Genomic DNA, 140,453 nt, shown 5'->3' on the forward strand with positions numbered 1-140,453 from the left:
TCCTGCCCCTTCCCATTTGAGTGGGTTTTGGCCTCAGAGTTCCCATCAGCTTCAGTGATTTAAAAACTCAGCCTCAAATCCCACCCCTTTTCTTGTTGAAGAAGGAGGGTGCTGAGGCCGGTGGGCAGTGGTCCTGCCCTGGCATGGTGTGGTCACAGCCCTGCTTGGAGTGGGTGAGAGACTGAGAGGGAGGGCCTGGGAGCCACAAGTCCAGCCGGGAGGTGGCACACACTGGTACAGGGTGGTGCCATGGTTTGCATCTTTCCTTGAGGGACCACAGAGTCAGGGTGGAAGGGATGGGGCTGGAGCAGGGGGACCTGGCCCAGGGAGAGGGAGGAGGCCGGCAAACGGGGAGGCTGGAGAATCCATTCCTTGTGGTCCTCAGCAGGCCTGTGAGGTTGTAAATACATCACATCATCCCCACTTGCTTTCCATCCCCTTGTCTTCTAGAAAGAGTTTGAGCAGCTGATGTTCAAGGACAAATGATAATGAGGAGGAGGAAGCAGGCCCCCTCCTCTGCGGACAGAGTCACATCCTATGCTAAGCCACCCTAGTACCCCGAGCTTCCTGGCAGCTCAATCAACAAGTGCAAGTGCCCACCCCACATTTCTCTGAGTCAGGAAAGTGGACACAGGCACGAGGAGATTCATCACCTGGGTGGCCTCATGAGCTAGGAGATCAAGGACCAGTTTGTAACCAACTTAGGAAGGGTTTCCAGGCCTCCGAACTGGCTGGTTGGGTGACTAGGGGGCTCTGAGAACAACCCTGCTGCCTCCCTACTCCCAGATTTAAACTTGAAAGGGCCACGACTGGGGCAATTCCCGGAAGCTGAGAAAGGGCAGCCCGGTAAGAGTCCTCCCCACTGCTGCCCGCAGCCTCCAAACTGGGAGAGGAGGGGGTCAACTCCAGGCAACCAATGAGAACACGTGCCCTGGTGCTGTGTCTGTGTGTAAGTGGTGTACATATTAATGTGTGTAGTATGTGGTTTTGTGGATGTGTGAATGTGTGTGTTCATGTGCCGTGTGTCAGTCTCTGAGCATGTGGGTAGTGTCTGAATGTATGTGGTTGTGAGTGTGTGATCTGTTTCTGTGTGTATTGAGTGTACTAGTTTGAAGTGAGGGATACAGAGAACCCTATGCCCCCACCCCCCACCTGTGATCCCGCTGATCGTTGTGCCCTCCCTGAGAGTGCCAGTACAAACCTGGGAGGTGAAGGTCACTCGGGAGGAGGCAGGTGAGACATGGGAAGGCAAGAATGTGTCCCGGGGATGAGGCTGTGACTACATTAGGGAGTGTGAGCCTATTGTGACAGGTGGGGTCCGGATCAAGTCCAAAGACCCCTGGTTCCTCCTTGGACCCTGTACAATGCTGGGGAGTCAGGCTGGGGGTGGGGCCTTCCATTTTCTCTGCCCCCCACCCCGGGTAAGCACCTGGGGAGGGCAGCAGGGAGAGGATTCTGTGTCACCCCTGCACTGACCTCCCCTGGCCCCTCCCTGCACCCTGTGGCAGCACAGTCATCCCAACAGGTGGGGTCAGGGTAGAGGGCAAAGGCCGGTCTCAGCTCCCTTTATAAAGAGGGTCCAGGCTGGTTGAGCCCTCAGGGTTGGTGAGAGTGCCCTGCCTGTCCTGGTCCTAGGTCCTGGTGTGGTGAGGGGTGCCTGTGTGTCCAGAGGAGCCCAGTGCCCACTGAGGCAGCCAGGCATGCTGGGCCCAGGGCATGGAGGAAGGAGCCTGTACCAGTGCTGGGGCAGGAGGAGGGTGGATGTAGCAGAGGACCTGGCCTGTAGGGAAAGTGGGGGAGGCTGTGTGAGCAATGACAGGGGGTGGGGCCAGGACCTGTCCACTGTTGGAATAGTCACCAAATGGGGTGGGTGGGGGATGGGGATGACAAAGCATGGGTGTGCGGGCTTGGCAGGGTGTCACCTTGACCCTAAGAGGTGGGATTGTCTGAGCCTGTGTCAAAGTGGGCGGGACTGTGAAAACAGGGCAGGGGCTGGGGCCGGGACCCACATTCACTCATCATTAGCACCCAGAGTCCATAGTTTACCTTACGATCACTCTTGGTCTTGCACATTCTATGGGTTTGGACAAATATACACTGACATATATCCACCATGATAGGATCATACAGAGAAGTTTCACTGCCCTAAAAATCGTGTGTCCGCCTGTTCCCTCCCCCAACCTTGGCAAACACTGATCTTTTTTCTGTCTCTATAGTTTTGCCTTTTCCAGAACGTCATATAGTTGGAATCTTACAGCATGTAGCCTTTTCAGATTGCCTTCTTTCTTCTTGGTAATAGGGACTTAAGGTTCATCCATGGCTTTTTTCATAGCTTGATAGCTCATTTTATTTTGAGTGCTGAAGAATATTCCAGCATCGGGATGTACCACAGTTTATCCATTCACCTGCTGAAAGACATCTTGGTTGCTTCTGAGGTTTGGCAATTATGAACAAATTTACTGTGAACCTCCCTGCGCAGGTTTTCTGGGGACATAAGTTCTCAGCTCCTTTTGGGTCAGTATCAAGGGGCGTGATTGCTGGATCATTTGGGAAGAATGTTGAATTTTGTAAGGAACCCCCAAAGTGCCTTCCAAAGTGTCTGTGCCATTTTGCATTCTCACCAGCAATGAGACTTCCTGTTGCTCCGCATCCTCACCAGCATTTGGTGTTCTCAGTGTTCTAGATCTGACCGTTCTAATAGGTGTGTAGCAAAGATGCAGTTTTTAAAATAATTTTTAAATCACTGTAAAAAAAACACAACAAAATTTGCCATCTCAACCGGTAAGTGTACAGTTCAGTAGTGTTAAGTACATTCACGTTGTTGTGCAGCAGCTTTCCAGAACTTTTTCCTCTTGACAAGCTGAAGCCCTGTTGTACCCATAAACCAACTCTGGGAGGTGGGCCCTGCCCAGCTGCCCCTCCCACCCGTGTTTACTCCTCGGCCATGGCCTCCTGCGCCCCCCGGCGCCCTCCTGCAGAACTGCAGACGCGGCCCCCCTGCCGGGGGCTCCACCTGGATCCCAGCGCTGCGCTGGGCGGGTCCGCACTGGGAGTCAGGTGAGGCGGCCCCACAAGTGGACACAGCGTTCGCTCTTCCCCTCCGTCCCCAGGGAGGAGCAGGAATTGGGGGCTTTTCTCCGTGGGGCCTCCATGTTGCGGGGGAGGGGCAAGGCGAGCAAAATGCCAGAACTTTCCCAGCGCCCTGGCTGGGGCTACAATTCCCTACTTGCCTTCTAGCGCTGGAAGGCACCCAGGGTTCGCTCTGCATCCTGTGGAGGGGCTCCGGGCCACATCTGGGTGCTTTGGGGACCCAGGGACCGGCGCTTCCTGCTCTGCCGTCCTGCTGACGTCACCCCTGAACTCTAAGTCTCAGGCCACAGTGTCCAGAGGGCCCCTCCATGCACTGGTGAACACATGTGACACCCTTGGTCCCTGGGGGCGCTCACCCCTCCACCCCAGCACCTTCACCAGAGCAGAAGCCCGGCGAAAGCAGGCTGTGTTCCTAAAACGATAAATCTCCGTAATTGATAGTGTAGAGCAGCAGATTAGAGCCTGCCTCTTTTTTTTAAAAAAAATTATTTTATTGAGGTCATATTGGCTTATAACATTGTATAAATTTCAGGTGTACATTATTATATTTCAGTTTGTTTATAGACTGCACGGTGTTAAGCACCTATAGTCTAGTTTTTATCCATCACCATACATATGTACCCTTTTACCCCTCTCGCCTTCGCTCCTCCCCTCTTTCCCTCTGGTAACCACCGATCTGTTCTCCTTATCTGTGTGTGTGTGTGTGTGTGTGTGTGTGTGTGTGTGTATCGTTCACATGTAAGTGAAATCTTATGGTATTTGTCTTTCTCTGTCTGGCTTATTTTGTTCGCTTAGCATAATACCCTCAAAGTCCATCCACATTTTTGCAAATGGCACGATTTTGTCTTTTTTAAAGGCTTGGGAGTATTCCATTGTGTATATATGTGTGATATCTTGTTTATCCATTCATCCTTTGATGGGCACTTGCGTTGCTTCCACGTCTTAGCTATTGTGAATAATGCTGCAATGAACATAGGGGTCCTTAGATCTTTTTGAATTACTGATTTCATGTCTTTGGATAAATACCCAGTAGTGGGATAGCTGGATCATATGGTATTTCTATTTTTAATTTTTTGAGAAATCTCCATACTGTTTTCCAAAGTGGCTGCACCAGTTTGCACTCCCACCAGCAGTGTATGAGGGTTCCCTTTTCTCCAACACTTGTTATTTCTTGTCTTATCAATTATAGGCATTCTGATGGGTGTGAGGTAATATCTCATTGTAGTTTTATTTTTATTTTTTTGGTGAGGAAGATTTGTTGAGGAAGATGAGCTAACATCTGTTGTCAATCCTCCTCTTTTTGCTAAAGAAGATTGGCCCTGAGCTAACATCTGTGCCCATCTTCCTCTATTTTATTTGTGGGTCACTGCCACAGCATGGCTTGATGAGCAGTGTGTAGGTCCATGCCCGGGATCAAAACCTGCGAAGCCCGGGCTGCTGAAGCAAAGTGTGCGAACTTAAGCATTATGCCATCAGGCTGGCCCTTCATTGTAGTTTTGATTTCAATTTCCCTAATAACTAGTGATGTTGAACATCTTTTCATGTACCTGTTGGCCATTTATTTGTATATCTTCTTTGGAAAAATGTCTATTCATATCCTCTGGCCATTTTTTGATTGGGTTGTTCATTTCTTTATTGTTGAGTTGTACAAGTTCTTTATACCCCTTGTCTAATATATGATTTGCAAGTATTTTCTCCCAGTTCATGGGTTGTCTTTTCATCTTGTTGATGGCTTCCCTTGCCTTGCAGAAGCTGTTTAGTCTGAAGTCCCATTTGTTTTTTTTTCTTTTGTTTCCCTTGCCTGAGGATGATACCGGCCCTGATATCAGTTCCCCTACATTAAACCCAGAATATATGGGGTTAAAACCAAAAGCACTCATCCTCTTTCCCTGCTTTTCTAAGTTACATTCATATGTAACTATTGTTTTTTTTTTTAATCCCTGAACTTGACAAGGCAGATAGAAGTTACTAATTGTTAAAAGGCCAGGTGGCCTCACACTGGGCTCACTTTTGGCTGATTACCAGTTCTTGAGGTTTGTTACAAGGAAACTGATATCAAGAAGCTAAAGCTTCTCAGACCTTAATTCCTCGGCTACCTGGCACCAGAATCCACCATCCGCCACGGAGACAGAGACAGTTGAAGGACACCCACCTGTAATTCCCTTATCTCGCCATCCTCCTTTCTCCAGGCAGCCTCACAGGGCCAAACACAGGCTGGTGGGAAAGCGCTGACCAGCAAGGCCACAGGCTCCCCCTCCCTATAAGCAGCCACATTCCTCACAGCCTTTAAAACCCCTTGCCTCCCAACTTTTGGGGAGACAGGACAAATTTGAAAGCTCTCATCTCCAGGCTGACATCACCCGGAATAAAAATTCTTTCCTTGCCGTAAGCCTGGCTTCCCAGTTTTATTTGGCCCCTCTTATGTGGCGGGTAAAGAACCTGGGTATGTATCCGGTGACAAGTAGACATGGTATTCCAAAAGATACTGCTAAGACTGGTGTCAAAGAGTGTACCGCTTATGTTTTCTTCTAGGAGTTTTATGGTTTCAGGTCTTAAATTCACGTCTTTAATCCATTTTGAGTTAATTTTTGTGTATGGTGTAAGATAACGGTCTACTTTCATTCTTTTGCATGTGGCTGTACAGTTTTCCCAGCACCGTTTACTGAAGAGACTTTCGTTTCTACGTTGTATGTTCTTGGCTCCTTTGTTGAAGACTAGCTGTCCACAGATGTGTAGTCTTATTTCTGGGCTCTCAGTTCTGTTCCATTGATCTGCATGCCTGTTCTTCTGCCAATACCATGCTGTTTTGATTACTATAGCTTTGTAGTATATTTTGATTTCAGGGCGTGTGATACCTCCAACTCTGTTCTTTTTTCTCAGTATTCCTTTGGCTAGTCAGAGTCTTTTGTTGTTCCATATAAATTTTAGGATTCTTTGTTCTATTTCCATGAAGAATGTCATTGATATTCTGATTCAGATTGCATTGAATGTGTAGATTCTTTTAGGTAATATACACATTTCAACTTTGCTTTATTCTTCAAATCCATGAGCATGGAATATCTTTCCATTTCTTTATGACTTCTTTGATTGCTTTCAATAATTTCTTATAGTTTTCAGTGTATAGGTATTTCACCTCCTTGGTTAAATTTATTCTAAGGTATTTTATTTTTCTTGCGATTGTAAATGGGATTCTATTCTTGATTTCTCTTTCTGCTAGTTAATTATTAGTGTATAGAAATGCAATGGATTTTTTATGTTAATTTTATACCTTGCAACATGACTGTATGCGTTGATTATTTCCAATAGTTCTGTGGATTCCTTAGGGATCATATCATCCACAAATAGTGACAGTTTTACTTATTCTTTTCCAATTTGGATCTCTTTTATTTTTTTTTCTTGCCTAATTGCTCTGCCTAGAACTTCCAGGACTATGTTGAATAAGACTAATGAGAGTGGGCATCCTTGTCTTGTTCCTGTTCTCAGAGGGATGGCATTCAGTTTTTCATCATTGAGTATGATGTCCCTGGGTTTGACATATATGGCCTTTATAATCTTGAGGTGGAGCATGGATTATGAAAAGGACCCGAATGCTGCTCTGTGACTTTGACCTCCTGACATGATGACGCCTGAGACTCAGTATCCCTCATGCCTTGGGGATCGTAAAGCCCCCTGCCTTACAGGGCTGTGGGGAGGACATCTGGAGTGAGCAGCAGAGCCTGGCACGTGAGTGCCTGATCAGTGAAAGCTGCAACTACACAATGATTGCAGTGGGCCATCGGCCTCACGATTGTACTGTGTGCTCGTTGTACACACGAGGTTTCCTCAAGGTCCCCCCTGTCCTGGACAACAGGGGTGGGGGAGTCTGCCTGAATTACAGGTGTGTCTGTCCCTGCCTTTCATATCCATGTTGGGGTGACTGTATGGGAGGGCGTGACATATCCCAAACAAAGGATGGATAAAGACAGTTTATCCAGGGCCACTGTGTGACCAACACTCGGACCATCCTGCCCCCTGACTCCCTGCTAACACCACCTGATTCTCTGACAGGACTGGGTAGAAAGTTGGTGCCCACAGGACAAGACATTCAACTGAGGTCAGACGAAGAGGCCACAGCTTGGATCCCGGAAGTTCCCAGGGTGCCCCTGGGTCTTACCCTCTTGGTCTGTTCAGTCACCTCAAAACTGGTCTCCCTGCCTCCTGGAGGGCCAGAGACCCCAGTCTGCACAGTCCAGGCCTCGGCCAAACTTTAAAAACCACAGTCTTCAGCTGCCCCTCTCACACTGCCCCTCACCACCCTGCACAGGACTTTGCAGTGGCCCTTTAGTCCTGCTGCCAGATCACCTTGGCTTGCAGTGCCAATCCAGCCAGAGTCCTCCAGGAAGTGTTCCCTGAAAGTCCTGCTCCAGCCTGGGACAGTGTCCCCGTGACCCTCAAAGCAGTCCTCGCACTGCTGGGCTGGCCTGTCAGCTCTCTGCCTTCCCACTCCTCCTCTTGGTCATGAGCCCATGGAGCAGGGGCCCACCATGGTCTTCTCCCAGGCTGCGAGTGCCCAGCCCAGCACCCAGCACCCAGCACATGGTCCGTCCAACGAGGGTGGCACAGAATCCAAGGCCTGCCCAAGACAAGATGCAGGGAAGGCCCAATAAACTGAGGAATGCCCAGTGGGCCCCAGCAAGCTACACCCTCTGGCCCAAGCCTTGGAGGAGAGTGGGGAGGTGGGAATTCAGAAGGGGAGGAGCAGCTTTCACAAACCAAGCAGGAATTGCAAAGGTTGAAAGCCATTACCGAGAGGCCACAGCCCCGGGGAGCCATCTCTGGGTGGCCATCTCTGAGTGGGGGAAGTCCGCAGGCACCCTGGGAAGAAGCTGGTCCTCTTACTGCTGGGAAGTGAGTGATGGAGAGAACTGGGGGGACACGGTGGGGAGTGCCTCCTGCAGGCCCTCCTTCAGCTCTGGGAGAGGCCTCCCCAGATGTTTCCAGAATGAGAGCTTGCTTCAAATCCCCAGAGATCGGTGAGGGGGCCTGATCCCTACCCAGGAAATGTCCTTTCCTCACCCTCTTGGCTCTTGTGCCTTCATATTTGAGTGGGTTTTGGCCTCAGAGTTCCCATCAGCTTCACTGATTTTAAAACTCAGCCTCAAATCCCACCACTTTTCTTGTTGAAAAAGGAGTGTGCTGCGGCCAGCGGGCAGCAGCCCTGCCCTGGCCTGGTGTGGTCACACCCCGTGCTTGGAGGCAGCGAGAGGCTGAGCAAGAAGGAGGGCCTGGGAGCCCCAATTCCAGCTGGGAAGTGGCACACACTGGTACAGGGTGGTGCCATGGTTTGCATCTTTCCTTGTGGGACCACAGAGTAAGGATTGGCAGGGATGGGGCTGGAGCAGGGGGACCTGGCCCAGGGAGAGGGAGGAGGCCAGCAAAGGGGGAGGCCAGAGAATCCACTCCTTTTGGTCCTCAGCAGGCCTGTGAAAGTGCAAAGAAATTACATCATCCCCACTTCCTTTCCAACTCCTTGTCTTCCAGAAAGAGTTTGAGCAGCTGATGTTCAAGGACCAATGACAATGAGGAGGAGGAAGCAGGCCCCCTCCTCTGGGGACAGAGTCACATCCTATGCTAAGCCACCCTAGTACCCTGAGCTTCCTGGCAGCTCAGTCAACAAGGGCAAGTGCCCACCCCACATCCAAGTCAGGAAAGTGCACACAGGCACGAGGAGATTCATCACCTGGGTGGCCTCATGAGCTAGGAGGTCAAGGACCAGTTTGTAACCAACTTAGGAAGGGTCTCCTGGCCATTGAACTGGCTGGTTGGGTGACTAGGATGGTCTGAAAGCAACTCTGCTGCCTCCCCACTCCCAGATTCAAAAGTGCCTCAGCCACAAGCAGTGGGAAACTGAGGAAACTGAGCCAGGTGCCAGCCAGGTGAGGGTCCTCAGCATCACTGCCAGCCGCCTACATGCGGAGAGAGAAGGGGTCGGGAGGATTGACTCCAGGCAACCACTGAGAACAGGTGCCTTGGTGCTGGGTCTGTGTGTGTGTGTGTGTGTATGGTACATGTAGTAATGTGTGTGTATATGTGTTTTTGCGGGTGTGTAAATGTGTGTGTGCATGTGCTGTGTGTCAGTCTTTGAGCAAGTGGGTAGTGTCTGAATGTGTGAGTGTGTGATCTGTGTCTGTGTGTACTGAGTGTACTAGTATGAAAAGTGGGACATGGAGAACTCATCCCCCCCAACCTCCCTGTTGTCCCTCTGATCGTTGTGCCCTCCCTGAGAGTGCCAGTAACAAACCTGGGAGGTGAAGGTCACTCAGGAGGAGGCAGGTGAGATATGGGAAGGCAAGAATGTGTTCTGGGGATGAGGCTGTGACCACCTTAGGGAGTGTGAGCCTGATATGACAGGTGGGGGGAGGGTCAAGTCCAAAGACCCCTGGTTCTTCCTCGGAGCCTGTACAATGCTGGGGAGTAGGCTGGGAGTGGGGACATATTGTCTCTCCCCCACCCCCACCCAGGATATGCACCTGGAGAGGGCAGCAGGGACAGGACATCTGTGGCCTCCCCTGCACTGACCTTCCCCGGCCCCTCCCTGCACCCTCTGGCAGCTCAGTCACGCCAAGAAGTTGGCTCAGGGTAGAGGACAAAGGCCAGTCTCAGCTCCCTTCATAAAGAGGGCCCAGGCTGGTCAGCCCTCAGTGTTGGTGAGAGTGCCCTGCCTGGCCAGGACCTAGGTGCCTGGTGTGGTGAGGGGTCCAGTGTGTCCAGAGGAGCCCAGTGCTCACCGAGGCAGCCATGGGGCTGCTGACCGGAGAGACACTGGGGCCCCTGGCCGTGGCCGTGGCCATCTTCCTGCTCCTGGTGGACCTGATGCACCGACGCCAACGCTGGGCCCCACGCTACCCACCAGGCCCCATGCCCCTGCCTGGGCTGGGCAACCTGCTGCAGGTGGACTTCCAGGACACGCATTGCTGCTTTACTCAGGTGAGGAAGGTGGGGGGTAGGCACAGAGGTCACAGGGAGCTGGGTGGAAAGGAGGAGGCAGGTTTGAGAGGCCTCCTGGGGGAGGGCATCTGTGCAGGGCCTGGAGGACAGTCTGAATTTTCCAGTCAAAGGTCAGAGAGGACAAAGGCCTGGAGGGGGTGGGACTTGGCAGTGAGTTTGGGATGCAGTGAGACAGAGCTTAAGTTGTGTGAGCCTGAGTCTCTTCTAAGGACAGCAGGAGGAAAGGTCTTGAGATTGGGGGAGAGGAGTCTGGTGATGAGCCCTGTTTAATCAGGAAATCGAGGTCAAGAAGGGACAGTGACCAGGTTCAAATCTTTTGCTGCTGTGAGACCTTGGGCCTCACTGCTCACCTCTGTGAACCTCAGTTTCTCACCTGTGAAATCTGATGCTAACTTGGCGTTCTGACAATTTTGGTGACCTTTGCAAAGTCATAGGTGGGAGGCCTGATCCAACGTGAAGTCCTCTACCATATAGGACGTGACCCCTAGGGTCACAAGGCCAGATAAAGTCCTTGCATAGGCTTGGTGCTGGCGCCCAGGGTCCCCCAAGGCTAACCCCATGAGACTGGGTCAGGCAACGTTGCTGCGGGGCCGGGCTTCACCAGTGCCCTTGACCCTCGGCCTGCAGCTGCGGCGCCGCTTCGGGGACGTGTTCAGCCTGCAGCTGGCCTGGACGCCCGTGGTCGTAGTCAACGGGCTGGCGGCTATACGCGAGGCGCTGGTGGACCACAGCGACGACACCTCCGACCGCCCACCTGCGCCCATCTTCGAGCACCTGGGCTTCGGGCCGCGCTCGGAGGGCAAGTAGAGGAGGGGAGGACAGCAGCCCGGCGGGGACTGGGCGCGCAGTGACCCGTGACCCGGCAGGGCCAAGCGGAGGCCGGGTGGTGGACCTGCGGTGCAGGGAAGAGTCAGCGAATTTGAAGGGGCCTCAGGTGGAGGAAAGAGCCAAGAGTGGGGAGGGGGATGTGGGTGGGTGGAGGGCGAGGGTTTACGAGGAGTGGGCGCCCCCCGGGCATCTTCTATGAGATAGGGGGTGTCCGGGCTGCGGAAGGCGGCGGACGGAGTCAGTGTGGGCGGGGCAGGGGGCGGGTCAGGACCGTCTCTGAATGAGAAAGGGGTCATGGCGGGCAGAGCCACGAGCAGGGCCGAGACCTGCCTGCAGTGGGGAGACCTGGCGAGCAATGTGGGCGGACAGAGGGTGGGACTTGTCCCCAGTCGAAAAGGGGTGTAAAGAGAGCGGAATTTGCTGGGAAGGAGAACGAGGTTAGAGTGGGAGGCAAAGGGGAGAGAATATGTTAGCAAGGGCGGGGGGCGGGGCATGTCGCTGGCTGAGACCGAAAGGCACGCGAGCCATTGGACAGGGTGTTGGTGCAGAGGCGGGGCCCGGGCACACTTGGACCACGCCCACGTCCGCCCCGCCCCCAGGGGTGGTCTTTGCCCGCTATGGACCCGCGTGGCGGGAGCAGCGGCGCTTCTCCGTGTCCACCCTGCGCAACTTCGGCCTGGGCAAGAAGTCACTGGAGCAGTGGGTGACCGAGGAGGCCTCGTGCCTCTGCGCCGCCTTCGCAGACCAGGCCGGTGAGTGCTGGGCTGAGGGACAGGAGACAGGGATGGAGGCTGGGAAGAGGAGATGGAGGCGACCCCCTGACCTGCACCGTCCCCTCCCAGGACGCCCCTTTAGCCCCAACGCCCTCCTGAATAAAGCGGTGGGCAACGTGATCGCCTCCCTCACCTTTGGACGCCGTTTCCAGTACAACGACCCGCGCTTCAACAAGCTATTGGACCGAACACTGCACTTGCTGAAGGAAGACACAGGCTTCCTGCCAGAGGTGCGATGGTGGAGGGGGCCAAGGAGCCCTGCAGGCGAGCTCCGTGGGGGAGGACTCTGCCCTGCAATGGGCCTCCTTGGAGGTGGATTTATCTAGAGGGCTGTTGGGCCAGCAGACCCCAGGAGCGGGCTAAGGAGCCTGTACCTCCTACATTGGAAGCCACCAGAACCCATGAGATGTAGATTTTATGTTTATCCTTCTGACGCCCAAGGCAGGAGACAGGGTTGAGGTCTGGACGTTGGGGAGGAACCAGGTCAATGGTGGGGACACCCTGGAGGTGGCTGGCATCTGACTGGTGGAGGTGAACACCTGAGCACAGGCAGGACGCAGGGCCCCACATCTGTGGCCTGCACAGGTGCTGAACACGATCCCCGGGCTCCTGCGAATTCCGGGGCTGACTGCCAAGATCTTTCCTGGGCATAGGGCCTTCATGGCCCTGCTGGATGAGCTGATTGCTGAGCACAGGATGACACGGGACCCGGCCCAGCCTCCCCGAGACCTGACTGACACCTTCGTGGACCAGGTGGAGAAGGTGAGGTGCAAGGGACAGGGTCAGAGGTTGCAGGTTGAGGGGCCCATGAAGGGAGCCCAGGCAAGGTGGGTCCTGTGTATCACCCAGTGATCAGGCACCCAGGCTGATGAGTACAGAGTGGAAGGTAATTTGGGGTTTCCTCCCTCTGCGCCTGAGCCCACCCTCTCTGCCTGGCCCAGGCCAAAGGAAACCCCGAGAGCAGCTTCAATGATGAGAACCTGCGCCAGGTAGTGACTGACCTGTTCACTGCTGGGATGGTGACCACCTCGACCACGCTGGCCTGGGCCCTCCTGCTCATGATCCTGCATCCGGACGTGCAGCGTGAGCCCAGCCTGGGGGCCTGGTGGGATGGGCCAGGGAGGAGAGGGCCAGGCTTGGGGCCCTGAGCTTGGTATGGCCGCCAGGAGCTCTGAGCAGAGGCAGGGCCCTGGCTCAGAGGTCAGAGTGACCTCCTCCTCCCCGTGGGCACAGCCCCTGCACAGGAGTCAGGGGGAGGTCGGGGTCCAGCCCCCTGGCTTCTGACCACTGTGGGGACGCTTGTCTGTGCAGGCCGTGTCCAACAGGAGATCGATGAAGTGATAGGACAGGCACGGCGCCCAGAGATGGGGGACCAGACCCACATGCCCTTCACCATGGCCGTGGTCCATGAGGTGCAGCGCTTTGGGGACATCATCCCACTGGGCTTGCCCCATATGACATCCCGTGACATTGAAGTGCAAGGCTTCCTCATCCCCAAGGTAGGTCTGCGGCCCTGCTCACCCCAGCTCAGCTCCACCTGCCCCATAGTGGCCCCAGCATGGCCATTCCCAGGTGGGGCCAGGCCTGGAACCCAAGCCACTAATCCTCATTTTCACAGGCACCAACTGTCCAGCTGCAGGGATGAAGCAGAGGCAGGGCTGGCCCTGTCCATTCAGTGACCCCTAGGGGGCTAAAGGGAGTGACAACCTAAAATATTCCCCAATATGTTGGAGGAACCCGTATATGCCGGGACAGGTGGTAGGGACGGCTTCCCTGACAGGCAGGTCACTTGGCCCTGCCATGGGTACAGGGAGGGTGCGGGAAATTTCTTGGCCTGTGATAGACTTGAGTGAGTCCAGGTGTGTAGCAGGCAGAAAGTGGCCTGTATGTGTTTGGTGGCAGGGGTCGGGGGGTCCTCCAGCCCAGACGCCACCCATGCCAGGCATCTCCTGCCAGGGGACAACACTCATCACCAACCTGTCATCGGTGCTGAAGGACGAGACCGTCTGGAAGAAGCCCTTCCGCTTCCACCCCGAACACTTCCTGGACGCCCAGGGCCGCTTCATCAAGCAGGAGGCCTTCATGCCCTTCTCAGCAGGTGCCTGTGGGGAGCCTGGCTCGCTGTCCCCTCCTGAGGGAGTCTTAGAGGCATGGAGCCCAGGCCCCCAGCCTCACTGACCCTCCCATACCCACCCACAGGCCGCCGCTTGTGCCTCGGGGAGCCCCTGGCCCGCATGGAGCTCTTCCTCTTCTTCACCTGCCTCCTGCAGCACTTCAGCTTCTCGGTGCCCACTGGGCAGCCCCGCCCCAGTCGCCATGGCATCTTTGGCATCGTGGTGAACCCGTGCCCTTACCAGCTCCTTGCTGTGCCCCGCTAGAGGGGGACGCCAAGCCCCCAACCTGCTCCTTGAAGGGGCCCTGGTGTCCAATAAACCAGTGTGATGGCTCCAACATGGCTTGAGTCCCACCTGGGCCCCCTGATCAGCCCCTGGCAGAGAGGCAGCCTCAGCAGCCTCCCCAAGGCCAGCTCCTACCCCTGCCTGATCCAGCCTCACCTGCCATTTGACCCCATTTGAGAGATGGGAATACTGAGGCTCAGAAGGGACAGCTTACCCCCTAGTCTCCCATGGAGACCCAGAACTGGCTGCCCTGGTTGGTGACTAAGTCCATGTAGAAGTCTTGACTCCTGGGTGTCAGGGAGCGTGAGGAGTGTGAATGGGCTTCTGATAGGAATCAGCCCAATCCCTGGCTGGGTGAGCACCCTCAGCTTCAGGGATTCACTACAAGTACTCACAGGAGTCAGAAAAGCTGTTACACTCACAGTTATCGTTTTTCCAGAGAAAGGATCGCGATAGAATCAGCAGTGGTCAAAGGCACATAGGGCCGGCCCGGTGGCTTAGCAGTTAAGTGCGCGCGCTCCGCTACTGGTGGCCCGGATTCGGCTCCCGGGTGTGGACCAACGCACTGCTTCTCCGGCCATGCTGAGGCCGCGTCCCACATACAGCAACTAGAAGGGTGTGCAACTATGACATACAACTATCTACTGGGGCTATGGGGGAGGAAAAAAGGAGGAGGATTGGCAATAGATGTTAGCTCAGAGCCGGTCTTCCTCAGCAAAAAGAGGAGGATTAGCATGAATGTTAGCTCAGGGCTGATCTTCCTCACACACACAAAAAAAAGGCACATAGGTGGAGTTCAGGAAGAGCGGGCACAAGCTTCCAGCTGTCTCTCCCAGAGGATTTGTGCAGACAGTGCTCAGTTCTCCCAGCAATGATGTGGGACACAGCAGAGAGTATCGCTCACCAGGGAACCTGACCCAAGTCTGGGTGTCCAGGGATTTTGTTGGGGGTCAGTCACTTAGATTCGGAGAGCCTCATGGCTGACCTCAGTTACTCAGAGTCCAGCCCCTGTCAAGGTTGAACAGTGTGGCCCCAGGCACCCCCCCATCAATCACACTGTTGGCAGAAACTATGTGGTGTGACCCCAGGCCCCAGGTACAGAGACGCTCTTGTCAGGCAGGTCATCCCAAGGGTGTAGGGGATGTTTCCCCAGAGCTTGTCAAGGGCCAGGCGCTGTTTTTGGAATGTGCAGGGATGGAAAACCCCAAACCTGAGTAAACTTTTTACTGCACAGGCCACCCCCCTGGTTTTTGGCTCCTACAGCGAAATGGTCACATTTCTTTGAGTATCTACATTTTGTGTGTGTATGAAGTAAAATACACACAACATAAAATTTGCCATCTTAATTATTTTTGTGTACAGTTCAATCCTATTTAGTTCTCATATTGTTATATAACCATCACCCCATCCATCTCCAGAACTCTTTTCACCTTCAAAAGTGAAACTCTGTCCCCCTTAGACAATAACTCCCCATGCCCCCTCCCCATAGCCCCTTGCAATCACCAGTCTGCTTTCTGTCTCTATGAATTTGACTATCTAGGGACCTCGCAGAAGTGGAATCATACAGTATTTGCCTTTTTGTTACTGACTTTTTCACTTACCACGATGTCCTCAGGGTTCATCTATGTTGTGACATGTGTCAGAATTTCTTTCCTTTTTTTAGGCTGAATAATACTCCATTGTATGTATACACCACATTTGCTTATCCCTTCATCCCTTCATCCATCTGTTGATGGACCCTTGAGTTGCTTCTACCTTTCAGGTATTGTGAGTAATGCAGCTATGAACATGGGGTACAAATATCTCTTTGAGGCTCTGCTTTCAATTTGTGGGTATATAACTACGGGACTGTTTTCCACAGCAGGTGCGCCATTTTACATTCCCACCAGTAGAGCACAGGGGTTCTGATTCTCCACATCCTTGCCAACACTTGCTATTTTCTGTTTTGATGTTAGTAGCCATTCTAATGGGTGTGAGGTGGTATCTCGTTGTGGTTTTGATTTGCATTTTCCAAAAGATGAGTGATATTGAGCATCTTTTCATGTGCTTATTGTCCACATGTACAATGTACAATGTCCATTTCTTTGCAGAAATGTCTATTCAAGTTCTTTTCCCATTCTAAAATTGGGTTGGCTGTTTTGTTGTTATTGTTGAGTTTTAGGAGTTCTCTATATATTCTAGATATTAATCTCTTATCAGATACAGTCATGCTTTGCATAATGATATGTAGCGCAATGACTACTGCATGTGTGACAGTGGTTCCATAGGATTATTACCATGTAGCCTAGGTGTGTAGTAGGCTGTACCATCTAGGTTTGTGTAAGTACATCTAGGTTTGTGATGTTCACTCAGTGAAGAAATCACCTAACGACACATTTCTCAAAACATGTCCCTGTCATTAAGTGATGTGTGTGTCTATTTTTTTTGCAAATATTTTCTCCCATCTGTAGGTTGACTTTTTACTCTGTTGATAGTATCTTTTTTAATTGAATTATTTTATTGAGGTCATATTGGCTTATAACATTGTGTAAATTTCAGGTGTACATCACTGTATTTCAGTTTCTGTATAGACTGCATTGTGTTCACCACCAATAGTCTAGTTTTTATCCATCACCCAAAATATGTTGTTTTACTCCTTTCGCAATCCCCCAATCGCCTTCCCCTCTGGTAACCACTAATCTGTTCTCTTAATCCATGTGTTCATTTATCTTCCACATGTGAGTGAAATCATATGTTGTTTTTCTTTTTGTGTCTGACTTATTCTGCCTTGCATAATACCATTAAGACTCATCCATGTTGTCGCAAATGGCACGATTTTGTTTATTTTTTATAGCTTAGCAGTATTCCATATATATATATATATATATATATATATACCGCATCTTCTTTATCCATTCATCCCTTGATGGGCACTTTGGTTGCTTTCAGGTCTTGGCTATTGTGAATAATGCTGTGATGAACGTAAAGATGCATAAATCTCCTAGAATTGTTGATTTCATGTTCTTTGGATAAATACCCAGTAGTGGGATAGCTGGATAATATGGTATTTCTATTTTTAATTTTTTGAGAAATCTCCATATTGTTTTCCATAGTGGCTGCACCAGTTTGCATTCCCACCAGCAATGTATGAGAGTTCCCTTTTCTCCACATCCTCTCCAACACTTATTTCTTGTCTTGTTAATTATAGCCATTCTGACGGGTGTGAGGTGATATCTCATTTTGTTTTGATTTGTATTTCCCTAATAATTAGTGATGTTGAACATCTTTTCATGTGCCTGTTGGCCATCAGTATATCTTCTTTGTAAAAAAATGTCTCTTCATATCCTCTGCCCATTTTTGGATCAGTTTGTTCATATTTTTGTTGTTGAGTTGTACAAGTCCTTATATATATTGGAAATTAACCCCTTCTAGGATATATAATTTGCAAATATTTTCTCCCAGTTACTGGGTTATCTTTTCATTTTGTTGGTGGTTTCTTTTGATGTGCAGAAGCTTTTTAGTCTAATGTAGTCCCATTTGTTTATATTTTTCTTTTGTTTCCCTTGCCTGAGTAGACTTGATATTCGAAAAGATACTGCTAAGACCAATGTCGAGAGTGTACTGCCTATATTTTCTCCTAGGAGTTTTATGCTTTCAGGTCTTACCTTCAAGTCTCTAGTCCATTTTGAGTTAATTTTTGTGCATAGTATAAGGTAATGGTCTGCTTTTATTCTTTTCCACGTGGCTGTCCAGTTTTCCGAACACCATTTATTGAAGAGATTTTCCTTTCTTCGTTGTATGTTCTTGGCTCCTTTGTCAAAGATTAGCTGTCCATAGGTGTGTGGTTTTATTTTTGGGCTCTCAATTCTGTTCCATTGATCTGTGTGTCTGCTTTTCTGCCAGTACCATGCTGTTTTGATTACTATAGCTTTGTAGTATATTTTGAAGTCAGGGATTGTGATGCCTCCAGCTTTATTCTTTTTTCTCAGGATTGCTTTGGCTATTCGGAGTCTTTTGTTGTTCCATATCAATTTTAGGATTCTTTGTTCTATTTCCATGCAGAATATCATTGGAATTCTGATTGGGATTGTGTTGACTCTGTAGATTGCTTTAGGTAATATGGACATTTTAACTGTGTTTAATCTTCCAATCCATGAGCATGAAATATCTTTTCATTTCTTTATGTCATCTTCACTTTCTTTCAATACTGTCTTATAGTTTTCAGTGTGTAGGTCTTTCACCTCCTTGGTTAAATTTATTCCTAGGTATTTTGTTACTTTTGTTGTAGTTGTAAATGGGAGTATATTCTTGACTTCTCTTTCTGCTAGTTCGTTATTAGTATATAGAAATGTAACTGATTTTTGTATGTTGATTTTGTGCCCTGCAACTTTGCTGTAGTTGATTATTTCTAATAGTTTTCCAGTGGATTCTTATGGTTTTCTATATATAGAATTATGTCACCCACAAACAGTGAGAGTTTTACTCCTTCCTTTCCAATTTGGATACCTTTTATTTCTTTTCTTGCCTAATTGCTCTGGCTAAACCTTCCAGTACTATGTTGACTGGCATTGTGGAGTGGGCACCTTTGTCTTGTTCCTCTTCTCAGAGGGATGGCTTTCAGATTTTCCCCATTGAGTATGATGTTGGCTGTGTGTTTGTCATATATGGCCTTTATTATGTTGAGGTGCTTTCCTTCTATGCCCATTTTGTTGAGAGTTTTTGTCATAAGTGGATGTTGGATCTTGTAAATGATTTCTCTGCATCTATTGAGATGATCATGTGATTTTTATTCCTCATTTTTTTAATGTAGTGTATCATGTTGATTTGTGGATGTTGAACTATCTCTGCATTCCTGGAATAAATCCCACTTTATCATGGTGTATGATCCTTTTAATGTATTGTTGTATTCGATTTGCTAATATTTTGTTGAGGATTTTTGAGTCTATGTTTATCAGCAATATTGGCTTGTAATTTTCCTTTTTTGGGTGTTCTTGTCTAGTTTTGGTATGAGGGTAATTTTGGCCTCATAGAATGAGTTAGGAAGCATCCCATCCTCTTCAATATTTTGGAACAGTTTGAGAAGGATAGGCATTAAATCTTCTTTGACTGTTTCATATAATTCACCAGAGAAGCCTGTACTTTACTAGTGATTGATCTATTCAGATTCTCTGTTTCTTGTTGATTTAGTTTTGGGAGGTTGTATGATTCTAAGAATTTATCCATTTCTTCTAGGTTATTCAGTTTGCTGACATATAGCTTCTCATTATTCTCTTATAATCCTTGGTATTTCTGTAGTGTCTGTTATAATTTCTCCTCTTTCATTTCTGATTTATTTATTTGTGTCTTCTCTCTTTTTTTCTTAGTGAGTCTGGCTAAGGGTTTGTCAATTTTATTTATCTTCTCAAAGAACCAGCTCTTAGTTACATTGATCCTTTCTACTGTTTTTTTGGTCTCTATTTCATTCGTTTCTTCTCTGATTTTTATCTTTTCTCTCCTTCTACTGACTTTGGGCTTTGTTTGTTCTTCTTTTGTAGTTCTTTTAGGTGTAGTTTAAGATGACTTATTTGAGACTTTTATTGTTTGTTGAGGTAGGCCTGTATTGCTATAAATTTCTCTCTTAGTACCACATTTGCTGCATCCCATAAGAGTTGATATGTTGTGTTTTCATTTTCATTTGTCTCCAGCTATTTTTTGATTTCTCCTTTGATTTCTTCAATGATCCACTTGTTCCGTAGCGTGTTGTTTAGTCTCCACGTATTTGTGACTTTCCCAGCTTTTCTCTTGTAGTTGATTTCTAGTTTCATAGCATTGTGGTTGGTTAAGATGCTTCCTATGATTTCAATCTTCTTAAATTTATTGAGGCCTGCCTTATTTCCCAGAATATGGTCTATCTTTGAGAATGTTCCATGTGCACTTGAGAACAATGTGTATTCTGCTGTTTTGCGATGGAATGCTCTATGTATATCTATTAAGTTCATCTGGTCTAGTTTTTCATTTAATTCCACTATTTCCTTGTTGGCTTTCTGTCTGGATGATCTATCCATTGACATAAGTGGGGTGTTGAAGTCCCTTACTATTATCATGTTGGTTTCAATTTCTCCCTTTAGCTCTGTTAATAGTTCTTTATAAACTTCGCTGCTCCTGTGTTAGGTGCATATATGTTCATAAGTGTTATGTCCTCTTGGTGGAATGTCTGTTTTATCATTTATATTGTCCCTCTTTGTCTCTCATTATCTTTTTTTATCTTGAAGCCTTCTTTGTCTGATATAAGTATGGCTGCATCTGCTTTCTTTTGCTTGCCAGTTGCTTGGAGTATCATCTTCCATCCCTTCACTCTGAGCCTATGGTTGTCTTTAGAGGTGAGATGTGTTTCCTGGAGGAAGCATATTGTTGGGCCTTTTTTTTCAATTGATCTAGCCATTCTGTGTCTTTTCATTGGTGTGTTCAATCCATTTACATTTAAAGTGATTATTGATATATGAGGGCTTAGTACTGCCATTTTATCTCTTGTTTTCTGGTTGTTCTATATTTCCATTGTTTCTTTTTCCTTGTATTTCTTTCTGCCATTTCCATTTGGTAGTTTTCTATCATCATTTTCTCGGTTTTCTCTTTATTTATGATTTGTGATTCTGCTCTGATTTTTTGTTTGTGGTTACCATGAGGTTTGTATAAAAGATCTCATAGATGAGGTAGTTCTTTTTCTGATAGCCTCTTATCTCCATTAGCCTATGTAGGTTCCATCCCTTTCCTCTTCCATTTCTATGTTTTTGTTGTCACAAATTATTCTTATTTGTGTTGTGAGTTTGTGACCAAATTGAAGTGTTTATAGTTACTTTTGATGCTTTCTTTCCCTTTATCCTTTGTGTTATAATTAAGTGTTTGCTAACCTATTCTGATATAGAGCTGCAATTTTCTGATTTTGTCTGAATATTCTTTGCTGAAAGCTTTGTAAACATTTGCCTTTTTGTTTCAGATAGGAGGGCTCCCTCCAACATTTCTTGTAGGGAAGGTCTAGTGGCAATGAATTCCCTCAGCTTTTGTTTGTCTGGGAAAGCTTTTATTTCTCCCTCATATCTGAGGGATAATTTCAGTGGATAGAGAATTCTTGGCTGATTGTTTTTGTCTTTCAGTATTTTGAATATATCATTCCAGTCTCTCCTAGCTTGTAAGGTTTCTGCTGAGAAATCCACTCAAAGCATGATGGAGGTTTTCCTTTGTAGGTTATATTCTTCTGTTTTTCTCCCCTTAATACTTTTTATTTGTCATTGACTTTTGACAGTTTTAATGTTATATGCCTTGGAGAAGGTCTTTGTGAATTGATGTAATTAAGAGTTCTCTTAGCTTCATGTACTTGCATGTCCAGTTCCTTCCCCAGGTTTGGGAAGTTCTCACCTATTATTTGTTTCAATAAGCTCTCTGCTCCTTTCTCCTTCTCTCGTCCCTCTGGGATACCTATAATCCTTATGTTACTTTTCCTAATTGAGTTGGATATTTCTTGAAGAATTTCTTCATTTTTTAAAAATCTCAGTTCTCTCTCCTCCTCCACCTGAATCATTTCTATATTTTTGTCTTCTAGGTCACTAATTCTCTCCTCCATAAGGTCTGCTCTATTTTTTATGCTTTATACATTATTTTTTTATCTCATTGATTGTGTTCTCCATCTCGAGAATTTCTCTTTGGTTTCTTTTTTTAGAGCTTCAATCTCTTTGGTGAAGTGTTCCTTCTGTTAATTAATTTTATTCCTAAGCTCATTGAATCATTAATTTTATTCCTAAGCTCATTGAACTGTCTTTCTGAGTTTTCTTATAACTCGTTAAGTTTCTTTATGATTGCTATTTTGAATTCTCTGTCAGTTAAATTGTAAATTTCTGTGACTTCACATTTGGTTTCTCGAGAATTGTCATTTTCCTTCTGTGCTACAGTGTTACTGTGGTTCTTCATGATGGTTGATGAATTGATCCTCTGCTAGCACATTTGTGGTAGTAATCACCTTCTCTTATTTGGATATGGCTTTGGTTACTTTGGCTCTGGTTGCCTGGGTCTCGTGTTCCTCCACTAGCTCTCTGCAGGCTCAGTTGCTGTTGTCCCATGCACCACCTGTGTTGCTGTTCCCCAGTCATCTTGTGATGCTGGTTGCACCATTGAAAGGGTGCTAGGTTCGTGGGTGTCCCTGTCAGTGGTGGGGCCTGGGAATGTGGGACTCGTATGCGGCACCACTGCTGATGGACTTGGTGTTGTGTGTGCCTCCACTGGGGGCTGGAAGCTGCTGCCCTGTCTGCCAGCAGTGGTGTGGGCTGGACTGCTCCATGGACAGTCATGGGAAAGGGAAGCCGCTGTGCTGCCACTGCTGCCCCTCTGGCACTCATATGGACATGCACACGACCACCACCAGCCACCACCACTTCCTCAGGGGCATTTGTGTATGCAAGGGGCCACAGCTTCCACTGCTCCTCATGTGTTTGTGCTCACACCAGGCTCCCACCACTGCCACTTTGGGGGCATGGAGATGGGCCGCTGTTACCTCCACTCACAGTTGCATGCGCTGCTGCATGAGGATCAGCATCTTGGATCACTACTGCAGGTGTGGGGAGGGGCTGCTCCACTAGTTCCACTGCTTCCCACGGGTCCAGTCCACCCACCTTCAGATGTATAGCTTCCTGGATCTCTTAAGTGTCCTCTTGTTCTGCGTAAGAATCCTCTGTTGGTCAGTGGATGTCTACGTGGTTGTAATTTAGAGGGGAGAGACGAAGGGAACCTCTCCACCTTGATGCTCACGTCACATCGATAGTACCTTTTGATGTACAATACTTTTTAATTTTTATGAAGTCTAATTTGTCTACTTTTTCTTTTGTGACCTATGCATTTGGTGTCATATCCAAGAAATCACTGCCAAATCCAATGCTGAGAACCTTTTGTCCTACGTATTCATCTAAGAATTTTCTAGTTTTAGCTCTTACATTTACATCTTTGATCCACTTTGAATTAATTTTTGTATCTGGTGTGAGGTGAAGGTCCAACTTCATTCTTTTGCATTAAGACACACAGATTTCCCAGCACCATTTGTTGAAAAGACTGTCCTTTCCCCATTGAATGGTCTTGGCATCCGTGTCAAAATCATTTGACTATATATGAGGGTTTGCTTCTGGGCCTTCTTTTCTCTTCCGTTGGTCTATATCTCTGTCTTTATGCCGGTACCGCAGTGTGTTGATTACTGTAGCTTTGTAGTAAGTTTTGAAATCAGGAAGTATGAGTTTCATTCTTCTTTTTCAAGATTGTTTTGGCTATTTGGGGTCACTTGAGATTCCATATGAATTTTAGGATTGACTTTTCTATTTCTGCAAAAAAGTCATTGGGATTTCCATAGGGATTACATTAAATCTGTAGATCACTTTGAGTAGTCTTGACGTCTTTACAATATTAAGTCTTCTGATCCGTGAACCCAGGGTGTCTTTCCATTTACTTGTGTTCTCTTTAATTTCTCTCAGCAATGTTTTGTACTTTTCATGGACAAGTCTTTCACCTCTTTGGTTAAGTTAATTCCTATGTATTTTATTCTTTTTGATGCTATTGTAAATCAAACTGTTTTCTTAATTTCATTATCACATTGTTCATTGATAGTGTATAGAAATAGAGTTGATTTTTGTGCATTGATTTTGTATCCTACTACTTTGCTGAATTTGTTTATAAGGTCTGACATGGTTCTTTGTAGACTCTTTAGTTTTTTCTTCATACAAGATACTATCATTTGCGAACAGAGATAATGTTACTTCTTCCTTTCCAATTTAGATGCCTTTTATTTCCTAATTGCTCTCACTAGAACTTTCAGTGCTCTGATGAATGGAAGTGGCAACAGTGACCATCCTTTCTTTATTCTTGATGTTAAAAGAAAAGCTTTCAGTTTCCACCATTGAGTATGACACTTGATGTGAGTTTTTCCTATATGGCTTTTGTTATGTTGAACTGGTTTCCTTCTATTCCTGTTTGTTGAGTGTTTTTAAGATGAAAGAGTGTTGAATTTTTTCAAATGCTTTTTCTGCATCAGTTGAGATGATCATGTAGTTTTTGTCCTTCATTCTGTTAATGTGGTGTATAACATTGATCAATTTCCATGTGTTCAACCTTTCTTGAATTCCATTAATAAAGCTCCCCTGGTCATAATCCTTTCCCACTTGTATAATCCTTTTAATATACTGCTCAATTTGTTTTGCTGGTATTTTTTAGAGGCTTTTTGATCAGTGTTCATAGGGATATTGGGCTTTAGTTTTCTTTTCTAGTTGTGTATTTGTCTGACTTTGATATCAGGGTGATGCTGGCTGCAAAGAATGAGTTAGGAAGTGTTCCCGCCTCCTCAATTTTGCAGAAAAATTTGAGTGGGATTGGTGGTAGTTCTTCTTAAAATGTTTGGTAGAATTCAATAGTAAAGCCACCAGGTCCAGGGCATTTTTTGTTGGGAGATTTTTGATTACTTACTAAATATCCTTATTAATTAAAGATCCATCTAGATTTTCTATTTCTTTATGATTCAGTCTTGGTAGCTTTTTTGTTTCTAGGAATGTGTCCATTTCATCAATAGATTATTCAATTTATTGGCCTACAGTTGTTCACAGTACTCTCTTACAGTGCTTTTTATTTCTGTACAATCAGTAGTAATGTCCCCACTTTCATATCTGATGTTAGTAATTTGGTCTTTTTTTTTTTTTCTTAGACCATCTAGCTAAAAGTGTGTCAGCTTTGTTGATATTTTTGAAGAACCAACTTTTGGTTTAACTGATTTTCTCTAGTCTCCATTTCATTTTTCTCTACTCTATGTTATTTCCCTCGTTCTGCTAGCTTTAGGTTTAGTTTGCTCTTCTTTTTCTCATTCTTTAAGGTGTAGAGTTAGGTAATTGATTTGAGATCTGTTTTAACATAGGCATTTTTAGTTATAGACTTCTCTGTGAACACAACTTTTGCTGGATTCCATAAATTTTGATATATTGTGCTGTCGTTTTCATTCATCTTAAGCTATTTTCTACTCTCTCTTATGATTTCTTCTTTGACCCATTGGTTGTGAGAAAGTGTTGTTTAATTTCCACATATATCTGAATTTTCAGTTTTCATTCTGTTATTGATTTCTAGGTTGTAATGGACGAATATCCTGATCAGTATAAGCCAGTCCAGCATCGCTCACATGCACAGGCAGCATATCAGCTGCTTTATCTGGAAGTCCCACATGGAATTTAAAGGAGTTGAAGAATAATCCCCCTTCTCAGGTTAAAGGAAACTTTTCAGTAGTTTCTTGATGTTGCTCTATCCCCATTGAACTACCTTCTTGGTCACCAGAGGTCTTGGAGGTGCCTTCTGTTGTCCCAGCATAACTTTTCCCTTGGAGCATCCCTGACACAAGTGTCCATAGCTCGGACCAGATGAAATCCAAGCTTGGTGCAGTGTCAGCATCCAGCCCCAGCCTCTCCTTTATTTTTATTTTAGACATTTACATATAGCAATAACTGCTGGATTGTATATTAGCCTGTTTCTTAGGGTTGTTTCTTTTTTTTTTTAATTTACTTACATATCCAATGAGACAGCTCCTTGGAGGTTAACTCCATCATTTCCAAATTCCATAGATAACTTCTACCTCCAGTAACTGATCATAGTGAAGGTGTGCATCATAAAACAAGCGATGCAGAAACCATTCAGGAATGAAGGTTAATCAACCACCCCCTCATTCTTCCTTTTCCCAAACTATGCCTTCACTACCTTCCAGTGAGTTGGGGTTATTCTAGTGAATGCCACTTCTTTTTTTCCTTTTTTGCTGAGGAAGATCTGCCTTGAGCTAACGTCCATTGCCAATCCTCCTCTTTTTTTTGCTTGAGGAAGATTAGCCGTGAGTAATATCTGTGCCAATCTTCCTCTATTTTTTTTTTGTATGTGAGACACTGCTACAGCATGGCTGGTGAATGCAGTAGGTCCGTGCCCGGGATTCATACCGACAAACTTGGGCCTCTGAAGTGGAGTGCACGGAACTTGAACCACTCGACCGTTGAGCTGGGCCTGTGAATGCCACTTTTGAAGCCAACTGTGTCAGGGGTCACCAAGACCATCCTAGATTCAATGATTTACTGGAGGACTCACAGACTTCAGAAATGCTGTTGTGTTCATGGTTATTCTCTTTGTCTGTTCTAGATGCATGAACACAATATCATAGAATGTGTGGCTTATAAACAACAAACACTTATTCCTCACAGTTCTGGATTCTGGAAGTCCAAAATCATGGCTCTGGCAGATTTGGTGTCTGGTGAGGGCCCACTTTCTGGTTCCTAGATGGTCAACTTTTCACTATGTCCTCACCTGGCAGAAGGGTCAAGGGATCTCTCTGGGTTCTCTTTTATAAGGGCACCAATCCCCTTCATGAGGACTCCATCCTGATGACTTAATCACCTCCCAAAGGCCCCACTAACAAATAACATCACACTGGGCATTAGGTTTAAAGATGTGAATTTGGGGGGACACAGACATACCATCTATAGCAGCTATGGTTTATTGCAGTGAAATGATACAGATTAAATCAGCAAAGGTAAAAGACACATAGGACAGACAGACACACACACAGGAGAGCATGGCTCAGGTTTCCATTTGTCCTCTTCCAGGGGAGTCATAGGGGCAGTGTTTAATTCCCCAGCAACAATGAGTGACACAGGAACAGAATATTGCCAGTCGGGGAAGCACAAATGAGTCTCAGTGTCCAGGGATTTTACTGGATTGATGTCATAGGGACGGAGCACCTGTGTGGCTGACAAAAGTAACTATGTCTCCAGCCCCTCCAGTGGCCAGACTGGTACAGGGAGATGCAGGGTCCCCACCACATGTCACATTGTTAGCGTGAATGATCTGGCACTTCCTGAGGCTTCAGGAAAACAAAGCCATGGTTATCCAGCAGAGTGTTCTCAGAGACTAAAAGTCATTTCCTAGGAGCTCGTCAGGGCCAGTCACTGCTTTACAAGGCACAGGATTTGAACCTTCCAAACCTGCTGACTTTACCCTTTACTGGAAGGGACTCACTCAGCCTGGATGCCCACACTCCGGACCCAACTCCACCCACCCCACCACGGCCCAGCATTTCAGCCAGCACTAATAGGTCTGCAGCCCCACTTCATCTACAACACTCCAAAAGGTGGGGAACTCAGGGATGGCAGGGAAGTATTGTGCCAGGTTAATACCCAGGCTCAGTCTTCAGCTGCAAGAGCCCTCCTCGGGATGCCTGACAGCAGTCCAGGAGTGAGCATTTTCCAGAATCTCAGTCACCCCAAGATTGGTGGGTCCCGCATTCCCAGCCACTCAGGAGTGCTCACATCTGGGTGCCTCCCCGGTAGGCACTGCCTCACAGCCAGGCTGGAACTGGACGAGGACACTGATCTGGGCTCCAACACAGAACACCATCCTCAGATTGGCCAGGTCAGTTTGGGCTGTCAGTAGGCTTGCCCAGGGACAGGGAATGAGCCCTGTGGGCTGTAGGCATGCCTTTGTGACAGAAGTCAAACTGGGACCCATGTGACAGAAGGATGGACAGAGGAGAAGGAGACCACATGGGGATCTTGAAGGAGGACACCCTGGCTGTCATCCTTGTTCTGCCACAACACTCTGTGACCCCTGGGCCAGTCCCTCCCTGCCCTGGGCTTCTGTTTCCCCTTTAGCAATGAGATCATATACCAGATGGCCACTGGTTTCTGTCTTCCCGCTCTGATTCTGGGTCTGGGACCTTGTTAGCCTGGAGCCCTGGCTGAGGGCAGGGACTGCCATACTGCACCTGTACCCATCCTCACAAGTGACTGTCTCTTTACTGACCACATGTGCAGTGCCCAAGGGTTTCTAATGACTGTCTGCTTACCCGAGGCATGGGCAGACCCCCTGGTGCATTTAGGTAACAGCACGGGGACCAAAGACTCTCAGGGCAGAGGCAGCCCCACCAGGCCTCTCTTGCCAGAGGAGCGTCATCCAACAGGAAAAAAAAGAAATTATTGGAAACTGTCTTGACAGTGGAGTTGCTGGACAGAGACTCCATTTCAGCTAATTCAATATGTTCACAGGACTTAAAGAAACCATGTCTAAAGAACTAGAGGGAAGTGGGAGAATGATGTCTTAGCAGTTAAAGCATATCCATAATGAGATAGAAAGTATAAGTAGAAACCAAGCTGAAATTCTGGAGTTGAAAAGTACAGTAACTGAAATGAAGCTCACTGCAGGAACTCAAAAGCAGACTTGAACAGGTAGAAGAAAAGTCAGCTAACATGAGGACAGTCAGCTGAGCTGATCCAGGCCGAGGAACAGGAACAAGGATGAAGAAGAATGAGCAGAGATTCAGAAACCTGTGGGCACCATCAAGGATACCACACACACGTTAACAGGAGTCCTAAGAGAAGAAGAGAGAGATAAAGGACTAGAAGGAATATTGAAGAAATGTTGAAAACTGAATACGCCCCAAATTTGATGAAAAACGTTAATCTACTCAACCAAGAAGCTCAGTGAACCCCAAGTAGGATAAAATCAGAGATCTGCACCGGCACACACCACAATCAAACCATCAAAAGACAAAGAGAGAATTTTGACAGCAGCAAGAAAGATGGGAGATGCTCCTTATCATGAACAAAGGATCCGTGCTCAATAACTTGGACATAAGAGTTCTAATCAGAAACCATAGAGGACAGAAAGCAGTGGGATGACAACATCCCTCAGGAAGTGACTGGAGGATGTCACAAGCTCGGGAAAGGGCCTCTGGGCTCCACCAATTATTCAGTCAGGGTAAATTGGGAACCCACAGAACAACCCTTTTGCCACGGGGCACCCAGATTTAATCTTGCCAAGGCTACACCAGAGTCTAGGAATCTGGGCTGTGCTGTAAGCCCTGTGAGGACCCTGAGCCCAGCAGAGAGCGGCCTCCACCAGAAGAGGCCCCGCCCAGGCATCCACGGGCCTCGCTGAGAACCAGGGCACTTGGGGCTAGGTCTGCGTGTGTGTGTGTGTCTGTGTGCACGCGCGCACACGCCTGAGAATCTGTGCATGTTGATTGCAGGAGTGAGTTTGTTCATGTGAGTGTTGTCTGAGTGTGGGTGGCTTTGTGGATGAGTAGATTTCTGCGTGGTGGGTCTGTATGTGGTGTGTGTGTGTGTGTGTGTGTGTGTGTGTGTGTGTGAGCATGAGGGTAAAAGCAGAGGCCCTGTACCCATAAACCATCTCTGGGAGGCGGGCCGTGCCCAGCTCCCCTCCTGCCGTGGTTCGCTCCTCGGCCGGGACTCTCGCGCCCTCCGGCGCCCAGCTTCGGAACTGCAGCTACGGCCGCCCTGCCGGGGCTTCCTCCTGGATCCCAGCGCTGCGCTGGGCGGGTCCGCGCTGCGAGTCAGGTGAGGCGGCCAGGCCCGCGGCCCCACAAGCTGCACGCAGCTTCCACTCTTCCTTTCTGTCCCCAGGGAGGAGCGGGAATTGGGGGGTTTCCTCCGCGGGCGCTCCATAAAGCAGGGGTGGGGCAAGGCGAGCCAAATGCCACCAACTGGCCCAGCGCCCTGGCTGGGACTGCAGCTGCCTATCTGCTGTCTAGGGCTCTCTCCCAGGGTTTGCTCCACATCACTAGGGACTCAGGGCCGTGTCTAGGTGCTTGGGGGTCTGGGAGCTTCCTGCTACGCCATTGTGCTGACGTCACCCCTGGTCTCTAAGTCTCAGACCACAGTTTCCAGAGGACCCTTCCCTGCGCAGGTGGACACCTGTGACATGCATGGTCCTTGTGGTGCTCCCCCTTCTACCACAGCACCTTCACCAGAGCAGAATCCCAAGGAGGGTGGCTGAGTGTATTTCTAAAATAAGAAATCTCAGTAACTTACATGTAGAGCAGCAGCTCAGAGCATGCGTTTTGAGATGGACCCGAATGCTGCTCTTTGACTTTGACCTCCTGACCTGACCCCTGAGACTCAGTCTCCTCCATGCCTTGGGGACCATAAAGCCACCTGCCTTACAGGGCTGTGGGGAGGACACGTGGAGTGAGCAGCAGAGCCTGGCACGTGAGTGCCTGATCAATGGAAGCTGCAATTGCACAATGATTGCAAAGGCCATCAGCCTCACAATTGTACTGTGTGCTCATTGTACTCACGAGGTTTCCTCAAGGCCCCCCCTCCTGGACAACAGGCTCCGAGTATGGGGGGCTCTGCCTGATTTACATGCTAATCTGACCCTGCGCTTCATACCTCATTAGGGTGACTGCTTGGGAGGGCATGACACATCCAAAGCAAAGGGTGGATAAAGACAGTTTGTCCAGGGCCACTGTGTGACCAACACTTGGATCATCCTGCCCCCGCCTGACACCACCTGATTCTCTGACAGTCCTGGGTAGAGAGTTGCTGCCCACAGGACAGGACATTCAACTGAGGCCAAGGAGAGGCCACCGGCTGGATACGGGAAGTCTCCAGCGTGCCCATGAGTCTTGGTCTCCTGGTCTGTAGAGTGGCCTCAAAGCTAGTCTTCCTGCCTCCTGGAGGGCCAGGGACCCCAATTGCCTCCAGCCCAGTCCTTGGCCAGATTTGCAAAGCTGCTTCCCTGCCCCTGCCCCTCACCCTCCTGGACTTTGCAGTGGCCCTTTGTTCTGTTGCCAGGACACCTTTGCTTGCAGTGCCAAGCCAGCCAAAGTCCTCCAGGAAGTCTCTGAAAGTGCTGATCCAGGCTGGGGCAGTATCCCCACCACCCTCTAAGCAGTCCCAGCACTGCTGGCCTGGCCTGTCAGCTCTCTGTCTTCCCACTCCTTCTCTTGGTCACGAGCACCGTGGAGCAGGGACCCACTATCATCTTCCTGCCAGGCTGCAAGTGCCCAGCCCAGCACCCAGCACACGGTCGTCCAGTGGGGTTGGAACAGAAATCAAGCCCTGAGCAAGGCATGATGCAGAGAAGGCTGGGTAAACTGAGGAAGGCCCTGCTGTGTCCCAGCAAGCTACACCCTCTGGCCCCAGGCCTGGAGGGGAGTGGGGATGTGGGAATTCAGGAGAGGACCAGTTTTCACAAGCAGGAACTGGAAACGTTGAAAGCCAATACCAAGAGGCCACAGCCCCGGGGAGCCATCTCTGGGTGGCCTTCTCTGAGTGGGAGTGTCCAGAGGCATCCTGGGAAGAAGCTGGTCCTCTTACTGTTGGGGAGTGAGTGAGGGAGAGAACTGGGGGGACACGGAGGTCGGGAGTACCTCCTGCAGACCCTGCTTCTGCTGGGGGAAAGAATTCGCCAGCTGTTTCCAGAATGAGAGCTTGCTTCAATACCCCTGAGCTGGGTCAAAGGGCCTGACCCCTACCCAGGAAATGTCCCTTCCCCACCCTCTGGGCTCCTTCCCCTTCCCATTTGAGTGAGTTTTGGGCTCAGAGTTCCCGTCAGCTTCACCGATTTAAAAACTCATCAAATCCGATCACTTTTCTTATTGAAGAAGGAGGATGCTGAGGCTGGTGGGCAGTGGTCCTGCCCTGGCATGGTGTGGTGCCTCCCCTGTTGGATGCTGAGTGAGAGGCTGAGCAACAGGGAGGGCCTGGTAGCAATAATTCCAGCCACACAGTGACAGCCCTGGTGTGGGGTGGTGCCAAGGCTTTCGTCTTTCCTTGAGGGACCAGAGTCTGGGTTGTAAGGGATGGGGCTGGAGCAGGGGAGACCTGGCCCAGGGAGAGGGAGGAGGCTGGCAAAGGGGGAGGCCAGAGAATCCATTCCTTGTGGTCCTCAGCAGGCCTCTGAGGGTGTAAAGAAACTACATCATCTCCACTTGCTTTCCATCCCCTTGTCTTCTAGAAAGAGTTTGAGCAGCTGATGTTCAAGGACAAATGATAATGAGGAGGGACTGATCAAGATGGCGGCACAGGCAGACTCTGAGCTCACCTCCTCCCGTGGACACAGCCAATTTACAACTACTTGTGGAAAAATTACCCCTGAGACAGAGCTGAAAACTGGATAAGAGGAACTCCTGCAACAACGGACAATCCTAACTGAGGTGGAAGAGGCAGAAGCTCCCTTCTGGAGAGAAAAAATGCCGCCTTTACAAGCCGCAGCGCTTCACTGTTGCCTGGGAGCAGCCCACAGGTACGCAGCCCTTCCTGGAGGCGCGGGGCCCTGAGCCAGGGAGCGCCCCCGCGGTGGGCATTTTGTGGACCCAGCACAATCGAGATGAGTGGCAGAATATCTGACTTTGCCTGCTACTAAAACATTGGGGAGCACCCCCAGAAAAGCTGGTTCACAAAGAGATTAAAACCGGCTCTTAAAGGGCCCATGCGCAAGCTCACCCGTTTCAGAGAGCAACCTGAGATGGCCAGAAGGAAAGGTGCACAGTGCTTTGGTGAAAGGAGACTCACCTAATAGGCCCTGTGTGCATCTCGGTGAGAGATGAGACCTCTCCAGGGACTGGGACATTGCCGGCGGCCATTGTTGTGGCCTGGTGTGTGCATGCTGACACAGACTCCGTTGGAGTTCTCCCTGGGGCCTGCTAGCCCAGGGTCTGCCCCACCCACTAGAGCACCCATTTAATCCAGCTCAGCCAGGGCAGGCAGCCCACCCTAGAGACGGGCCCCACCCAATAACAGGCCCTCAGGCAACTTGTGGGCCTGCATAGATTGGTGACTGGATTCTCTGCAGCCTGGCAACTGAGCCAACTGCAGTGGGGCAGGGCGTGCACAAGGAGCGGGTGGAGAGTGTGGGGCAGTGGTGGAGTGTGTGGGGCTCCCGCTGTGGAAAGACTGGGTCCACTTCGGGAGGTTGGGGCACGCACATGGGGCAGGACTGTGTTGACTATTTGTGTGGACCTGTGGGCGGCAGGGCTTGTCAGCTACAGAAGACTTGTGCTTCTCAAAGACCCACATAGGGGGTTTGCCCCACCTCCCAAAGCCTGAAAAGGGGGTGCTCCCGTGCCTGAGGCCAGCCCCACCCAGCAGCAATCCTCAGAGAGCTGACAAGAGACCTAAAGACTGGAGGCTTATAGCAATCGTAAGGCCCTGAGCCTAACAACCTGCCACGCTGGGGGCCTACTCACTTAAAAGAAATACTGCAACACAAAAGTGGTATTAGAACTTGCAGCCAACTGTGCTAGGGCTCCCCACACCTGATAAAGAGAGTGAAGGGCCCACAACAACTATAAGCAGCTGAGCATTACAACAGTTGGCTAGGAACATAACTCGGCCTCCCTGGGCGCCTACAGGGAGAACAAACAGGCCACAACAGAAGGACACACGTAGCCCACATGGGGTCACCCCTGGAACATTGAGAACTGAGGGAAGCACACAGCAGGCCTCCTAAGCCATCACTTATATAAGGTCACCTATCCAAGAGCAGGAGACATAGCTGACCTACCTAATACGTAGTCACAAGCACAGGGAAAGAGGCAAAATGAGGAGGCAAAGGAATACATTTCAAGTAAGGGAACAGGACAAAACCCCAGAAAAGGAACTAAGTGAAACAGAAATGAGCAACCTACCTGACAGAGAGTTCAAACTAAGAGTGTTAAGGATGCTCACTGATGTGGGGAAAAGAATGGATGAACTCAGTGATAATGTCAACAAAGAAATGGAAGATATAAAAAAGAACCAATCAGAAATGAAGAATACAATACTGGAAATGAAAAATTCACTAGAGGGACTCAAAAGCAGAGCAGAGGACACAGGAGAACGGATCTGTGAGCTGGACGAAAGACTAGAAGAAATTACCCAAGCTGAACAGGTAAAAGAGAAAAGAATTAAAAAGAGTGAGGACAGTTTAAGGGACCTCTGGGACAACATCAAGCGCACTAACATCCATGTTATGGGTGTCCCGGAAGGAGAAGAGCGAGACAAAGGGGCAGAGAATCTATTTCAAGAAATAATAGATGAAACCTTCCCTAACCTAAGGAAGGAAACAGACATCCAGGTACAGGAATCACAGAGAGCCCCAAACAAGATAAATCCAAAGAGGACCACACCAAGACACATCATAATCAAAATGTCCAGAATTAAAGATAAAGAGAGAATCTGAAAAGCCGCAAGAGAAAGTCAAGTTACATACAAAGGAAACCCCATAAGGCTATCAGCTGACTTCTCAGCAGAAACCTTACAGGCTAGAAGAGAATGGCATGATATATTTAAAGTGCTAAAAGGAAAAAACTTACAGCCAAGAATACTCTACCCAGCAAGGTTATCATTCAAAATGGAAGGAGAGATCAAAAATTTCCCAGACAAGCAAAAATTAAAGGAGTTTGTCACCAAGAAACCAGTGCTACAAGAAATGTTAAAGGGACTGATTTAAGGGGAAAAGAGAAGACCACAAATAGGAAAAAGTATCTATTTCCAAGATAAGAGGGTAATGGATACAAATGCACAAAAAAGAGGTTAGATATTATATGAAAAACATAAAAGGAGGGAGGAGGGGAGTTAAAGAGTAGAGCTTTCAGACAAGAGTCAAACTAAAGAGACCATCAATCCTGTATAGAAGAAGGAAGGAACAGAGAAGGACTACTAAAACACTGAGAAAAAAAAAGTTAAAAAATGGCAGTAAGTACATACTTATCAATAGCTACTTTAAACATCAATGGACTAAATGCTCCAATTAAAAGGCATAGGGTGGCTGATTGGATAAAAAAACAAGACCCATATATATGCTGCATACAAGAGACACACTTCAGACCTAAAGACACTCACAAACTGAAAGTGAAGGGATGGAAAAAGATACTCCATGCAAATGGCAATGAAAAGAAAGCTGGGGTAGCAGTACTCATATCAGACAAAATAGACTTTAAAACAAAAACTGTAAAAAGAGACAAAGAAGGGCATTACATAATGATCAAGGGAACAATCCAACAAGAGGATATAACACTTGTAAATATCTACGCACCCAATGTAGGCGCACCTAAATATATAAAGCAATTATTAACAGACATAAAAACAGAAATAGACAGTAACACAATAATAGTAGGGGACTTTAACACTCCACTTACACCAACGGATAGATCATCCAAACAGAAGATTAATAAGGAAACATTGGCCTTAAATGATACACTAGAACAGATGGACCTAGTAAATATATACAGAGCATTCCATCCAAAAACCGAAGAATACACATTGTTTTCAAATGCACATGGAACATTCTCCAGGATTGATCACATATTAGGCCACAAAACAAGTCTCCATAAATTTAAGAAGATTGAAATAATACCAAGCATCTTTTCTGACCACAACGGTATGAAACTAGAAATGAACTATAGGAAGAAAATCAGAAAAGACACAAATACGTGGAGATTAAACAAAACGCTATTGAACAATGACTGGGTCAACGAAGAAATCAAAGAAGAAATCAAAAAATACCTGGAGACAAATGAAAATGAAAATACGACATGCCAGAATTTATGGGATACAGCAAAAGCAGTTTTAAGAGGGAAGTTTATAGCGATACAGGCCTATCTCAACAACAAGAAAAATCTCAAATAAACAATTTAACAATGCACCTAAAGGAACTGGAAAAAGAAGAACAAACAAAGCCCCAAATCAGTAGAAGAAGGGAAATAATAAAAATCAGAGCAGAAATAAATGAAATAGAGACCAAAAAAAAAATAGAAAAAATTAATAAAACCAAGAGCTGGTTCTTTGAAAAGATCAACAAAATTGACAAACCTTTAGCTAGACTCACCAAAAAAAAAAAAAAAAGAGAGAAGGCACAAATAAGTAAAATCAGAAATGAAAGAGGAGAAATTACAACAGACACCTCAGAAATACAAAAGATTATAAGAGAATACTATGAAAAGCTGTATGCCAACCAATTCGACAATCTGGAAGAAATGGATAAATTCTTAGAATCATACAACCTTCCAAAACTGGATCAAGAAGAAGTAGAGAATTTGAATAGACCAATCACCAGTAAGGAGATCGAAACAGCAATCAAAAACCTCCCCAAAAATAAAAGTCCAGGACCAGACGGCTTCCCTGGTGAATTCTACCAAACATTCAAAGAAGACTTAATACCTATCCTTCTCAAACTCTTCCAAAAAATTGAGGAGGGGGGAAGCTCCCTAACTCAATCTATGAAGCTGACATTGCCTCAATACCAAAACCAGACAAGGACAACACAAAAAAAGAAAACTACAGGCCAATATCACTGATGAACATCGATGCAAAAATCCTCAACAAAATACTAGCAAATCGCATACAACAATACGTTAAAAAGATTATACACCATGATCAAGTGGGATTTATTCCAGGTATGCAGGGATGGTTTAACATTCGCAAATCAATCAACGTGATACACCACATTAATAAAATGAAGAATAAAAATCACATGATCATCTCAATAGCTGCAGAGAAAGCATTTGACAAGATACAGCATCCATTTATGATAAAAACTCTGAATAAAATGGGTATAGAAGGAAAGTACCTCAACATAATAAAGAGTATATATGAGAAACCCACAGCTAATATCATCCTCAATGGTGAAAAACTGAAAGCTATCCCTCTAAGAACAGGAACCAGACAAGGATGCCCACTGTCACCACTCCTATTTAACATAGTACTGGAAGTCCTAGCCAGAGCAATCAGGCAAGAGAAAGAAATAAAAGGGATCCAAATTGGAAAGGAAGAAGTGAAACTGTCACTATTTGCAGGTGACATAATTTTATATATAGAAAACCCTAAGGAATCCACCAGAAAACTTTTAGAAGTAATAAATGAATATGGTAAAGTTGCAGGATACAAAATCAACATACAAAAATCAGTTGCATTTCTATACACTAACAACAAAGTAGCAGAAAGAGAAATTAAGAATACCATCCCATTTACAATTGCAACAAAAAGAATAAAATACCTAGGAATAAACTTAACCAAAGAGGTGAAAGAGCTGTACACGGAAAACTATAAAACATTGCTGAAAGAAATTGAAGAAGACACAAAGAAATGGAAAGCTAGTCCGTGCTCTTGGATTGGAAGAATTAACATAGTTAAGATGTCCATACTTCCTAAAGCAATCTATAGATTCAATGCAATCCCTATCAAAGTTCCAACAACATTTTTCACAGAAATAGAACAAAGAATCCTAAAATTTATTTGGAACAACAAAAGACCCCGAATAAGTAAAGGAATCCTGAGAAAAAAGAACAAAGCTGGAGGTATCACACTCCCTGATTTCAAAATATACTATATAGCTACAGTAACCAAAACAGCATGGTACTGGCACAAAAACAGACACACAGATCAATGGAATAGAATCGAAAGCCCAGAAATAAACCCACACATGTATGGACAGCTAATCTTTGACAAAGGAGCCAAGAACATACAATGGAGAAAAGAAAGTCTCTTCAACAAATGGTGTTGGGAAAACTGGACAGCCACATGCAAAAAAATGAAAGTAGACCCTTACCTTACACCATACACAAAAATTAACTCCAAATGGATTAAAGACTTGAATGTAAGGCCTGAAACTATGAAACTTCTAGAAGAAAACATAGGCGGTACGCTCTTCGACATCGGTCTTAGCAACATATTTTCAAGCACCATGTCTGACCGGGCAAGAGAAACAATAGGAAAAATAAACAAATGGGACTACATCAAACTAAAAAGCTTCTGTACAGCAAAGGAAACCATCAACAAAACGAAACGACAACCTAACAATTGGGAGAAGATATTTGTAAACGATACATCTGATAAGGGCTTAATCTCAAAAATGTACAAAGAACTGATGCATCTCAACAGCAAAAAAACTACCAACCCAATTAAAAAATGGGCAAAAGACCTGAACAGACATTTCTCCAAAGAAGATATACAGATGGCCAACAGACACATGAAAAGATGTTCAAAATCATTTACTATCAGGGAAATGCAAATCAAAACTACAACGAGATATCATCTCACGCCCGTCAGAGTGGCTATAATTAACAAGACAGGAAACAACATGTGTTGGAGAGGATGTGGAGAGAAGGGAACTCTCATACACTGCTGGTGGGAGTGCAAACTGGTGCAGCCACTATGGAAAACAGTATGGAGATTCCTCAAAAAATCAAGGATAGAACTACCATATGATCCAGCTACTCCACTGCTGGGTATTTATCCAAAGAACTTGAAAACACCAATGTGTAAAGATACATGCACCCCTGTGTTCATTGCAGCGTTATTCACAATAGCCAAGACTTGGAAGCAACCTAAGTGCCCATGAAGGGACGAATGGATAAAGAAGATGTGGTATATATACACAATGGAATACTACTCAGCCATAAGAAACGATGAAATCCAGCCATTTGTGACAACATGGATGGACATTGAGGGTATTATGCAAAGTGAAATAAGTCAGAGGGAGAAGGTCAAATACCATATGATTTCCTTCATTAAGTAGTAGATAATAACACCAATAAACAAACACATAGAGACAGAGATTGGATTGGTGGTTACCAGAGGGGAAGGGGGGAGGGAGGAGGGCGAAAGGGATAATTTGGCACATGTGTGTGGTGATGGGTTGTAATTAGTATTTGGGTGGTGAACATGATGTAATCTATGCAGAAATAGAAGTATAATGATGTACACTTGAAATTTATACAATGTTATAAACCAATGTTACTGCAATAAACAAAAAATTAAAACAAAACAAAACAAAAAAAACCAAAGTGGTGATTGCATATGTCCATAGCCATCAAACTGTACACATTAACTATGTGCAGTTTTTTTATATCAATTATACCTCAATAAAGCTGTTAAAACAAAAAAAAATGATAATGAGGAGGAGGAAGCAGGCCCCCTCCTCTGGGGACAGAGTCACATCCTCTGCTAAGCCACCCTAGTACCATGAGCTTCCTAGCAGCTCAGTCAACAAGGGCAAGTGCCCACCCCACATTTCACTGGGTCAGGAAAGGAGACAGGCACGAGGAGACTTCTCCCCTGGGTGGCCTCAAGAGCTAGGAGGTCAAGGACCAGTTTGTAACCAACTTAGGAAGGGTTTCCTGGCATTGAACTGGCTGTTGTGTCACTGGGAAGCTCTGAAAACAACCCTGCTGCCTCCCCACCCAGATTCAAAGGTGCCTCAGCCACAGCTAGCTGGAAACTGAGGAAATTGAGCCCACGGCCAACTCTGTGAGGGTCCTCAGCATCACTGCCTGTAGCCTCCAGGGAAGGAGAGGGGGAGGTCAGCTCCAGGCAACCACTGGGAACAGGGGCCCTGGTGCTGGGTCTGCGTGTGTGTGTGTGTGGTACGTGTATTAATGTGTGTATATGTAGTTTTGTGTGTGTAAAGGTGTGTGCGTTGCTGTGTGTCAGTCTGTGAGCAGGTGGGTAGTGTCTGAATGTGTGAGTGTGTACTCTGTCTGTGTGTACTGAGTGTACTAGTGTGAAGTGAGGGACATGGAGAACTTCATCCCTCCTCTCACTCCCCACTCTTCGTCCCTCTGATTGTTGTGACCTCCCTACAGCAAGTGCCAATACAAACCTGGGAGGCGAAGGTCACTCAGGAGGAGGCAGGTGAGATAATAGGAAGGCGAAAATGTGTTCTGGGGATGAGGCTTTGACCACATTAGGGAGTGTGAGCCTGATATGACAGGTGGGGGAGGATCAAGTCTAGAGACCCCTGGTTCTTTCTCGGAGCCTGTACAATGCTGGGGAATCAGGCTGGGGCTGGGGACATCACTTTTCTGTACCCCCCACCCAGAATAAGCACCTGGAGAGGGCAGCAGGGACGGGACTTCTGTGCCACACCTGCACCTGAACTTCCATGGCCCCTCCCTGCACCCTGTGGCAGCTCAGTCATCCCAACAGGTGGGGTCAGGGCAGAGGGCAAAGGCCAGTCTCAGCTCCCTTTATAAAGAGGACCAATGCTGGTCGAGCCCTCAGGGTTGGTGAGAGTGCCCTGCCTGGCCTGGTCCTAGGTGCTTGGTGTGGTGAGTGGTGCCAGTGTGTCCAGAGGAGCCCAGTGCCCACTGAGGCAGCAATTGGGCTGCTGACCGGGGAGACACTGGGGCCCCTGGCCGTGGCCATCTTCCTGCTCCTGGTGGACCTGATGCACCAATGCTGGGCCCCACGCTACCCACCAGGCCCCATGCCCCTGCCTGGGCTGAGCAACCTGCTGCAGGTGGACTTCCAGGACACACTTTGCAGCTCTACTTGGGTGAGGAAGGTCGTTGGGAGGTGGGCACAGAGGTCCTGGGGACCCACCTAGCAGCAGACAGTGGGTGGTGGTGAAGCCACAGGCTGGACAGGGAGCTGGGTGGAAAGGAGGAGGCAGGTTTGAGAGGCCTCCTGGGTGAGGGCATCTGTGCAGGGCCTGGAGGACAGTCTGAATTTTCTAATCAAATGTCAGAGAGGACAAAGGCCTGGAGGGGGTGGGACTTGGCAGTGAGTTTGGGATCCAGTGGGACAGAGCTTAAGTTGTGTGAGCCTGAGTCCCTTCTGAGGACATCAGGAGGAAAGGTCTTGAGATTGGAGGGGAGGAGTCTGGTCATGAGCCCCATTTACATCAGGAAATCGAGGTTGAGAAGTAACAGTGACCAGATTCAAATCTCTTCCTGCTGTGAGTCCTTGGGCCTCACTGCTCACCTCACTGAACCTCAGTTTCTTCACCTGTAAAATGGGATGCTAACTTGGCCTCCTGACATCTTGGTGACCTCTGCAAAGTCACAGCTGGGTGATCTGATAGAACGTGAGTTCCTCAACCATAGAGGATGTGACCACCAGCGTCACAAGGCCAGATAAAGTCCTTGCACCCACTCTCTGCTGGCGGCCCAGGGGTCCCTCCAGGTCTATTGCCAGGAGATCGGGTCAGGAAACCTCGGGCGAGACTTGTCTAACGCCATTGACCCTTGTCCTGCAGCTGGGCGCCACTTCGGGGACGTGTTCAGCCTGCAGCTGGCCTGGACGCCCGTGGTCGTGCTCAACGGGCTGGCGGCCATGCGCGAGGCGCTGGTGGAGCACGGCGAGGACACAGCGGACCGCCCACTTATGCCTGTCTTCCAGCACCGAGGCTTCGGACCACACGTGCTAGGCAAGCGGAGGAGGGGAGGACCGCTAACCGGCGGGGGACTGGGTCCCCAGTGATCAGAGACCCAGCAGGGCCAAGCAGAGGCAGGGTGGTGGACCTGCGGTGAAGGGAAGAGTCAGCGAATTTGAAGAGGCGGCAGGTGGAGGAAGAAGCTTGTGCCAAGGGTTGGCAGGTGGATGCGGGCAGGGCGGAGGGCGAGGCGTTACTGGGAGAGGGCGGGCCGAAGGCCACCGCAAGGAGGAAGGCGATGTCTGGGTGGCAGGAATGAGGAGGACAGAGTCGGTGTGGGCGGGGCATGGGGCGGGCGGGGCATGGGGCGGACTGGGCCCCTCCCTGGATGAAAGGACATCTCGGTGGGCAGAGCGAAGAGTGGGGCCAAGACCTGCCCCCAGTGGGGAGATCTGGCAAGCCATGTGGGTGGGCAGAGGGTGGGACCTGACCCCAGCCGGGAGGTCTAACATGAGTGTTACTTTAAGGCCTTGAGAAGAAGAATACTGTGGGGGAAGTAGGGGCAGGACTGTGTGAGCAGGGCAAGGGCAGGGATATGTCCTCGGCATAGATGCAAGGGCGGGCGACCCACCAGCATGGTGTGTCCGCAGAGGCAGGGCCAGGGCCCACCCGAGCCACGCCTACGTCCGCCCCGCCCCCAGGGGTGATCTTTGCCCGCTATGGACCCGCGTGGCGGGAGCAGCGGCGCTTCTGCGTGTCCACCCTGCGCAACTTCGGCCTGGGCAAGAAGTCACTGGAGCAGTGGGTGACCGAGGAGGCCTCGTGCCTCTGTGCTGCCTTCGCAGACCAGGCCGGTGAGTGCTGGGCTGAGGGACAGGAGACAGGGAGGGAGGCTGGGGAGGAGGAGATGGAGGCGACCCCTTGACCTGCACTGACCCCTCCCGGGGCACCCCTGTAGCCCCAACGCCCTGCTGAATAAAGCGGTGGGCAACGTGATCTCCTCCCTCACCTTTGGGCGCTTTTTCGAGTACAACGACCCGCGCTTCCTCAAGCTGTTGGACCTAACAGAGGAAGGACTGAAAGAAAATGCTGGCTTCCTGCCCCAGGCACCTGGGTGGAGGGGGCCAAGAACCCTGCAGGAGAGCTCCCTGGAGGAGATGTCCACCTGCAATGGGCCTGCACGGAGGAGGATTTGGGTAGAGGGGTGTAGGGGCAGGCCCCAGGAGAGGGCTAAGCAACCTGTACCTCTTTGATTGGAAGCCACCAGAACCCATGAGATGTAGATTTTAGGTTTATACATTTAGGGACAAGGCCAGGAGAGAAGGTCGTAGTTGGAACATGGGGAGGAACCAGGGCAATGGTGGGGACACCTAGAGAGGGGCTGGGACCTGACTGGTGGAGGTGAACATCTGAGCACAGGGAGGACCCAGGGCCCCACATTTGTGGCCTGCACAGGTGGTAAACGCCATCCCCATGCTCCTGCACATTCCGGGGCTGACTGCCAAGGTCTTTCCTGGGCAGAGGGCCTTCATGACCCTGCTTGATGAGCTGGTTACTGAGCACAGGATGACCCAGGACCCGGCCCAGACCCCCCGAGACCTGACTGATGCCTTCCTGGACAAGGTGGAGAAGGTGAGCTGCCAGGGACAGGGACCAGGTTGTGAGTTGATGGCCCATGAAGGGAGCCTGGGCAAGGTGGGGCCTGTGTATCACCCGGTGATCATGCACCTGGGCTGATGGGTACAAAGTGGGAGGCCATTTGGGGGCTCCTCCTTCTGCCCCTGAGCCCACCCTCTCTGCATGGCCCAGGCCAAGGGGAACTCCGAGACCACCTTCAATGATGATAACCTGCACCTGCTGGTGACTGACCTGTTCTTTGCCAGGACGGTGACCACCTTGACCACACTGGCCAGGGACGTCTTGCTCATGATCCTGCACCCAGATATGCAGCGTGAGCCAAGCCTGGGGGTCTGGTGGGATGGGCCAGGGAGGAGAGGGACAGGCTGGGGCCCTGAGCTTACATTGGCCACCAGGAACTCTGAGAAGAGGCTGGGCCCTGGCTCAGAGGTCAGAGTGACCTCCTCCACACCGTAGGCACAGCCCCTGCACAGAAGTCAGGAGGAGGTCAGGGTCCAGCACCCTGGGTTCTGACCACTGTGGGGATGCTTGTCTGTCCAGGCCGTGTCCAACAGGAGATCGATGAGGTGATAGGGCAGGCACGGCGCCCAGAGATGGGGGACCAGACCCACATGCCCTTCACCGTGGCCGTGGTCCATGAGGTGCAGTGCTTTGGGGACATCATCCCACTGGGCTTGCCCCACATGACATCCCGCGACATTGAAGTGCAGAGCTTCCTCATCCCCAAGGTAGGCCTGTGGCCCTCCTCACCCCAGCTCAGCTCTATCTGCCCCCTGGTAGCCCCCTTCCTGGCCATTGCCAGGTGTGACCAGGACTGCAACCCAAGCTACATAATTCTCATTTCCACAGGCAGCAACTCTCTAGCCTGGGTGGGTGTGGGGAGGAAGCAGTGGCAGGACCGGCCAGGTCCATGCAGCGCCGGCAATCTGAGTAGGGGGAGACAAACTAAAGTGTGCCACAATGTGTTGGTGGAGCCACGCATGCAGGGGCAGGTGGCAGGGAGGGTTCCCATGCTATCTTGGCCCTGCCATGGGGACAGGGAGGGTGGCAGGAATCTCTTGGGCTGAAACTGACTTGAAAGAGTCCAGTTGTGTGCCAGGCAGAGAGTGTGGCACATCTGTGTCTGGTGGCAGGGGTCCAGGCATCCCCCCGCCAGCCCAGACCCCACCCATGCCAGTAATCTCCTGCCAGGGCATGATGCTCATCACCAACCTGTCATCGGTGCTGAAGGACGAGACCGTCTGGAAGAAGCCCTTCCGCTTCCACCCCGAGCACTTCCTGGATGCCCAGGGCCGCTTCATCAAGCAGGAGGCCTTCATGCCCTTCTCAGCAGGTGCCTGTGGGGAGCCTGGCTCGATGCCCCCTCCTGAGGGAGTCTTGGAGGCATGGCGCCGGGCCCCCAGGCTCACTGACCCCCCATACCCACCCACAGGCCACGACTCGTGCCTCGGGGAGCCCCTGGCCCGCATGGAGCTCTTCCTCTTCTTCACCTGCCTCCTGCAGCGCTTCAGCTTCTCGGTGCCCGCTGGGCAGCCCCGCCCCAGCGACCACGGTGTGTCTGGTGTACTGGTGACCCCATCCCCCTACCAGCTCTGTGCTGTGCCCCGCTAGAGGGGTCACCAAGTCTCTAACCCGCTCCTGGAGAAGCACTGATGTACGATAAACCAGTCTGATGGCTCCAACCTGGCTTGAGTCCCACTCTGGCCCCGTGACCAAGCACAGCCAGTGATTCGGCCTCAGCAGCCTCCCCAGGCCAGCCTCTACCCCTCCCTGATCCAGCCTCACCTGTCATTTAACCCCATTTGAGAGACGGGTATAGTGAGGCTCAGAAGGTGACAGCTTACCCCCTAGTCACCCATGGAGACCCAGCACTGGCTGCCCTGGTTGGTGACTAAGTCCATGTAGAAGTCTTGACTCCTTCCTGGGTGTCAGGGAGCAGGAGGAGTGTGAATGGGCTTCTGATAGGAATCAGCCCGATCCCTGGCTGGGTGAGCACCCTCAGGTGCAGGGATTCACTACAAGGCCTCAAAGGGGTCAGAAAAGCTGTTACACTCACGGTTATGGTCTTTCCAGAGAAAGATCCAGACAGAATCAGCAGTGGTCAAAGGCACATAGGTGGCATTTAGGAGAGCAGACAAAAGCTTCCAGCTGTGTCTCCAGAGGATTCGTGCCAACAGTGCTCAGTTCTCCCAGCAATGATGTGTGACACAGCAGAGAGTATTGCTCACTAGGGAAGCTCACCCAAGTCTTGGTGTCTAGGGATTTTGTTGGGGGTCAGTCACTTAGACTTGGAGAGCCACATGGGTGACCTCAGTTACTCAGTCTCCTGCCCCTCTCAGTATCAAACAGTGTGGTCCAAGGCCCCCCCCATAAGTCACATTGTGGGCATAAACTATAGTGTGACCTCAGGCCCCAGGTACAGAGACACTCTTGTCAGGCAGGTCATCGCAGGGGTGTAGGGAATGTTTCCGTGGAGGTTGTCAAGGACCAGGCATGTTTTTTGGGATGTGCATGGATTGAAAATGCCAGAGCTACTGAGTAAACTCTTTTTACTGAACAGGCGACTCCCCTGGTTTTTGCCTCCTACAGCAAAATGGTCATGTTTGTTTGACTATCTACATTTTGTGTGTGTAGGTGGAAATCCACTATAAAATTTGCCGTCTTAATCATTTTTGAGGGTACAGTTCAATGCTATTACGTTCTCATATTGTTGTGCAAGCATCACCCCCTCCATCTCCAGAACTCTTTCAACTCACAAAACTGAAACCCTGTCCCCATTAGACAATAACTCCCCATGCCCCCTCCCCGTAGCCCCTGAATGTGACTCCTCTGGGTATTTCATATGAGGGGAATCATACAGTGTTTGTCTTTTTGTGACTGAGTTATTTCACTTGGCATGATGTCCTCAAAGTTCATCCACGTTATATCGTGTATCACCATTTCTTTCCTTTTTTATCTGAATAATACTCCATTGTATGGATAGACCACATTTTGCCTATCCCTTCATCCATCGATGGGCACTTGGGTTGCTTCTACCTTTCAGCTTTTGTGAACACTGCTGCTATGATCATGGGGTACAAATACCTCTTTGAGACTCTCCTTTCATTTGTGGATATAGAAGCATCAGACTGTTTTCCACAGCAGCTGCACCATTTTTCATTCGCACCGGCAGTGCACAAGGGTTCTGATTCTCCACATCCTCACCAACACTTGCTATTTTCTGTTTTGATGATAGTAGCCATTCTAATAGGTGTGAGATGGTATCTCATTGTGGTTTCGATTTGCATTTCCCTAATGTTGAGTGATGTTCAGCATCTTTTCATGTGTTTATTGTCCATTTGTATATCTCTTGTTTGAAATGTCTATTCAAGTCCTTGGCCATTTTAAAATCGAGTTGTGTGTTTTGCTGTTGTTGCTTTTGAGTTTTAGGAATTCTTTCTATATTCTAGATATTAATCCCTTCTCAGATACAGTCATGTGCCACATAACAACGTGTAGGTCAACAGTGACCTCATGTATGACAGTGGTCCCATAGGATTAGCACCATAGAGCCTATGTGTGTGGTAGGCTATACCATCTAGGTGTGTGTAATACACTCTATGATGTTCTCACAATGATGAAATCGCCTAATGATGCATTTCTCAAAACATGTCCCCGTCATTAAGTGACACATGACTTTATATGATTTGAAATATTTTCTCCCATTCTGCAAGTTAGCTTTTTACTCTGTTGATAGTATCTTTTGATGTGCAATATTTTTTAATTTTTATGAAGCCCACCTTGTCTACATTTTCTTTTTGTTACCTAAACCTTGGGTGTCATACCCAAGAAATTACTGCCAAATCCAACGTTGAGTACCTTTTGTCTGTCGTCTAAGAAGTTTTGCCTAAGAATTTTCTTAGTTTTCTTCTAAGAATTTTCTAGTTTTAGCTCTTACATTTGAGTCTTCATTACATTTTGAAATAATTTTTCTATATGGCGCCAGGTGAAGGTCTGACTTCATTCTTTTGCATTAAGATATCCAGATTTCCCAGCACCATTTACTGAAAAGACTGTCCTTTCCCTCTTGAATAGTCTTGGCACCCGTGTCAAAATCATTTGACTCCATATGAGGGATTGTTTCTGGGACTTCTGTTCTCTTTGTTGGTCTATATCTCTGTCTTTATGCCAGTACCACAGCGTGTTGATTAATGTAGCTTTGGAGTAAGTTTTTAAATCAGGAAGTCTGAGATTAATTCTTGTTTGTCAAGATTGTTTTTGGGTCGTTGGGGTCACTTGAGAGTCCATATGAATTTTAGGATTGATTTTTCCATTTCTGCAAAAAGCCACTGATATTTTGAAAGGGATTGCATTAAATCTGTAGATCCCTTTGAGTAGTTTTGATGTTTTTACAATACTGCTTTCCAATCAATGAACCTAGGATAACTTTCAATTTTCTTGTGTCCTCTTTAATTTCTTTCAGCAATGTTTTGTAGTTTTCATGGTAGAAGTCTTTCATCTCCTTGGTTAAGTTAATTCCTACGTATTTTATTTTTTCTGAGCTATTGTAAATAAAATATTTTCTTAATTTCATTTTTGGATTGTTCATTGTTATTGTGTAGAAATACAGCTGATTTTTGTCATTGATTTTCTCTCTCAGTACTTTGCTGAATTTGTTTATGAGTTCTAACAGGGTTTTTTGTGGAATCTTTAGTTTTTTCTACACACAAGATCATATCATCTGCAAACAGAGACGGAGTTAATTCTTATTTTGCAATTAGGATGCTTTTAATTTCCTTTTCTTTCCTAATTGCTCTCACAAGAACTTCCAGTACTATGTTGAGTGGAAGTGGCAAAAGTGGGCATCCTTTATTTTTTCCTGAAGTTTAAGAAAATCTTTCCGTTTTTACCATTGAATATCCAATTTGCTGTGGGTTTTCATATATGGCTTTTGTTATGTTGAGGTAGTTTCCTTCTATTCCTAGATTATTGAGTGTTTTCAACATGAAAGAGTGTTGAATTTTGTCAAATGCTTTATCTGCATAAATTGAGATGATCATGTAGTTTTTGCCCTTCATTCTGTTAATGTGGTGTATAACACTGATCAATTTCCATGTGTTGAATCATTCTTGAATTCCATTAATAAAGCCCACCTGCTCATAATCCTTTCCCACTTGTATAATCCTTGAATAGGCTGCTCAATTTGGTTTGCTAGTGTTTTCTTGAGGACTTTTCATCAGTGTTCGTAAGGCATATTGTTCTGTAGTTTTCTTGTAGTGTCTTTGTCTGGCTTTAATATCAGGGTAATGCTGGCCTCCTAGAATGAGTTAGGACGTGTTCCTTCCTCTTCAATATTTTGGAAAACCTTGAGTAGGATTGGTGTTAGTTCTTCTTTAAATGTTGGGTAGAATTAAACAGTGAAGCCATCAGATCCAGGGCATTTCTTTGTCAGGAGATTTTTGATTATTTATTCAATCTCTTTATTATTAAAAGTCTATTCAAATTTTCTACTTGCTTGTTATTCAGTCTTGGTAGCTTTTCTGTTTCTAGGAATTTGTCCATTTCATCAATCGGTTATTCAATTGTTGGCATACAGTTGTTCACAATACAGTCTTGTAATGCTCCTTTTTTCTGTAGAATCAGTAGTAATAGCCCTGTTTTCATTTCTGTTGTTAATAATTTGAGTCTTCTCTCTTTTTTCTTGGTTCATTTAGCTAAAGGTTTGTCAGCTTTGTTGATCTTTTTGAAGAACCAACTTTTGGTTTAATTGATTTTCCCTATTATTTATCTGATCTCCGTTTCATTTATCTATACTCTACATTATTTCCTTCTTTCTACTGGCTTTGCGTTTTCATTGCTGTTCTTTTTCTAATTCTTTAACATGTAGTCTTAGGTAATTGATTTGTGATCTGTTTTAATGTAGGCATTTACAGTTATAGACTTCCCTCTGAACATGACTTTTGCTGGAATCTGTAAGTTTGGGTATATTGTGCTGTTGTGTTCATTCATCTCAAGCTACACCCTACTTTCTCTTATGATTTCTTCTTTGACCCATTGGTTGTTTATGAATGCATTGTTTGATTTCCACATATTTGGGAATTTTCCAGTTCTCCTTCTGTTGTTGATTTCTAGGTTGTGGTGGACAGATATCCTGATCACTATCAAGTCAATCCAGCATGATTTCCTTGCACGGGTAGTATATCAGCTGCTTCATCTGGAAAGTTCCACATGGCATTTAAAGGAGGGGAAGAATAATCCCCCTTCTCAGGGTAAAGGAAACTTTTCAGTAGTTTCCTGATGTTGCCCCACCCCCACTTGGACTACCAAGTGGAGTTCTTGTTGACCAGAGGTCATAGAGGTGCCTTCTGTTGTGCCAGCATAATCTTCCCCTTTGGGAGCATCCCTGACAGAAGTGGCCATAACTTGGACCAGAGGAAATGCCAGCTTGGTACAGTGTCAGTACATCTCCCCACCCTCTCCTTTATTTCCATTTTAGCTAATTACATATAGCAATAACCACCGGCTTGTATATTAGCAGGTTCCATGGAGTTTTTTTGCATTTCCTTACATATTCCTTGAACCAACCCCTAGGAGGTTAGCTCTATCATTTCCCAATTCCATAGGTAACTTTTACCTCCAGTAACTGACCACAGTGCAGCTGCAGCATCACACCACAAGCGATGCAGAAACCATTCAGGAAAGAAGGTTCATCGACCCCCCGCCCCTATTCTTCCTTTTCCAAAACTGTGCCTTCCGCACATTCAAGAGAGTCAGGGTTATTCTAGTGAATGCCACGTTTGAAGCCAACTGTGTCGAGGGGCCCCAAGAATATCCTAGAGTCAATGCACTCATGGACAACTCACAGAATTCAGAAATACTGTTATTCTCTTAGTCTGTTATTCTCTGGTTATTCTCTTAGAATGTTTGGGATGCTAGAGCAAAATACCCTAGAATAAGTGGTTATAAAAAGCAAAATAAAAAATTTATTCCTCACAGCTCTGGAGTCTGGGATGTCCAAGATCAAGGCTCTGGCAGATTTGATGTCTGGTGAGGGCTCGCTTTCTGATGCATGGACAGTCACCTTTTCACTGTGTCTTGACCTGGCAGAAGGATCAAGGGATCTCTCTGAGTTCTCTTCAGAGGCACCAATCCTATTCATGAGGACTCCATCCTCATGACCTAATCACCTCCCAATGGCCCCACTAACAAATACCATCAAATGGGGATTAGGTTTAAACATGAATTTTGGGGAGACACAGGCATTCTCTCTATAGCAACTATGGTTTATTACAGTAAAAGGATACAAATTAAAATCAGCAAAGGTAAAATACAAATAGGACAGACAGACAGACACATAGCAGATCACAACACAGGTTTCCATTTGTCCTCTTCCAGGAGACGCAGAGAACAGTGCTTAATACCCCGGCAACGATGAGTGACACAGGCACAGAATATTGCCAATCAGGGATGCACAAATGAGCCTCAGTGTCCAGGGATTTTACTGGGTTGGTGTCATAGGCATGGAGCACCTGTGTCGCTGACAGGAGTGACTAAGTCTCCAGCCCCTCCAGAGGCCAGACTGACACAGGGAGATGCAGGGTCCCTCCATATGTCACATTGTTAGCATGAATGATCTGGCATGGCCTGAAGCTCCAGGAAAATAAAGAATGCTTATCCAGCAGAATATTCCCATAACCTAAAGTTCATCTCCCAGGAATTGGTCAGGGGTCAGTCACTGCTGTACAAGGATCAGGATGTGAACACTCCAAACCTGCTGACTTTACCCGTTACTGCAAGGGACTCACTCGGCCTGGATGCCCACATCCCAGGCCTGACTCCACCCACCTCACCATGGGCCAGCAGCTCAACCAGTACCATCAAATCTGCCCAACTTCATCGATGACAGCTCAATAGGTGGGGAACTCAGGGATGGCTGGGAAGTGATGTGTCAGGTTAACAACTAGCCTCTGTCCTCAGGTTCCAAAGCCTTCCCTGGGAAGCCTGATGGCAGTCTTGGTGTGAGCACCTCCCTGAGCCTCTCAGCACCCTTTCCCAGCCCAGCAGGGATGCTCGTGTCCAGGCCACTGCAGAGTGGAGGTTGCCTCATGGCCAGGTGGGATCTGGAGGACACTCCTATGGGCTCCAACCCAGGGCACTGTCCTGGGAGTGGCTGAGTCACACCAGGCTCTCAGGAGGCTATGCCAGGGTGCAGGGAATGGGCCCTGTGGTCCACAGGCATGCTTTAGCGACAGGGGTCAATCTTGGACCCATTTGAGGGTGGGATGGCCAGGGGAAGAGATGCCATATGGATCTTGGAGGGGGACACCTTGGCTCTCCTCCTTGCTCTGCCAGGACACTCTGTGACCCTGGGCACATCACTCCCTGCCCTTGGCTTCTTTTTTTCCTTCAGCCGATGAGTCATTTGTACCAGCTCGCCGCTGGGTCGTGTTTTCCTGCTCTGACTCTAGGGCCGTGATCTTGTTAGCCTGGAGCCCCGGTTGAGGGCAGGGACTGCCATCTTTCCACCTGTCCCCACACCCAAAATTGACTGGCTCTGGACTGAGCACGTGGGCTGTGCCCAAGAGTTCTTAATAATTGACTGCTTACCCGAGTCTTTTCGACCCCCTGGTGTAACTGGGTAACAGCTTGGGGACCACAGACACTCAGGCAGAAGGATCCCCTCCAAGCCTCTGATGCCAGAGAACCCCCACCCAACAGCATCCTTGACCCGGGTTCCACCAGTGTCTTCCAGGTGCCCTCGTGACAGGGAGCTCCCTGCTCTCAGCACTCAGGGAACTTGGTCTGTCCCTTGGCACTAAGTCAGAAAGCCATCCATGGCCCCTTTAGCCTCTCCAGAGTTTCCACTGTTGTGTCTATGGTGGCACGATGGGTGTTCCCGCAGCTTGTTGGGACATGGAGCGTGGACGGGGCCACACTGGGTTTGTGAAGATGTGAGGCCTCTGAGAGGAGGCAGGTGGGCCTGCAGAAGCAGCAGCTCTGTGATTTATTGGAGACTTCATCATGTGTGGTTCTGAGTTTTGGGGATGTCAGAGGCTTGGAACCAGCTCAGTCAGAGCTTCCTCAGGAGTTGGGAGACTGAATTGACATGAGTGAAGCCATGATGGCTGCTCCATGACCCTCAGAAACCATCAGCACTGAAAAAATACAAAGCAGTTGCTTGTGATGGGAAGTGGCTCTTCTCCCACAATACAAACTGCAATTGTTTATGTCTCAAGACTCTAGGAGCGTCAGGAGCAGGCACAGACTGGCCATCTGTGTTCTCCGGACGATTACCGGGAGTCACAGTGCACGTACACACTAGATAACACCTAACATCTAAAGAAAAGAAACACCAGATGTTCCCATGTGGGCCCTCGATGAAATCCTAAATAAAAACCCTTGCTTAGCATTGCCTGGGCAGGAGTCTCACCTGTGGAGGGGACGCCTTGCTCAGGATCCTTTCTGTCAACCGATACTCCCCGCCTGGCCGTGCTGTTGGGACTCCCCCAGCTAAAAGGCATGGATGTTCTGAGTACCTGGTTTGATGTTACTTTCATTTTCCCATCCTTGTATTCTCATATTTTACTGATTTTCTTTCACTGTAGCTGTTTCATCCTAATTTTGTATATCTCTATTAATAAACAATCATTGCTTACTTACTAGATATTTGCTCTGAGTGGTCCTCAGGGCAGGAAAGACGCTATTTCTTTGACCGATCAGACCCTTTTTTCCCCATTAAAACAGAGACCCAACCCCTGGTCCTTTACTCCTTGCTCTCCACGTCAGAGGCCTCTAAAACCACAAGCAGGCATGCCCTTGGGTCCCCTGAAAAAAGGAGGTTTCCCAAGGCGAGTGTAGCCCCAGATACCAGGGGAGCAGGTCAGCATTGATCAAAGGCTAGGTACTCCTCAAACCCAAGGGGAGTGGCCTCAAGGTCCTAATGACCAGGAAGGCAGCAGGAGGCAGGGGAGGCTCATTCAGGAAGGTCGGAGCCTCTGGCTATTGGGGTTCTTCCCTACTCTGAGGGTTGTGACTCCATTTTTCTGCTGTTTGATCACTGACACCTTTTAGTCATCACCTCTTTCTCTTCCTGTGTCCCCCACACTGGGACCAGCTGGTGATAAATCCCTGATTCTCTCTCCTTTGCTCTATAATAGAGTTTCCAACCACTAAACACCTACCCACACAAGCGAACCCTCAACACAGCGCATCACCAAACCACAGTAAATATCTAGGCCAGTCTCCCTTCCTGGCTCTCTCAAGCCATTTTGGACCTGCTTGAGAGGCCAGTCCTGCTCTGCCAAGAGACCTCACAGATTCAAGTAGTAAAGCTTCTCATACCCTCTTGGTGCCATTAGTCTACATACTAATCAAATTTTGAGTGGGAGGGTCTCTCCTGCCTTTGCAGGGTGACCATAACAAGAACCTAAAGACTTGCAGAGTTATAAAGGAGGAAGACAACTACTCTGTTTTAGGAATTCAAGTAGCATCAGTCAGCTCAACACCAATGCTCGAGGTAGAGGAAAACAAGAAACGTCTTTAAAATTCTTCAGGAAATTTACTTCTAATCTAGAATTCTATACCGAGCTGAACTATTAGTCAAGTATGTATGCAGACATTTGAGACATCTAAGATCTCATAAACACCCCTCAGGAGAGCAGTGATATCAGCAAAAATGGCAGATGTCTGAAAATTGGCCACTCCAGAAGACCAATGAAAAGACTGACAAAATGATCAGTTACTTTTTCAGAAATCTTGGTATAAATGAAGAGCTCACAGCTACTCAGGAGCATTTTTTTTCAAGACAAATGGCTGAATATCAGAATGAACAGCAAACTCTGTGGCATTTCCACTTCCCTGGTCCTATCCTCCAGGGTCCAGCTCAGCAGTAGCCTTGAAAATAACCGCCCACATTCCTAGGGAAGCCTCCTGAGGGAGCACAGGACAGGGAATATTTTCAAAGCCTCATTCCCAAAGAATTGTCACTATTTCCCTGGCTGAGTGTTCCCTAGAAGACCCCGTGTGCAGGGCTGTCTGTGTGAGCTGAGAGCGCCCCTCGTGCAAACAGCCTTTTCTCAGGAGAGTTTGTTGAAGGTAATCAGAGGCCACTGTTGAAAATCAAAGCTGCCTGAGCAGTGGATAACAGTTGGGGCAAATGATAAACAAACCACACAGGTTAAAGAGGAGGTTGGGGCATGAAGTGTCCACAGGGGCTTTGAAAAGCTCTGACTGATTCCTGGGAATCTAAGAGGCCATGCACGTGTGTAGGGCTGTGTGCAGCCATGTGCATGCTCAGGAAAGATCTGGGGGAGCCCTTAGCTCTCACCTCTGACTGACCTTGAGGTTCTGTGGAAACAGGAAGTGGAGGCTGAGGGAAAGTTGTAAACTTTTAATTCTATGTCTGGCTGAGTGTTGAACATATGTAACAACACACACACACACACACACACACACACACACACACCAGAGCACATCTTTGCAGCAAAGACTGGGAGAGTGATTGGTTCCAGACATTTAAGGAAATCTCTAACCAATCATTAGCTGACCACCAGCTAACTGAGTAGAGACTGCATTGGCCACACACAACAAGGAATAGAGACTTTCTAGATTTAGTTCATAAACATCACTAAGCAAAGAAACAACTACAATGGCAACAAACCACCACCACAAAAAACCCTGGGGAGCAAAGAGAATCTGATCTCCCGAATTGCCACAGTATCTTATTTAAATATCCAGTTTTCAACAAAAAATTACATGACATGCAAGGGAAGAAGAAAGGATGGTCCATACACAGGAAAAAGGCCATCAATGGAAACCGTCCCTGATGGTGGAGTTGCTGGACAAAGACTGCATATCAGCTAATTCAGTATGTTCACAGGACTAAGAGAAACCATGTCTAAAGAACTAAAGGAGAGTAGGAAAATGATCTCTCACCAATAAAGACTATGTGAAATGAGATAGAATTCATCAAAAGGACCTAGGTAGAATTCTGGATATGAACAGTATAATAACAGAAATGGAAGTTCACTGCAGGAACTCAAGAGCAGATTTGAACAGGAAGAAGAAAAATCAGTGAACATGAGGACAGTCAGCTGAGCTGATCCAGGCCGAGGAACAGAAACAAGGATGAAGAATAATGAGCAGAGATTCAGAAACCTGTGGGCACCATCAAGGATACCACACACACGTTAACGGGAGTCCTAAGAGAAGAAGAGAGAGATAAAGGACTAGAAGGAATATTTGAAGCAATATTGAAAATGGAATACTCCCAAAATTTGATGAAAAACATTAATCTATACATCCAAGAAGCTCAGTGAACTCCAAGTAGGATAAAATCAGAGACCTACACCTACACACATCACAAGAAAACCATCAAAAGACAAAGAAAGCTGCTTTCTTGCTTTGAAAGCAGCAAGAAAGATGTGAGATGCTCCTCAATTAGGGACAAAGGATCCGTCATCAATAACATTGACATCATATTTCTAGTCAGATTTCTTTCTGGCCATTAAGGCCAGAAAGCAGGGGGATGATAATATCCCTCAGGAAGTGACTGGTGGATGTCACAAGCTTGGGAAAGAGCCTCTGGGCTCCACCAGTTGTCCAGTCAGGGTAACTTTAAATCCCCAACACCAAGATTTAAACTTGCCACACCTACACCACCACCTAGGAATCAGGGCTGTGCTGCAGGCCAGGTGAGGACCCTGAGCCATGCATGGCGCAGCCTCCACCAGAAGAGGTCTCGCCCAGGCATCCAGGGGCCTCGCTGAGACCCAGGGTACTTGGTGCTGGGTGTGTGTGTGTGTGTGTGTGTGTGAGAATTTGTGCACGTTGAGTTGAAGTGTGTGTTTTGTCTGAGTGTGGGTGGTCCTGTGCGTGAATAAATTTCTGTGTCGTGGTTCTTTGTGTGTGTGGTGGGTCTGTGTGTGTGTGTCTGCACGTGTGAGCGTGAGGGTAAATGCCGAAGCCCATTCCCACGGACCATCTCTGGGAGGCGGGCCCTGCCCAGCTCCCCCTCCCTCTCGTGTTCCCTCCTCGGCTGCTGCCTCCTGCGCCCCCCGGCGCCCGCGTACGGAACTGCAGCCGCGGCCGCCCTGCCGGGGCCTCCACCTGGATCCTAGCGCTGCGCTGGGCGCGTCAGCACTGCGAGTCAGGTTTGGCGGCCAGGCCCGCGGCCCCACAAGTGGACGCAGCTTCCACTCTTCCTTTCTGTCCCCAGGGAGGAACGGGAATTGCGGGATTTCCTCCGCGGGCGCTGCACACCGCGGGTGGGGGTGGGGGCGGGGGCGGGCAAGGCGAGCAAAATGCCACCCACGTTCCCAGGTCACCGGCTGGGGCTGCAGCTCCCTACCTGCTTTCTAGAGCTCTCTCCTAAGGTTTGCCCCGCATGCGTTGGGGACTCAGGGACGGGCACTTCCTGGTCCGCCATCGTGTTGACGTCACCCCTGGAGTCTAACTCTCAGGCCACAGTGTCTAGAGGACCCGTCCTTGCTGGGTGAACACTTGCGACACCCGCGATCCGTGGGGACGCTCACCCCTCCACCCCAGCGGCTTCACCAGAGCAGAAGCCCAGCGAGGGTGGGCTGAGTGTGTTTCTAAATAAGAAATCTCAGTAACTTACATGTAGAGCAGTAGCTTAGCATGACTTTTGAGATGGACCCGAATGCTGCTCTTTGACTATGACCTCCTGACATGTCCCCTGAGACTCAGTCCCCTCCATGCCTTGGGGACCCTGAAGCCCCCTGCCCTACAGGGCTGTGGGAAGGACACGTGGAGTGAGCAGCAGAGCCTGGCACGCGAGTCCCTGATCAATGGAAGCTGCAATTGCACAATGATTGCAGCAGGCCATCAGCCTGACGATTTTACTGTGTGCTCATTGTACTCAGGAGGTTTTCTCAAGGCCCCTGGTCCTGGAGAACACGCCCCTAGTATCGGGGCTGGGGGTGGGGGGGTCTGCCTGAATTACAGGCATGTCTGTCCCTGCCCTTCATATCCTCATTAGAGTGACTGCTTGGGAGAGCGTGACACATCCAAAACAAAGGGTGGATAAAGATACTTTATCCAGGGCCACTGTGTGACCAACACTTGGACCATCCTGCCCCCTGCTGACACCACCTGATTCTCTGACAGTCCTGGGTAGAGTTGCTGCCCACAGAACAGGACATTCAACTGAGGGCAATGAGAGGCCACAGGCTGGATCTGGAAAGTCCCCACCGTGCCCTCAAGTCTTGCTCTCCTGGTCTGTTGAGTGGCCTCCAAGCTAGTCTTCCTGCCTCCTGGAGGACCAGAGACCCCAGCTGCCTCCAGCCCAGTCCTCGGCCAGATATGCAAAGCTGCCTCCCTCCCTCTGCTCCTCACCCTCCTGCACAGGACTTTGCAGTGCCCCTTTGGTCCCAGTGGCAGGTCATCTTGGCTTGCAGTGCCAGGCCAGCCAAAGTCCTCTAGGAAGTCTTCCCAGAAAGACCGGCTCCAGCCTGAGGCAGTGTCCCCACCACTCTCAAAGCAGTTCCCGCACTGCTAGCTGGGCCTATCAGCTCTCTGTCTTCCCCCTCCTCCTCTTGGTGATGAGCCCCTTGGGGGAGGGGCCCGCCATCCTCTTCCAGCCAGGCTGCGAGGGCACAGCCCAGCACTCAGCACATGGTCCTTCCAGCGGGGGTGGAGCAGAAGTCAAGGCCTGAGCAAGGCAAGATGCAGGGAAGGCCCAGTAAACCGAGGAAGGCCCATTGGGCCCCAGCACCCTACACCCTCTGGCCCCAAGTCTGGCAGGAGAGTGGGGATGTGGGAATTCAGAAGGGGAGGAGCAACTTTCACAGTCAAGCAAGAATTGCAAATCTTGAAAACCAATACCAAGAGCCCACAGCACGTGGAAGCCATGTCTGAGTGGCCATCTCTGAGTGGGGGATGTCCAGAGGCATCCTGGGAAGAAGCTGGTCCTCTTACTGTTGGGGAGTGAGAGAGGGAAAGAATTGCAGGACACAGGGGTGGGGAGTGCCTCCTGAAGGCCCTGCTTCAGCTGGGGAGAGAATACTCCAGCTGTTTCCAGGATGAGAGCTTATCTCACATACCCCTGGGCTGGGTGAGGGGGCCTGACCCCTACCCAGGAAATGCCCCTTCCCCACCCTCTGGGCTCCTGCCCCTTCCCATATGAGTCGGTTTTGGGCTCAGAGTCCTCATCAGCTTCACTGATTTAAAAACTCAGCCTCAAATACCAGCCATTTACTTGTAGAAGGAGGAGAGTCTGAGGTCAGTGGCAGCTACCCTGCCCTGGCACGGCGTATTGCCTCCCCTGCGTGGAGTCTGAGTGAGAGGCTGAGTAACAGGGAAGGCCTGGTAGTCATAATTCCAGCCAGACAGTGGCACGCCCCAGCGTGGGGTGATGCTGAGGTTTGCATCTTTCCTTGAGGGACCAGAGAGTCAGGGTGGAAGGGATGGGGCTGGAGCAGGGGGGACCTGGCCCAGGGAGAGGGAGGAGGGTGGCAAAGGGGGAGGCCTGAGAATCCATTCCTTGTGGTCCTCAGCAGGCCTGTTGGGGTGTAAAGAAATTATGTTGTCCCCACTTTGTTTCCATCCCCTTGTCTTCTAGAAAGAGTTTGAGCAGCTGATGTTCAAGGATAAATGACAATGAGGAGGAGGAAGCAGGCCCCCTCCTCTGGGGACAGAGTCACATCCTCTGCTAAGCCACCCTAGTCCCCTGAGCTTCCTCGCAGCTCAGTCAACAGGGGCGAGTGCCCACCCCACATTTATCCAAGACAGGAAAGTGGACACAGGCACCAGGAGATTCATCACCTGGGTGGCCTCAATAGTTAGGAGATCAAAGGCCCGGTTTGTAACACACTTAGAAAGGGTCTCCTGGTCTTTTAACTGGTTGTTGTGTCACTGGGAGCTCTGAGAACAACCCTGCTGCCTCCCCACCCTGATTCAAAGGTGGGTCAGCCACAACTGGGTGGAAACTGAGGAAACTGAGTCAGACGCCAGCCTGGTGAGGGTCCTCAGCATCACTGCCTGTAGCCTCCAGGGAAGGGGAGGGGGAGGTCACCTCCAGGCAACCACTGGGAACAGGGGCCCTGGTGCTGGGTCTGCGTGCGTGTGTGTGTGTGTGTTAGTGTGTGTATGCGGTACATGTATGAATGTGTGTGCATGTGGTTTTGTGTGTGGGTAAAGGTGTGTGTGCATGTGCTGTGTGTCAGTCTGTGAGTAGGTGGGTAGTGTCTGAATGTGTGTGTGATCTGTGTCTGTGTGTACTGAGTGTACTAGTGTGAAATGAGAGATACGGAGAAATTCACCCCTCCTCCCACTCCCCCTCCCCTCATCCCTCTGAGCATAGTGACCTCCCTGAGAGTGCCAGTACAAACCTGGGAGGTGAAGGTCACTCAGGAGGAGGCAGGTGAGACATGGGAAGGCAAGACTGTGTTCTGGGGATGAGGCTGTGACCACATTAGGGAGTGTGAGCCTGATATGACAGGTGGGGGCAGGATCAAGTCCGAAGACCCCTGGTTCTTCCTCGGACCTGTAAATGGTGGGGAGTCAGGCTGGGGGTGGGGACTTCCCTTTTCTCTACCCCCCACCCAGAATAAGCAACTAGAGAGGGCAGCAGGCACAGGAATTCTGTGCCACACCTGCAACAGAACTTCCCTGGCCCCTCCCTGCAGCCTGTGGCAGCAAATTCATCTCAACAGGTAGGTTCAGTGTAGAGGGCAAAGGCCAGTCTCAGTTCCTATTATAAAGAGACCCAGGCTGGTCAAACCCTCAGGGTTGGTGAGAGTGCCCTGCCTGGCCTGGTCCTAGGTGCCTGGTGTGGTGAGGGGTGCCAGTGTGTCCAGAGGAGCCCAGTTCCCACCGAGGCAGCCATGGGGCTACTGACCGGGGAGACACTGGGGCCCTTGGCCGTGGCCGTGGCCATTTTCCTGCTCCTGGTGGACCTGATGCACCGACGCCAACGCTGGGCCCCACGCTACCCACCAGGCCCCATGCCCCTCCCTGGGCTGGGCAACCAGCTGCAGCTGGACTTCCACGACTTGCTTTCCTGCTTTACTCGGGTGAGGAAGGTTGGGGGTGGTGGGGAGCAGAGGGCCTGCAGACCCACTGAACAGCAGACAGTGGGTAGTGGTGAAGCCACGGGCTGGACAGGGAGCTGCGTGGAAAACTGGAGGCAGATTTGAGAGGCCTCCTGGGGGAGGGCATCTGTGCAGGGCATGGAGGACAGTTTGAATTTTCCAATCAAAGGTCAGAGAAGACAAAGTCCTGGTGGGGGATAAGACTTGGCAGTGGGTTTGGGATCCAGTGGGACAGGGCTTAAGTTATGTGAGCCTGAGTCCCTTCTGAGGACATCAGGGAGAGACGACGAGATTGGGGGAGGGGAGTCCAGTCATGAGCCCCATTGACATCTGGAAATCGAGGTTGAGAGGGGACAGTGACCAGGTTCAAATCTTTCACTGCTGTGAGACCTTGAGCCTTACTGCTCACCACTCTGAACCTCAGTTTCTTCACCTGTAAAATGGGATGCTAACTTTGCCTCCTGACATCTTGGTGACCTCTGCGAAGTCACAGCTGGATGATCTGATCCAACGTGAGGTCCTCAACCATAGAGGATGTGACCACCAGCGTCACAAGGCCAGAGAAAGTCCTTGCACCCACGCACTGTTGGCGGCCCAGGGCTCTCCCCAGGGTCTAGAGCCAGGAGACTGGGTCAGGCAACCTGGGGTGGGGTGAGACTTGTGGAATGCTTGGACTCTTGGCCTGCAGCTGCGGAGCCGCTTCGGGGACGTGTTCAGCCTGCAGCTGGCTTGGACGCCTGTGGTCATAATCAACGGGCTGGCGGCCATGCGCGAGGCGTTGGTGGTTCAGAGCGAAGACACCGCCGACCGCCCACCTATGCCTGTTTTTGAGCACCTGGGCTTCGGACCCCACGCGCAAGGCAAGCGGAAGAGGGAAGGATTGCGGCCCAGCGGCGACTTGGCCCGCAGTGACCTGAGACCCGCAGGGCCAAGCGGAGGCAGGGTGGTGGACCTGCGGAGCAGGGAGGAGTCAGCGAATTTGAAGGAGCAGCAGGTGGAGGAAGAAGCCTGTGCTAAGGGTGGGGAGGTGGATGCAGGCGATGCGGAGGGCGGGGCCTTACTGGAAGTGGGCGGGGCCGGGCCACTGTGAGCAGGAAGGGGATGTCTGGGTGGCGGGAATGAGGAGCACGGAGTCGGTGTGGGCGGGGGAGGGCGTGGGCCGGGAACCTTCGCTGGACGGAAGGACATCTCGGTGGGCAGAGCCAAGAGCGGGACCAAGACCTGCCCCCAGTGTGGAGACCTGGCGAACAATGTGGGCGGGCAGAGGCTGGGATCTGTCCCCTCCGGAAGGAGGTGTAAAGGGGGCGGGACTGCAAGGTTTAGAGAATAAGAATACTGTGGGGGATGTAGGCGCGGGACTGTGTGAGCAGGGCTGGGGCGGGGCATGGCCTCCGGATAGACAGATGGGCGGGCGAGCCAACAAGCATGGTGTGCGCGCAGAGGCGGGGCCAGGGCTCACCCGAGCCACACCCACGTCCGCCCCGCCCCCAGGCATCCTCTTTGCCCGCTATGGGCGCGCCTGGCGGGAGCAGCGGCGCTTCTGCGTGTCCACCCTGCGCAATTTCGGCATGGGCAAGAAGTCACTGGAGCAGTGGGTGACCGAGGAGGCCTCGTGCCTCTGCGCCGCCTTCGCAGACCAGGCCGGTGAGTGCTGGGCTGAGGGACAGGAGACAGGGATGGAGGCTGGGGAGGGGGAGATGGAGGCGACCCCCTGACCTGCACCTTCCCCTCCGAGGACGCCCCTTTAGCCCCAACGCCCTGCTGAACAAAGCGGTGGGCAACGTGATCGCCTCCCTCACCTTTGGGCGCCGCTTCGAGTACAACGACCGGCGCTTCCTCAAGCTATTGGACCTCGCAAATGAACAACTGAAGGAAAATTCTGGCTTTCTGCCCCAGGTACGGGGGAGGAAGGCCCCAAGGAGCCCTGTGGGCAAGCCCCATGGTGGAGCCCTCTGCCTACAATGGGCCTCCGCGGAGGAGGATTTGGATAGAGGGGAGTTGGGTCAGCGGGCACCTGGAGAGGGCTAAGGAACCTGTACCTCTTCCATTGGAAGCCATCAGAACCCGTGAGATGTAGATTTTAGGTTTATACATTCGGGACAAGGCCAGGAGAGAAGGTTGTAGTTGGAACATGGGGAGGAACGAGGTTGATGGTGGGGACACCCAGGGAGGAGCGGGAACCTGATTGGTGGAGGTGAAGACCTGAGCACAGGGAGGACCCAGGGCCCCACATCTGTGGCCTGCACAGGTGGTGCACGCCATACCAGTGCTCCTGCACATCCCGGGGCTGGTCGACAAGGCTTTTCCTGCCCAGAGGGCCTTCATGGCCCTGGTGGATGAGCTGGTTGCTGAGAACAGGATGACCCGGGACCCGGCCCAGCCTCCCAGAGACCTGACTGATGCCTTCCTGGACGAGGTGGAGAAGGTGAGCTGCCATGGACGAGGGCAGAGGTTGTGGGTTGGCGGACCTTGAGAGGAGCCTGGCAAGGTGGGGCCTGTGTATCACCCAGTGATCAGGCACCAGGGCTGAATGGGTACAGAGTGGGAGGCCATTTGGGGTTTTCTCCCTCTGCCCCTGAGCCCACCATCTCTGCATGGCCCAGGCCAAGGGGAACCCCGAGAGCAGCTTCAATGATGAGAACCTGCGCCTGGTGGTGACTGATCTGTTCTTTGCTGGGATTGTGACCACCTCGACCACGCTGGCCTGGGCCCTCCTGCTCATGATCCTGCACCCGGATGTGCAGTGTGAGCCCAGCCTGGGGGCCTGATGGGCTGGGCCAGGGAGGAGAGGGACCGGCTGGGGCCCTGAGCTTGGTTGACCATCAGGAGCTCTGAGCAGAGGCTGGGCCCTGGCTCAGGGGTCTGAGTGATCTCCTCCTCCCCGTGGGCAGAACCCCTACAAAGGAGTCAGGAGGAGGTCAGGGTCTAGCACCCTGGGTTCTGACCACTGTGGGGACGCTTGTCTGTCCAGGCCGTGTCCAACAGGAGATCGATGAGGTGATAGGGCAGGCGCGGCGACCAGAGATGGGGGACCAGACCCACATGCCCTTCACCATGGCTGTGGTCCATGAGGTGCAGCGCTTTGGGGACATCATCCCACTGGGCTTGCCCCACATGACATCCCGCGACATTGAAGTGCAGGGCTTCCGCATCCCCAAGGTAGGCCTGCGACCCTGCTCACCCCAGCTCAGCTCCGTCTGCCCCCTGGTGGTCTCAGCATGGCCATTGCCAGGTGTGACCAGGACTGGAACCCGAGCCACCTAATCCTCATTTCCACAGGCACCAACTCTCCAGCCTGGGTGGGTGTGGGGAGGAAGCAGAGGCAGGGTGGTCCAGGTCCATGTAGAGCCCGCAGTCTGGGCAGGGGAGGACAAACTAAAATGTGTCACGGTGTGTTGGAGCAGCCATGCATGCCAGGACAGGTGGCACGGAGCGTGCCTATGGGAGGTTATTCTCGTGGCCCTGCCATGGGGACAGGGGTGGTGGCGGGAAGCTCTTGGGCTGAGACTGTCATGAAAGTGTCCACTTGTGTGCCAGGCAGAGAGTGTGGCCCATGTGTGTTTGCTGGCAGGGTTTCAGGCACCCCCTCAGCCTAGACCCCACCCATGCCAGGCATCTTCTGCCAGGGGACGGGGCTTTTCACCAACCTGTCCTCGGTGCTGAAGGATGAGACCGTCTGGAAGAAGCCCTTCCGCTTCCACCCCGAGCACTTCCTGGACGCCCAGGGCCGCTTCGTCAAGCAGGAGGCCTTCATGCCCTTCTCAGCAGGTGCCTGTGGGGAGCCTGGCTCGCTGCCCCCTCCTGAGGGAGATTTGAGACATAGAGCCCAGGCCCCCAGGCTCACTGACCCCCCCCATACCCACCCACAGGCCGCCGCTCGTGCCTCGGGGAGCCCCTGGCCCGCATGGAGCTCTTCCTCTTCTTCACCTGCCTCCTGCAGCGCTTCAGCTTCTCGGTGCCCGCTGGGCAGCCCCGCCCCAGCGACCACGGTGTGTCTGGTGTACTGGTGACCCCCTCCCCCTACCAGCTCTGTGCTGTGCCCCGCTAGAGGCTTGACCAAGTGCCTAACCCACTCCTGGAGAAGCACTGATGTACAATAAACCAGTCTGATGGCTCCAACCTGGCTTGAGTCCCACTCTGGCCCCGTGACCAGGCACAGCCAGTGATTCGGCCTCATCAGCCTCCCCAGGCCAGCCTCTACCCCTCCCTGATCCAGCCTCACCTGTCATTTAACCCCATTTGAGAGACGGGTATAGTGAGGCTCAGAAGGTGACAGCTTACCCCCTAGTCACCCATGGAGACCCAGCACTGGCTGCCCTGGTTGGTGACTAAGTCCATGTAGAAGTCTTGACTCCTTCCTGGGTGTCAGGGAGCAGGAGGAGTGTGAATGGGCTTCTGATAGGAATCAGCCCAATCCCTGGCTGGGTGAGCACCCTCAGCTTCAGGGATTCACTACAAGGCCTCACAGGGGTCAGAAAAGCTGTTACACCCACGGTCACGGTCTTTCCAGAGAAATGATCCACATAGAATTAGCAGTGGTCAAAGGCACATAGGTGGAGTTCAGGAAGAACTTCCAGCACAAGCTTCTAGCTGTCTCTCCACAGTATTCCTGCATACAGTGCTCAGTTCTCCCAGCAATGATGAGTGATACAGCAGAGAGTATTGCTCACCAGGGAGGCTCACCCGAGTCTGGGTGTCCAGGGCTTTTGTTGGGGGTCAGTCACTTTACTGAGAGAGTCATACTACTGACCTCAGTTACTCAGTCTCCAGCCCCTCTCAAGGTCAAACTGTGTGGCCCAAGGCCCCTGCCATAAATCACATTGCTGGCAGAAACTGTGTGGTGTGACCCCAGGCCCCAAGTACAGAGACACTCTTGTCAGGCAGGTCATCTCAAGGGCGTAGGGGATGTTTCCGTGGAGGTTGTGAAGGGCCAGGCATTTTTGGGGGGATGTGCAAGGGTGGAAAATCCCAGAGCTACTGAGTAAACTTTTTACTGCACAGGCCACGTCCCTGGTTTTTTGCTCCTACAGTAAAATGGTCATATTTGTTTGAGTATCTACTTTTTCTGTGTGTGTGTGTGTGTGTGTGTGAAAATATACACAACATAAAATTTGCCCTCATAATCATTTTTGAGTGTACAGTTCAATGCTATTAAGTTCTCATATTGTTGTGCAACCATCACCCCACCCATCTCCAGAACTCTTTTCATCTTACAAAACTGAAACCTTGTCCCCATTAGACAATAACTCTCCAGGCCCCCTCCCCATAGCCCCTGGAAACCACCATTCTACTCTGTATCTCTGTGAATTTGACCACTCTAGGGACCTCATATGAGGGGAATCATACCGTCTTTGTCTTTTTGTGACTGACTTAATTCACTTAGCATGATTTCCTCAACGTTCATCTATGTTGTGACACGTGTCAGCATTTCCTTTTTTTAGGCTGAATAATACTCCATTGTATGTATAGACCACATTTGCTGATCCCTTCCTCCATCGATGGACACTTGGGTTGCTTCTACCCTCAGCTGTTGTGAACACTGCTGCTGTGAAAATGGGGGAAAATATCTCTTTGAGACTCTGCTTTCAGTTTGTGGATATATGAGCACTGGACTGTTTTCCACAACAGCTGCACCATTTTACATTCCCACCAGCAGTGCACAAGGGTTCTGATTCTCCACATCTTTGCCAACACTTGCTATTTTCTGTTTTGATGACAGGAGGCATCCTATTGGTGTGAGGTGGGATCTCATTGTGCTCTTGATTTGCATTTCCCTACTGATGAGGGATGTGGAGCATCTTTTCATGTGCTTCTTGTCCACTTGTAGATCTTCTTTGTAGAAGTGTCTATCAAGTTCTTTGCCCATTTTAAAATTGATTTGTGTGTTTGCTGCTGTTTTTGATTTTTAGGAGTTCTCTCTATATTCTAGACAGTAATCCCTTATCAGATACAGTCATGTGCCGCATAACAACGTGTAGGCACGACGACCGCATGTGTGCCAGTGGTCCCGTAAGGTTAGTACCATAGAGCTTAGGTGTGTAGGAGGCTATTCCATCTAGGTTTGTGTAAGTACACTCTATTTTGTTCACACAATGACGAAATCGCCTAATGATGGATTTCTTAAAAATGTGTCCCCGTGATTAAGCATCGTGTGACTATGTGATTTGAAAATATTTTCTCCCATTCTGCAAGTTAGCTTTTTACTCTGTTGATAGTATCATGACATGAAATATTTTTTAATTTTTATGAAGTCCACCTTGTCTACTTTTTTTTTTTCCTGAGGAAGATTCACCCAGAGGTAACACCTGTGCCAATCCTCCCCACTTATCTATGTGTGTTGCCACCACAGAATGGCCACCGATGAGTGTTGTAGATCTGTGCTGGGGAACTAAACCAGAGCCACTGAAGTGGAGCATGCTGAACTTAACCACTAGGCCACAGGGCCAGCCCCCTCTAGTTTTTTGTTGTTCTTGTTGCCTATGCCTTTGGCGTCATATCCAAGAAATTACTGCCAAATCCAATGTTGAGAATCTTTGTCCTTCTTCTAAGAAGTTTTGTCTAAGAATTTTCTTCTAACAATTTTCTAGTTTTAGCTCTTACATTTAGGTCTTTGATCCACTTTGAATTAATTTTTGTATATGGTGCTAGGTAAAGGTCCACCTTCATTCTTTTGCATTAAGATATCCAGATTTCCCAGCGCCATTTGTTGAAAAGACTGTCCTTTCCCCCTTGAGTGGTCTTGGCCCCCATGTCAAAATCATTTGACTCCATATGAGGGATTGTTTTTGGGACTTCTATTCTCTTCGTTGGTCTATATCTCTGTCTTTATGCGGGTACCACAGTGTGGATTACTGTAGCTTTGTAGTAAGTTTTGAAATCAGGATGTATGAGTTTTATTCTTTTTCAAGATCGTTTTGACTATTTGGGGTCCCTTGCGTTTCCATATGAATTTTAGGATTGATTTTTCTATTTCTGCAAAAAAGTCATTGGGATTTTGATAGGAATTGTATTAAATCTGGAGATCATATTGAGTAGTCTTGATGTCTTTACAATATTGCTTTCCAATCCATGAACCTAGGATGTCTTTCAGTTTACTTGTGTCCTCTTTAATTTCTCTCATCAATGTTTTGTAGTTTTCATTGTACAAGTCTTTCACCTCTTTGGTTGAGTTAATTCCTAAGTATTTTATTCTTTTTGATGCTATTGTAAATCAAAATGTTTTCTTAATTTCCTTTTTGCATTGTTCATTGTTAGTGTGTAGAAATACAGCTGATTTTCATTTATTCATTTATTTTTGCTGAAAAAGATTGGCCCTGAGCTAACACCTGTGCCAGTCTTCCTCTATTTTGTATGTGTGTCGCCACCACAGCATGGCCATTGATGAGTGGTGTAGGTTCGTATCAGGGAACCTAACCGGGGCCGCCAAAGTGGAGTGTGCCGAAGATGACCACTAGGCCCCGGGGCCAGCCCACAGCTGATTTTTGTGCATTGATTTTGTATCCTGCTGCTTTGCTGAATTCGTCTAGAAGTTCTAACGTGGTTTTTTGTGGAATCTTTAGGTTTTTCTACATACAAGATCATATCACCTGTGAAGAGACATAATGATATTTCTTCCTTTCCAATTTGGATGCTTTGTATTTCTTTTTCTTTCCTAATTCCCATGGCTAGGACTTCCAGTACTCTGATGAATGGAAGTGGCTAAAGTGACCATCCTTTCTTTTTTCCTGATGTTAAAGGAAAAGATTTCAGTGTTTCACCATTGAGTATGATGCTTGCTGTGGGTTTCCTTCTATTCCTAGTTTGTTGAGTGTTTTTAACATGAAAGAGTGTGGAATTTTGTGAAATGCTTTTTCTCCATCAATTGAGATGATTATGTAGTTTTTGTTCTTCGTTCCATTAAAATGGTGTATAACATTGGTCAATTTTCATATATTCAGTCTTTCTTGAATTCTGTCAGTAAACCTCATCTGGTCATAAACCTTTCCCACTTATGTAATCCTTTTACTATGCTGCTCAATTTAGTTTGCTAGTATTTTCTTGAGGATTTTTGTATCAATGTTCATGAGGAATATTGGCCTGTAGTTTTCTTTTCTTGTAGTTTCTTTGTCTGGCTTTGAAACCAGAGTAATGCTGGACACAGTATGTGTTAGGAAGTGTTCCCTCCTCTTCCATTTTGTGGAAATGTTTGAGTAGGATTGATCTTATTTCTTCTTTAAATATTTAGTAGAATTCAACAATGAAGCCATGAGGTCCAGGGCGCTGCTTTCTCGCTGCTTTCTTGGGAGATTTTTGATTATTCAATCTCCTTATTAATTAAAGGTCTATTCAAATTTTCTCTTTCTTTATTATTCAGTATTGGTTAGTTTTGTGTTTTAGGAAAGTGTCCATTTCATCAATAGGTTATTCCATTTATTGGCATACATCCGTTCACAGAACTCTCTTATAATGCGCTTTCTTTGTGCAGAATCAGTCGTAATGTTCCCACTTTCATTTCTGATGTTACTAGCTTGAGTCTTCTCTCTTTGTTTCTTAGTCCATCGAGCTAAAAGTAGTCCAGCTTTGTTGATCCTTTTGAAGAACCAACTTTTGGTTTAATTGATTTTCTGTATTATTTATCTAGTCTTCATTTCATTTATCTCTGCTCTACATTATGTCTTTCTGGCTTTGAGTTTAATTTGCCTTAATTTTCTGCTTCTTTTTTTTTTTGGTGAGGAAGAATCACCCTCAGCTAACATTTGTTGCCAATCTTCCTCTTTTTGTTTTTGTTTGATTGAGGAAGATTAGCCCTGAGCTAACATCTGTGCCAGTCTTCCCCTATTTTGTGTGTGGGATGCCTCCACCACATGGCAGAAGAGTGGAGTAGGTCTGTACCTGGGATCTGAACCCACGAACCCGGGCTGCCAAAGCGGAGCGCGTGGAACCTTAACCTCTCAGTCATGGGGCTGGCCCCCTTTTCTGCTTCTTTAAGGTGTAGACTTAGGTAGTTGATTTGAGATCTGTTTTAATGTAGGCATTTACACTTACAGACTTCTCTCTGAACACAGCTGTGACTGAATTCCATAAGTTTTGGTATATCGTGCTATCATTTTCATTCATCTCAAGCCATTTTCTACTTTCTCTTATGATTTCTTCTTTGACCCATTGGTTATTTAAGTGTGTGTTGTTTAACTTCCACATATTTGTGAATTTTCCAGTTTTCCTTCTGTTAATGATTTCTAGGTTGTGGTGGACGAATATCCTGATCTCTATCAAGCGAATCCAGCATGACTTGCATGCACAGGCAGCATATCAGTCACTTCATCTGGCAAGTTCCACATGGCATTTAAAGGAGGGGGAGAATAATCCCCCTTCTCAGGTTAAAGGAAAGTTTTCAGTAGTTTCCTGGTGTTGCTCTACCCTCACTTGGACTATGTTTTTGGTGACCAGAGGCCACAGAGGTGCTTTCTGTTGTCCCAGCATAATTTTTCCCTTTGGGAGCATCCCTGACACAAATGGCCATAACTCAGACCAGATGAAATCCCAGCTTGGGGCAGCATCTCTCCCCACCCTCTCCTTTATTTCCATTTTACCTAATTACACATAGCAATAGCCTCGGGATTGTATATTAGCCTACTTCTTGGAGAATTTTTTTGTTTTTGTTTCTTTTTGCATTTCCTTACATTTCCAGTGAACCAACCTCTTGGAGGTTAGCTCTATCGTTTCCGAATTCCATAGATCACTTCTACCTCCAGTAACTGACCACAGTGCAGCTGCTGCGTCACACCACGAGCGATGCAGAAACCATTCAAGAATGAAGATTCGTCAACCGCCACCTCATTCTTCCTTTCCCAAAATATGCCTTCACCACGTTCCAGTGAGTCGGGGTTATTCTAGTGAATCCCACTGTTGAAGCCACCGTGTCGGGGGTCCCCAAGCCCATCCTAAGTCCAGTGATTTGCTGAAGGACTCAGAATGCTGAAATGCTGCTATATTCATGGTTATTGTCTTCGTCTGTTTGGGATCTTACAACACAATATCATGGAATGAGTGGACTTTAAATAACAAACTTTCATTTCTCACAGTTCTGGAGTCTGGGAAGTCCAAGGTCAAGGCTCTGGCAGGTTTGCTGTCTGGTGAGGCCCCCTTTCTGGTTCACAGAGTGTCACTTTTTCAGTGTGTCCTCACCTGGTGGAAGGGTCAAGGGATCTCTCTGGGTTCCCTTTTATAAGGGCACCAATCCCATCCATGAGGACTCCATCCTCATGAGCTAATCACCTCCCAAAGGCCCCACTAACAAATACCATCACATGGGGATTAGGTTTCACCATATGAATTTGGGGGACACAAACATTCCATCTATACGAGTTATAGTTTATTACAGGAAAGGATACAGATTAAATCAGCAAAGGTAAAAGACACATAGGAAAGACAGACAGACACACAGGTGAGCATGGCTCCGGTTTCCATTTGTCCTCTTCCAGGAGAGTCATAGGGTCGGCGCTTAATTCCCCAGCAACAATGAGTGACACATGCACAGAGTATTGCCAGTCAGGGAAGCACAACCGAGCCTCGGTGTCCAGGGATTTCACTGGGGTTGGTGTCATAGGCATGGAGCACCTGCTTGAGAGGCCAGTCCTGCTCTGCCAAGAGACCTCAATGATGCAAACAGTAAAGCTTTTCATATACTCCTAGTGACATCTTGGTGTTATCAGTTCACAACCCATTCAAATTTTGGGTGTTTCTCCTGCTTTGCAGGGTGACCATAACAAGAACCTAAATACTTGCAGAGTTATAGAGAAGAAAGTAGCCTCAGTTTTAGGAACTGAAGTAGCATAAGAGTTGTCAACACCAACACTCGAGGTAGAAGACAATGAGAAATGCCTTGGGCCGGCCCCGTGGCTTAGCGGTTAAGTGCACGCGCTCAGCTACTGGCGGCCTGGGTTCGGATCCCGGGTACGCACCGACACACCGCTTCTCCAGCCATGCTGAGGCCGCGTCCAACATGCAGCAACTAGGAGCATGTGCAACTATCTACTGGGGCTTTGGGGAAAAAGAAAGGAGGAGGATTGGCAATAGAAGTTAGCTCAGAGCCTGTCTTCCTCAGCAAAAAGAGGAGGATTAGCATGGATGTTAGCTCAGGGCTGATCTCCCTCACAAAAAAAAAAAAAAAAAAAGAAATGCCTTTACCATTCTGCAGGAAAGTTATTTCTAATCTAGAGTTCTATACGCAGCTGAACTATTAGTCAAGTATGAATGGAGACATTTTAAGACATCTAAGGTCTCATAAACACCCTTCAGGAGACCAGTGATATCAGCAAAAACGGCAGAGTTCTGAGAATTGGCCACTCCAGAAGAGCAATGAATAAACTGTCAAAATGATCAGATACTTTTTCAGAAGTCTGGGAATTAACCAAAATGTCATGACTATTCAGGAGCATTTTTGCCAAGATATATGGCTGAATCTCAGAATGAACAGCAAGCTCTGTGGCATTTCCACTTGTCTGGTCCTCTCCTCCACTCGCCAGCTCAGCAGGGGCCTTGAAAAGAAACACGTGCATTCCCAGGAAAGCCTCCTGAGGGAGAACAGGACATGGAACATTTTCAAAGCTTCATTCCCAAAGAATTGTCACCATTTCTCTGGCTGGGAGTTCCCTGGAAGACCCCGTGAGCAGGGCTGTCTGTGTGACCTGAGAGCTCCCTTCGTGCAAACAGCCCTTTCTCAGGAGAGTTTGTTGAAGGTAATCAGAGGCAGCTGTGGAAAATCAAAGCTGCCTGAGGGAATGGATAACGGTGCAAACGATACACTAACCACACAGCTTAAAAGAAGCTGGAGTGTGAGGTGTTCACAGGGGCTTTGAAAAGCTCTGGCACATTCCTGGGAATCTAAGAGGGTATGTATGTGTGTAGGGCTGTGTGCAGCTGGGTGCATGCTCAGGAAAGACCTTGGGGGGTGCTAAGCTCTCCACTCTGATTGACCTTGAGGTCTGCACAAACAGGAAGTGAAGGCTGAGGGAAAGCTGTAATTTTTGCCCCAACACACACACACCAACCCTGTTGGCCCCGACGCCCAGATTTAAACTTGTCACGGCCACACCAGAGCCTAGGAATCTGGGCTGTGCTGCAAGCCGGGCGAGGACCCTGAGCCCCGCAGGGAGCAGCCTCCACCAGAAGAGGTCCCGCCCAGGCATCCACGGGCCTCGCTGAGAACCAGGGCACTTGGTGCTGGGTCTGCGTGTGTGCGTGCGTGTGTGTGTTTGTGAGATAATCTGTGCCCCTTGAGTTGATGTTTGAGTTCGTACGTGAGTTTTGTCTGAGTATGGGTGGCTTTGCGGGTGTGTAGATTTCTGTGTGGTGGGTCTGTATGTGTGCATGTGTGAGCAGGAGGATAAAACCCGAACCCCAATACCCTTAAACAAACCCCGGGAGGTGGGCCCTGCCCAGCTCCCTCTTCGCCCCTGTTCACTCTTCGGCCCCGGGCTCCTGCGCCCCCCGGCGCCCGCCTGTGGAACTGCAGGCTCGGCCCCCCCGTAAAGGCTTCCACCTGGATCCTAGCGCTCCGCAGGGCGGGTCCGCACTGCGAGTCAGGCGAGGCGGCCAGGCCCGCGGCCCCACAAGCTACACGTTTCCTGTCTGTCTCCAGGGAGGAGCGGGAATTGGGGGGTTTCCTCTGCGAGCGCTCCATGCCGCGGGGGGAGGGGCAAGGCGAGCCAAATGCGACCAACTTTCCCAGAGCCCTGGCTGGGGCTGCAGCTCCCTACCTGCTTTCTAGAGCTCTCACCCAGGGTTTTCTCCGCATCCTGTGGGGGGCCCAGAGTCGTGTTACGATGGCCAACTAGGAAGCCATTGTGCTGACGTCACCCGTGAACTCTAAATCTCAGATCACAGTGTCCAGAGTACCCTTCCCAGCAGGGGTGAACACCTGTGACACCCATGGTCCCTGTGGGAGAGAGGCAGAGGCGCTCACACCTCTATGCTAGCAGCTTCACCAGAGCAGAAGCCCAGAGAGGGTGCCACAAGTGTGTTTCTAAAATAAGAAATCTTGGTAAGGTACATGTAGAGCAGTAGCTCAGTGCATGTGTTTTCAGATGGATTAGAATGTTGCTCTGCGACTTTGACCTCCTGATGTGACCCCTGAGACTCAGTCTTCTCCATGCCTTGGGGACCATAAAGCCACCTGCCTTACAGGGCTGTGGGGAGGACATGTGAGTGAGCAGCAGAGCCTGGCACGCAAGTCCTTGATCAGTAGAAGCTGCAACTGAACAATGATTGCAACAGGCCGTTGGCCTCACGATTGTACTGTGTGCTCATTGTACTCACGAGATTTCCTCAAGGCCGCCCCATCCTGGACAACAGGCCCCTAGTATCAGGGGCTCTGCCTGAATTACAGGCACGTCTGTCCCTGCCCTTGATATCCACATTAGGGTGACTGCTTGGGAGGTGTGACACATCCAAAACAAAGGGTGGATAAAGACAGTCTATCCAGGGCCACTGTGTGACCAACACTCAGACCATCCTGCCCCACCCCCGACACCACCTGATTCTCTGACAGTCCTGGGTAGAGAGTTGCTGCCCAGAGGACAGGACATTCAACTGAGGCCAATGAAAGGCCACAGGCTAGATCCTGGAAGTCCCCAGGGTGCCTGTGGGTTTTGCCCTCCTGGTCTGTTGAGTGGCCTCAAAACTGCTCTCTTGGCCACCTAGAAGCTCAGGGACCCCCCTCCCCCGCAGTCCAGTCTGCAGACAAACACTCAAAGCCTAATGCAAGGTGCCTCCCTCCCAGTGCCCCTCACCCACCTGCACAGGAGTTTGCAGTGGCCCTTTGGTCCTGCTGCCAGATCACCTTGGCTTGCAGTGCCAATGCAGCCAAAGTCCTCCAGGAAGTCTTCCAAGAAAGTCCTGCACCAGGCTGGGACACTGTCCCTATGACCTGCAAAGCAGTCCCCGTACTGCTGGCCCAGCCTGTCAGCTCTCTGTCTTCCCCCTCCTCCTCTTGGTCATGAGAACCTTGCAGGAGGGGAAACCATCGTCTTCCCCCCAGGCTGCGAGTGCCCAGCCCAGCACCCAGCACATGGTCCTTCACTGGGGGTGGAACAGAATCCAAGGCCTGACCAAGACAAGATGCAGGGAAGGCCGGGTAAACTGAGGAAGGCCCAGCTGGGCCCCAGCAAGATACACCCTCTCGCCCTGGGCCTGGCAGGAGAGTGGCGATGTGGGAATTCAGAAGGTGAGGAGCAGCTTTCAGAAGCCAAGCAGGAAGTGCAAACATTGAAAGCCAATACCAAGAGGCACAGCCCTGGGGATCCATCTCTGGGTGGTCATCTCTGAGTGGGGGATGTCCAGAGGCACCCTGGGAAGAAGTTGGTCCCCTTACTGTTGGGGAGTGAGTGAAGGGGAGATCTGGGGGGACACGGGGGTGAGGAGTGCCTCCTGCAGGCCCTGCTTCACCTGGAGGAAAGAATTCTCCAGATGTTTCCAGAATGAGAGCTTATGTCACATACACCTGGGCTGGGTGAGGGGGCCTGACCCCTACCCAGGAAATGCCCCTTCCCCACCCTCTGGGCTCCTGAGCCTTCCCATTTGAGTGGTTTTGGCCTCAGAGTCCCCATCAGCTTCATTGATTTAAAACTCAGCCTCAAATCCCACAAATTTTCTTGTTGAAGAAGGAGGGTGCTGAGGCTGGTGGGCAGTGGCCCTGCCCTGGCATGGTGTGGTCACCCCCTTGCTTGGAGGGAGTCAGAAGCTGAGCAAGAGGGGGGGCCTGGGAGTCACAATTCCAGCCTCCATTGGCATGCACGGGTGCATGGTGTTGCCGAGCTTTGCATCTTTCCTTCAAGGACTACAGAGTCAGGGTTGGGAGGGATGTGCTTAGAGCAGGGGGGACCTGGCCCAGGGAGAGGAAGGATATCAGCAAAGGGGGAGGCCTGAGAATCCATTCCTTGTGGTCCTCAGCAGGCCTGTGAGGGTGTAAAGAATTTACATTGTCCCCTCTTGCTTTCGATCCCCTTGTCTTCTAGAAAGAGTTTGAGCAGCTGATGTTCAAGGACAAATGATAATCAGGAGGGGGAAGCAGGCCCCTTCCTCTGGGAACAGAGTCACATCCTCTGCTAAGCCACTCTAGTACCATGAGCTTCCTGGCAGCTCAGCCAACAAGGGCTCGTGCCCACCCCAATTTCTCTGAGTCAGCACAGTGAACACAGGCACGAGGAGATTCATCACCTGGGTGGCCTCCAGAGCTAGGAGGTCAAAGAACAGTTTGTAACCAACTTAGGAAGGGTCAACTGCCCTTGGAACTGGCTGGTTGGGTGACTAGGGAGCTCTGAAAACAACCCTGCTGCCTCCCCACCTCCAGATTCAAACCTACAATGGGCAAGACCAGGAGGAAATCCCAGAGTCTGAACCAGGCACCAGCCCAGTGAGGGTGCTCAGCATCACTGCCAGCAGCCTCCAAACAGGGAGAGGAGGGCGTTGGCTCCAGGCCAGCCAATGAGAACAGGTGCTCTGGTGCTGGGTCTGGTGTGTGTGTGTATGTGTGTGTAAGTGATGCACATATTAATGTGTGTATGTGGTTTTGTGGGTGTGTAAGTGTGTGTGTGCATGTGCGCGTGTGCATGTGCCTTGTGTCAGTCTGTGATCATGTGGGTAGTGTCTGAATCTGTGAGTGGTTTGTGAGTGTTGGATTCTGTGTCTGTGTGTATTGAGTGTACTAGTGTGAAGTGAGGGACACGGAGAACTTCATTTCCCCTCTATCCCATGGTCCCCCTGATCATTGTGACCTCCCAACAGCAAGTGGCAGTACAAACCTGGGAGGTGAAGGTCACTCAGGAGGAGGCAGGTGAGATATGGGAAGACAAGAACATGTTCTGGGGATGAGGCTGTGACCACATTAGGGAGTGTGAGCCTGATATGACAAGTAGGGGAGGATCAAGTCCAAACCCCTGGTTCTTCCTCAGAGCCTGTGCAGTGTTGGGGAGTCAGGCTAGGGGTGGGGCCTTCTGTTTCTCTACCTCCCACCCTGGGTAAGCACCTGGGGATGGCAGCAGGGAGAAGACTCTGTAGCTACCCCTGCGCTGACTTTCCCTGGCCCCTCCCTGCACCCTGTGGCAGCACAGTCATCCTGACAGGTTGGCTCAGGGCAGAAGGCAAAGGCCAGTCTCAGCTCCCTTTATAAAGAGGGCCCAGGCTGGAAAACCCTCAGGGTTGGTGAGAGTGCCCTGCCTGGCCTGGTCCTAGGTGCCTGGTGTGGTGAGGGGTGCCAGTGTGTCCAGAGGAGCCCAGTGCCCACTGAGGCAGCCATGGGGCTGCTGACCGGGGAGACACTGGGGCCCCTGGCCGTGGCTGTGGCCATCTTCCTGCTTCTGGTGGACCTGATGCACCAGTGCCAACACTGGGCCACACACTACCCACTCGGCCCCATGCCCCTGCCTGGGCTGGGCAACCTGCTGCATGTGGACTTCCAGGACCTCTCTTGCTGCTTTACTCAGGTGAGAAAGTTGGGGGTTGGGCACAGAGGTCCTGGGGACCCCACCCAGCAGCAGACCGTGGGTAGTGGGTGAAGCCACAGGCTGGACAGGGAGCTGGGAGGAAAGGAGGAGGCAGGTTTGAGAGGCCTCCTGGGGGAGGGCATCTGTGCAGGTCCTGAGGACAGTTTGAATTTTCCAATCAAAGGTCAGAGAGGACAAAGGCCTGGAGGGGGTGGGACTTGGGAGTGGGTTCGGGATGCAGTTGAACAGAGCTTAAGTTGTGGTGAGCCTGAGTCCCTTCTGAGGACATCAGGAGGAAAGGTCTTGAGATTGAGGGAGGGGAGTCTGGTCATGACCCCATTTACATCAGGAAATCGAGGTTGAGAGGGGACAGTGACCAGGTTCAAATCTTTTGCTGCTGTGAGACCTTGGGCCTCACTGCTCACCACTCTTAACCTCAGTTTCTTCACCTGTAAAGTGGGATGCTAACTTGGCCTCCTGACATGGTGAACTCTGTAAAGTCATAGCTGGGTGGTCTGATACAACGTACCGGTTGGGACCCCTAGCGTTAGGAGGCTAGATAGAGCCCTTGCACGCATTCACTGCTTGCAGCCCTGGGCTCCCCCAAGAGATGGAGTCCGGCCGCGCGGGGGGGCGGGGGGGGAGGCGGGGGGCGGGGAGTAGGCGGTGCGGAGCTTGCCGAACAAAATTGACCCTCTGTCTGCAGTTTCGGCGCCGCTATGGGGACGTGTTCAGCCTGCAGCTGGCCTGGACACCCGTGGTCGTGCTCAAAGGGCTGGTGGCCATGCGCGAGGCGCTGGTGGACCGCGGCGAGGACACCTCCGACCGCCCACCCGTGCCCATCGCCCAGCACCTGGACTTCCAACCCCACCCGGAAGGCAAGCAGGGGACTGGAGGACCGCGGCCCGCTGGGGACTCGCCCCGCAGTGACTCCAGACCTGGAAGGGTGAAGCGGAGGCAGGGTGGTGTTATTCTGGCGTAAAGAAGAGTAAGCAAATTTGAAGGGGCTGCAGGTGGAGGAAGGAGACGGTCCAAGGGTGGGGAGGTGGATGTGGGCGGGGCAGAGGGCGGGGCCTTACAGGGAGTGGGCGAGACCCAGGCCACTGTGAGGAGGAAGGGGTTCTCCGGATGGGGGGGAATGAGGAGGACGGAGTCAGTGGGGCGGGGCAGGGGCGGGCCGGGACCTTACCTGAACTGGAATAGGGTCACAGTGGGCAGAGCCAAGAGACGTGCCAACACCTGCCCACAGTGGGGAGAGCTGGCGAACAATGTGGGCGGACAGAGGGACAGCCAGAAAGATGTGTAAAGTGGGATTTGGTGGTGATCGGGAGGAGAAGAACAGTGTCTGGGAGTAGTGGGCGGGACTTAATGAGCAGGACAAAGTCCGGGGCATGTCCCTGGAGTAGATTGAAGGGTAGGCGAGCCAAACAACAAGATGTGGGTGCAGAGGCGGGGCCAGGGCTCATCCGAGCCACACGGAGGTCTGCCCGCCCCCAGGGGCGGACTTTTGCCCGCTATGGGCGGGAGTGGAGGGAGCGGCGGCGCTTCTCCGTGTCCACCCTGCACAACTTCGGCATGGGCAAGAAGTCACTGGAGCGGTGGGTGACCGAGGAGGCCTCGTGACTCTGCGTCGCCTTCGCAGACCAGGCCGGTGAGTGCGGGGCTGAGGGGAGGAGACAGGGGTGGAGGCTGGGGAAGAGGAGATGGAGGCGACCCCCTGACCTGCACCGTCCCCTCCCAGGACGCCCCTTTAGCCCCAACGCCCTACTGAATAACGCGGTGGGCAACGTGATCGCCTCCGTGTCCTTCGGGGACCACTTCGAGTACAACGACCGGCACTTCCTCAAGCTAATGGACCTAGTGGAGGAAGTAGAGAAGGAAAATTCCTTCATACCCCAGGTGCGAAGGTGGAGGGGGCCAAGGCGCCCTGCAGACAAGCTTCATGGAAGACGCCTCCTCCCTGCAATGGGTCTCCATGGAGGAGGATTTGTCTAGTGGGGTGTTGGGTCAGCAGGCCCCAGGAGAGGGCTAGGGAACCTGTACCTCCTTCATTGGAAGCCACCAGAACCCATGAGATGTAGATTTTAGGTTTGTCCCGCTGGGGGCCAGGCAGGAAGGGGAGGGTGGAAGCCCAAACTTGGGGAGGAACCAGGTGAATCGTGGGGACCCCCCTGGAGGATGCTGGGACCAAACTGGCCGAGGTGAACACCTGAGCACAGGGAGGACCCAGGGCCCCACATCTATGGCCAACACAGGTGCTGAATGCCATCCCTGTGCTCCTGCACATCCCAGGGCTGGTTGCCAAGGTCTTTCCAGGGCAGAAGGCCTTAATGGCCCTGCTGGATGAGCTGGTTGCTGAGCACAGGATCACCCGGGACCAGGCGCAGCCTCCCTGATACCTGACTGATGCCTTCCTGGATGAAGTGGAGAAGGTGAGGTGCCAGGGACAGGGTCAGAGGTTGTGGGTTGAGGGCCCCATGAGTCAAGCTGGGGCATGGTAGGGCCTGTATATCACCCAGTGATCAGGCACCTAAGATGATGGGTGCAGAGTGGGAGGTCATTTGGGGTTTCCTCCCTCTACCCCTGAACCTACGCTCTCTGCATGGCCTAGGCCAAGGGGAACCTTGAGAGCAGCATCAATGATGAGAACCTGTGCCTGGTGGTGACGGACATGTTCCTTGCTGGGATGGTGACCACCTCGACCACGCTGGCCTGGGCCATCCTGCTCATGATCTTGCACCCGGATGTGCAGCGTGAGCCCAGCCTGGGTGCCTGGTGGGATGGGCCAGGGAGGAGGGGGAAAGACTGGGAGCCCTCAGCATGGTTTGGCCACCAGAAGCTCTGAGCAGAGGCTGGGCCCTGGCTCAGAGGTCAGAGTGACCTCCTCCTCCACATGGGCACAGCCCCTGCACAGGAGTCAGGGGGAGGTCGGGGTCCAGCCTCCTGGGTTCTGACCACTGTGGGGATGGTTGTCTGTCCAGGCCGTGTCCAACGGAGATCGATGAGGTGATAGGGCAGGCGCAGCAACCAGAGATGGGGGACCAGGCCCACATGCCCTTCACCATGGCCGTGGTCCATGAGGTACAGCGCTTTGTGGACATCGTAGTTCTAGAGTCTGGGAAGTCCAAGATCAAGGTTCTGGCAGACTTGATGTCTGGTAAGGGCCCACTTTTTGTTCATAGACAGTCACCTTTTCACTCTATCCTCACCTGGGAGAAGGGTCAAGGGATCTTTCTGGGTTCTCTTTTACTAAGATCCAGCTCCTCCAGAGGCCACACGGATAGAGGGAGATGCAGGGTCCCCAGGACGTGTCACATTTTTTAGCATGAATGATCTGGCATAGCCTGAGGCTCCAAGAAAACAAAGACACAGTAGTCCAGAAGACTATTCCCTGAGCATAAAGGTCATCTCCTAGGAGTAGGTCAGAGGCCATTCAGTGCTTTACCAAGTGCAGGATTTGAATCCTTCAAACCTGCTGACTTTACCCTTTACTTCAACGGACCCACTCAGCAAAGATGCCCACACCCCAGACCTGACTCCACCTGCCTCAAAATGGGCCAGAAGCTCATCAAGTCTGCTGCCGCACTTCATATATGACACCCGAATTGGAGGGGAACTCAGGGATGGCCGGGAAGGGATGTGCCAGCTTAATATCCAGTCTCAGTCCTCAGGTGCAAGTGCCTTCCATGGGAAGCCTGATGGCAGTCCAGGGGTGAGCACCTCATTGAGCTCTCAGTCACCCCAAGATAGGATGGTCCCCCTTTCCCAGCCCCTCAGGGATGCTCATGTCCAGGCCCCTGCCCAGTAGGAGTTGCTCACGGCCAGGCTTTAGCTGGAGGAGGACACATGTCTGGGATCCAACCTAGGGCACCGTCCTTGGAGTGGCTGGGTCAGGCCGGGCTGTCAAGAGGCCTCGCCACGGGCAGGGAATAAGCCCTGTGGGCCCCAGACATGTCCTAGGGTCAGGGGTAGCCTTGACCCAGTGGGTGGTGGATAGCTGGAGGAGAAGGAGGCCGGATGGGGTTCTTGGAGGAGGACATCCTGGCTATAGTCCTTGCTCTGCAACAATCCTCTGTGACCCTGGGCCTGTCCTCCCCGGCCCTGGGCTTCTGTTTCCACTTCATCCAATGAGATGGTTGTACCAGATGGCTGCTGGGTCCTGTCTTCCTGCTCTGACTCTAGGGCTGTGACCTTCTTAGCCTGGACGCCCAGCTGAGGGCAGGGACTGCCATCCTCCACCTGTCCCCACCCCCACAATTGACTGGCTCTGGACTGAGCACACGGGCAGTGCCCAAGGGTTTCTAATGACTGTTGCTTATACAAGTCTTGGGCAGACCCCTTGGTGCATTTAGGTAACATCTTAGGGACCACAGACACTCAGGGCAGAAGCAGCTCCTTCAGGCAGGCCTCTGTTAAAAGCTGACCCTCATCCAACAGCATCCCTGACAGGGATTCCACCACCATCTTCCAAGTGCACTCATGACAGGGACCTCCCAGCTCTCAGCACCTAGGTAACTTGGTGTGTCTCTTGGCACTGAGTCAGAAAGCCAGACAGGGCCTTCTTCAGCCTGTCCAGAGTATCCAATGTCATATCAGGGCTTGGTGGCAAGAGGGGTTGTTCCTGCAGGTTGTCAGGACAGGGAGTGTGAATGGGGCCACACTGGGTTTGTGAAGATGCGAGGCCCCTGAGAGGAGGAGGTGGGCCTGCAGAAGCAACAACTCTGTGGATATATGGATACGTTGTCATTCATGGTTCTGAGTCTTGGGGATGTCAGAGGCTGGGAACCAGCGCTGCCACAGCTTCCTCAAGAGCTTGAGGATCAAACCATGGGCCTTTCCTCCTTGCTGTCCATATCAGAGGCATCAGCGAAGCACAAACTGGCATGCCCTTTGTGTCATTTGCTGGGAGGACCTTTCCCCATGTCCAGGGGGCACCTAATGCCAGAGGAGCAGGTCAGTATTGATAAAAGGCTAGGTATGCCTCCAGCCCAAGGGATGTGGCCTCGAGTTCCTGCTAAGCAGGAAGGAAGCAGGAGGCAGGGGAGGCTCATTCAGGAAGGTTGGGGCATGTGGCTTTCTGGGCTTCTTCTCCACTCTGAGGGTGTGACTCCATTTTTTGGTGTTTGACTTCTGACAGCCTTTAAGCACCATCTCAGTGTCTTCCCTTGTCCCCAGATCTGCAGCAGCTGATAATAAATCCCTGGTTCTCTCTCTTTTGATCTCTACTGGAGTTTCAAGCAACCAAGCCACTATCCACACAAGTGAGCCCTCATCCAAGCACATCACCAAACCACAGTAAATATCCAGGCCAGTCTCCTTTCCTGCCTCTCTCAAGCCATTTTCGTCTTGCTTGAGAGGGCAGTGCTGCTCTGCCCAGAGATCTCAATGATGAAAGTAGAAAAGCTTTATACCCTCTTGGTGTCATCAGTCCACATCCAAATCAAATTTTGAGTGGGGGCAGTCCTTCTTGCCTTTGCAGGGTGACCATAACAAGAACTGAAAGACTTGCAGAGTTATAAAAAATAAAAACGTCTCAGTTTAAAGATCAAGTAGCATCAGACATCTCAACAACAACCATCAAGGTAAAAGACAACAAGAAACATCTTTAAAATTCTGCAAGAAAGGTATTTCTAATGTAGAATTCTATACCCAGCTGAACTATTAGTCAAGTATGAATGGAGACATTTTAAGACATCTGAGGTCTCATAACCACCCCTCAGGAGGGCAATGATATCAGCAAAAGTGACAGAGCTCTGAAAATTGGCCACTTCAGAAGAGCAATGAAAGAACTGGAAAAATGATCAGATACTTTATCCAAAGTCTCAGAATTAGCCAAAAGCTCACAGCTACTTAGGAGCATGTTTCTCAAGACACATAGCTGAATCTCAGAATGAACAGCAAGCTCTTGGCATTTCCGCTTGTCTGGTCCTATCACCACTCTCTAACTCATCAGTAGCCTTGAAAATAACTGCCCACACTCCCAGGGAAGCCTCCTGAAGAAGCACAGGACATGGAGCATTTTAAAAATATGATTCCCAAAGGTTTGTCACTATTTTATCTGGCTGGGTGTTCTCTGGAAGACCCCGTGAGCAGGGCTGTCTGTGTGACCTGAGAGCTCCACTCATGCAAACAGCCTTTTCTCAGGAGAGTTTGTTGAATGTAATCAGAGACCACTGTTGAAAATCAAAGTTTCCTCAGGGAATGGATACGAGGTGGGGCAAATGATATGCTAAGCACACAGCTTAAAGACGAGATTGGAGCATGAGGTGTCCACAGGGGCTTTGAAAAGCTCTGACTGGTTCCTGGGAATCTAAGAGGCCATGCACGTGTGTAGGGCTGTGTGCAGCTGTCTGCGTGCTCAGGAAAGACCTGGGGGGGCCCTTAGCTCTCACCTCTGACTAAAGTTGAGGTTCTGTGCAAACAGGAAGTGGAGGCTGAGGGAAAGTTGTAAACTCTAAATTCAGTGTCTGGCTGAGTATTGAAAGTTTGTCCCAACACACAGAGAGCACCTCTGTGCAGCAAAGACTGGGAGAGTTATTGGTTCCAACGTTTAAGGAAATCTCTAACCAATCATTAGCTGACCACCAGTTAACTGAGTAGAGACTTCAGTGGCCACACACAACAAGGAATAGAGACTATCTACATTTAGTTCAGAAATGTCACTAAGCAAAGAAACAAATAAGATGACAACAAACAACCACCACAACAAACCCTGGGGAACAAAGAGAATCTGATTTCCAGAGTTGCCACAGTATCTTATTTAAAATATCCAGTTTTCAACAAAAAAATACGTGACATGCAAAGGAATAAGAAAGGAGGGGCCATAGACAGGAAAAGGCCATCAATGGAAACTGTCCCTGATGGTGGAGTTGCTGGACAAATACTGCATATCAGCTAATTCAATATGTTCACAGGACTAAGAGAAGCCATGTCTAAAGAACTAAAGGAGACTAGGAAAATGATCTCACACCAATTAAAGACTATCTGTAATGAGATAGATATTGTAAAAAGGACCCTGTTGGAAATTCTGGATGTGAACAGTACAATAACAGAAATGGAAGTTCACTGCAGGAACTCAAGATCAGATTTGACCAGGAAGAAGAAAAATCAGCAAACATGACGACAGTAGCAGAGATGATCCAGGCTGAAGAACAGAAACCAGAATGAAGAACAATGAGCAGAGATTCAGAAACCTGTGGGGCACCATCAAGCATACCTCACACACATAATGGGAGTTCTAGAAGAAGAGAAAGGCAAAGGACTAGAAGGAATATTTTAAGAAATGTTGAAAACTGAATACTTGCCAAATTTGATGAACAACGTTAATCAACTCATCCAAGAAGCTCAGTGAACTCCAAGTAGGATAAAATCAGAGATCTACACCTACACACATCACAATCAAACCATAAAAACACAAAGAGAGCTGCTTTTCTTTCTTTGAAATGAGCAAGAAAGATGTGAGATGCACCTCATCATGAACAAAGGATCAGTCCTCAATAACATTGACCTCAGATTTCTCATCAGAAACCATAGAGGCAGGAAAGCAGCGGGATGATAACATCCCTCAGCAAGTGACTGGCGGATGTCACAAGCTGGGGAAAGGGCCCCTGGGGTCTACGAATTGTCCAGTTAGGGTAAATGGGGAGCTCAGAGAACAACGCTGTAGCCCCCCCCAGCCCCCAAATTTAAACTTGCCACGGCCACGCCAGAGCCTAGGAATCTGGGCTGTGCTGTAAGCCGGGTGAGGACCCTGAGCCCCGCAGGCAGCAGCCTCCACCAGAAGAGGCCCCACCCGGGCGTCCACGGGTCTCGCTGAGAACCAGGACACTTGGTGCTGGGTCTATATGTGTGTGTGTGTGTGTGTGTGTGTGTGTGTGTGAGAATCTGTGCCCCTTGAGTTGAAGTGTGAGTTTGTGTTTTCACGCGAGTTTTGTCTGAGAGTGGGTCCTTTGTGTGTGAGTAGATTTCTGTGTCTTGGCTGTATGTGTGTGTGTGTGCCTGAGTGTGCGCGTGTGTGAGCATGAACGTAGAAGCCGAAGCCCTGTACCCATAAACCATCTCTGGGAGGCGGGCCCTGCCCAGCTCTGGTCCCGCTCGTGTTCCCTCCTCCGCCGCGGCCTCCTGCGCCCCCCGGTGCCCGCTTGCGGAACTGCAGCCGCGGCCGCCCTGCCGGGGCCTCCCCCTGGATCCCAGCGCTGCGCTGGGCGGGTCGGCACTGCGAGTCAGGTGAGGCGGCCAGGCCCGCGGCACCACAAGTGGACGCAGCTTCCACTCTTCCTTTCTGTCCCCAGGGAGGAGCGGGAATGGGGGGGTTTCCTCCGCGGGCGCTCCATGCCGCGGGGGGCGGGGCAAGGCGAGCCAAATGCCACCAAGTTTCCCAGCGCCCTGCCTGGGGCTCAGCTGCCTACCTGCTTTCTAGGGCTCTCTCCCAGGGTTTGCTCCGCATCGCCTTGGAGATCCGAGGCCGCGTCTAGATGCTTAGGGGTCGGGGCCGGGCGCTTCCTGGTCCGCCATCGTGCTGACGTCACCCCGTACTCTAACTCTCAGGCCACAGCGTCTAGAGGACCCTTTCCAACTGGGCGAACACTTGTGACACCCGTGGTCCTTGGGGGCGCTCAGCCTTCTACCCCAGCGTCTTCACCAGAGCAGAAGCGCAGGGAGGACGGGCTGAGTGTGTTTCTAAAATAAAAATCTCAGTAACTTATGTGTAGAGCAGTAGCTCAGAGCATGTGTTTGAGATGGACCCAAATGCTGCTCTGTGACTTTGACCTCCTGGCGTGACCCCTGAGACTCAGTCTCCTCCATGCCTTGGGGACCATAAAGCCACCTGCCTTACAGGGCTCTGGGGAGGACACACAGGTGAGCAGCAGAGCCTGGCACGTGAGTGCCTGATCAATGGAAGCTGCAATTGCACAATGATTGCAAAGGCCATCAGCCTCACGATTGTGCTGTGTGCTCATTGTACTCATGAGGTTTCCTCAAGGAATCCCCCATCCTGGGCAACAAGTCCCTAGTATCAGGGGGCTCTGCCTGATTTAGATGCATGTCTGTCCCTGCCCTTCATATCCACATTAGGGTGACTGCTTGGGAGGGTGACACATCCAAAACAAAGGGTGGATAAAGATAGTTTATCCAGGGTCACTGTTTGACCAACACTTGGACCATCCTGCCCCCTGCTGACACCACCTGATCCTCTGACAGTCCTGGGTAGACAGTTGCTGCCCAGAGGACAGGACATTCAACTGAGGCCAATGAGAGTCCACAGGCTGGATCCAGAAACACTGCAGCGTGCCCATGGGTCTTGCTCTCCTGGTCTGTAGAGTGGCCTCAAAGCTAGTCTTCCTGCCTCCTGGAGGCCCAGTGAACCCAGTTGCCTCCAGCCCAGTCCTCAGCCAGATTTGCAAAGCTGCCTCCCTCCTGCTGCCCGTCACCCTCCTGGATATTGCATTTGCCCCTTGGTCCCACTGCCAGGTCACTTTGACTTGCAGTGCCAAGCCAGCTAAAGTCCTCTAGGAAGTCTTCCAAGAAAGTCCTGCTCCAGCCTGGCGCAGTGTCCCCACAACCCTCAAAGCAGTCCCTCCACTGCCGGCCTGGCCTGTCAGCTCTCTGGCTTCCCACTCCTCTGCTTGGTCATGAGCACCCCAGAGCAGGGGTGCACCATCGTCTTCCAGCCAGGCGGCAAGTGCCCAGCCCTGCACCCAGCACATGGTCCTTACAGCAGTGCTGGAACAGGAATCAAGGCCTGAGCAAGGCAAGATGCAGGGAAGCCCGGGTAAACTGAGGAAGGCCACTGGGCCCACACAAGGTAGAATCTCTGGCCCCAGGCCTGTCGGGAGAGTCGGGATGTGGGAATTCAGAAGGGGAGGAGCAGCTTTCACAGTCAAGCAGGAATTGCAAATCTTGAAAACCAATACCAAGAGCCCACGGCACGTGGAAGGCATCTCTGGGTGGCCATCTCTGAGTGGGGGATGTCCAGAGGCACCCTGGGAAGAAGCTGGTCCTCTTACTGTTGGGGAGTGAGTGATGGAGAGAACTGGGGGGACATGGGGGTGGGGAGTGCCTCCTGCAGGCCCTGCTTCAGCTGGCGAGAGAATTCTCCAGCTGTTTCCAGAATGAGAGTTTGCCTCCCAACCCCTGGGATGGGTGAGGGGGCCTGACCTCTACCCAGGAAATGGCCGTTCCCCATCCACTGGGCTCCTGAGCCTTCCCATTTGAGTGGGTTTTTGCTTCTGAGTCTCCATTAGCTTCAGTGATTTAAAAACTCAGCCTCAAATCTCACCCCTTTTCTTGTTGAAGAAGGAGGGTGCTGAGGCCAGTGGGCAGTGACCCTGCCCTGGCATGGTGTGGTGCCTCCCCTGCATGGAGGGTGCGAGAGACTGCAACAGGGAGGGACTGGTAGCTATAATTCAAGCCAGACAGTGGTACATCCTGGCACGGGGTGATGCTGAGGTTTGCATCTTTCCTTGAGGGACCACAGAGTCAGGGTGGAAGGGATGGGGCTTGAGCAGGGGGCACCTGGCCCAGGGAGAGGGAGAGAATCCCAGACCGGCAAAGGGCGAGACCCAAGAATCCACTCCTTGTGGTCCTCAGCAGGCCTATGAGGGTGTAAAGAAATTACCTTGTCCCACTTGCTTTCCATCCCCTTGTCTTCTAGAAGAGTTTGAGCAGCTGATGTTCAAGGACAAATGATAATGAGGAGGAGGAAGCAGGCCCCCTCCTCTGGGGACAGAGTCGCATCCTATGCTAAGCCACCCTAGTACCCTGAGCTTCCTGGCAGCTCAGTCAACAAGGGTAAGTGCCCACCCCACATTTCTCTGAGTCAGGAAAGTGGACACAGGCACGAGAAGATTCATCACCTGGGTGGCCTCAAGAGCTAGGAGGTCAAGTACCAGTTTGTGACACACTGAGGAAGGGTCTCCTGGTGTTTTAACTGGTTGTTGGGTGACTAGGGAACTCCGAGAACAACCTGCTGATTCCCACTCAGATTCAAAGGTGCATCAGCCGCAACTAGGTGGAAACGGAGCAAAACGAGGCCGGTGCCAGGCAGGTGAGGGTCCTCAGCATCAGTGCCCGCAGCCTCCAGGGAAGGGGAGGGGGAGGTCAGCTCCAGGCAACCACTGGGAACAGGGGCCCTGGTGCTAGGTCTGCGTGTGTGTGTGTTTCTTAGTGTGTGTATGTGGTACATGTATTAATGTGTGTGTATGTGGTTTTGTGTGTGTAAATGTGTGTGTGCATGTGCTGTGTCAGTCTGTGAGCAGGTGGGTAGTGTCTGAATGTGTGAGTGTGTGATCTGTGTCTGTGTGTACCGAGTGTACTAGTGTGAAGTGAGGGACACCGAGAACTTCATCCCTCTTCCCACTCCCCCCCCCCCGCTTTGTCCCTCTGATCATTGTGACCTCCCTACAGCAATTGCGAGTACAAACCTGGGAGGCGAAGTTCACTCAGGAGAAGGCAGGTGAGACAACGGGAAGGCGAGAATGTGTTCTGGGGATGAGGCTGTGACCACATTAGGGAGTGTGAGGCTAATGTGACAGGTGGGGGAAGATCAAGTCCAAAGACCCCTGGTTCTTCCTCGGAGCCTGTACCATGCTGCGGAGTCAGGTTGGAGGTGGAGACATCACTTTTGTCTACCCCCAACCCAGAATAAGCACCTGGAGAGGGCAGCAGGGACAGGACTTCTGTGCCACACCTGCATCTGAACTTGCCTGGCCCCACCCTGCACCCTATGGCAGCTCAGTCATCCCAACAGGTGGGGTCAGGACAGAGGGCAAAGGCCAGTCTCAGCTCCCTTTATAAGGAGGAGCCAGGCTGGTCAAAGCCTCAGGGTTGGTGAGAGTGCCCTGCCTGGCCTGGTCCTAGGTGCCTGGTGTGGTAAGCGGTGCCAGTGTGTCCAGAGGAGCCCAGTGCCCAGTGAGGCAGCCATGGGGCTGCTGACCGGGGAGACACTGGGGCCCCTGGCTGTGGCTGTGGCCGTCTTCCTGCTCCTGGTGGACCTGATGCACTGGCGCCAATGCTGGGCCGCACGCTACCCACCAGGCCCCATGCCCCTGCCTGGGCTGGGCAACCAGCTGCAGGTGGACTTCCAGGACATGGTTCGCTGCGTGACCCGGGTGAGGTCGGTGGGGGTGGGCACGGAAACCCTGGGGACACCACTGAGCAGCAGACAGTGGGTGGTGGTGAAGCCACAGGCTGGACAGGGAGCTGGGGGGAAAGGAGGAGGCAGGTTTGAGAGGATTCCTGGGGGAGGGCATCTGTGCAGGGCCTGAGGACAGTTTGGATTTTCCAATCAAAGGTCAGAGAGGGCAAAGGCCTGGAGGGGGGTGAGACTTGGCAGGGAGTTTGGGATGCAGTGTGACAGAGCTTGAGTTGTGTGAGCCTGAGTCCCTTCTGAGGGCATCAGGAGGAAAGGTGCTGAGACTGGAGGAAGGGGAGTCTGCTCATGAGCCCCCTTGATATCAGGAACACAAGGTTGAGAGGGGACAGTGTCCAGGTTCAAATCTTTTGCTGCTGTGCGACCTTGAGCCTCACTGCTCACCTCTCTGAACCTCAGTTTCTTCACCTGTAAAATGGGATGCTAACTTGGCCTCCTGACATCTTGGTGACCTCTGCAAAGTCACAGCTGGATGATCTGATCCAACGTGAGGTCCTCAACCATAGAGGATGTGACCACCAGCGTCACAAGGCCAAATAAAGTCCTTGTACCCACTCATGTTGGCGGCCCAGGGGTCCCCCTGGGTCTAGTGCCAGGAGACTGAGGTCTGCAGCCTGGGGTGGGGCAGGACTTGTCGAATGCTCTTGACCCTCGGCCTGCAGCTGCAGCACCGCTTTGGGGACGTGTTCAGCCTGCAGATGGCCTGGACACCCGGGGTTGTAGTCAGCGGGCTGGCAGCCATATATGAGGCACTGGTGGACCAGAGCGAGGACACCGCCGACCACCCACCTATGCCCGTCTTTGAGCACCTGGGCTTCGGACCACACGCGGAAGGCAAGCAGAGGAGGGGAAGACCGCAGCCCGGCGGGGACTGGGCCCACAGTGACCCGAGACCCGGGAGGGCCAAGCGGAATTAGGCTGGTGGACCTGCGGAGCAGGGAATAGTCAGCGAATTTGAAGGAGCAGGTGGAAGAAGCAGCCTGTCCCAAGGGTGGAGAAGTGGATGCGGGAGCAGGGAAGCGTGGGGCCTGTGGGAGTGGGCCGGACGTGGGTCTCTGCGAGCAGGAAGGAGTTGTCCCGGTGGCGGGAAGGAGGAGGATGGAGTAGATGGGGGAGGGACAGGGGGCGAGCCAAGATCTTCCCTGAACCAAAGGAGGTGATGGTGGGCAGGGCCGAGGGTGAGGCCAAGACCTGTCCGCAGTGGGGAGAGCTGGCAAGCAATGTGGGCGGGCAGAAGATGAGACCAGACTCCAGCTAGAAGGAGGTATAAAGTGGGCGGGACTTCGAGGTCATGCGAAGGACAAGAATACTGTAGGGGATGTAGTGGGCGGGCCTGTGTGAGCAAGGCTAGGGCAAGGGTATGTTCTCGGCATAGACAGAAGGGCAGCCTAGCCCACCAGCAAGGTGTGGACGCAGAGGCGGGGCCAGAGCACACCCGAGCCACGCCCACATCCACCCACCACCCCAGGGATCCTCTTTGCCCGCTATGGACCCGCGTGGCAGGAGCAGCGGCGCTTCTCCGTGTCCACCCTGCGCAACTTCGGCCTGGGCAAGAAGTCACTGGAGCAGTGGGTGACCGAGGAGGCCTCGTGCCTCTGCGCCGCCTTCGCAGACCAGGCCGGTGAGTGCTGGGCTGAGGGACAGGAGACAGGGATGGAGGCTGGGGAAGAGGAGATGGAGGCGACCCCCTGACCTGCACCGTCCCCTCCCAGGACGCCCCTTTAGCCCCAACGCCCTCCTGAATAAAGCAGTGAGCAACGTGATCGCCTCCCTCACCTTTGGGCGCCGCTTCGAGTACAACGACTCTCGATTCATCAAGCTACTGGACCTTGCAGATGGACAACTGAAGGCAAATTCTGGCTTCCTGCCACAGGTATGGGGGTGGAGGGACCCACGAACTCTGCAGATAAGCTCCATGGAGGAGACCTCCACCTACAATGGGCCTCCGCGGAGGAGGCTTTGGATGGAGGGGTGTTGTGTCAGCGGGCTCCAGGAGGGAGCTAAAGAACTTGTACCTCCTTCAGTGGAAGCCACCAGAACCCATGAGAAGTAGATTTTAGGTTTATACATTTGGGGACAAGGCTGGGACAGAAGGTTGTAGTTGAACCATAGAGAGGAACCAGGTTGATGGTGGCAACACCCAGGGAGGGGCTGGGACCTGACTGGTGGAGGTGAACACCTGAGCACAGGGAGGACAGCATCCCCCACATCTGTGGCCTGCACAGGTGGTGCACACCATCCCCGTGCTCCTGCACATCCCGGGGCTGGTTGACAAGGCCTTTCCTGCCCAGAGGGCCTTCATGGCCCTGCTGAATGAGCTGGTTGTTGAGCACAGGATGAACCAGGACCCGGCCCAGCCTCCCGGAGACCTGACTGATGCCTTCCTGGACGAGGTGGAGAAGGTGAGCTGCCATGGACGAGGGCAGTGGTTCTGGGTTGAGGGCCGATGAGGGTAGCCTGGGCAAGGTGTATCACCCAGTGATCAGGCACCTGCTGATGGGTGCAGAGTGGGAGGCCATTTGGGGTTTCCTCCCTCTGCCCCTGAGCCCACCATCTCTGCATGGCCCAGGCCAAGGGGAGCCCCAAGAGCAGCTTCAATGATGAGAACCTGCGCCTGGTGGTGGCTGACCTGTTCTTTGCTGGGATAGTGACCACCTCGACCATGCTGGCCTGGGCCCTCCTGCTCATGATCCTGCACCCGGACGTGCAGTGTGAGCCCAGCCTGAGGGCCTGGTGGGCTGGGCCAGGGAGGAGAGGGACCGGCTGGGGGCCCTGAGGTTGGTTGGCCACCAGGAGCTCTGAGCAGAGGCTGGGCCCTGGCTCAGGGGTCAAAGTGACCTCCTTCTCCACATGTGCACAGTGCCTGCACAGGAGTCAGGAGGAGGTCAGGGTCCAGCCCCCTGGGTTCTGACCACTTTGGGGACGCTTGTCTGTGCAGGCCGTGTCCAACAGGAGATCGATGAGGTGATAGGGCAGGCACGGCGACCAGAGATGGGGGACCAGGCCCACATGCCCTTCACCATGGCCGTGGTCCATGAGGTGCAGCGCTTTGGGGACATCATCCCACTAGGCTTGCCCCACATGACATCCCGTGACATTGAAGTGCAAGGCTTCCTCATCCCCAAGGTAGGCCTGTGGCCCTCCTCACCCCAGCTCAGCTCCACCTGCCCCCTGGTAGCCCCAGCATGACCCTTGCCAGATGTGACCAGGACTGGAACCCAAGCCACTAATCCTCATTTCCACAGGCACCGACTGTCCAGCCTGGGTGGGTGTGGGGATGAAGCAGAGGCAGGGTGGCCAGGTCCATGCAGAGCCTGCAGTCTGGGTAGGGGAAGACAAACTAAAATGTGCCACAGTGTTTTGGAGCAGCCATGCATGCTGGGACACGTGGCAGGGAGGGTGCCCATGGGAGGATATTCTCTTGGCCCTGCCGTGGGCACAGGGAGGATGGCGGGAAGCTCTTTGGCTGAGACTGACTTGAAAGTGTCCAGGTGTGTGCCAGGCAGAAAGTATGGCCCGTGTCTGTTTGGTGGCACGGGTCCAGGCACTCCCTCAGCCTAGACCCCACTCATGCCAGGCATCTCTTGCCAGGGGACGATGCTCATCCCCAACCTGTCCTCGGTGCTGAAGGACGAGACCATCTGGAAGAAGCCCTTCCGCTTCCACCCCGAGCACTTCCTGGACGCCCAGGGCCGCTTCGTCAAGCAGGAGGCCTTCATGCCCTTCTCAGCAGGTGCCTGTGGGGAGCCTGGCTCGCTGCCCCCTCCTGAGGGAGTCTTGGAGGCATGGATCCCAGGCCCCCAGGCTCACTGAGCCCCCCATACCCACCCACAGGCCGCCGCTTGTGCCTCGGGGAGCCCCTGGCCCGCATGGAGCTCTTCCTCTTCTTCACCTGCCTCCTGCAGCGCTTCAGCTTCTCGGTGCCCGCTGGACAGCCCCGCCCCAGCGACCACGGTGTATATGGTGTACTGGTGACCCCGTCCCCCTACCAGCTCTGTGCTGTGCCCCGCTAGCAGGGTCACCAAGTCCCTAACCCACTGCTTGCAGAAGCCCTGATGTACAATAAACCAGTCTGATGGCTCCAACCTGGCTTGAATCCCACTCTGGCGGCCTCACCTGCCTCACAGTGCGGAGCCCCCCAGCGTAGCACTAGGATCCCGGTGCAGGCCCTGGCAATGCGTGCACGTCTGCAGTTCCACAGCTGTGCGCAGGAGGCCGTGGCCAGGGAGCGAACACGGGTGGGAGGGGGAGCTGAGCAGGGTTGCCCTCCCAGAGATGGTTTATGGGTACCAGGTGTCGGCTTTTACCCTCTTGCTCACATACACACACAAACACACACACACTCACAGAAACACCACACAGCAATCTACTCTCCCACAAACCACCCGCACTAAGACAAAACTCATGTGAAAACACAAACTCACACTTCAACTCAACATGCACAGATTCTCACACACATACCCAGACCCAGACCCAGTGCCCTGGTTCTCAGCGAGATCCGTGGATGTCTGGGCGGGACCTCTTCTGGTAGAGGCTGCTCCCCGCGAGGCTCAGGGTCCTCACCCGGCTTGCAGCACAGCCCAGATTCCTAGGCTCTAGTGTAGCTGTGGCAAGTTTAAATCTGGGCGTGGGGGGCAACAGGGTTGTTCTCTGGGCTCCCCATTTACCCTGACTGGGCAATTCGTGAAGTCCAGAGACCCTTTCCCTGGCTTATTACAACCTCCAGTCACTTCCTGAGGGATATTGTCATCCCACTGCTTTCTGGCCTCTATGGTTTCTGATTGGAAATCTGACATCAATGTTATTGAGGATGGATCCTTTGTTCATGATGAGGAGCATCTCCCATCTTTCTTGCTGCTTTTGAAAATCTCTCTTTGTCTTTTGATGGTTTTCTTTTTTGTGTGCCGGTGTAGATATCTGATTTTATCCTACTTGGAGTTCACTGAGCTTCTTGTATGTGTAGATTAGTGTTTTTCATCAAAGTTGGTGATTATTCAGTTTTCAACAGTTCTTCAAATATTCTTCCTAGTCCTTTATCTCTCTCTCTTCTTCTGCTAGGACTCCCATTATGTGTGTGAGGTATGCTTGATGGTGCCCACAGGTTTCTAAATCTCTGCTCATTGTTCTTCATCCTTGTTTCTGTTCCTCGGCCTGGATCAGCTCAGCTGACTGTCCTCATGTTCGCTGATTTTTCTTCTTCATGGTCAAATCTGCTCTTGAGTTCCTGCAGTGAACTTCCATTTCTGTTATTGTATTGTTCATATCTAGAATTTCTACCAGGGTCCTTTTTAAAATTTCTATCTCATTACACATATTCTTTAATTGGTGAGAGATCGTTTTCCTACTTTCCTAGTTCTTTTTTTGTGTGTGTGTGGAAGACCAGCCCTGAGCTAACATCTGCCAATCCTCCCTGTTTTTCTTGAGGAAGACTGGCCCTGAGCTAACATCCACGCCCATCTTCCGGCACTTTATGTGGGACGCCGCCACAGCATGGCCTGACAAGTGGTGCGTCGGTGCGTGCCCGGGATCCAAACCCGGGCCGCCAGCAGTGGAGCGTGTGCACTTAACCGCTAAGCCACGGGGCCAGCCCTTTCCTAGTTCTTTCGACATGGTTTATTTTAGTTCTGTGAACATACTGAATTAGCTGATATGCAGTCTGTGTCCAGCAACCCCACCATCAGGGATGGTTTCTGTTGATGGCCTTTTTCCTGTGTATGGACCATCCTTTCTTCTTCCTTTGCATGTCATGTAATTTTTTGTTGAAAACTGGATATTTTAAGTAAGATACTGTGGCAACTCAGGAAATCAGATTCTCTTTGCTCCCCAGGGTTTGTTGTGGTTGTTTGTTGTCGTTGTAGTTGTTTCTTTGCTTGGTGAATTTTACGAACTAAATCTATAAAGTCTCTCTTCCTTGTTGTGTGTGGCCACTGAAGTCTCTACTCAGTTAGCTTGGTGGTCAGCTAATGATTGGTTAGAGATTTCCTTATAAGTTTGAACCAATCACTCTCCCAGTCTTTGCTGCACAGATGTGCTGTGTGTGTGTGTGTGTGTGACTTATGTTCAACACTCTGCCAGACACTGAATTTAGAGTTTACAACTTTCCCTCAGCCTCCACTTCCTGTTTGCACAGAACCTCAATTTCAGTCAGAGTGTAGAGCTAAGGCGCCCCCACCAGGTCTTTCCTGGGCATGCACACAGCCCTACACATGTGCCTGGCCTCTTTGATTCCCAGGAATGTGTCAGAGCTCTTCAAAGTCCCTGTGGACACCTCATGCCCCAGCTTCTCCTCTTTAAGCTGTGTGGTTAGTGTATCATTTGCCTCAACTGTTAGCCATGTCTCAGGCAGTTTTGATTTTCAACAGTGGCCTCTGATTACTTTCAACAAACTCTACTGAGAAAAGACTGTTTGCATGAGGGGAGCTCTCAGGTCACACACAGACAGCCCTGCACACGGGATCTTCCAGGGAAACCCTAGCCAGGGAAATTGTGACAATTCTTTGGGAATGAGGCTTTGAAAATGCTCCATGTCTTGTGCTCCCTCAGGAGGCTTCCCTGGGTGTAGGCGGTTATTTTCAAGGCTACTGCTGAGCTGGACAGTGGAGGCGAGGAGCAGGGAAGTGGAAATGCCACAGAGCTTGCTGTTTAGTCTGCGATTCAGCCATCTGTCTTGAAAAAAATAATGCTCCTGAGTAGCTGTGAGCTTTTGGTTTCTTCTGAGACTTCTGAAAAAGTAACTGATCATTTTGCCTGTTTTTTCGTTGCTCTTCTGGAGTGGCCAATTTTCAGAGGTCTGCCATTTTTGCTGATGTCACTGCTCCCCTGAGGGGGGCTTATGAGATCTTAGATGTCTCAAATGTCTGCATACGTACCTGACTAATAGTTCTGCTGGGTATACAATTCTAGATCGGTAATAACTTTCATGTACAATTTAAAAGATGTTTCTTGTTGTCCTCTTCCTTCAGCATTGATGTTGAGATGTCTGATGCTACTTGAACTCCTAAAACTGAGAGTTCTTTATAACTCTGCAAGTCTTTAGGTTCTTGTTATGGTCACCCTGCAAAGGCAGGAGAGACACCCCCCGACTCAAAATTTGATTAGGATGTGGACTGATGACACCATTCCCACACCAAGAGGATATGAAGCTTTTCTATTTGCATCATTGAGGTCTCTGGGCAGAGCAGGACTGGCCTCTCAAGCAGGACCAAAATGGCTTGAGAGAGCCAGGAAAGGAGACTGGCCTGGATATTTACTGTGGTTAGGTGGTTGGCTGGGGTGAGGGTTCACTTGTGTGGGTAGTGGTTTGGTGGTTTGAAACTAGGGTAGAGGCCAAAGGAGAGAGAACCAGGGATTTATTATCAGCTGGTCCCAGTGTGGGTCCCCCACACTGAGAGACAGAAATGATGATTAAAAGCTGTCAGTGATCAAACACCAAAAAAAAAAAAAAGGAGTCACACCCTTCAAAGTAGGGAAGAACCCCAGTAGCCAGAGGCTCTGATCTTCCTGAATTAGCCTCCCCTGCCTCCTGCTGCCTTCCTGGTTGGCAGGACCTCGAGGCCACTCCTCTTGGACTGGAGGAGTACATAGCCTTTGATCAATGCTGACCTGCTCCCCTGGCATCTGGGGCTACTCTGGCCTTGGGAAAGGTCCTTTTTTCAGGGGACCCAAAGGCATGCCTGCTTGTGCTTTTTAGAGGCCTCTGATGTAGAGAGCAAGGAGGAAAGGGACAGGGTTTGGGTCTCCCAGCTCCTGAGGAAGCTGTGGATGGGCTGGTTCCCAGCCTCTGACATCCCCAAGACTCAGAACCACGAATGACAAAGTATCAATAAATCCACAGAGTTGCTGCTTCTGCAGGCCCACCTGCCTCCTCTCAGGGGCCTCACCTCTTCACAAACCCAGTGTGGACCCAGCCACACTCCCTGTCCTGATAAGCTGCATGAACACCCCTCCTGCCACCAGAGACACGACATTGGGTAATCTGGAGAGCCTGAAGGGGCCCTGGCTGGCTTTCCGACTCCGTGAGTATGGACAGACCATGTTTCCTGAGTGCTGAGAGCTGGGAACTCCCTGTCATGAGGGCAGCTCGAAGACTCTGGTGGAAGCCCTGTCAGGGACGCTGTTAGGTGGGGGTTCTCTAGCATCAGAAGCTTGGAGGGGATCCTTCTGCCCTGACGGTCTGTGGTCCCAAAGCTCTTAACTAAATGCACCAGGGGGTCGACAAGACTCAGGTAAGCAGTCGGTCACTAAGAACTCTTGGGCACAGCCCTTGTGCTCAGTCCAGAGCCATTCAATTTTGGGCATGGGGTGGGTGGAAAGATGACAGTCCCTGCACTCAGCCGGGGCTCCAGGCTAACAAGATCACAGCCCTAGAGTCAGAGCAGAAAAACAGGACCCAGCGGCCAGCTGGTAGAAAGGGCTCATTGGCTGAAGGGGTAAAGGAGCCCGGGGCAGGGAGGGGTGGCCCAGGGTCCCAAAGGGTCCTGGCAGAGCGAGGAGGAGAGCCAAAGTGTCCCCCTCCAAGATCCTCATGTGGCATCTCTTCCCCTGGCCATCCCACCCTCACATGGGTCCAAAATTAACCCCTGTCCCTAGGGCATACCTGTGGCACATTCCCTGCACCCTGCAAAGCCTCCTGAGAGCCCAGCCTGACCCAGCCACTTCCAGAATGCTGCCCTGGGTTGGAGCCCAGACAAGTGTCCTCCAGATCCCGCCTGGCCATGAGGCAACCTCCACTCTGCAGTGGCCTGGACACTAGCATCACTGAGGGGCTGGGAAAGGGTGCTGAGAGCCTCAGGGAGGTGCTCACTCCAGGACTGCCATCAGCTTTCCCAGGGAGGACTCTGGAACTTGAGGACTGAGCCTGGGTGTTAACCTGACACATCCCTTCCCAGCCATCCCTGAGTTCCCCACCTATTGGGGGGTCATAGATGAAGTTGGGCAGATTTGATGGTGCTGGCTGAGCTGCTGGTCCATGGTGGGGCGGGTGGAGTCAGGCCTGGGATGTGGGCATCCAGGCTGAGTGAGTCCCTTGCAGTAAAGAGTAAAGTCAGCAGGTTTGGAGGGTTCACATCCTAAGCTTTGTAAAGCAGTGACTGACCCCTGACCAGCTCCTGGGCGATGACATTTAGGCTCTGGGAATATTCTTCTGGATAACCATGTCTTTGTTTTCCTGGAGCCTCAGCCATGCCAGATCATTCATGCTAACAATGTGACCCTGCATTGCCCTGTATCAGTCGGTCATCTGGAGGGGCTGGAGACTTAGTCACTCCTCTCAGCCACGCAGGTGCTCCATGCCTATAACACCAAGCCAGTAAAATCCCTGGACACTGAGGCTCAGTTGTGCTTCCCTGACTTGCAAGATTCCGTGCGTGTGTCACTCATCATTGCCGGAGTATTAAGCACTGTTCTATGTGTCTCCAGGAAGAAGACAAATGGAAACCTGTGCTGTGATCTCCTATGTGTCTGTCTCTCTATCCTATTTGTCTTTTACCTTTACTGACTTTAATTTGTATCCTTTCACTGTAATAAACCATAACTGCTGTAGATGGAATGCCTATGTCTCCCTGAAATTCATATGTTTAAACTTAATCCCCATGTGATGGTATTCATTAGTGGTGCCTTTGGGAGCTGATTAGGTCATGAGGGTGGAGTCCTCATGAATGGGATTTGTGCCCTTCTAAAGGGGAAGCCGGAGAGATCCCTTGATCCTTCCACCAGGTCAAGACACAGTGTAAATGTGACTGTCTATGAATCAGGAAGTGGGCCCTCACTAGACATCAAATCTGCCAGAGCCTTGATCTTGGACATCCCAGACTCCAGAGCTGTGAGGAATAAATTTTGCTTTTTATAACCACTCATTCCAGGGTATTTTGTTCTATCATCCCAAACAGACTAAGAAAATAACATTGACTATAACAGCATCTCTGAAGTCTGTGAGTCCTCCAGGAGTGCATTGACTCTAGGATGGTCTTGGGGACCTGCAACACAGTTGGCTTCAAAAGTGGCATTCACTAGAATAACCCTGACTCTCTGGAACGTGGTGAAAGCATAGTTTGGGGAAAAGGCAGAACGGGGGGTGGTGGGTGATGAACCTTCATTCCTGAATGGTTTCTCCATCACTTGTGGTGTCACGCAGCAGCTAAACTGTGGTCAGTTATTGGAGGTAAAAGTTACCTATGGAATTCGGAAATGATAGAGCTAACCCCCGAGTGGTTGGTTCACTGGATGTGTAAGGAAATGCAAAAAAACTCCATGGAACAGGCTAATATACAAGCTGGTGATTATTGCTTTATGTAATTAGCTAAAATGGAAATAAAGGAGAAGGTCGGGACATATGCTGACACTGCACCAAGCAGGGATTTCATCTGGTCTGAGTGATGGCAACTTCTGTCAGGGATGCTCCCAAAGAGGAAGATTATGCTGAGTCAACAGAAATCACCGTTATGGCCCCTGGTCACCAAGAACATAGTCCAAGTGGGGGTAGGGCAACATCAGGAAACTCCTGAAAAGTTTCCTTTACCCTGAGAAGGGGGATTATTCTTCCCCTCAATTAAATGCCATGTGGAACTTTCCAGATGAAGTGGCTGATACACCACCTCTGCATGGAAATCATGCTGGATTGGCTTGATGGTGATCAGCATATTCCTCCACCACAACCTAGAAATCAACAACAGAAGGAAGACTGGAAAATTCACCAATATGTGGAAATCAAACACTGCATTCATAAACAACCAATGGGTCAAAGAAGAAATCATAAGAGAAAGTACAAAATAGCTTGAGATGAAAGAAAACAACAGCACAATATACCAAAACTTATGGAATCGAGCAAAAGTCATGTTCAAAGGGAAGTCTATAACTGTAGATGCCTACATTAAAACACATCTCAAATCAATTACCTAAGACTACACCTTAAAGAACTAGAAAAAGAAGAGCAAAGAAAATCCAAAGCCAGAAGAAAGAAAGAAATAATGTAGAGTAGAGATAAATGAAAGGGAGATCAGATAAATAATAGAGAAAATCAATTAAACCAAAAGGTGGTTCTTCAAAAAGATCAACAAAGCCAACAAACCTTTAGCTAGACGGACTAAGAAAAAAGAGAGAAGAATCAAATTACTAACATCAGAAATGAAAGCGGGGATATTACTACTGATTCTACAGAAAAAAAAAGGAGCATTATTAAGAGCGTGCTGTGAAGAACTGTATGCCAACAAACTGAATAACCTGTTGATGAAATGGAAAAATTCCTAGAAACAGAAAAGCTACGAAGACTGAATCATAAACAAGTAGAAAATTTGAATAGACCTTTAATAATAAGGAGATTGAATAAGTAATCAAAATCTGACAAAGAAATGCCCTGGATCTGATGGCTTCACTATTTAATTCTACCCAACATTTAAAGAAGAACTGACACCAATCCTACTCAAAGTTTTCCAGAATATTGAAAAGGAGGGAACACTTCCTAACTCATTCTAGGAGGCCAGCATTACCCTGATATCAAAGCCAGACATACTACAAGAAAAGAAAACTACAGACCAATATCCCTTATGAACATTGATGCAAAAGTCCTCAAGAAAACACTAGCAAACCAAATGGAGCATCATATTCAAATGATAATACAAGTGGGAAAGGATTATGAGCAGGTGGGGTTTATTAATGGAATTCAAGAGTGATTCAACACATGGAAACTGATCAGTGTTATACACCACATTAACAGAATGAAGGACAAAAACTACATGATCATCTCAATTGGTGCAGAAAAAACATTTGACAAAATTCAACACTCTTTCATGTTGAAAACACTCTACAAACTAGGAATAGAAGAAAACTACGTCAACATAACAAAAGCCATAAGGGAAAACCCACTGCAAATTCGATATTCAATGGCGAAAACTAAAAGATTTTCTTTAACATCAGGAACAAATAAAGGAGGCCCACTTTTGCCTTCCACTCTACATAGTACTGGAAGTTCTTGCCAGAGCAATTAGGAAAGAAAAAGAAACAAAAGCCATCCAACTTGGAAAATAAGAATTAACACTATCTCTGTTTGCAGAAGATATGATCTTGTGTGTAGAAAAACCTAAAGATTTCATAAAAACCCACGTTAGAACTTATAAACAAATTCAGCAAAGTAGGAAGATACAAAATCAATGCACAAAAATTAGCTGTATTTCTACACAATAACAATAAACAATCCAAAAATGAAATTAAGAAAACATTTGATTTACAACAGCATCAGAAAAAATAAAATACATAGGAATTAACTTAACCAAGGAGATGAAAGACTTCTACCATGAAAACTACATTGCTTTGCTGAAAGAAATCAGCAAACTACAAAACATTGCTGAAAGAAATTAAAAAGGACACAAGAAAATCGAAGACATTCTAGTCCATGGATTGGAAAAAATATTGTAAAGACATCAAGACTACTCAAAATGACCCACAGATTTAATGCAATCCCTATCAAAATCACAGTAGCTCCTTTGCAGAAATAGAAAAATCAATCCTAAAATTCATATGGAATCTCTAGTGACCCCAAATAGCCAAAAATAATCTTGAAAAAGAAGAATAAAACTCATACTTCCTGATTTCAAAACTTACTACAGGGGCCGACCGGGTGGTGTAGCAGTTAAGTACATGCGCTCAGCTTTGGCGGCACGGGGTTTGCAGGTTTGGATCCCGGGTGGGCACCAGCGCACCACTTGTCAAGCCATGCTGTGGCGGCATCCCATATAAAGTAGAGGAAGATGGGCACAGATGTTAGCCCAGGGCCAATCTTCCTCAGCAAAAAGAGGAGGATTGGCATCTGATGTTAGCTCAGGGCTCAACTCTCTCACACAAAAAAAAAAAGAACAAAAATACTTACTACAAAGCAATGGTAATCAACACCCTATGGTAGAGACATAACGACAGAGTTATAGACCAACAGAAGAGAATAGAAGGCCCAGAAACACTCTCTCATATTTAGTCATATGATTTTGAAACGGCTGCCAAGACCATTCAATGGGGAAAGGACAGTCTTTTCAACAAACGGTGTTGGGAAATCCGGATATCTTAATGCAAAAGAATGAAGTTGGACCTTCACCTAGCACCATATACAAAAATTAATTCAAAATGGATCAAAGACTTAAATGTAAGAGCTAAAACTACAAAATTCTTAGAAGAAAACTAAGAAAATTCTTAGGTGAAACTTCTTAGAAGAAAGACAAAACGTTCTCAACATTGGATTTGGCAGTAATTTCTTGGATATGACACCAAAGGTATAGGCAAAGAAAAGAAAATATAGACAAGGTAGACTTCATAAAAATCAAAAACTATTGCACGTCAAAAGATACTATCAACAGAGTAAAAAGCTAACTTGCAGAATGGGAGAAAATATTTCAAATCATGTAAAGTCATGTGTCACTTAATGACTGGGACACGTTTTGAGAAATGCATCATTAGGCAACTTCGTCATTGTGTAAACAAGATAGAGTGTACTTACACAAACCTAGATTGTATAGCCTACCACATACATAAGTTCTATGGTACTAATCCTATGGGACCACCGTCACACATGTGGTCGTCGTACCTACTGGTTGTTATGTGGCACATGACTGAATCTGATAAGGGATTAACATCTAGAATAAGGGAGAACTCCTAAAACTCAAAAGCAACAACAGCAGAACACAAACTCGATTTTAAAATGGGCAAAGAACTTCAATAGACAATAGATCAAGTCCAAAGACCACTGGTTCTACCTCGGAGCTGGTACAATGCTGCGGAGTCAGGCTGGGGGTGGGGACATCCCTTTTTTCTACCCCCCACCCAGAATAAGCATCTGGAGAGGGCAGCAGGGACAGGGCTTCTGTGCCACACCTGCACCAGCATTTCCCTGGCCCCTCCCTGCACCCTGTGGCAGCTCAGTCATCCCAATAGGTTGGCTCAGGGCAGAGGGCAAAGCCCAGTCACAGCTCCCAATATAAAGATGGTCCAGGATGGTCGAGCCCTCAGGGTTGGTGAGAGAGTCCTAGGTGCCTGGTGTGGTGAGGGGTGCCAGTGCGTCCAGAGGAGCCCAGTGCCCACTGAGGCAGCCATGGGGCTACTGACCAGGGAGACACTGGGGCCCCTGCCCATGGCTGTGGCCATCTTCCTGCTCCTGGTGAACCTGATGCACCGGCAACAACGCTGGGCCCCACGCTACCCACCAGGCCCCATTCCCCTGCCTGGGCTGGGCAACCTGCTGCAGGTGGACTTCCAGGACTCACTTTGCTGCTTTACTCAGGTGAGGAAGGTGGGGGTCGGCACAGAGGTCCTGGAGAGCCCACCTAGCAGCAGACAGTGGGTGGTGGGTGAAGCCACAGCCTGGACAGGGAGCTGGGTAGAAAAGAGGAGGCAGGTTTGAGAGGCCTCCTGGGGGAGGGCATCTGTGCAGGGCCTGGAGGACAGTTTGAATTTTCCAGTCAAAGGTTAGAGAGGGCAACGGCCTGGAGGGGGGTGGAACTTGGCAGGAGATTTGGGATCCAGTGGGACAGAGCTTAAGTTATGTGAGCCTGAGTCCCTTCTGAGGACATCAAGAAGAATGGTCTTGAGATGGAGGAGAGGAGTCTGGTCATGAGCCTCATTTACATCAGGAAATCGAGGTTGAGAAGGGACAGTGACCAGGTTCAAATCTTTTGCTGCTGTGAGACCTTGGGCCTCACTGCTCACCTCTGTGAACCTGTTTCTTCACCTGTAAAATGGGATGCTAACTTGGCCTCCTGATATGTTGGCGACATCTGCAAAGTCATGGCTGGATGATCTGATCCGACATGAGGTCCTTAACCATAAAGGATGTGACCACCAGCGTCACTAGGCCAGAGAAAGTCTTTGCATCCACTCACTGCTGGCGGCCCAGGGGTCCCCCTGGGTCTAGAACCAGGAGACTGGGTCAGGCAACCTGGGGTGGAGCAGGACTTGTCTAACGCCCTGACCCTCGGCCTGAAGCTGCGGCGCCGCTTCGGGGACGTGTTCAGGCTGCAGCCGGTCTAGATGCCCGCGGTCGTGCTCAATGGGCTGGCGGCCATACGCGAGGCGCTGGTGGACCACAGCGAGGACATCTCCGACAGCCATCCTGTGCCGGTCTTTGAGCACCTGGGCTTCAGACCACACGCGGAAGGCAAGCGGAGGACGGGAGAATCGCGGCCCGGCGGGGACTGGGCCGGCAGGGCCGGGAGCAGTCAGGGTGTTGGACCTGCGGTGAAGGGAAGAGTCAGCGAATTTGCAGGGGTCAGCAGGTGGAGTAAGAAGCCTGCGCCAAGGGTGCGGAGGTGAATGTGGGCGGGGCGGACAGCGGGGCCTCATTGGGAGTGGGCGGGGCCGGGCCACTGCAAGCAGGATGGGGAAGTCCGCGTGGTGGGAATGAGGAGGACGGGGTCGGGGTGGGCGGGGCAGGGGGCGGGCGGGGATCTTCCCGGAACCGAAGTGGGTTACAGTGGGCGGAGCCAAGAGGCGGGCCAAGACCTGCCAGCAGTGGGGAGAGCTGGCAAGCAATGTGGCTGGGAGAGGGTGAGACCGGAGCCCAGCCAGAAGGAGGTGTAAAGTGGGCGGGACTCCGAGGTCATGGCAAAGACAGGAATACTGTGGGGGATGTAGGCGCGGGACTGTGTGAACAGGGTTAGGGCGGGGGCACGTCCTCGGCGTAGACGGAATGGCGGACGAGCCCACCAGCAAGGTGTGCGCGCAGAGGCGGGGCCAGAGCTCACCCGAGCCACAACCACGTCCGCCCCGCCCCCAGGCATCCTCTTTGCCCGCTATGGGCGCGCCTGGCGGGAGCAGCGGCGCTTCTGCGTGTCCACCCTGCGCAACTTCGGCATGGGCAAGAAGTCACTGGAGCAGTGGGTGACCGAGGAGGCCTCGTGCCTCTGTGCCGCCTTCGCAGACCAGGCCGGTGAGTGCTGGGCTGAGGGACAAGAGACAGGGATGGAGGCTGGGGAAGAGGAGATGGAGGCGACCCCCTGGCCTGTACCGACCCCTCCCAGGACGCCCCTTTAGCCCCAACGCCCTCCTGAATAAAGCGGTGAGCAACGTGATCGCCTCCCTGACCTCGGGTGCCACTTCGAGTACAAGGACCGGCGCTTCCACAAGCTACTGGACCTCGCGGTAGAACAGCTGAAGGCAAATTCTGGCTTCCTGCCCCAGGTACTGGGGTGGAGGGGGCCGAGAACCCTGCAGGTGAGCTCCATGGAGGAGACCTCCACCTGCAATGGGCATCCGCGGAGGAGGTTTTGGATGGAGGGGTGTTGTGTCAGCGGGCTCCAGGAGGGGGCTAAGGAACTTGTACCTCCTTCAGTGGAAGCCACCAGAAAGCATGAGAAGTAGATTTTAGGTTTACACATTTGGGGACAAGGCCAGGAGAGAAAGTTGTAGTTGGAACACAGGGAGGAACCAGGTCAAGGGTAGGGACACCCAGAGAGGGGCTGGGATCTGACTGGTGGAGGTGAACACCTGAGCAGAGGGAGGACCCAGGGCCCCATATCTGTGGCCTGCACAGGTGGTGCACGCCATCCCCGTGCTCCTGCACATCCCGGGGCTGGTTGACAAGGTCTCTCCGGGGCAGAGGTCCTACATGGACCTGCTGGATGAGCTGGGCACCGAGCACAGGATGACCTGGGACCTGGCCCAGCCCCCACCTCCGCCCCGAGACCTGACTGATGCCTTCCTGGACGAGGCGGAGAATGTGAGCTGCCATGGACGAGGGCAGTGGTTCTGGGTTGAGGGCCGATGAGGGTAGCCTGGGAAAGGTGGGGCCTGTGTATCACCCAGTGATCAGGCACCTAGGCTGATGGGTGCATAGTGGGAGGCCATTTGGGGTTTCCTCCCTCTGCCCCTGAGCCCACCATCTCTGCATGGCCCAGGCCAAGGGGAACCCCGAGAGCAGCTTCAATGATGAGAACCTGTGCCTGGTGGTGACTGACCTGTTCTTTGCCGGACTCGTGACCACCTCTACCATGCTGGACTGGGCACTCCTGCTCATGATCCTGCACCCGGACATGCAGTGTGAGCCCAGCCTGGGGGCCTGGTGAGATGGGCCAGGGACGAGAGGGACAGGCTGGGGGCCTAGAGCTTATGTTGACCACCAGGAGCTCTGAGCAGAGGCAGGGCCCTGGCTCAGAGGTCACAGTGACCTCCTCCTCCCCGTGGGCACAGCCCCTGCACAGGAGTCAGGAGGAGGTTGGGGTCCAGCCCCCTGGGTTCTGACCACTTTGGGGACGCTTGTCTGTGCAGGCCGTGTCCAACAGGAGATCAATGAGGTGATACGGCAGGCGCGGCAACCAGAGATGGAGGACCAGGCCCACATGCCCTTCACCATGGCCGTAGTCCTTGAGGTGCAGTGCTTTGGGGACATCATCCCACTGGGTGCACCGCACAGGACATCCTCTGACATTGAAGTGCAGGGTTTCCTCATCCCCAAGGTAGGTCTGTGGCCCTCCTCACCCCAGCTCAGCTCCCCCTGCCCCCTGGAGCCCCAGTATGGCCATTGCCAAGTGTGACCAGGACTGGAACCCAAGCCACTATTCCTCGTTTCCACAGGCACCGACTGTCCAGCCTGGGTGGGTGTGGGGAGGAAGCAGAGGCAGGGCTGGCCAGGACCATGTAGACCCCGCAGTCTGGGTAGGGGAAGACAAACTAAAATGTGCCACAGTGTGTTGGAGAAGCCATGCATGCCGGGACAGGTGGCAGGGAAGGTGCCCATGGGAGGATATTCTCTTGGCCCTGCTGTGGGGACAGGGTGGGTGGTGGGAAGCTCCTGGGTTGAAACTGACTTGAAGGTGTACAGGTGAGTGACAGGCAGAGCGTCTGGCCCACGTGTGTTTGATGGCAGGTGTCCGGCATGCCCTTAGCCCGACCCCACCCATGCCAGGCATCTCCTGCCAGGGCTCGATGCTCATCAGCCTGTCATCGGTGCTGGAGGACGAGACCGTCTGGAAGAAGCCCTTCCGCTTCCACCCCGAGCACTTCCTGGACGCCCAGGGCTGTCGTCAAGCAGGAGGCCTTCATGCCCTTCTCAGCAGGTACCTGTGGTCTTTCCAGAGCCTGGCTCCCTGCCTGCTCCTGAGGGAGTCTTGGAGGTATGGAGCCCACGCCCCCAGGCTCACTGACCCCCCCATACCCACCCACAGGCCGCCGCTCGTGCCTCGGGGAGCCCCTGGCCCGCATGGAGCTCTTCCTCTTCTTCACCTGCCTCCTGCAGCGCTTCAGCTTCTCGGTGCCTGCTGGACAGCCCCGCCCCAGCGACCACGGTGTATATGGTGGACTGGTGACCCCCTCCCCCTACCAGCTCTGTGCTGTGCCCCACTAGAGGGGTCACCAAGTCCCTAACCCACTCCTGGAGAAGCACTGATGTATAATAAACCAGTCTGATGGCTCCAACATGGCTTGAGTCCCACTCTGGCCCCGTGACCAGGCACAGCCAGTGATTCGGCCTCAGCAGCCTCCCCAGGCCAGCCTCTACCCCTCCCTGATCCAGCCTCACCTGTCATTTAACCCCATTTGAGTGACACGTAACTTTATATGATTTGAAATCTTTTCTCCCATTCTGCAAGTTAGATTTTTACTCTGTTGATAGTATCTTTTGACGTGCAATATTTTTTAATTTTTATGAAGCTCACCTTGTCTACATTTTCTTTTTGTTAGCTAAACCTTCGGTGTCATACCCAAGAAATTACTGCCAAATCCAACGTTGAGTACCTTTTGTCTGTCTTCTAAGAAGTTTCGCCTAAGAATTTTCTTAGTTTTCTTCTAAGAATTTTCTAGTTTTAGCTCTTACATTTGAGTCTTCATTACATTTTGAATTAATTTTTGTGTATGGTGCTAGGTGAAGTCTGACTTCATTCTTTTGCATTAAGATATCCAGATTTCCCAGCACCATTTATTGAAAAGACGTCCCTTCCCCCTTGAATAGTCTTGGCACCCGTGTCAAAATCATTTGACTCCATATGAGGGATTGTTTCTGGGCCTTCTATTCTCTTTGTTGGTCTATATCTCTGTCTTTATGCCAGTACCACAGCGTGTTGATTAATGTAGCTTTGGAGTAAGTTTTTAAATCAGGAAGTCTGAGATTAATTCTTGTTTGTCAAGATTGTTTTTGGGTATTTGGGGTCACTTGAGATTCCATATGAATTTTAGGATTGATTTTTCCATTTCTGCAAAAAGGCCACTGGTATTTTGAAAGGGATTGCATTAAATCTGTAGATCCCTTTGAGTAGTTTTGATGTTTTTACAATACTGCTTTCCAATCAATGAACCTAGGATAACTTTCAATTTTCTTGTGTCCTCTTTAATTTCTTTCAGCAATGTTTTGTAGTTTTCATGGTAGAAGTCTTTCATCTCCTTGGTTAAGTTAATTCCTACGTATTTTATTTTTTCTGAGCTATTGTAAATAAAATATTTTCTTAATTTCATTTTTGGATTGTTCGTTGTTATTGTGTAGAAATACAGCTGATTTTTGTCATTGATTTTCTCTCTCGGTACTTTGCTGAATTGTTTATGAGTTCTAACAGGGATTTTTGTGGAATCTTTAGTTTTTTCTACACACAAGATCATATCATCTGTAAACAGAGATGGTGTTAATTCTTATTTTGCAAGTAGGATGCTTTTAATTTCCTTTTCTTTCCTAATTGCTCTCACAAGAACTTCCAGTACTATGTTGGGTGAAAGTGGCAAAAGTGGGCATCCTTTATTTTTTCCTGAAGTTAAAGAAAATCTTTCCGTTTTTACCATTGAATATCCAATTTGCTGTGGGTTTTCATATATGGCTTTTGTTATGTTGAGATAGTTTCCTTCTATTCCTAGATTGTTGAGTGTTTTCAACATGAAAGAGTGTTGAATTTTATCAAATGCTTTTTCTGCATAAATTGAGTTGATCATGTAGTTTTTGTCCTTCATTCTGTTAATGTGGTGTATAACACTGATCAATTTCCATGTGTCGAATCATTCTTGAATTCCATTAATAAAGCCCACCTGCTCATAATCCTTTCCCACGTGTATAATCCTTGAATAGGCTGCTCAATTTGGTTTGCTAGTGTTTTCTTGAGGACTTTTGCATCAGTGTTCGTAAGACATATTGTTCTGTAGTTTTCTTGTAGTGTCTTTGTCTGGCTTTAATATCAGGGTAATGCTGGCCTCCTAGAATGAGTTAGGACGTGTTCCTTCCTCTTCAATATTTTGGAAAACCTTGAGTAGGATTGATGTTAGTTCTTCTTTAAATGTTGGGTAGAATTAAACAGTGAAGCCATCAGATCCAGGGCATTTCTTTGTCAGGAGATTTTTGATTACTTATTCAATCTCTTTATTATTAAAAGTCTATTCAAATTTTCTACTTGCTTGTTATTCAGTCTTGGTAGCTTTTCTGTTTCTAGGAATTTGTCCATTTCATCAATAGGTTATTCAATTGTTGGGATACAGTTGTTCACAATACAGTCTTGTAATGCTCCTTTTTTCTGTAGAATCAGTAGTGATGTCCCTGCTTTCATTTCTGTTGTTAATAATTTGAGTCTTCTCTCTTTTTTCTTGGTTCATTTAGCTAAAGGTTTGTCGGCTTTGTTGATCTTTTTGAAGAACCAACTTTTGGTTTAATTGATTTTCTCTATTATTTATCTGATCTCTGTTTCATTTATCTATACTCTACATTATTTCCTTCTTTCTACTGGCTTTGCGTTTTCATTGCTGTTCTTTTTCTAATTCTTTAACATGTAGTCTTAGGTAATTGATTTGTGATCTGTTTTAATGTAGGCATTTACAGTTATAGACTTCCCTCTGAACATGACTTTTGCTGGAATCTGTAAGTTTGGGTATATTGTGCTGTTGTGTTCATTCATCTCAAGCTACACCCTACTTTCTCTTATGATTTCTTCTTTGACCCATTGGTTGTTTATGAATGCATTGTTTGATTTCCACATATTTGTGATTTTTCCAGTTCTCCTTCTGTTGTTGATTTCTAGGTTGTGGTGGACAGATATCCTGATCACTATCAAGTCAATCCAGCATGATTTCCATGCACGGGTAGTATATCAGCTGCTTCATCTGGAAAGTTCCACATGGCATTTAAAGGAGGGGAAGAGTAATGCCCCTTCTCAGGGTAAAGGAAACTTTTCAGTAGTTTCCTGATGTTGCCCTACCCCCACTTGGACTACCAAGTGGAGTTCTTGTTGACCAGAGGTCATAGAGGTGCCTTCTGTTGTGCCAGCATAATCTTCCCCTTTGGGAGCATCCCTGACAGAAGTGGCCATAACTTGGACCAGAGGAAATGCCAGCTTGGTACAGTGTCAGCACATCTCCCCACCCTCTCCTTTATTTCCATTTTAGCTAATTACATATAGCAATAACCACCAGCTTGTACATTAGCCTGTTCCATGGAGTTTTTTTGCATTTCCTTACATATTCTGTGAACCAACCCCTAAGAGGTTAGCTCTATCATTTCCCAATTCCATAGGTAACTTTTACCTCCAGTAACTGACCACAGTGCAGCTGCAGCATCACACCACAAGCGATGCAGAAACAATTCAGGAAAGAAGGTTCATCAACCCCCCGCCCCTATTCTTCCTTTTCCAAAACTGTGCCTTCTGCACATTCCAGAGAGTCAGGGTCATTCTAATGAATGCCACTTTTGAAGCCAACTTTGTCGAGGGGCCCCAAGAATATCCTAGAGTCAATGCACTCATGGACAACTCACAGAATTCAGAAATACTGTTATTCTCTTAGTCTGTTATTCTCTGGTTATTCTCTTAGTCTGTTTGGGATGCTAGAGCAAAATACCCTAGAATGAGTGGTTATAAAAAGCAAAATAAATGTAAGACCTGAAACTATGAAACTTCTAGAAGAAAACATAGGCAGTACGCTCTTCGACATCGGTCTTACTAACATCTTTTCAAGCACCATGTCTGACATGGGCAAGAGAAACAATAGGAAAAATAAACAAATGGGACTACATCAAACTAAAAAGCTTCTGTACAGCAAAGGAAACCATCAACAAAACGAAAAGACAACCTAACAATTGGGAGAAGATATTTGCAAACCATACATCTGATAAGGGCTTAATCTCCAAAATATATAGAGAACTCATGCATCTCAACAACAAAAAAACTAACAACCCAATTAAAAAATGGGCAAAAGACCTGAACAGACATTTCTCCAAAGATGATATACAGATGGCCAACAGACACATGAAAAGATGTTCAAAATCACTAACTATCAGGGAAATGCAAATCAAAAGTACAACGAGATATCACCTCACGCCCGTCAGAGTGGCTATAATTAACAAGACAGGAAACAACATGTGTTGGAGAGGATGTGGAGAGAAGGGAACTCTCATACACTGCTGGTGGGAGTGCAAACTGGTGCAGCCACTATGGAAAACAGTATGGAGATTCCTCAAAAAATCAAGGATAGAACTACCATATGATCCAGCTATTCCACTGTTGGGTATTTATACAAAGAACTTGAAAACACCAATTTGTAAAGGTACATGCACCCCTGTGTTCATTGCGTTATTCACAATAGCCAAGACTTGGAAGCAACCTAAGTGCCCATGAAGGGACGAATGGATAAAGAAGATGTGGTATATATACACAATGGAATACTACTCAGCCATAAGAAATGATGAAATCCAGGCATTTGTGACAACATGGATGGACACTGAGGGTATAATGCAAAGTGAAATAAGTCAGAGGGAGAAGGTCAAATACCATATGATTTCCTTCATTAAGTAGTAGATAATAACAACAATAAACAAACACATAGAGACAGAGATTGGATTGGTGGTTACCAGAGGGTAAGAGGGGAGGGAGGAGGGTGAAAGTGATAATTCGGTACACATGTGTGGTGATGGGTTGTAATTAGTATTTTGCGGGTGAACACTATGCAGAAATAGAAGTATAATGTTGTACACCTGAAATTTTTACAATGTTATAAACCAATGTTACTGCAATAAACAAAAAATTTAAAAAAAAAACGCAAAATAAAAAATTTATTCCTCACAGCTCTGGAGTCTGGGATGTCCAAGATCAAGGCTCTGGCAGATTTGATGTCTGGTGAGGGCCTGCTTTCTGATGCATGGACGGTCACCTTTTCACTGTGTCTTGACCTGGCAGAAGGATCAAGGGATCTCTCTGAGTTCTCTTCAGAGGCACCAATCCTATTCATGAGGACTCCATCTTCATGACCTAATCACCTCCCAATGGCCCCACTAACAAATACCATCACATGGGGATTAGGTTTAAACATGAATTTTGGGGAGACACAGGCATTCTCTCTATAGCAACTATGGTTTATTACAGTGAAAGGATACAAATTAAAATCAGTAAAGGTAAAATACCAATAGGACAGACAGACAGACACAGCAGATCACAACACAGGTTTCCATTTGTCCTCTTCCAGGAGACGCAGAGAACAGTGCTTAATACCCCGGCAACGATGAGTGACACAGGCACAGAATGTTGCCAGTCAGGGAAGCACAAATGGGCCTCAGTGTCCAGGGATTTTACTGGGTTGGTGTCATAGGCATGGAGCACCTGTGTCGCTGACAGGAGTGACTAAGTCTCCAGCCCCTCCAGAGGCCAGACTGACACAGGGAGATGCAGGGTCCCTCCATATGTCACATTGTAGTATGAATGATCTGGCATGGCCTGAGGCTCCAGGAAAATAAAGAACGGTTATCCAGCAGAATATTCCCATAACCTAAAGTTCATCTCCCAGGAATTGGTCAGGGGTCAGTCACTGCTGTACAAGGATCAGGATCTGAACACTCCAAACCTGCTGACTTTACCCGTTACTGCAAGGGACTCACTCGGCCTGGTTGCCCACATCCCAGGCCTGACTCCACCCACCTCACCATGGGCCAGCAGCTCAGCCAGCACCATCAAATCTGGCCAACTTCATCAATGACACCTCAATAGGTGGGGAACTCAGGGATGGCCGGGAAGTGATGTGTCAGGTTAACAACTAGCCTCAGTCCTCAGGTTCCAAAGCCTTCCCTGGGAAGCCTGATGGCAGTCTTGGAGTGAGCACCTCCCTGAGCCTCTCAGCACCCTTTCCCAGCCCAGCAGGGATGCTCGTGTCCAGGCCACTGCAGAGTGGAGGTTGCCTCATGGCCAGGTGGGATCTGGAGGACACTCCTATGGGCTCCAACCCAGGGCACTGTCCTCGGACTGGTGGAGTCACACCAGGCTCTCAGGGGCCTTTGCCAGGGTGCAGGGAATGAGCCCTGTGGTCCACAGGCATGCCTTAGCGACAGGGGTCAATCTTGGACCCATTTGAGGGTGGGATGGCCAGGGGAAGAGATGCCATATGAGGATCTTGGAGGGGGACACCTTGGCTCTCCTCCTTGCTCTGCCAGGACACTCTGTGACCCTGGGCACATCACTCCCTGCCCTTGGCTTCTTTTTTTCCTTCAGCCGATGAGTCATTTGTACCAGCTCGCCGCTGGGTCGTGTTTTCCTGCTCTGACTCTAGGGCCGTGATCTTGTTAGCCTGGAGCCCCGGTTGAGGGCAGGGACTGCCATCTTTCCACCTGTCCCCACACCCAAAATTGACTGGCTCTGGACTGAGCACGTGGGCTGTGCCCAAGAGTTCTTAATAATTGACTGCTTACCCGAGTCTTTTCGACCCCCTGGTGTAACTGGGTAACAGCTTGGGGACCACAGACACTCAGGCAGAAGGATCCCCTCCAAGCCTCTGATGCCAGAGAACCCCCACCCAACAGCATCCTTGACCGGGGTTCCACCAGTGTCTTCCAGGTGCCCTCATGACCGGGAGCTCCCTGCTCTCAGCACTCAGGGAACTTGGTCTGTCCCTTGGCACTAAGTCAGAAAGTCATCCATGGCCCCTTTAGCCTCTCCAGAGTTTCCACTGTTGTGTCTATGGTGGCACGATGGGTGTTCCCGCAGCTTGTTGGGACATGGAGCGTGGACGGGGCCACACTGGGTTTGTGAAGATGTGAGGCCTCTGAGAGGAGGCAGGTGGGCCTCAGAGGCAGCAGCTCTGTGATTTATTGGAGACTTCATCATGTGTGGTTCTGAGTTTTGGGGATGTCAGAGGCTTGGAACCAGCTCAGTCAGAGCTTCCTCAGGAGTTGGGAGACTGAATTGACATGAGTGAAGCCATGATGGCTGCTCCATGACCCTCAGAAACCATCAGCACTGAAAAAATACAAAGCAGTTGCTTGTGATGGGAAGTGGCCCTTCTCCCACAATACAAACTGCAATTGTTTATGTCTCAAGACTCTAGGAGCATCGGGAGGAGGCACAGACTAGCCATCTGTGTTCTCCGGACGATTACCGGGAGTCACAGTGCACGTACACACTAGATAACACCTAACATCTAAAGAAAAGAAACACCTGATGTTCCCATGTGGGACCTCGATGAAATCCTAAATAAAAACCCTTGCTTAGCATTGCCTGGGCAGGAGTCTCACCTGCGGAGGGGACGCCTTGCCCAGGATCCCTTCTGTGAACCGATACTCCCTGCCTGGCTGTGCTGTTGGGACTCCCCCGGCTAAAAGGCATGGATGTTCTGAGTACCTGGTTTGATGTTACTTTCATTTTCCCATCCTTGTATTCTCATATTTTACTGATTTTCTTTCACTGTAGCTGTTTCATCCTAATTTTGTATATCTCTATTAATAAACAATCATTGCTTACATATTAGATATTTGCCCTGAGTGGTCCTCGGGGCAGGAAAGATGCTATTTCTTTGACCGATCCGACCCCTTTTCCCCCGTTAAAACAGAGACCCAACACCTGGTCCTTTACTCCTTGCTCTCCACGTCAGAGGCCTCTAAAAAGCACAAGCAGGCATGCCCTTGGGTCCCCTGAAAAAAGGAGGTTTCCCAAGGCGAGGGTAGCCCCAGATACCAGGGGAGCAGGTCAGCATTGATCAAAGGCTAGGTATTCCTCAAACCCAAGGGGAGTGGCCTCAAGGTCCTAATGACCAGGAAGGCAGCAGGAGGCAGGGGAGGCTCATTCAGGAAGATCGGAGCCTCTGGCTATTGGGGTTCTTCCCTACTCTGAGGGTTGTGACTCCATTTTTATGGTATTTGATCACTGACACCTTTTAGTCATCACCTCTTTCTCTTCCCGTGTTCCCCACACTGGGACCAGCTGGTGATAAATCTCTGATTCTCCCTCCTTTGCTCTATAATAGAGTTTCCAACCACTAAACACCTACCCACACAAGCAAACCCTCAACACAGTGCATCACCAAACCACAGTAAATATCTAGGCCAGTCTCCCTTCCTGGCTCTCTCAAGCCATTTTGGACCTGCTTGAGAGGCCAGTCCTGCTCTGCCAAGAGACCTCACATATTCAAGTAGTAAAGCTTCTCATACCCTCTTGGTGCCATGAGTCCACATACTAATCAAATTTTGAGTGGGAGGGTCTCTCCTGCCTTTGCAGGGTGACCATAACAAGAACCTAAAGACTTGCAGAGTTATAAAGGAGGAAGACAACTACTCTGTTTTAGGAATTCAAGTAGCATCAGTCAGCTCAACACCAATGCTCGAGGTAGAGGAAAACAAGAAACGTCTTTAAAATTCTTCAGGAAATTTATTTCTAATCTAGAATTCTATACCGAGCTGAACTATTAGTCAAGTATGTATGCAGACATTTGAGACATCTAAGATCTCATAAACACCCCTCAGGAGAGCAGTGATATCAGCAAAAAATGGCAGATCTCTGAAAATTGGCCACTCCAGAAGACCAATGAAAAGACTGACAAAATGATCAGTTACTTTTTCAGAAATCTTGGTATAAATGAAGAGCTCACAGCTACTCAGGAGCATTTTTTTTCAAGACAAATGGCTGAATATCAGAATGAACGGCAAACTCTGTGGCATTTCCACTTCCCTGGTCCTATCCTCCACGGTCCAGCTCAGCAGTAGCCTTGAAAATAACCGCCCACATTCCTAGGGAAGCCTCCTGAGGGAGCACAGGACAGGGAACATTTTCAAAGCTTCATTCCCAAAGAATTATCACTATTTCCATGGCTGAGAGTTCCCTAGAAGACCCCGTGTGCAGGGCTGTCTGTGTGAGCTGAGAGCGCCCCTCGTGCAAACAGCCTTTTCTCAAGAGAGTTTGTTGAAGGTAATCAGAGGCCACTGTTGAAAATCAAAGCTGCCTGAGCAGTGGATAACAGTTGGGGCAAATGATAAACAAACCACACAGGTTAAAGAGAAGGTTGGGGCATGAAGTGTCCACAGGGGCTTTGAAAAGCTCTGACTGATTCCTGGGAATCTAAGAGGCCATGTATGTGTGTAGGTCTGTGTGCAACCATGTGCATGCTCAGGAAAGATCTGGGGGAGCCCTTAGCTCTCACCTCTGACTGACCTTGAGGTTCTGTGGAAACAGGAAGTGGAGGCTGAAGGAAAGTTGTAAACTCTAAATTCAATGTCCGGCTGAGTGTTGAACATATGTCACAACACACACACACACACACACAGACACACACACACACACCAGTGCACATCTGTGCAGCAAAGACTGGGAGAGTGATTGGTTCCAGACATTTAAGGAAATCTCTAACCAATCATTAGCTGACCACCAGCTAACTGAGTAGAGACTGCACTGGCCACACACAACAAGGAATAGAGACTTTCTAGATTTAGTTCAGAAACATCACTAAGCAAAGAAACAACTACAATGGCAACAAACCACCACCACAACAAACCCTGGGGAGCAAAGAGAATCTGATTTCCTGAGTTGCCACAGTATCTTATTTAAATATCCAGTTTTCAACAAAAAATTACATGACATGCAAAGGAAGAAGAAAGGATGGTCCATACACAGGAAAAAGGCCATCAATGGAAACCGTCCCTGATGGTGGAGTTGCTGGACAAAGACTGCATATCAGCTAATTCAGTATGTTCACAGGACTAAGAGAAACCATGTCTAAAGAACTAAAGGAGAGTAGGAAAATGATCTCTCACCAATAAAGAATATGTGAGAGATAGAAATCATAAAAAGGACCTAGGTAGAAATTCTGGATATGAACAGTATAATAACAGATATGGAAGTTCACTGCAGGAACTCAAGAGCAGATTTGAACAGGAAGAAGAAAAATCAGTGAACATGAGGACAGTCAGCTGAGCTGATCCAGGCCGAGGAACAGAAACAAGGATGAAGAAGAATGAGCAGAGATTCAGAAACCTGTGGGGCACCATCAAGGATACCACACACACGTTAACGGGAGTCCTAAGAGAAGAAGAGAGAGATAAAGGACTAGAAGGAATATTTGAAGCAATATTGAAAATGGAATACTCCCAAAATTTGATGAAAAACATTAATCTATACATCCAAGAAGCTCAGTGAACTCCAAGTAGGATAAAATCAGAGACCTACACCTACACACATCACAAGAAAACCATCAAAAGACAAAGAAAGCTGCTTTCTTGCTTTGAAAGCAGCAAGAAAGATGTGAGATGCTCCTCAATCAGGGACAAAGGATCCGTCGTCAATAACATTGACATCATATTTCTAGTCAGATTTCTTTCTAGCCATTAAGGCCAGAAAGCGGAGGGATAATAATATCCCTCAGGAAGTGACTGGTGGATGTCACAAGCTTGGGAAAGAGCCTCTGGGCTCCACCAGTTGTCCGGTCAGGGTAACTTTAAATCCCCAACACCCAGATTTAAACTTGCCACACCTACACCACCACCTAGCAATCAGGACTGTGCTGCAGGCCAGGTGAGGACCCTGAGCCATGCAGGGCGCAGCCTCCACCAGAAGAGGTCCCGCCCAGACATCCAGGGGCCTCGCTGAGAGCCAGGGTACTTGGTGCTGGGTGTGTGTGTGTGTGTGTGTGTGTGTGTGAGAGAATTTGTGCACGTTGAGTTGAAGTGTGTGTTTTGTCTGAGTGTGGGTGGTTCTGTGCGTGAATAAATTTCTGTGTCGTGGTTCTTTGTGTGTATGGTGAGTTTGTGTGTCTGTGTGTGTCTGCACGTGTGAGCGTGAGGGTAAATGCCGAAGCCCATTCCCACGGACCATCTCTGGGAGGCGGGCCCTGCCCAGCTCCCCCTCCCTCTCGTGTTCCCTCCTCGGCTGCTGCCTCCTGCGCCCCCCGGCGCCCGCGTACGGAACTGCAGCCGCGGCCGCCCTGCCGGGGCCTCCCCCTGGATCCTAGCGCTGCGCTGGGCGGGTCCGCACTGCGAGTCAGGTGAGGCGGTCAGGCCCGCGGCCCCACAAGCTGCACGCAGCTTCCACTCTTCCTTTCTGTCCCCAGGGAGGAGCAGGAATTGCGGGATTTCCTCCGCGGGCGCTGCACACCGCGGGTGGGGGTGGGGGCGGGGGCGCCGGGGCGGGCAAGGCGAGCAAAATGCCACCAACTTTCCCAGGTCACTGGCTGGGGCTCCAGCTCCCTACCTGCTTTCTAGAGCTCTCTCCTAGGGTTTGCCCCGCATGCGTTGGGGACTCAGGGACGGGCACTTCCTGGTCCGCCATCGTGTTGAGGTCACCCCTGGAGTCTAACTCTCAGGCCACAGTGTCTAGAGGACCGTCCTTGCTCGGTGAACACTTGTGACACCCGCGGTCCGTGGGGACGCTCACCCCTCCACTCCAGCAGCTTCACCAGAGCAGAAGCCCAGCGAGGGTGGGCTGAGTGTGTTTCTAAATGAGAAATCTCAGTAACTTACATGTAGAGCAATAGCTCAGAGCATGACTTTTGAGATGGACCCGAATGCTGCTCTTTGACGTTGACCTCCTGACATGTCCCCTGAGACTCAGTCTCCTCCATGCCTTGGGGACCCTGAAGCCCCCTGCCCTACAGGGCTGTGGGAAGGACACGTGGAGTGAGCAGCAGAGCCTGGCACGCGAGTCCCTGATCAATGGAAGCTGCAATTGCACAATGATTGCAGCAGGCCATCAGCCTGACGATTTTACTGTGTGCTCATTGTACTCACGAGGTTTCCTCAAGGCCCCTGGTCCTGGAGAACACGCCCCTAGTATCGGGGCTGGGGGTGGGGGGGTCTGCCTGAATTACAGGCGTGTCTGTCCCTGCCCTTCATATCCTCATTAGAGTGACTGCTTGGGAGGGCCTGACACATCCAAAACAAGGGTGGATAAAGATACTTTATCCAGGGCCACTGTGTGACCAACACTTGTACCACCCTGCCCCCTGCTGACACCACCTGATTCTCTGACAGTCCTGGGTAGAGTTGCTGCCCACAGAACAGGACATTCAACTGAGGGCAATGAGAGGCCACAGGCTGGATCTGGAAAGTCCCCACCGTGCCCATGAGTCTTACTCTCCTGGTCTGTTGAGTGGCCTCCAAGCTAGTCTTCCTGCCTCCTGGAGGACCAGAGACCCCAGCTGCCTCCAGCCCAGTCCTCGGCCAGATATGCAAAGCTGCCTCCCTCCCTCTGCTCCTCACCCTCCTGCACAGGACTTTGCAGTGCCCCTTTGGTCCCATTGCCAGGTAATCTTGGCTTGCAGTGCCAGGCCAGCCAAAGTCCTCCAGGAAGTCACCCCAGAAAGACCAGCTCCAGCCTGAGGCAGTGTCCCCACCACTCTCAAAGCAGTCCCCGCACTGCTAGCTGGGCCTGTCAGCTCTCTGTCTTCCCCCTCCTCCCCTTGGTGATGAGCCCCTCGGAGGAGGGGCCCGCCATCCTCTTCCAGCCAGGCTGCGAGTGCCCAGCCCAGCACCCAGCACATGGTCTTTCCAGCGGAGGTGGAGCAGAAGTCAAGGCCTGAGCAAGGAACAATGCAGGGAATGCTGGGTAAACCGAGGAAGGCCCATTGGGCCCCAGCACCCTACACCCTCTGGCCCCAGGTCTGGCAGGAGAGTGGGGATGTGGGAATTCAGAAGGGGAGGAGCAGCTTTCACAGTCAAGCAGGAATTGCAAATCTTGAAAACCAATACCAAGAGCCCACGGCACGTGGAAGGCATCTCTGGGTGGCCATCTCTGAGTGGGGGATGTCCAGAGGCACCCTGGGAAGAAGCTGGTCCTCTTACTGTTGGGGAGTGAGAGAGGGAAAGAATTGCAGGACACAGGGGTGGGGAGTGCCTCCTGCAGGCCCTGCTTCAGCTGGGGAGAGAATACTCCAGCTGTTTCCAGGATGAGAGCTTATTTCACATACCCCTGGGCTGGGTGAGGGGGCCTGACCCCTACCCAGGGAATGCCCCTTCCCCACCCTCTGGGCTCCTGCCCCTTCCCATATGAGTCGGTTTTGGGCTCAGAGTCCTCATCAGCTTCACTGATTTAAAAACTCAGCCTCAAATGCCACCAATTAACGTGTTGAAGGAGGAGAGTCTGAGGTCAGTGGCACCGATCCTGCCCTGGCATGGTGTGTTGCCTCCCCTGCGTGGAGGCTGAGTGAGAGGCTGAGTAACAGGGAGGGCCTGGTAGTCATAATTCCAGCCAGACAGTGGCACGCCCCAGCGTGGGGTGATGCTGAGGTTTGCATCTTTCCTTGAGGGACCAGAGAGTCAGGGTGGAAGGGATGGGGCTGGAGCAGGGGGGACCTGGCCCAGGGAGAGGGAGGAGGCCAGCAAAGGGGGAGGCCCGAGAATCCATTCCTTGTGGTCCTCAGCAGGCCTGTTGGGGTGTAAAGAAATTATGTTGTCCCCACTTTGTTTCCATCCCCTTGTCTTCTAGAAAGAGTTTGAGCAGCTGATGTTCAAGGATAAATGACAATGAGGAGGAGGAAGCAGGCCCCCTCCTCTGGGGACAGAGTCACATCCTATGCTAAGGCACCCTAGTACTCTGAGCTTCCTCGCAGGTCAGTCAACAGGGGCGAGTGCCCACCCCACATTTCTCCAAGACAGGAAAGTGGACACAGGCATGAGGAGATTCATCACCTGGGTGGCCTCAAGAGCCAGGAGGTCAAAGGCCCAGTTTGTAACACACTTAGGAAGGGTCTCCTGGTCTTTTAACTGGTTGTTGTGTCACTTGGGAGCTCTCAGAACAACCCTGCTGCCTCCCCACGCAGATTCAAAGGTGGGTCAGCCACAACTAGGTGGAAACTGAGGAAACTGAGTCAGGCGCCAGCCCCGTGAGGGTCCTCAGCATCACTGCCTGTAGCCTCCAGGGAAGGGGAGGGGGAGGTCACTTCCAGGCAACCACTGGGAACAGGGGCCCTGGTGCTGGGTCTGCGTGTGTGTGTGTGTGTGTGTGTTAGTGTGTGTATGCGGTACATGTATGAATGTGTGTGTATGTGGTTTTGTGTGTGGGTAAAGGTGTGTGTGCATGTGCTGTGTGTCAGTCTGTGAGTAGGTGGGTAGTGTCTAAATGTGTGTGTGATCTGTGTCTGTGCGTACTGAGTGTACTAGTGTGAAATGAGCGACACGGAGAACTTCATCCCTCCTCCCACTCCCGCTCCCCTCATCCCTCTGAGCATAGTGACCTCCTTGAGAGTGCCAGTACAAACCTGGGAGGTGAAGGTCACTCAGGAGGAGGCAGGTGAGACATGAGAAGGCAAGAATGTGTTCTGGGGATGAGGCTGTGACCACATTAGGGAGTGTGAGCCTGATATGACAGGTGGGGGCAGGATCAAGTCCGAAGACCCCTGGTGCTTCCTCGGATTTGTAAAATGGTGGGGAGTCAGGCTGGGGGTGGGGACTTCCCTTTTCTCTACCCCCCACCCAGAATAAGCAACTGGAGAGGGCAGCAGGCACAGGAATTCTGTGCCACACCTGCAACAGAACTTCCCTGGCCCCTCCCTGCACCCTGTGGTAGCAAAGTCATCTCAACAGGTAGGTTCAGTGTAGAGGGCAAAGGCCAGTCTCAGCTCCTATTATAAAGAGACCCAGGCTGGTCAAACCCTCAGGGTTGGTGAGAGTGCCCTGCCTGCCCTGGTCCTAGGTCCTGGTGTGGTGAGGGGTGCCAGTGTGTCCAGAGGAGCCCAGTGCCCACCGAGGCAGCCATGGGGCTGCTGACCGGGGAGACACTGGGGCCCTTGGCCGTGGCCCTGGCCATCTTCCTGCTCCTGGTGGACCTGATGCACCGACGCCAACGCTGGGCCCCACGCTACCCACCAGGCCCCATGCCCCTGCCTGGGCTGGGCAACCAGCTGCAGCTGGACTTCCACGACTTGCTTTCCTGCTTTACTCGGGTGAGGAAGGTTGGGGGTGGTGGGGAACAGAGGGCCTGCGGACCCACTGAACAGCAGACAGTGGGTGGTGGTGAAGCCACAGGCTGGACAGGGAGCTGCGTGGAAAAGTGGAGGCAGATTTGAGAGGCCTCCTGGGGGAGGGCATCTGTGCAGGGCCTGGAGGAGGAGAGTTTGAATTTTCCAGTCAAAGGTCAGAGAGGGCCAAGGCCTGTAGGGGGATGAGACTTGGCAGTGGGTTTGGGATCCAGTGGGACAGGGCTTAAGTTATGTGATGCTGAGTCCCTTCTGAGGACATCTGGGAGAGATGACTTGAGATTGGGGGAGGGGAGTCCAGTCATGAGCCCCATTGACATCTGGAAATCGAGGTTGAGAGGGGACAGTGACCAGGTTCAAATCTTTCGCTGCTGTGAGACCTTGAGCCTTGGGCTCACCTTGAGCCCACTGAACAGCAGACAGTGGGTGGTGGTGAAGCCACAGGCTGGACAGGGAGCTGCGTGGAAAAGTGGAGGCAGATTTGAGAGGCCTCCTGGGGGAGGGCATCTGTGCAGGGCCTGGAGGAGGAGAGTTTGAATTTTCCAGTCAAAGGTCAGAGAGGGCCAAGGCCTGTAGGGGGATGAGACTTGGCAGTGGGTTTGGGATCCAGTGGGACAGGGCTTAAGTTATGTGATGCTGAGTCCCTTCTGAGGACATCTGGGAGAGACGACTTGAGATTGGGGGAGGGGAGTCCAGTCATGAGCCCCATTGACATCTGGAAATCGAGGTTGAGAGGGGACAGTGACCAGGTTCAAATCTTTCGCTGCTGTGAGACCTTGAGCCTCACTGCTCACCACTCTGAACCTCAGTTTCTTCACCTGTAAAATGGGATGCTAACTTGGCCTCCTGACATCTTGTGACCTCTGCGAAGTCACAGCTGGATGATCTGATCCAACGTGAGGTCCTCAACCATAGAGGATGTGACCACCAGCGTCACAAGGCCAGATAAAGTCCTCTCACCCACACACTGTTGGCAGCCCAGGGGTCCCCCCAGGGTCTAGAGCCAGGAGACTGGGTCAGGCAACCTGGGGTGGGGTGAGACTTGTGGAATGCTCTGGACTCTTGGCCTGCAGCTGCGGAGCCGCTTCGGGCACGTGTTCAGCCTGCAGCTGGCCCGGACGCCTGTGGTCATAATCAACGGGCTGGCGGCCATGCGCGAGGCGCTGGTGGATCAGAGCGAAGACACCGCCGACCGCCCACCTGTGCCTGTTTTTGAGCACCTGGACTTCGGACCCCACGCGCAAGGCAAGCGGAGGAGGGAAGGATTGCGGCCCAGCGGCGACTTGGCCCGCAGTGACCCGAGACCCGCAGGGCCAAGCGGAGGCAGGGTGGTGGACCTGCGGAGCAGGGAGGAGTCAGCGAATTTAAAGGAGCAGCAGGTGGAGGAAGAAGCCTGTGCTAAGGGTGGGGAGGTGGATGCAGGCGATGCGGAGGGCGGGGCCTTACTGGAAGTGGGCGGGGCCGGGCCACTGTGAGCAGGAAGGGGATGTCTGGGTGGCGGGAATGAGGAGCACGGAGTCGGTGTGGGCGGGGGAGGGCGTGGGCCGGGAACCTTCCCTGGACGGAAGGACATCTCGGTGGGCAGAGCCAAGAGTGGGGCCAAGACCTGCCCCCAGTGTGGAGACCTGGCGAACAATGTGGGCGGGCAGAGGCTGGGATCTGTCCCCAGCCGGAAGGAGGTGTAAAGTGGGCGGGACTGCAAGGTTTAGAGAATAAGAATACTGTGGGGGATGTAGGCGCGGGACTGTGTGAGCAGGGCTGGGGCGGGGCATGTCACCGGATAGACTGCTGGGTGGGCGAGCCAACAAGCAAGGTGTGCGCGCAGAGGCGGGGCCAGAGCTCACCCGAGCCACACCCACGTCCGCCCCGCCCCCAGGCATCCTCTTTGCCCGCTATGGGCGCGCCTGGCGGGAGCAGCGGCGCTTCTGCGTGTCCACCCTGCGCAACTTCGGCATGGGCAAGAAGTCACTGGAGCAGTGGGTGACCGAGGAGGCCTCGTGCCTCTGCGCCGCCTTCGCAGACCAGGCCGGTGAGTGCGGGGCTGAGGGACAGGAGACAGGGATGGAGGCTGGGGAGGGGGAGATGGAAGCGACCCCCTGACCTGCACCTTCCCCTCCGAGGACGCCCCTTTAGCCCCAACGCCCTGCTGAACAAAGCGGTGGGCAACGTGATCGCCTCCCTCACCTTTGGGCGCCGCTTCGAGTACAACGACCGGCGCTTCCTCAAGCTATCGGACCTCGCAAATGAACAACTGAAGGAAAATTCTGGCTTTCTGCCCCAGGTACGGGGGAGGAAGGCCCCAAGGAGCCCTGTGGGCAAGCCCCATGGTGGAGCCCTCTGCCTACAATGGGCCTCCGCGGAGGAGGATTTGGATAGAGGGGAGTTGGGTCAGCGGGCACCTGGAGAGGGCTAAGGAACCTGTACCTCTTTCATTGGAAGCCATCAGAACCCGTGAGATGTAGATTTTAGGTTTATACATTCGGGACAAGGCCAGGAGAGAAGGTTGTAGTTGGAACATGGGGAGGAACGAGGTTGATGGTGGGGACACCCAGGGAGGGGCTGGGACCTGATTGGTGGAGGTGAACACCTGAGCACAGGGAGGACCCAGGGCCCCACATCTGTGGCCTGCACAGGTGCTGCATGCCATACCAGTGCTCGTGCACATCCCGGGGCTGGTCGACAAGGCTTTTGCTGCCCAGAGGGCCTTCATGGCCCTGGTGGATGAGCTGGTTGCTGAGAACAGGATGACCCGGGACCCGGCCCAGCCTCCCAGAGACCTGACTGATGCCTTCCTGGATGAGGTGGAGAAGGTGAGCTGCCATGGACGAGGGCAGAGGTTGTGGGTTGGCGGACATTGAGAGGAGCCTGGCAAGGTGGGGCCTGTGTATCACCCAGTGATCAGGCACCAGGGCTGAGTGGGTACAGAGTGGGAGGCCATTTGGGGTTTCCTCCCTCTGCCCCTGAGCCCACCATCTCTGCATGGCCCAGGCCAAGGGGAACCCCGAGAGCAGCTTCAATGATGAGAACCTGCGCCTGGTGGTGACTGATCTGTTCTTTGCCGGGATTGTGACCACCTCGACCACGCTGGCCTGGGCCCTCCTGCTCATGATCCTGCACCCGGATGTGCAGCGTGAGCCCAGCCTGGGGGCCTGGTGGGCTGGGCCGGGGAGGAGAGTGGGACAGGCTGGGGCCCTGAGCTTGGTTGGCCATCTGGAGCTCTGAGCAGAGGCGGGGCCCTGGCTCAGGGGTCAGAGTGACCTCCTCCTCCCCGTGGGCACAGCCCCTACACGGGTGTCAGGAGAAGGTCACGGTCCAGCGCCCTGGGTTCTGACCACTGTGGGGACGCTTGTCTGTCCAGGCCGTGTCCAACAGGAGATCGATGAGGTGATAGGGCAGGCACGGCGACCAGAGATGGGGGACCAGGCTCACATGCCCTTCACCATGGCCGTGGTCCATGAGGTGCAGCGCTTTGGGGACATCATCCCACTGGGCTTGCCCCACATGACATCCCGCGACATTGAAGTGCAGGGCTTCCGCATCCCCAAGGTAGGCCTGCGACCCTGCTCACCCCAGTTCAGCTCCGCCTGCCCCCTGGTGGGCTCAGCATGGCCATTGCCAGGTGTGACCAGGACTGGAACCCAAGTCACCTGATCTTCATTTGCACAGGCACCCACTGTCCAGCCTGGGTGGGTGTGGGGAGGAAGCAGAGGCACGGCTGGCCCTGTCCATGTAGAGCCCGCAGTCTGTTCAGGGGAGGACAAACTAAAATCTGCCACAGTGTGTTGGAGGAGCCATGCATGCCGGGACAGGTGGCACGGAGCGTGCCTATGGGAGGTTATTCTCGTGGCCCTGCCATGGGGACAGGGGTGGTGGTGGGAAGCTCTTGGGCTGAGACTGACATGTAAGTGTCCAGGTGTGTGCCACGCAGAGAGTGTGGCCCATGTGTGTTTGCTGGCAGGAGTCCAGACACCCCTCAGCCCAGACGCCACCCATGCCAGGCATCTCCTGCCAGGGGACATGGCTTTTCACCAACCTGTCATCAGTGCTGAAGGACGAGACCGTCTGGAAGAAGCCCTTCCGCTTCCACCCTGAGCACTTCCTGGACGCCCAGGGCCGCTTCGTCAAGCAGGAGGCCTTCATGCCCTTCTCAGCAGGTGCCTGTGGGGAGCCTGGCTCACTGTCCCCTCCTGAGGGAGTCTTGAGACATAGAGCCCAGGCCCCCAGGCTCACTGACCCCCATACCCACCCACAGGCCGCCGCTCGTGCCTTGGGGAGCCCCTGGCCCGCATGGAGCTCTTCCTCTTCTTCACCTGCCTCCTGCAGCGCTTCAGCTTCTCGGTGCCCGCTGGGCAGCCCCGCCCCAGCGACCATGGTGTATATGGTGGACTGGTGACCCCATCCCCCTACCTGCTCTGTGCTGTGCCCCGCTAGAGGGGTCACCAAGTCCCTAACCCGCTCCTGGAGAAGCACTGATGTACAATAAACCAGTCTGATGACTCCAACCTGGCTTGAGTCCCATTCTGGCCCCGTGACCAGGCACAGCCAGTGATTCGGCCTCAACAGCCTCCCCAGGCCAGCCTCTACCCCTCCCTGATCCAGCCTCACCTGGCATTTAACCCCATTTGAAGATGGGCGTACTGAGGCTCAGAAGGGACAGCTTACCCCCTAGTCACACATGGAGACCCAGCACTGGCTGCCCTGGTTGGTGACTAAGTCCATGTAAAAGTCTTGACTCCTGGGTGTCAGGGAGCAGGAGGAGTGTGAATGGGCTTCTGATAGGAATCAGCCCGAAACCTGGCTGGGTGAGCACTCTCAGCTTCAGGGATTCACTACAAGGCCTCACAGGGGTTAGAAAAGCTGTTACACCCATGGTCATGGTCTTTCCAGAGAAATGATCCACATAGAATTAGCAGTGGTCAAAGGCACATAGGTGGAGTTCAGGAAGAACTTCCAGCACAAGCTTCCAGCTGTCTCTCCATAGTATTCCTGCAGACAGTGCTCAGTTCTCCCAGCAATGAGTGACTCCGCAGAGAGTATTGCTCACCAGGGAGGCTCACCCGAGTCTGGGTGTCCAGGGATTTTGTTGGGGGTCAGTCACTTTACTGAGAGAGTCATGCTGCTGACCTCAGTTACTCAGTCTCCAGCCCCTCTCAAGGTCAAACTGTGTGGCCCAAGGCCCCTGCCATAAATCACATTGCTGGCAGAAACTGTGTGGTGTGACCCCAGGCCCCAAGTACAGAGACACTCTTGTCAGGCAGGTCATCCCAAGGTCATAGGGGATGTTTCCGTGGAGGTTGTGAAGGGCCAGGCATTTTTGGGGGGATGTGCAAGGCTGGAAAATCCCAGAGCTACTGAGTAAACTTTTTACTGCACAGGCCACGTCCCTGGTTTTTTGCTCCTACAGCAAAATGGTCATATTTGTTTGAGTATCTACTTTTTCTGTGTGTGTGTGTGTGTGAAAATATACGCAACATAAAATTTGCCCTCAATCATTTTTGAGTGTACAGTTCAATGCTATTAAGTTCTCATATTGTTGTGCAACCATCACCCCATCCATCTCCAGAACTCTTTTCATCTTACAAAACTGAAACCTTGTCCCCATTAGACAATAACTCTCCGTGCCTCTCCCTATAGGCCCTGGAAACCACCATTCTACTCTGTATCTCTGTGAATTTGACTTCTACTGGGAACTCATATGAGGGGAATCCTACCGTCTTTGTCTTTTTGTGACTGAGTTACTTCACTTAGCATGATTTCCTCAACGTTCAACTATGTTGTGACATGTGTCAGCATTTCCTTCTTTTTTTAGGCTGAATAATACTCCATTGTATGTATAGACCACATTTTGCTCATCCCTTCATCTTTCTATGGACACTTGGGTTGCGTCTACCTCTCAGCTGTTGTGAACACTGCTGCTGTGAACATGGGGCACAAATATCTCTTTGAGACTCCGCTTTCAATTTGTGGATATATAAGCACTGGACTGTTTTCCACAACAGCTGCACCATTTTACATTTCCACCAGCAGTGCGCAAGGGTTCTGATTCTCCACATCTTTGCCAACACTTGCTATTTTCTGTTTTGATGACAGGAGGCATCCTATGGGTGTGAGGTGGTGTCTCATTGTGGTTTTGATTTGCATTTCCCTAATGATGAGGGATGTGGAGCATCTTTTCATGTGCTTATTGTCCATTTGTAGATCTTCTTTGTAGAAGTGTCTATTCAAGTTCTTTGCCCATTTTAAAATTGATTTGTGTGTTTGCTGTTGTTGTTTTTGATTTTTAGGAGTTCTCTCTATATTCTAGATATTAATCCCTTATCAGATACAGTCATGTGCCGCATAACAACGTGTAGGTACGACCACCGCATGTATGCCAGTTTCCCGTAAGGTTAGTACCATAGAGCCTAGGTGTGTAGTAGGCTATTCCATCTAGTTTTGTGTAAGTACACTCTATTTTGTTCACACAATGACGAAATAGCTTAATGATGGATTTCTTCAAAATGTCTCCCTGTCATTAAGCAACATGACTTTATGTGATGTGAAAATATTTCCTCCCATTCTGCAAGTTAACTTTTTCTCTGTTGATAGTATCTTGCTGTGCAATATTTTTTGATTTTTATGAAGTCCACTTCGCCTACCTTTTTTTTTCCTGAGGAAGATTTGCCCTGAGCTAACATCTGTGCCAGTCTTCTCCAATGTTCTCTGTGTGTTGCCACCACAGCATGGCCACCAACGTGTCGTGTAGCTCGGAGCCTGGGAACTGAACCCGGGCCGCTGAAGCAGAGCGTGCCGAACTTAACCACTAGGCCGTGGGGCCAGCTCCTTTTACTTTTTTTTTATGTTGCCTATGCCTTTGGTGTCATATCCAAGAAATACTGCCAAATACAATGTTGAGAACCTTTTGTCCTTTGTCTAAGAAGATTCGCCTAAGAATTTTCTTAGCTTTCTTTTAAGAATTTTCTAGTTTTAGCTCTTACATTTAGGTCTTTTATCCATTTTGAATTAATTTTTGTATATGGTGCTAGGTGAAGGTCCAACTTCATTCTTTTGCATTAAGATTTCCGGATTTCCCAGCAGCATTTATTGAAAAGACAGTCCTTTCCCCCTTGAATAGTCTTGGCACCTGTGTCAAAATCATTTGACTGCACATGAGGGATTGTTTCTGGGCCTTCTATTCTCTACATTGGTCTATATCTCTGTCTTTATGCGGGTACCACAGTGTGGATTACTGTAGCTTAGCAGTAAGTTTTGAAATCAGGAAGTATGAGTTTTATTCTTCTTTTTCAAGATCATTTTGACTATTTGGGGTCGCTTGCAATTCCATATGAATTTCAGGATTGATTTTTCTATTTCTGCAAAACAGTCATTGGGATTTTGACAGGAGTTGTATTAAATCTAGAGATCATATTGAGTCGTCTTGATGTCTTTACAATATTGCTTTCCAATCCATGAACCTAGGATGTCTTTCAATTTACTTGTCTCCTCTTTAATTTCTCTCATCAATGTTTTGTAGTTTTCATGGTACAAGTCTTTCACCTCTTTGGTTGAGTTAATTCCTAAGTATTTTATTCTTTTTGATGCTATTGTAAATCAAAATGTTTTCTTAATTTCCTTTTTGCATTGTTCATTGTTAGTGTATAGAAATACAGCTGATTTTTATTTATTTATTTATTTTGGCTGAGGAAGATTCGCCCTGAGCTAACACCTGTGCCAATCTTCCTCTATTTTGTATGTGGGTCACCACCACAGCATGGCAGCTGACAAGTGGTATAGGTTCGCATCTGGGAACTGAACCCGGGCCGCCAAAGCGGAGTGTGCCGAAGATAACCACTAGGCCCCGGGGCCAGCCCACAGCTGATTTTTGTGCATTGATTTTGTATCCTGCTGCTTTGCTGAATTTGTCTAGAAGTTCTAACGTGGTTTTTTGTGGAATCTTTAGGTTTTTCTACATACAAGATCATATCACCTGTGAAGAGACATAATGATATTTCTTCCTTTCCAATTTGGATGCTTTGTATTTCTTTTTCTTTCCTAATTCCCATGGCTAGGACTTCCAGTACTCTGATGAATGGAAGTGGCTAAAGTGACCATCCTTTCTTTTTTCCTGATGTTAAAGGAAAAGATTTCAGTGTTTCACCATTAAGTATGATGCTTACTGTGGGTTTCCTTCTATTCCTAGTTTGTTGAGTGTTTTTAACATGAATGAGTGTTGAATTTTGTGAAATGCTTTTTCTCCATCAATTGAGATGATTATGTAGTTTTTGTTCTTCATTCCATTAAATTGTGTATAACATTGGTCAATTTTCATATGCTCAGTCTTTCTTGAATTCTGTTAGTAAACCTCATCTGGTCATAAACCTTTCCAACTTATATAATCCTTTTACTATGCTGCTCAATTTAGTTTGCTAGTATTTTCTTGAGGATTTTTGCATCAATGTTCATGAGGAATATTGGTCAGTAGTTTTCTTTTCTTGTAGTTTCTTTTTCTGGCTTTGAAACCAGAGTAATGCTGGACACAGAATGTGTTAGGAAGTGTTCCCTCCTCTTCCATTTTGTGGAAATGTTTGAGTAGGATATATCTTATTTCTTCTTTAAATGTTGGGTAGAATTCAACAATGAATCATCAGGTCCAGGGCACTGCTTTCTTCAGAGATTTTGGATTATTCAATCTCCTCATTAATTAAAGTTCTATTCAAATTTTCTCTTTCTTTATTAGTTAGTCTTGGTTAGTTTTGTGTTTGTAGGAATGTGTCCATTTCATCAATAGGTTATTCGATTTGTTGGCGTACATCTGTTCACAGAACTCTCTTATAATGCTTTTTCTTTGTGTAGAATCAGTAGTGATGTTCCCACTTTCATTTCTGATGTTACTAGTTTGAGTCTTCTCTCTTTTTTCTTAGTCCATCGAGCTAAAAGTATGTCAGCTTTGTTGATCCTTTTGAAGAAACAACTTTTGATTTTCTCTATTATTTACCTAGTTTCCACTTCATTTATCTCTGCTCTACATTATGTCTTGCTAGCTTTGAGTTTAATTTGCCCTAATTTTCCGCTTCTGTTTTTTTTTTTTTTTTTGGTGGTAAAGATTCACCCTGAGCTAACATTTGTTGCCAATCTTCCTCTTATTTTTGTTGCTTGAGGAAGATTAGCTCTGACGTAACATTTGTGCCAGTCTTCCCCTATTTTGTGTGTGGGATGCCTCCACAACATGGTCGAAGAGTGGAGCAGGTCTGCACCCTGGATCTGAACCCGTGAACCGAGGCTGCTGAAGTGGAGCGCCTGGAACTTTAACCTCTCAGTCACGGGCTGGCCCCCTTTTCTGCTGCTTTAAGGTGTAGACTTAGGTAGTTGATTTGAGATCTGTTTTAATGTAGGCATTTACATTTATAGACTTCTCTGAACACAACTTTGACTGAATTCCATAAGTTTTGGTATATTATGCTTTCAATTTCATTCATTTCAAGCCATTTTCTACTTTCTCTTATCATTTCTTCTTTGACCCATTGGTTATTTAAGTGTGTGTTGTTGAATTTCCACATATTCGTGAATTTTCCAGTTTTCCTTCTGTTAATGATTTCTAGGTTGTGGTGGACGAATATCCTGATTTCTAGCAAGCCAATCCAGGATGGCTAGCATGCACACGCAGTATATCAGCCACTTCATCTGGAAAGTTCCTCATGGCATTTAAAGGAGGGGAAGAATAATCCCCCTGCTCAGGTTAAAGGAAATTTTTCAGTAGTTTCCTGGTGTTGCTCTACCCTCACTTGGACTATGTTTTTGGTGAACAGAGGTCATAGAGGTGCTTCCTGTTGTCTCAGCATAATTTTTCCCTTTGGGAGCATCCCTGACACAAGTGGCCAAGACTTGGACCAGATGAAATCCCAGCTTGTGGCAGCATCTCTCCCCACACTCTCCTCTATTTCCACTTTTGCTAATTACACATAGCAATAGCCTCGGGATTGTATATTAGCCTGCTTCTTGGAAGTTTTTTTTTGTTTGTTTTTGTTTTTGTTTGCATTTCCATACACATCCAGTGAACCAACTCCTTGGAGGTTAGCTTTATAATTTCCAAATTCCATAGGTGACTTCTACCTTCAGTAACTGACCACGGTGCAGCTGCTGCGTCACACCATGCACATGCAGAAACCATTCAGGAATGAAGGTTCATCAACCACCACCTCATTCTTCCAATTCCCAAAATATGCCTTCACCACCTTCCAGTGAGTCGGGGTTATTCTAGTGAATCCCACTGTTGAAGCCACCATGTCAGGGGTCCCCAAGACCATCCTAAGTCCAGTGATTTGCTGAAGGACTCAGAATGCTGAAATGCTGCTATATTCATGGTTATTGTCTCCGTCTGTTTGGGATCTTACAACACAATATCATGGAATGAGTGGCCTTTAAATAACAAACTTTTATTTCTCACAGTTCTGGAGTCTGGGAAGTCCAAGGTCAAGGCTCTGGCAGATTTGCTGTCTGGTGAGGGCCTCTTTCTGGTTCACAGAGTGTCACTCTTTTCACTGTGTCCTCATCTGGTGGAAGGGTCATCTGGGTTCTCTTTTATAAGGGCACCAATCCCATTCATGAGGGCTCCATCCTCATGACCTAATCACCTCCTAAATGCACCACTAACAAATACCATCACATGGGGATTAGGTTCCAACATGTGAATTTGGGGGGACACAAACATTCCATCTATAGCAGCTATGGTTTATTACGGTGAAAGGTTACAGATTAAATCAGCAAGGTAAAAGACACATAGGACAGACAGACAGACACACAGGAGAGCACGGCTCAGGTTTCCATTTGTCTCTTCCAGGGGAGTCATAGGGCCAGCATTTAATTCCCCAGCAACGATGAGTGACACACACACAGAGTATTGCTAGTCGGTGAAGCGCAACTGAGCCTTGATGTTCAGGGATTTTGCTGGGTTGGTTGTAGGCATGGAGCACCTGCTTGAGAGGCCAGTGTGGCTAACAGGAGTGACTAAGTCTTCAGCCCTTCCAGAGGGCAGACTGCTACAGGGAGATGCAGGGTCTCCGCACATGTCACATTGTTAGCATGAATGATCTGGCATGGCTGAGACTCCAGGAAAACAAAGACATGGTTATCCAGAAGAATATCCCCAGAGCCTAAATGTCATCTCCCAGGAGCTGGTCAGGGGTCATTCACTGCTTTACAAGGATCAGGATGTGAACCCTCCAAATCTGCTGACTTTACCCGTTACTGCAAGGGACTCACTCGGCTTGGATGCCCACATCCCAGGCCCGACTCCACCCCCCCACCATGGACCCACAGCTCGCCCAGCACCATCAAATCTGCCCAACTTCATCTATGACCCCCCCAATAGGTGGAGAACTCAGAGATGGCTGGGAAGGGATGTGTCAGGTTAACACCCAGGCTCAGTCCTCAGGTTCCAGAGCCCTCCCTGGGAAGGCTGATGGCAGTTCTGGAGTGAGCACCTCCCTGAGGCTCTCAGCGCCCTTTCCTAGCCCCTTGGGGATGCCTTCTACAGACCACTGTAGAATAGAGGTTGCCTCATGGCCAGGCTGGAGCTGGAGGACACTCGTCTGGGTTCCAACCCAGGGCACTGTTGTGAGTGTGGGTGGGTTAGGCCTGGCTCACAGGAGGCTTGGCCAGGGTGCTGCAAATGAGGCCTGTCAGCCATGGGTATGCCCTAGGGACAGGTCAATCTTGGACCCATGTGAGGGTGAGATGGGCAGGGGAAGAGGTGCCACATGAGGATCTTGGAGGGGAACACCTTAGCTCTCCTCCTTGCTCTGCCAGGATGCTCTGTGACCCTGGGCACATCCCTCCCTGCCCTGGGCTTCTCTTTCCCCTTCAGCCATTGAGACTTTTGTACCAGCTGGCCACTGGGTCCTATTTTTCTGGTCTGACTCTAGGGGTGTGATCTTGTTAGCCTGGAGCCCCGGCTGAGAGCAGGGACTGCCATCTTTCCACCTGTCCCCATGCCCCAAATTGAATGGTTCTGGACTGAGCCCACAGTCCAGAACTCTTGGGCTGTGCCCAAGAGTTCTTAGTGACTCTCTGCTTACCCGAGTCTGGTCAACACCCTGGTGCATTTAGGTCACAGCATGGGGACCACAGACACTCAGTGCAGAAGGAGCCCCTCCAAGCGTCTGATGCCAGAGAACCCCCACCCAACATTATCCCTGATGATGCTTCCACCAGAGTCTTCCAGGTGCCCTCATGACAGGGAGCTTCCAGCTCTCAGTGCTCAGGGAACTTGGTCTATCCCTTGGAACTAAGACAGAAAGCCATCCATGGCCCCCTTTAGCCTCTCCAGAGTAGCCACTGTTGTGTCTCCAGTTGCAGGACGGGTGTTCCTGCAGCTTGTCGGGATAGGGAGTGTGGCCAGGTCCACACTGTGTTTGTGAAGATGTGAGGCCCCTGAGAGGAGGCAGGTGGGGCTGCAGAAGCAGCAACTCTGTGGATTTATTGATACTTTGTCATTTGTGGTTCTGAGCCTTGGGGATGTCAGAGGCTGGGAACCAGTCCTGCTAGAGATTCCTTAGGAAGTGCGGACACAACCCCTTGGCCTTTCCTCCTTGCTCTCCATGTCTGAGGACTCTGAAAAGCACAAGCAGGCATGCCCAGTGGGTCCCTGCCTGGGAGGACCTTTTCTCAGTGCCAGGGGACCTTTGATGCCAGGGGAGTAGGTCACTATTAATAAAAGGCTAGGTATTCCTCCAGCCCAAGGGGAGTGGCCTCAACTTCCTGCCAACCAGGGAGAAAACAGGAGGCAAGAGAGGCTCATTCAGGAAGGTCAGAAGCCTCTGGCTATTGGGCTTCTTCCCCACTCTGAGGGGTGTGACTCCATTTTTTTTGGTATTTGATCACTGACAGCTTTTAATCATCACCTCTGTCTCTTCCCCTGTCCCCCACACCTGGACCAGCTGATAATAAATCCCTGGTTCTCTCTCTTTTGGCCTCTACCCTAGTTTCAAACCACCAAACCACTACCCACACAAGCGAGCCCTCACCACAGCCCATCACCTAACCACAGGAAATATCCAGGCCAGTCTCCTTTCCTGGCTCTCTCAAGCCAATCTGGACCTGCTCGAAAGGCCAGTCCTGCTCTGCCCAGAGACCTCAATGATGCAAACAGTGAAGCTTTTCATACACTCTTGGTGAGGGAATGGTTTCATCAGTCCACATCCAAATCAAATTTGAGTGGGTGGGTGGGGGTCTCTCCTGCCTCTGCAGGGTGACAATAACAAAACCCTAAAAACTTGCAGAGTTGTCAAGAAGAAAGAAATCTCTGTTTTATGAATTCAAGTAGCCTCAGACAGCTCAACACCAACGCTCAAGGTAGAGGACAAGAAACGTCTTTAAAATTCTGCAGGAAAGTTATTTCCAGTCTAGAATTCTATACCCAGCTGAACTATTAGTCTAGTATGTATGCAGACATTTGAGCCTTCGAAGGTCTCATAAACACCCCTCAGGAGAGCAGTGCTATCAGCACAAATGGTAGACCTCTGAAAATTGGCCACTCCAGAAGAGCAACGAAAAAACAGGCAAAATGATCAGTTACTTTTTCAGAAGTCTCAGAAGAAACCAAAAGCTCACAGCTACTCAGGTGCATAGTTTTTCAAGACTGATGGCTGAATCTCAGAATGAACAGCAAGCTCTGTGGCATTTCCACTTGTCTGGTCCTCTCCTCCACCCTCCAGCTCTGCAGTAGCTTGAAGAGATCCACTTGTACTCCCAGGGAAGCCTCCTGAGGGAGCACAGGACATGGAACATTTTTAAAGCCTCATTCTTAAAAAATAGACCCTATTGGCCTTGGGAGTGATGTCAGCATCATGGCGGAGTGAGCTTTATCCATTGAACTTTCCCCATCTAAGACACAACAAAAAGGACATTCACATTCGAACAGAAGCTATTCATACAACACAGGGATATCTGAGGCACCCAGGCAGCTGTATACCTGAGGGCTGAGGTGCTGGAATTCCCAGAGTAAGTGGAAGGAGGTAAGAGGAGCTATCTTCCTTCCTCAAGGACTGGGACCCTGAGACTGAGACCATGTGGCTCTCAGAGAGAGGGGTGAGGGGTGGCTTTCTGCAGGAAATCCAGTGCTCTCTAACACCCCTACAGCCCATGGGGAATCCTCCTATAGAGGGAGTGGAACTGTTGTGAGGGTACTTTCAACAAGTTAGCCCCTCAGGATAGCAGAGAGCCACAGCAAGGTGAGAGACCTTTGAGATGGGGGAGGCGAAAGTAAGTGCCCCTCCCCCACCAGTCCCACCTGCCTGGGACTTCAGCACAGCAGCCCTGCAGCCTCAGCACATCTGTGCTTCAGCTCAGCCCCACCCCCAGAGGCAGCAGCACCAGGTGCCCAGGCACCAGGGATGGTGGCCCCCTAGTGCCAGGGCCCCACCAGTAGCAGCAGCAGTGGGACTGCGCCCCACCCCCAGAGGCAGCGGCCCCCAGGCGCCTGGGCCCCACCATGAGTGGGGCATGACCAGGCCCATATACAAGAGGCAGTGGCAGCTCAGGTCCCACTGCACCACAGCCCCAGCTCCTTTGACTTGACTGTGCCCCAGACCCAGCTGCATCAGCTTGAGCGGGTCCTGCCCCCAGCTCCTTCAGCTCGACACCCTCCCCCCCAGGCTCCAGCTGCTTCGGGTTGGCCATGCTCAGGCTCCAGCTGACTTGGTGCCAGCAACTTTGGCCCAGCCGCACTCCAGTTCCAGCTTCTTCAGCCCAGCTGCTCTTTGACTGCAGCTTCTTCTGCCCAGCTGTGCTCCAGTCCCAGCTGTTCCCATGCTCAGCTCCAGCTGTTCCTACACTTCACCCCAAGCAGACTCCGCTCAGTCACTCTTCAGATCAGCTGTGCTTCAGCTCAGCCATGCCTCAGCTCAGCCAGGGGCCAACCAGAGCATCCACAGATTGAGTTGGGCCAGAATACATAGCCCTTGACCCCCAGCCCGCGGCAGCAAGAGGAAACTGCAACCATATATTTTTGCTATGAGGACAAATAAACTAATACCGACAGGCACTATGCAAAAATATATTAAATCTCCAGACCAAAAGGAAAATGACAAGCACCCAGAAGTCATCCCAGAAAGCACAGAAATGTATAACTGTAATGCCAGAGAATTCAAAACAGCCATCATAAAAAAGCTTAATGAAATACAAGAAAACACAGATAGACAATTCAATGAAATCAGGAGTTTCTTCACAAAAGAGATTGAAACTATAAAGAAAAACCAATCAGAAATATTAGAGATGAAAAATACAATAGAGGAGATGAAGACAAATCTGGAAGCCTTAAGCATCAGGGCTGACAATATGGAGGAAAGAATTAGCAATATTGAGGACAGCAATGCAGAAATGCTCCAGATGGAGGAGGAAAGAGAACTAAGACTAAAAAGAAGTGAAGAAACCCTCCAAGAAATATCTGACTCAATTAGGAAATGCAACATAAGGGTTATAGATATTCCAGAGGGAGAAGAGAGAGAAAAAGGAGCAGAGAACTTGTTCAAAGAAATAGTAGCTGAGAACTTCCCAAACCTGGGGAAGGAGCTGGAAATACCAGTGAATGAAGTCAACAGATCTCCTAAATATATCAACATGTAAAGACCCTTTCCAAGGCATCTAGTAGTAAAGCTGGCAAAAGTCAATGACAAAGAAAAAAATAGTAAGGGCAGCGAGACAAAATAATAATAATAATAATAATAATAATAACATACAAAGGATCTCCTATTAGGCTCTCAGCTGATTTCTCGACAGAAACTTTACAGGATAGGAGAGAGTGGAGCGATGTATTCAAAATTGTGAAGGACAAAAACTTTCAGCCAAGAATACTCTATCCAGCAAAAATATCCTTCAGATATGAGGGAGAAATAATAACTATCCAGATAAACAAAAGCTAAGGGAGTTCATTGCCACAAGACTCCCACTACAAGAAGTGCTCAAGAATGCCCTCATGCCTGAGGAAAAAAAGAGAAAGGTGATTCAGAGTTTTGAACAAGGAGGAATATAGGTCAACAAAACCAGAAAAATTGCAGCTCTCTATCAGAATAGATTAGCAAGCACTTAATTATAAAACAAAAGATCAAGGGAAGGTAAGCACCAAAAATAAATATAACCTCATCATGTTAAACACAATCTCACAACACAAGAAGGAATAAGATGTGACAACAATAACATAGAAGGGGAAGGGGAAATGGGTTGAATCAACTTAGCCTAAGGGAATAAGAGGCCATCAAAAAATGGACTATCACATCCATGAGATTTTTTATACAAACCTCATGGTAACCACTAACCATATAATCAGAACAGAATCACACATGATAAAGACAGAGAAAACTAAGAGAACCCCCATACAGAACTACCAAACTGTATTGGTAGTCTGAAACACATGGGACGAGAAACAAAAGAAATGCAAAAGAACCGGAAAAAGAGCGATAAAACAGCAACAATAAGCCCTCTTATATCAACAATTACCCTAAATGTAAATGGAGTGAACTCTCCAATCAAAAGACACAGAGTAGTGGGATGAATTAAAAAACAGGACCCAACAATATGCTGCCTCCAGGAGACACATCTCAGCTCTAAAAACAAACATAGGCTCAGACTGAAAGGATGGAAAACAATACTTCAAGTTAATGGCAAACGAAAGCAAGTGTTGTCATACTTATATCAGACAAAGTAGACTTCAAGATAAAACAGGTAACGAGAGACAAAGAGGGGCAGTATATAATGATAAAAGGGACACTCCACCAAGAAGACACATCACTTTTAAATATGTATGCACCCAACACAGGAGCACCAAGGTACATAAAGCAACTAGTAACAAACCTAAGAGGAGATATTAACAACAACACAATAATAGTAGGAGATCCTAACACCCCACTTACATCAATGGATAGATCATCCAGACAGAAAGTCAATAAGGAAATAGTGGACTTAAACAAAAAACTTGATGAGATGGACTTAATAGATATATATAGAGCACTCCATCAAAACACAGCAGATTACACATTCTTCTCAAGCGTGCATGGAACATTCACAAGAATAGACCACATGTCGGGAAACAAGGCATGCTTATATAAATTTAAGAAGATTGAAATCATAACAAGCATCTTTTCTGACCATAACACCATGAAGCTAGAAATCAACTACAAGAAGAAACCAGGAGAGTGACAAAGATGTGGAGACTCAACAACATGCTACTAAACAACCAATGGATCATCAATGAAATTAAAGGAGAAATCAAATCATATCTGGAGACAAATGAAAATGAAAATACACTGTATCAACTCATATGGGATGCAACAAAAGTGGTCTTGACAGGGACACTCATAGTAATACAGGCCCATTTTAACAAACAAGAAAAAGCCCAAATAAGCAACCTCAAACTAAGCCTAACAGAATTAGAAAAAGAAGAACAAAACCCAAAGTCAGCATAAGCAGGGAAATAATAAAAATCAGAGCAGAAATAAATGAAATCAAAATAAAAAAAAAACAGTAGAAAGGATCAATGAAACAAAGAGCTGTTTCTTTGAGAAGATAAGCAAAATGGACAAACCCTTAGACAGACTCACGAAGAAAAAAAGAGAGAAGGCTCAAATAAATAAAATTAGAAATGAAAATGGAGAAATTACAACGGATTTAACTGAAAACTGTTGTGTATTTTAATTGAAATCCACAGAAATACAAAAGATTATAAGAGAATGCTATGAAAAACTATATGCCAACGAATTGGACAAGCTTGAAGAAATAGATAAATTCTTAGACTCATACAACCCCCCCCAATTAAATCAAGAAGAAATAGAGAATCTGAATAGACCAATCACAAGTAAAGAGATTGAAACAGTAATCAAAAACCTCCCCAAAAATAAAAGTCCAGGACCAGATAGCTTCTCTGCAGAATTTTACCCAACATTCAAAGAAGATTTAATACTTATCCTTCTCAAACTATTCCAAAAAATAGAGGAAGATGGAACTCTTCCCAACACATTCTATGAGGCCACCATCACCCTGATACCAAAGCCAGACAAAGACAATACTAAGAAGGAAAACTACAGACCAATATCCTTGATGAACATAGATGCAAAAATCCTCAACAAAATATTGGCAAACCGAATACAGCAATACATTAAAAAGATCATACACCATGATCAAGTGGGATTCATACCAGGGACACAGGGATGGTTCAACATCTGCAAATCAATCAATGTGATACACCACATTAACAAAACGAGGAATAAAAACCATATGATCGTCTTGATAGATGCAGAGAAGGCATTTGACAAGATCCAACATCCATTTTTGATAAAAACTCTCAACAAAATGGGTATAGAAGGAAAGTACCTTAACATAATAAAGGCCATATATGACAAACCCACAGCCAACATCATACTCAATGGGGAAAAACTGAAAGCCATTCCTCTGAAAACAGGAACAAGACAAGGGTGCCCACTCTTGCCACTCTTATTCAACACAGTACTGGAGGTTCTGGCCAGAGCAATTAGGCAAGAAAAGGGAAAAAAGGAATCCAAATAGGCAACGAAGAAGTGAAACTCTCGCTGTTTGCAGATGACATGATCTTATATATGGAAGACCCTAAAGAATCCATTGGAAAACTATGAGAAATAATCAACAACTATAGCAAAGTTGCAGGGTACAAAATCAACTTACAGAAATCAGTTGCATTTCTATATACCAACAACAAACTAACAGAAAGTGAACTCAAGAAGACAATCCCATTTACATTTGCAACAAAAAGAATAAAATATCTAGGAATAAATCTAACCAAGGAAGTGAAAGACCTATACAATGAAAACTATAAGACATTATTGAGTGAAAGCAATGGTGACACAAAGAAATGGAAAAATATTCCATGCACTTGGATTGGAAGAATAAACATTGTTAAAATGTCCATACTACCTAAAGCAATCTACAGATTCAATGCAATCCCACTCAGAATCCCAATGACATTCTTCATGGAAATAGAATAAAGAATGCTAAAATTCATATGGGGCAACAAAAGACCCTGAATAGCTAAAACAATCCTGAGAAAAAAGAAGAAAGCTGGAGGCATCACAATCTCTGATTTCAAAACATACTACAAAGCAATAGTAATTAAAACAGCATGGTACTGGTACAAA

At 49.9% G+C, this 140,453-nt stretch overlaps 5 protein-coding genes and 3 pseudogenes across 10 annotated transcripts; all 8 read left to right on the plus strand.

The window, feature by feature from the left end:
* Positions 1-6,315: 6,315 nt before the first annotated feature.
* On the plus strand, positions 6,316-16,086 carry LOC101391680 (cytochrome P450 2D14-like). Its single transcript, XM_004437943.3, has 9 exons — positions 6,316-10,056; positions 10,705-10,876; positions 11,505-11,657; positions 11,748-11,908; positions 12,264-12,440; positions 12,620-12,761; positions 12,990-13,177; positions 13,635-13,776; positions 13,878-16,086. Exons 1-9 carry the CDS (start codon positions 9,868-9,870, stop codon positions 14,054-14,056), a joined length of 1,503 nt encoding a protein of 500 aa, XP_004438000.2. The 5' UTR covers positions 6,316-9,867; the 3' UTR covers positions 14,057-16,086.
* A 13,142-nt stretch (positions 16,087-29,228) lies between these two features.
* On the plus strand, positions 29,229-44,223 carry LOC101395361 (cytochrome P450 2D14-like). Its single transcript, XM_004438033.3, has 12 exons — positions 29,229-29,234; positions 29,349-29,433; positions 39,897-40,135; positions 40,642-40,651; positions 40,838-41,008; positions 41,656-41,805; positions 41,897-42,060; positions 42,410-42,586; positions 42,764-42,905; positions 43,133-43,320; positions 43,784-43,925; positions 44,025-44,223. The coding sequence occupies exons 1-12, from the start codon at positions 29,229-29,231 to the stop codon at positions 44,201-44,203; spliced, it is 1,653 nt and encodes a 550-aa protein (XP_004438090.2). The 3' UTR covers positions 44,204-44,223.
* A 15,177-nt stretch (positions 44,224-59,400) lies between these two features.
* Positions 59,401-64,671, plus strand: LOC101391265 (cytochrome P450 2D14-like). Its single transcript, XM_087448822.1, has 9 exons — positions 59,401-59,604; positions 60,311-60,482; positions 61,114-61,266; positions 61,358-61,518; positions 61,871-62,047; positions 62,226-62,367; positions 62,594-62,781; positions 63,249-63,390; positions 63,492-64,671. The coding sequence occupies exons 1-9, from the start codon at positions 59,416-59,418 to the stop codon at positions 63,668-63,670; spliced, it is 1,503 nt and encodes a 500-aa protein (XP_087304948.1). The 5' UTR covers positions 59,401-59,415; the 3' UTR covers positions 63,671-64,671.
* Positions 64,672-75,893: 11,222 nt separating this feature from the next.
* LOC101395099 (cytochrome P450 2D14-like) lies at positions 75,894-84,643 on the plus strand (annotated as a pseudogene).
* On the plus strand, positions 83,992-89,631 carry LOC147913709 (uncharacterized). Its single transcript, XM_087448823.1, has 4 exons — positions 83,992-84,308; positions 86,737-86,873; positions 87,489-87,537; positions 87,942-89,631. The coding sequence occupies exons 2-4, from the start codon at positions 86,823-86,825 to the stop codon at positions 88,346-88,348; spliced, it is 507 nt and encodes a 168-aa protein (XP_087304949.1). The 5' UTR covers positions 83,992-84,308; positions 86,737-86,822; the 3' UTR covers positions 88,349-89,631.
* LOC101390853 (cytochrome P450 2D14-like) lies at positions 89,393-92,310 on the plus strand (annotated as a pseudogene). Its single transcript, XR_015556297.1, has 8 exons — positions 89,393-89,455; positions 89,626-89,854; positions 89,946-90,106; positions 90,459-90,635; positions 90,803-90,944; positions 91,115-91,359; positions 91,825-91,966; positions 92,068-92,310. The product of XR_015556297.1 is annotated as a cytochrome P450 2D14-like (transcript).
* A 9,991-nt stretch (positions 92,311-102,301) lies between these two features.
* LOC101394853 (vitamin D(3) 25-hydroxylase-like) lies at positions 102,302-111,208 on the plus strand (annotated as a pseudogene). The gene is made up of 9 exons (XR_015556346.1): positions 102,302-102,490; positions 103,192-103,363; positions 103,982-104,134; positions 104,226-104,385; positions 104,738-104,923; positions 105,102-105,243; positions 105,472-105,659; positions 106,123-106,259; positions 106,368-111,208. The product of XR_015556346.1 is annotated as a vitamin D(3) 25-hydroxylase-like (transcript).
* A 9,868-nt stretch (positions 111,209-121,076) lies between these two features.
* On the plus strand, positions 121,077-127,439 carry LOC101390433 (cytochrome P450 2D14-like). 4 transcript variants are annotated; one of them, XM_087448827.1, is made up of 9 exons: positions 121,077-121,284; positions 122,391-122,562; positions 123,194-123,346; positions 123,438-123,598; positions 123,951-124,127; positions 124,306-124,447; positions 124,676-124,863; positions 125,276-125,471; positions 125,570-127,439. In XM_087448827.1, exons 1-9 carry the CDS (start codon positions 121,096-121,098, stop codon positions 125,746-125,748), a joined length of 1,557 nt encoding a protein of 518 aa, XP_087304953.1. In that variant the 5' UTR covers positions 121,077-121,095; the 3' UTR covers positions 125,749-127,439. The 4 variants fall into 4 exon arrangements, with proteins under 4 accessions (XP_087304953.1, XP_087304954.1, XP_087304950.1 ...); XM_087448828.1 differs by having other exon boundaries at positions 125,330-125,471; XM_087448824.1 differs by lacking the exons at positions 121,077-121,284; positions 122,391-122,562 and having other exon boundaries at positions 122,907-123,346; positions 125,246-125,471; positions 125,570-126,046.
* Positions 127,440-140,453: the final 13,014 nt, after the last annotated feature.

This window comes from Ceratotherium simum, chromosome 25, assembly GCF_057802395.1.
Source record: "Ceratotherium simum simum isolate JZ-2026a chromosome 25, ASM5780239v1, whole genome shotgun sequence".
Taxonomy (NCBI): domain Eukaryota; kingdom Metazoa; phylum Chordata; class Mammalia; order Perissodactyla; family Rhinocerotidae; genus Ceratotherium; species Ceratotherium simum.

Bases quoted from the DNA above. Each gene is read 5' to 3' on its own strand.
- LOC101391680 (XM_004437943.3), top strand. From the start codon at position 9,868: ATGGGGCTGCTGACCGGAGAGACACTGGGGCCCCTGGCCGTGGCCGTG. The intron at 10,057-10,704 runs GTGAGGAAGGTG...CTCGGCCTGCAG, and splicing joins CGCATTGCTGCTTTACTCAG to CTGCGGCGCCGCTTCGGGGA. The intron at 13,777-13,877 runs GTGCCTGTGGGG...ACCCACCCACAG, and splicing joins CTTCATGCCCTTCTCAGCAG to GCCGCCGCTTGTGCCTCGGG.
- LOC101395361 (XM_004438033.3), top strand. The intron at 43,321-43,783 runs GTAGGCCTGTGG...ATCTCCTGCCAG, and splicing joins AGAGCTTCCTCATCCCCAAG to GGCATGATGCTCATCACCAA. The intron at 43,926-44,024 runs GTGCCTGTGGGG...ACCCACCCACAG, and splicing joins CTTCATGCCCTTCTCAGCAG to GCCACGACTCGTGCCTCGGG.
- LOC101391265 (XM_087448822.1), top strand. From the start codon at position 59,416: ATGGGGCTACTGACCGGGGAGACACTGGGGCCCTTGGCCGTGGCCGTG. The intron at 59,605-60,310 runs GTGAGGAAGGTT...CTTGGCCTGCAG, and splicing joins TGCTTTCCTGCTTTACTCGG to CTGCGGAGCCGCTTCGGGGA. The intron at 62,782-63,248 runs GTAGGCCTGCGA...ATCTTCTGCCAG, and splicing joins AGGGCTTCCGCATCCCCAAG to GGGACGGGGCTTTTCACCAA.
- LOC147913709 (XM_087448823.1), top strand. From the start codon at position 86,823: ATGCTAAGCCACCCTAGTACCCTGAGCTTCCTGGCAGCTCAGTCAACA. The intron at 86,874-87,488 runs GTAAGTGCCCAC...ACCTCCCTACAG, and splicing joins TGGCAGCTCAGTCAACAAGG to CAATTGCGAGTACAAACCTG. The intron at 87,538-87,941 runs GTGAGACAACGG...GCCTGGTCCTAG, and splicing joins GTTCACTCAGGAGAAGGCAG to GTGCCTGGTGTGGTAAGCGG.
- LOC101390433 (XM_087448827.1), top strand. From the start codon at position 121,096: ATGGGGCTGCTGACCGGGGAGACACTGGGGCCCTTGGCCGTGGCCCTG. The intron at 122,563-123,193 runs GCAAGCGGAGGA...CCCCGCCCCCAG, and splicing joins CTTCGGACCCCACGCGCAAG to GCATCCTCTTTGCCCGCTAT. The intron at 123,599-123,950 runs GTACGGGGGAGG...TGGCCTGCACAG, and splicing joins ATTCTGGCTTTCTGCCCCAG to GTGCTGCATGCCATACCAGT.